At 52.7% G+C, this 137,607-nt stretch overlaps 7 protein-coding genes across 9 annotated transcripts; 5 read left to right on the top strand and 2 right to left on the bottom strand.

Moving 5' to 3' along the window:
* Positions 1-2,192: 2,192 nt before the first annotated feature.
* TRIM47 (tripartite motif containing 47) lies at positions 2,193-6,663 on the top strand. The gene is made up of 6 exons (XM_063080918.1): positions 2,193-2,920; positions 3,931-4,026; positions 4,320-4,550; positions 4,706-4,904; positions 5,330-5,404; positions 5,704-6,663. Exons 1-6 carry the CDS (start codon positions 2,228-2,230, stop codon positions 6,342-6,344), a joined length of 1,935 nt encoding a protein of 644 aa, XP_062936988.1. The 5' UTR covers positions 2,193-2,227; the 3' UTR covers positions 6,345-6,663.
* Positions 6,664-22,621: 15,958 nt separating this feature from the next.
* On the top strand, positions 22,622-30,332 carry WBP2 (WW domain binding protein 2). The gene is made up of 8 exons (XM_063080784.1): positions 22,622-22,731; positions 24,990-25,098; positions 26,313-26,448; positions 27,457-27,549; positions 28,170-28,304; positions 28,559-28,681; positions 29,193-29,269; positions 29,392-30,332. Exons 1-8 carry the CDS (start codon positions 22,673-22,675, stop codon positions 29,443-29,445), a joined length of 786 nt encoding a protein of 261 aa, XP_062936854.1. The 5' UTR covers positions 22,622-22,672; the 3' UTR covers positions 29,446-30,332.
* Positions 30,333-31,726: 1,394 nt separating this feature from the next.
* Positions 31,727-45,501, top strand: UNC13D (unc-13 homolog D). 2 transcript variants are annotated; one of them, XM_063080613.1, is made up of 32 exons: positions 31,727-31,851; positions 32,538-32,573; positions 32,792-32,899; positions 32,975-33,034; positions 33,125-33,191; positions 33,441-33,621; positions 34,095-34,139; positions 34,260-34,328; positions 34,486-34,555; positions 34,721-34,825; positions 34,942-35,034; positions 35,109-35,212; positions 36,383-36,500; positions 36,622-36,746; positions 36,892-36,982; positions 37,063-37,119; positions 37,197-37,294; positions 37,398-37,449; positions 37,527-37,657; positions 37,767-37,887; positions 38,222-38,365; positions 38,568-38,666; positions 38,752-38,958; positions 39,147-39,215; positions 40,718-40,797; positions 42,285-42,390; positions 42,465-42,536; positions 42,959-43,042; positions 43,138-43,258; positions 43,477-43,600; positions 43,950-44,146; positions 44,650-45,501. In XM_063080613.1, the coding sequence occupies exons 1-32, from the start codon at positions 31,735-31,737 to the stop codon at positions 44,769-44,771; spliced, it is 3,273 nt and encodes a 1,090-aa protein (XP_062936683.1). In that variant the 5' UTR covers positions 31,727-31,734; the 3' UTR covers positions 44,772-45,501. The 2 variants fall into 2 exon arrangements, with proteins under 2 accessions (XP_062936683.1, XP_062936684.1); XM_063080614.1 differs by lacking the exon at positions 38,568-38,666.
* A 2,203-nt stretch (positions 45,502-47,704) lies between these two features.
* UNK (unk zinc finger) lies at positions 47,705-79,852 on the bottom strand. Of its 2 annotated transcripts, none has more exons than XM_063080611.1 (16): positions 79,728-79,852; positions 60,975-61,184; positions 59,801-59,977; positions 59,507-59,637; positions 58,815-58,950; positions 58,149-58,266; positions 57,082-57,166; positions 55,511-55,653; positions 54,872-55,072; positions 54,201-54,266; positions 53,531-53,705; positions 52,352-52,453; positions 52,028-52,216; positions 49,611-49,792; positions 48,808-49,065; positions 47,705-47,985 (listed from the first exon to the last, which is right to left on the bottom strand). In XM_063080611.1, exons 1-16 carry the CDS (start codon positions 79,829-79,831, stop codon positions 47,830-47,832), a joined length of 2,433 nt encoding a protein of 810 aa, XP_062936681.1. In that variant the 5' UTR covers positions 79,832-79,852; the 3' UTR covers positions 47,705-47,829. The 2 variants fall into 2 exon arrangements, with proteins under 2 accessions (XP_062936681.1, XP_062936682.1); XM_063080612.1 differs by having other exon boundaries at positions 55,550-55,653.
* Positions 79,853-84,069: 4,217 nt separating this feature from the next.
* LOC134365118 (histone H3.3A) lies at positions 84,070-86,485 on the top strand. The gene is made up of 4 exons (XM_063081303.1): positions 84,070-84,204; positions 84,703-84,840; positions 84,933-85,086; positions 85,178-86,485. The coding sequence occupies exons 2-4, from the start codon at positions 84,713-84,715 to the stop codon at positions 85,304-85,306; spliced, it is 411 nt and encodes a 136-aa protein (XP_062937373.1). The 5' UTR covers positions 84,070-84,204; positions 84,703-84,712; the 3' UTR covers positions 85,307-86,485.
* Positions 86,486-97,096: 10,611 nt separating this feature from the next.
* Positions 97,097-103,425, top strand: GALK1 (galactokinase 1). The gene is made up of 8 exons (XM_063080349.1): positions 97,097-97,317; positions 98,203-98,392; positions 98,852-98,971; positions 99,151-99,286; positions 99,412-99,593; positions 102,609-102,759; positions 102,836-102,998; positions 103,086-103,425. Exons 1-8 carry the CDS (start codon positions 97,153-97,155, stop codon positions 103,155-103,157), a joined length of 1,179 nt encoding a protein of 392 aa, XP_062936419.1. The 5' UTR covers positions 97,097-97,152; the 3' UTR covers positions 103,158-103,425.
* On the bottom strand, positions 103,390-133,653 carry ITGB4 (integrin subunit beta 4). Its single transcript, XM_063080350.1, has 40 exons — positions 133,609-133,653; positions 130,588-130,676; positions 129,406-129,488; positions 129,065-129,166; positions 128,713-128,917; positions 128,057-128,153; positions 127,712-127,883; positions 126,148-126,411; positions 125,761-125,850; positions 125,321-125,443; positions 124,703-124,867; positions 124,443-124,519; positions 123,507-123,709; positions 121,616-121,719; positions 121,379-121,477; positions 121,074-121,203; positions 120,344-120,466; positions 120,140-120,246; positions 119,030-119,063; positions 118,658-118,849; positions 118,066-118,169; positions 117,712-117,770; positions 117,490-117,513; positions 116,157-116,305; positions 115,886-116,065; positions 115,119-115,267; positions 112,216-112,420; positions 111,505-111,662; positions 110,891-111,071; positions 110,622-110,759; positions 108,838-109,020; positions 108,626-108,757; positions 107,198-107,428; positions 106,352-106,588; positions 105,375-105,524; positions 104,620-104,808; positions 104,379-104,534; positions 104,133-104,297; positions 103,945-104,055; positions 103,390-103,837 (listed from the first exon to the last, which is right to left on the bottom strand). Exons 2-40 carry the CDS (start codon positions 130,664-130,666, stop codon positions 103,698-103,700), a joined length of 5,490 nt encoding a protein of 1,829 aa, XP_062936420.1. The 5' UTR covers positions 130,667-130,676; positions 133,609-133,653; the 3' UTR covers positions 103,390-103,697.
* Between the last annotated feature and the right edge of the window lie 3,954 nt (positions 133,654-137,607).

Below are 137,607 nucleotides of genomic sequence, written 5' to 3'. Positions count from 1 at the left end.
TTTATGTGTGAGAGAAACACAGACGAGGGTACTTCAAAAAGTTCATGGAAAAGTGGAATTAAAAGATAATATGAGTCTTTCCATGAGCTTTTTTTTTTTTTTTTTTTTTTTTTGATAGGTAAGGGGATCACAACCCTTGGCTTGGTGTTGTCAGCACCACACTCTCCCTAGTGAACTAACCGACCATCCCTATATAGGGATCCGAACCCGTGGCCTTGGTGTTATCAGCACCACACTCTCCCGAGTGAGCCACGGGCCGGCCCTCCGTGAGCTCTTTGAATACTTCTTGTAAATGACTTTATCACAAATTTCTTTTCTTAATCTATTTTTACCTGAACTTCAAGTTAATTGGTTTCCATGGAATCTTACACATTTTTTGAGCATTTAAAAGCATTACTTTGAAAAGGGGTCTGTAGGCTGCACCAGGCTGCTAAAGGAGCCCCATGGGGCAAGAAAGATTAAGCTCCACCTTGATGGATAGTCCTGCCCCCACCCTTATTTCCCCACCTTTGGGCTCTCATCAGTAGCAGGCCTGCTAGACGGGGGTTCGGAAGAATTGCCTCAATTCTTCTATTTTTTTAAAAAAATAAGATTTAACTTTAGAATAGTTTTAAATCGGGCCGAGCCGTGGCGCACTCGGTAGCGTGCTGCGCTAGCAGCGCGGCGCGTCGCCGCGGGTTCGGATCCTATATAGGAATGGCCGGTGCACTCACTGGCTGAGTGCCCGTCACGAAAAAGACAAAAAAAAAAAAAAAAAAGAATAGTTTAAAATTTACATGAAAGTTGAATGACGGCCACCTAATTTTTCCCTTTGGTTAACGTCTTACATTACTATGGTACATGTGTCACAATTAAAGAACCAATATTGATACATTCTTATTAACTCACTTTTGCAATTTATTGAAAGTCTCTCAGTTTTCCCCTAATGTCCTTTTTTCTGTTTCAGGATCCCATCTAGGAACCCACGTTACATTTAATCGTCACGCCTCCTTAGACTCCGCTGGGATGAGACAGTTTCTCACACTTTCCTTACTTTTGATGACCTTGACAGCTTTGAGTACAGGTCAGGTATTTTGGAGACCGTCCCTCACCTGGGACTTGTCTGATGACGGTCTCATCATTAGACTGGGGTTATGTGTTTCGGGGGAGGAAGGCCACATCATGTCACGTTCCTGCTATCAGCGTCACTTCTCACTGTTGATGTCGATCTTGATCACCTGGCTGAGGTCAGGTGTCTCCACTGTGAAGCCATTCTTTTGTCCCTTTGGAAGAAAGCCACTATGCACAGCCCAGACGTAAAGAGTGGGAAGTTATGCTCCATCTCGAGTGTCTACAAAAATTAGCTGGAATTCTTCTGAATGGCAAAATATGTCTATTCCCCCTCACTTATTCATTTATCCAATTATTTATTTATATTAGCATGGATTCACGGATATTTATTTTATACTTTGGGTTATAATCCAATACCACTTTATTTATTTTGTTGCCACTCTGTTTTCTTTAACTTAATTTTATTGAGCTATAACTTACATACAACAAAATGAACCGTTTTAAGTGCATGGCTGGATGAGTCTTAAATGCCTCCACTTGGGGAACCCCCAGCCCCTGGCACACCACAGGTGCCCGTGAGTGTCCGCGGACCGGAACTGAATTCCTCAGACGAGGGACTTGGAGGATGACGTCAGCTTCCCCTTTCAAATCTAGAAAAGCCCAAGTTCCCCACCGGTGGTCAACAGAGTCGCTAAGGGGCAAAAACATGCACACATCAGCAGTGATGTTTCTCTGCCGTCAGCAGCTCGGGAGCTTCGCTAACGGTGCCAGGCCGGGGCCTGGAGCGCAAAGGTGCTGGCGAGACGCAGCTGGGCGCGCCCAGCCCCTGCGGAGCCCCGGGCCGGCCGAGGGCAGGGGAGGGTGCGGATGGAGGGGCGAACTCCTGCACCGCCTCCTTCCAGGGTGTCCCCGCGCATTCTCTGTCCTCGTCGCCTCCTTTTCACACCCTTTCAGCAGCGCCCTCCGCTCAGGCCGTGCGGAGCGGCGGGCCCAGGAGGGGCGGGCGCCCTGGAGCCCCTGGGAGTGCGGGCTGGGGCCGAGTGTCCGCGGACCGGCCGAGCCGGGGGCGGAAGGGGCGGGACCCTAGCCTTGGTCCCAGGGGGCGGCACCGAGACGTGAGGTCCGGGTCCCTCCCTCGCGGAGCAGAACAGGCGGCGCCCCCAGCGGCCGCGGAGCCATGGACGGCAGCGGGCCCTTCGGCTGCCCCATCTGCCTGGAGCCGCTCCGGGAGCCGGTGACGCTGCCCTGCGGCCACAACTTCTGTCTGGCCTGCCTGGGCGCGCTGTGGCCGCACCGTGGAGCAGGCAGCGCCGGCGGGCCCGGAGGCGCGGCCCGCTGTCCGCTGTGCCAGGAGCCCTTCCCCGACGGCCTGCAGCTCCGCAAGAACCACACGCTGTCCGAGCTGCTGCAGCTCCGCCAGGGCTCGGGCTCCGGGCCCGGGCCCGGCCCGGTCCCCGCCCCAGCCCCGGGCCGGACTCCGACCCCGGAGCCCTCGGCGCCCAGCGCGCCGCCCAGCGCCCCGGAGCCCTCGGCTCCCTGCGCGCCCGAGCCGTGGCCCGCGGGCGAAGAGCCAGTGCGCTGCGACGCGTGCCCCGAGGGCGCCGCCCTGCCCGCCGCGCTCTCCTGCCTCTCCTGCCTCGCCTCCTTCTGCCCCGCGCACCTGGGCCCGCACGAGCGCAGCCCCGCGCTGCGCGGGCACCGCCTGGTGCCGCCGCTGCGCCGACTGGAGGAGAGCCTGTGTCCGCGCCACCTGCGGCCGCTCGAGCGCTACTGCCGCGCCGAGCGCTTGTGCCTGTGCGAGGCCTGCGCCGCCCAGGAGCACCGCGGCCACGAGCTGGTGGCGCTGGAGCAGGAGCGCGCGCTCCAGGAGGTGGGGCGCGGGCACCGCGGGCGGGCCGGGCCGGGTGACGAGCCGCGCGCGAGCGGGCGGAGGGCCTTGGACACCCCCGTTCCCGGGTTGGGCCTTAATTTCCTCCTCCCACCTGAGGATCTTTGTGGTCCCTTCCAGCCTTGACAATGTCATCCGCTGGCGGTGGCGGAGGTGGGAAGGAGGGAGCAGTGAAAACGCGAAAAGAACGCGAGGGGCCAGCGGGAGACCTGAAGCCGGGTCAGGGTCCACGGGGGTGTAAGGCGGGTCGGGGGAGCCGGGTTAGTCCCGCGGGGTCCCTGGCGGCCAGTTCCGACTGCGCGGCTGATGTGCCTCGGTCTCGTGCCGGTCCCAGCTCAGATTTGCCCTGGGCTGAGGCAACGGCTTTGGATGGGTGTGGCAGGCGACAGGAGTGTGGAGGAGGGTGAGCCGGGCACACAGATCCTCTCTGTCCAGCCTCTCTGGGGGCCCGTGGTGGGAGCATGTGCGCAGCGTCCCGCTACCTCCCGCCCCCAGTTTCCTTTGGCCTCCAGCCCGGTCTTGGCGCCTCTGGCCTTGGGATTTTCCGTCTCTCCTGCCTGGAGCAGTGACTCAGAAGACCTAGGGGATTTGCCCGGAATCCCCTTTTTTCAGACCTGGACTGGGGATGCAGGTTCTTTAGAAGGAGGGATCCCCGGGACAGCTTAATGCCCTCTTGCAGCCACCCCTCTCCCCTCACTCTCTGCTTCTTCCCCACTGGAGGAAGTTCTCAAATGAATTTGAGCCACACTGAGACCCATGGCTGGCCCGGGTCAGAGAGGGGAACAGTCAGCCTGAGCTCTCCCCAGGCATTTGAGAATGGCACCAGCCTGGGCTGGAGGCACCTCTGGCATATTGTGGGACATCATGGCCACTTCTAGTCCCACTCATGCACAGATACCACTCCCTGCTCACCCCTCACCTCTTCACCTCTCCACTGGTGAGGCTTGGGACCCTCTGCCAGACCCTGTACTCACAGAGGGTACCATCCACAGGCCGAGCAGCCCAAAGTCTTGAGTGCCGTGGAGGACCGCATGGATGAGCTGGGGGCCAGCATCGCACAGTCCCGGCGCACAGTGGCCCTCATTAAGGTCAGACCCCACGCTGACTCCCATCCCTGGCCACTCCTGCCACTCCTGCTGCAGGCTCCTGGCACCATGGGTGTTTGGTGTGGTACAAGCCACTCCAAATAGCTCATGCTCAGGGCACTGCCTGCCATCACTGAACACAAGCATCTCCCCTGATCTGGCACAGATCCAGGACAGGCTCAGGCTGGCCCCTCCATCCACCCAAGAGGGCAGGGTGGGAAGGTAGGGTCAGGGAAGAGCCAGAGTCCAGGACTGTTCTCTGCCCTCACTGCTGCCCCCACTGTCGTCCTATGCAGAGTGCAGCCGCGGCAGAGCGGGACAGGGTGAGCCAGCTGTTTGCCGAGGCTGTGGCCACCCTGCAGGGCTTCCAGACCCAGGTGTTGGGCTTCATCCAGGAGGGGGAGGCCGCTATGCTGAGCCACTCCCAGGGCAATCTGCAGCGACAGGAGGAACAGCGCAGCCACCTAAGCCGTGCCCGCCACAACCTCAGTCAGGTCCCTGAAGCCGATTCAGTCAGCTTCCTGCAGGTGAGGGTAGCTCTGTGGGCCACAGAGGGAACGGGGGCCGGCAGGGAGTGGGTACCTGGGTTTCAGGGCTGTGCCAGCCTCCTGGCAGAGCTCTTCCTCCCCAGCCAGGAGGAGCTGTGGCTAGCAGAGCCTCAGTGGGCATTTATCTGGTACAGGAGCTCCTGGCACTAAGGCTGGCCCTGGAGGAGGGGTGTGGCCCTGGGCCTGGCCCCCCAAGGGAGCTCAGCTTCACCAAGTCATCCCAAGTTGTCCGGGTGGTGAGAGACGTGCTGGCAGAGGCCTGCACCAGACATTGGGAGCAGCTGCGGGGGCCGGGCAGTGATGAAGACGGGCTGCAGAAGCTGGGATCAGAAGGTGGGTGCCCTCGAAGATGACTCACCCTCCCCCAGTCTCCCCCTGCACAGACCTCCAGGCTGGTGTCCATCCAGGAGTGGAGGAGGGAGACTGTGTGCCTGGAACAGGGAGGGGCCCAAATCCTGCCAATGACTGGAGCCACCACCCTGTGGTGACCAGTCAGCCCCCTTGGCCACAGCCTAGAGGGCAGAGGGGGCTTCCTCCAGCCCACCCTCTAGCTTCCGAGAGCCTGAGGCCCAGGGAGCAAGTGGTGCAAGCGCAGAACTCAGACACAGGCATGCACGTGAACACGGGTCACATTCGGCTGTGCGCCTGTCCCTAGGTGGCTCTGTAGTCTGAGAGGAAGGAGAAGAGGGAATTGCAGTCACAGGGTCAGAAGGGGGCAGTCTGGGGAAATGTTCTCTTCACTGTCCCTTCTTCTGTAGTTGATGCCGAGTCCCTGGACCCCGACAGCACCAACCATCTGGAGAGTGAAGCTCCCCGAGACTATTTCCTCAAGTGTAAGTGGACACCCAGGCCCTCCCCCGCTCACACGAGGCCCTCCTAAGGCTGCTGGCTGGTCCCAGAAGTAGGCCACGGCAGGTCCACGGCAGGTCCCTGGCACGTGAGGGTTTGGATTCCCCTCTCTAGTTCCTGGGGGTGAAATAGCTCAACTCAGGGAGTGGTCTCCAGCAGTGCCTCGTTGTGCTGGCTGCAAAGGAGGGCAGGGGCCGTGTTTGGGGAGGTGGGCACCTTGGGGAGGAGCCGTCCCATCTGAGCCTGGCCCTGAGCCCTACATCTCTCTCGTCCATGCGGTCAGTTGCCTACATCGTGGACTTGGACAGTGACACCGCAGACAAGTTCCTGCAGCTGTTTGGAACCAAAGGTGTCAAGAGGGTGCTGTGTCCTATCAACTATCCTGAGTCACCCACCCGCTTCACCCACTGTGAGCAGGTGCTGGGTGAGGGCGCCCTGGACCGGGGCACCTACTACTGGGAAGTGGAGATCATCGAAGGCTGGGTCAGCGTGGGGGTCATGGCTGAAGGCTTCTCCCCGCAAGAGCCCTACGACCGGGGCCGACTGGGCCGCAATGCACACTCCTGCTGCCTGCAGTGGAACGGACGCAGCTTTTCTGTCTGGTTCCACGGGCTGGAGGCGCCCCTGCCCCATCCCTTCTCGCCCACGGTCGGGATCTGCCTGGAATACGCCGACCGTGCCCTGGCCTTCTATGCCGTGCGCGATGGCAAGGTGAGCCTTCTGCGGAGGCTGAAGGCCTCCCGGACCCGGCGGAGCAGCGCCCTGGCCTCCCCCACTGACGCCTTCCAGAGCCGCCTGGACAGCCACTTTGCGGGGCTCTTCGCCCACAGGCTCAAGCCTGCCTTCTTCCTGGAGAGCGTGGACGCCCATCTGCAGATCGGGCCCCTCAAGAAGTCCTGCATATCCGTGCTGAAGAGGAGGTGATGCCGGGCACAGGCTTCCCCTGCGGTGGTCTCAGCTCCCGGGAAGCCTGATCCTCCGGGCCCTACTTGCCCCGGGCAAGGCTTTAGGGTCGCACACACTCCCAGCCTTCTCATTTCTAGAAGCCTCTACCTTCCAGACACTTGGCCTTCCACCTCTCAGGGAGGAGGCCCTCTAGACCCTGTACCTCTGCAGGCCTTGTTTTGGGGAGAGCCAGCTCCAGCTGAGACAGATCCAGGCCACCCCAACACCTCCTTATCCAGGTTTCTAGAACAGTGTCTGGAATGTAGTAGGTGCGCAATAAATATCTGAATGAATGGTTTCCTTTTCCCTCCTCCTCTCTACTCACCAAGAATTCCCAAGACTTCCCATCTTTCAAGAGCTGCTGGCCTCATGGGCAGGCAGGAGAAGGGGACAGAGGCCCTGGCCCAGGAGGAAGGGGCCAAAACAGAGTGCCTGCCCTTTGGGGCACCCTTGCTTCTGGTTCCAGGCAGGGGGAGCCAGGAGCAGCTAATTCCGCCGGGCCCGGCCCCCCACCATCCTGGCTGCCCGAGTGTTCGCTCTGGGCTGTGGGCCCCCACCAGCTATTTTTGTCCTCAGTGCCACAGCCTCATTCTGGACCTACTTTTTGCTGTTTGTACCCAGAATTAAATACAGACATCACACCCCCAAGAGCAGGGCAGGACTCCTGTGAGCAGGCCAGAGATTTTGAAACTTGGGGCTTCCTTCTCAGCCCACAGTGGGAAGGAGGGATGGGCTGAGACCACAGAGGGAAGGAGGGATGGGCTGAGACCACCCCAGGTGTGGCTGGCGTGAGAATTTCCACAATAAAGGGACTTTTGTTCTCCTCTGCAGTTGGCCATGCAGCTGCAACACGGTGTGGGTCCCCCTGCTGGGGACACGCAGACACTGTGCCCCAGGAGAGCCTCTGCCTCTCTACCCCGAGGGACAGGGATGAGGGACGGCCCACTGCTCTCTGCTGCCCCAGAACCCAACCTGGGATGCCCTGAGGCTACAGGAGAGCGTGTTTCTAGGCCAGCTCCTTCCTCCCTGGGTTCTCCGTGGCCCAGGTACACCCCAGAGGGGCTGTGCCCTGAGGGAGGGGCAGATGCTGGGTGCAAGGTCAGGTGGGACAAAGGGTGAGTTATGCAGCCAGACAGCAAGGCCATACAAGTCCTGTTGCTGCTGTCTCTGCAGCTAAAAATAGCCCCTTCCACACAGCCTGCTTGGGCCCCAGAAACCAGGATGTTGTTTTTCCAGGCGAGGCCTCCTTGCTCCTGGTGCTTTGTATTCTCAACCCGGTTCCCTTGGCAGCCAAAGGTCCCAGCTCACCCGGAGCCAGGCAGGGGAAGCTGCTCTGGTCGCTGTCCTAGCATGGACCGGTAGGGGCTTCCCAGAGCCCCTCCCCACCTGCTGCAACTGCCCACCTCTCACAGAGCCTCTCCCTCAGCCTAGGGCCACCTGCTCTGTTATCTCCTCCCACAGCTTGGCCCTTAGCACTGCTCACCCCAGCACTCACCTTGCCTGGAGCCCTCTGGTCACTGACACTGCAGGAAGCCATGGCATGTCCCAGAATGTGAGGTCCACAGACAAGGCCCCGCACAAGCCTAGCACTTCCTCGATGGACTTTGGACCTGACTGGTCACATCTGTGGTTGCAGCCCCAAGAAGGATTTCTAGCTTCCGAAGACTTGCATGGAATCTTGTCAAACAAACATCTTAATCCCAAATCCTGATATTACAGCATTACAGCTCAGAGCGGGGGACTGGCTTGTGCAGCCAGGAGGGGGCCGGGGTTGTAGACCGCAGGTCTCAGACTCCCCGGTCTGGAGTTTCATCCATAACTACGTCCCTCCCCTGTGACGCTAGGACAATGCTAGAGCTGGAGAGAGAGAGGGGAGAGAGAGAGAGAGAGAGAGAGAGAGAGAGAGAGAGAGAGAGAGGGAGGAGAGAGAGAGAGCGCGCGCGCATATGAATCCAGCCCAGTGACTTTTCCTAGGAGGAGGTACACTGAGGCAGGACAGGCTGAAGGAAACAAGGGGGACTAAACCCTCACCACCACTGCCAACATAGTAATCAGAGAAAACATTATCTGTTTTATTCAAGATAGCTTGAGAAAAAAGAAACCTTTAAAAAGAAAAAAACTAGAGAACCACCAGTCTAGTCTCAACCTTTTCTCCCACTGCCATTTACAGATGAAGAAACTGAGTCACAGAGACACTAAGGAGCTGCCCAGCCCAAGGTTACCCAGTCCAGGACACTTTCTCCATAATCCACAGCTTAGGTCTGTTGTGTGCTTAGAATTGCATAAACATGGGCTGAGCCCGTGGCGCACTCGGTAGCGTGCTGCGCTAGCAGCGCGGCGACGCTCCCGCCGCCGCGGGTTCAGATCCTATATAAGGATGATCGGTGCACTCCCTGGCTGAGCGCCGGTCACCGGAAAAAAAAAAAAAAAAAGAATTGCATAAACATGTGCACGTGCGCGCACACACACACACACACCTGCTTAGGTCTGTTGTGTGCTTAGAATTGCATAAACATGTGCACACGCGCACGCACACACACACACACACACACACACACCCACACCTGCTTCCCAGTGCGGTCTCCTATGTAAGAACTGCCTTGGCCAGGTCTGTTGTGTGCTTAGAATTGCATAAACATGTGCACGCGCGCGCACACACACACACACACCTGCTTAGGTCTGTTGTGTGCTTAGAATTGCATAAACATGTGCACACACACACACACACACACACACACACACCTGCTTCCCAGTGCGGTCTCCTATGTAAGAACTGCCTTGGCCAGGCCACAGTTCCCACGGCCACCAGGGCCCTTGGCAGAGCTGCCCAAGGGTCTGTGGTCTCAGAAGCTCCTGCCAGAGCCCCTGCCAGTCCCACACAACAGTGGAGGAGTGAAAGGTTTTCTGAGGCTATGGTGCTGTTAGCTGAATCCGGCTCCTTGGGGCCAGGCGGGAAGCCAACCTCCACTTGAGCTTTGTTTCTGTGGGAAAATGAGCTGCAGTGCTCCAAACGTCCGACTGAGAAATGGACTTAGCATCGCTCCCCTCTTGGCAGCTGCCAGCTGCTGGGTCCTGTGCTCCCCACGGCTCCCACCGCCTCCCCACTGCAGGAGGAGAGGCCACAGTCCTCTTCCCTCCCTCTCCTCCTCCCCTCCGCCCCTCCCAAGGCCCAAGGAACACTCATAGAAGTGGCTTCCTTCACTCCCAGGCAGAGAGGGTGAGGCTGTGGCTAAACACGAGGGTCTGGCCAAGAAGATGAGGCTGAACTGGGTGTAGCTGAGGTTTGCAGACGTCTCTACTGGGCTGGAGCTTGGTTTTTGCCCCAGGAGGGAAAATACAGTAGTCCCCTTTATCCGCAGGGGATACATTCCAAGACCTCAGTGAATGCCTAAACCACGCATAGTACCGAACCCTATAAACACTATGTTTTTTTCCTATATATAGGCTACTAAGTGACAAATGGGTGGGTGGTATATACAGCATGGAGACTTCGGACAAACAAATGATTCACATCCCCAGATGGATGGAGCAGGAAGGCACAAGACTCCTTCAAGCTTCTCAGAATGCTGTGCAATTTAAAATGTATGGATTGTTTATTTCTGAAACTTTCCATCGAATATTTTTGGTCTGCTGTTGACTAGAAGTAACTGAAACCACAAAGGAAAAACTGCAGATAAGAAGGCACTACTGTAGTACTGAGCTAGAGGGTCTGTGTTCCATTCAGCTCCATACCCAACACACATTCTCATTTGATGCCAACATTCAAAACCTGGAGGAGGAGGTCCTTCCCTTCCTGCATGGTCACATGTTCTAGAAGATGCATAAGAACGGCAGGAGGCCCTGCCTGGTCTTCATGGGCATCACTTGGGATGCAGGGTCTCAATGTCCTTCCCAAGTGCGCTTCCAGAAGGGGCAGGGAAGGAGCCCCTGCCCCACCCCAGGTCAGCAGGGTATGGAACCAAGCATTGAGGCGGGCAAGAAATATTCTATGATGTTTCATGTATTTTATCTTTAAATGATATTCAAATTTTGCATATTACTCCATAATATCTCCAGTTTGCTTTGATGTAGAAAACAATGCTCTTTTGTCCAACATTAGAGAATGGTTTTGTGTGTGAGTTCTGGAATCAGAAAGTCTCAGCTAAAAATTCCACTTCAGCCATTTCCTATGTGCCTTTGGGCAAGGTACTTAGCCCTTCTGTGCCTCAGTTTCCTCACTTGTAAAATGGAGATAAGAGCAGAATCATATAGCATTGTTTTGAGGACTAAATGAGATAATCCTGTCATGGAGTGAGTTTTCCATAAGGGTTATTATTGTGATTGTTAATTGTTCCCTGAATAACTCAGTAAAACTGATACTCTTGGAAGATGTGTTGAACCTTGGGGAATCCCAAGGATCTGTTTTTCAGGAACAAAGATTAACCAGACCTAAGTTTTCCAGGACACTAAATTTTGTCCCACCTATTAAGATTGGAAACTTTCACTCATTCATTCAACAATATTTGATTAGTGTGGAGCACTGTGCTCAGTGCTAGGGATATGGCAGTGGGTGACCCAAACAGAGATGTCCCTAACCGCACAAATGGCCACCTGATCATTGTAGCTGTAATAAGTGCTATAAAAGAAAAGGACATCAACTCCACTTGTGGATATAGTGCATACCTGAAAGGATTGAAAGCTGGGACTCAAACAGATATTTATTTGCAGACTGGTGTTCAAAGCAGCATTATTCACAACAGATAAAAGGTGGAAACAAGCCAGTGTCCATCGAAGGATGAATAGAAAAGCAAAATGAGATATGTCCACACAATGGAATATTATTCAGCCTTAAAGAGGAAGGACATTGTGACGTATGCTGTAACTTGGATAACTCTTATAGACAATATGCTAAGTGAAATAAGTCAGTCACAAAAATTGTATGGTTCTGTTTACACGAGGTACCTAGAACAGTCAAATTCATGGAAAATGGAATGGTGGTTTCCAGGGGGTGGAGGAGGGGGCATGGGGAGGTGGTGTTTAATGGATATGGAGTTTCAGTTTGGGAAGACAGAAAAGTTCTGGGCTGAGTGGTGGGGATGGCTGCACAACAATGACAAAGTACCTTGTTGCTTTACCCCCCATGGATTTGTCACTCTTCTTCCCCTGGGTGACAGAGCCACAAAGGGTTACTCAAAGCCCATCTCTTCTGAGCAGTGAGAAGCCCCGAAGTGGTTAATCTCCCTGAACCCGCAAGAGAGAGGCATCCCTTCCTTGTGAAATTAACCACGAATTGGGGTTCTCTTCCTGCATTTATTTTCCAGACCAGGAAGTTACACGAAGAGAATATAGGTGGGGTTATAGTTTAACAATATAGGCTGGTAACTTTCAGTGAAACAAGCCAGATGACATTCTGTCAGGCAATTAAGTGATCCACCAACAAAAGCTTGATCTTAGCAAACATTCTCTTCTTACAGCAATTTCCCAGTGTCTTTACATATCAGTCAGTAACTTGTCTGTCTTTGAACCAAAAGCCTTGCTGTATTACAGCTCCTTATCTTGCAACAGAGACTCAATAGCCTGGGGAAAATTTCCTGTTTTTGTAAGGTCAATATTGAAACTGCAAGGCTTTGGAAAACCAGGACCTGTGAAGTACATATGCTTTATGCATCCTCTACAGTCCCTAAAGTCACTGAACTGTACACTTCAAAATGGTTAAGATGGCGAATTTTATGTTATGTATATTTTACCACCAAAAAAAAAAAAAGAAAAGAAGAAAGCAGAAAGGACAGAGGCCATGAGAAGAAGCCCTAATGAAGGTGGAGGAAGGACATTTCCAGGATGACCCCATGAAGGAGGGACAGCTGAGGCCTGAAGGACAAGGAGTTAGCAAGGCAAAAAGGGCAGGCATGGGCACGGGGGCCATAGTGTAGAGCAGAGGGGCAAGTGGCATGAGGTAGGTAGGCAGGGTCTGGCACTGGAGCCTGGTAAGGATTCTGGACGTTTCCTAGGAGTGATGGGAAGGCATGGCAGGGTTTTATATGGAAAAACAATACGATCAGATTGGAAAATTTAAAATCATTCTACTATTTATGTGAGAAATGGGTTTAAGGAGGGAACAGAGAGGTCAAGAAGTACTAAGGCTACCCCACCTTCATCTTTCCAGGGACATGGAGAGGAGCCTCCCCAAGTCTGGGAAGGAGGACCCAGAAGCAGCAGGGAGGGGCCCAGCTCAGAAGAACCTCTCCTGGTCCTTCCTTTCCTGCGCTCCCTCGTGCAGAGGGGTCCCTCTAGCTGTGGCTCCTCAGTATGGGGTGGGGACATCCTCAGAGGTAACATTGCCTCTTGGAGGCACAGAAGTGGAAATGGACAGCAGGAGGTTTGTATAAACACTCCTACAGCAGGACTTGCTCAGAACAGACCTTGCAGCCAGTCTGGGGAAACTGAACTTGACAGATCCCCAAGGTCCAGGCTAGAAACCTCAGGGTGGGGCCCATGTCCATAGCAACCAGAAACAGCCCCAGACATGCACTGGCCCTGCCTTCTGATGAAGAATCAGGAAGCTTGTGTTCCCAAAATACCCACAGCCAAAAAAGACCTGCCCCGAAATAGCTCACTTCCACATCACTAGTGCCAGCCTCACTTGGCATCTGCCACTCCCCTGTGGCAGCTCAACCTGCAGCAAATGGCAGAAAGTTGAGGGTTACCCAGAGTTTCTTTCTCTCACTGGCTTATTTGGAAGACGACAATTTGTTGAGTGAAAAAAAATTCAGTGTATGAAAGTGTAAATTTGTTTCAGAACACTCAGGTACAAGAAATTTTCATTTTGATATTTTTCCTAAATCAAATAAAATTTGATTATGAGCTGCCCTTTGCCAAGAGGGTAAGCAATTCCACCTCAGGCATGTTTTGGGGGAGGTCTGCCCCCTCGGTAGAATGATGACATGGGTTTACATGGTGCCTGGAGAATGAAGAGCTTCTAGCCTTCTGTTCACCCAAGCAGAAGCTGAGATGCCCACTGAACGAGCCCCAGTGCTCCTTGCCGGGGCTGAGGCCCCACTCCCTTGGGCCAAACAAGGTTTGGGGGTTGTGCCAAACTATTGTCTTTCAGCTCCAAACCCACTGTATTAATTTGCTGGGGCTGTCTTAACAAAGTACCACAAACCAGCCGCTCAAACAATCATCATGTACTGTCTCACAGTGCTGGAAACGAGACGTCTGAAATCGACCTTGTGAGAAACACCCTGTGAGAGGGAATCCTTCCCAGGCCTCTCTCTGTCTTGGCTTCTGGTATTTTCTCACTATATCTGGCAATCCTTGGCTTGTAGAGCTTGTCCTTTGTCTCTGCACAGCGTTCTGCCTCCCTGTGTGCATACGTGTGCCCAAGTTTTCCATTCTTACAAGGACACCAGTCAGGTTGGATTAGGGCCCACCCTAATGACCTCATCTTATCTTATTATGTCTTTAACAACCCTATTTCCAAATAAGGTCCTATTCTGAGGTACTGGGGATTAGGACTTCAACGCATGAATTTGGGGGAAGGGGACACAATCAACCTTTAACACCCACCCTCTAAACTCGCCTCTCTGATGCTGGGGCTGGGACTCTGAGCCACATTTTCCCACGGCCTGCTGCTCCCTGCCACACTCTGCCAACAGGGGGCACCAGAAAGGCCTGCAGGGGTTGCTTCCCCCACGCAGCTGCAGTTCCTTATCAATAGCTGAATCCAGTTTCTTTTTTTTTTTTTAAAGATGACCGGTAAGGAGATCTTAACCCTTGACTTGGTGTGGTCAGCACCACGCTCACCCAGTGAGCGAACCGGCCATCCGTATATGGGATCCGAACCCGGGGCCTTGGTGTTATCAGCACCGCACTCTCCCGAGTGAGCCGCGGCTGGCCCCGGTTTCTATTTTTTCTAAACTCTGCAGAGCCAGCTACCCTGAGCCCCCTTCAGAGACACTAGCACCAGCTGGCAGGTGCCCCCCTTATAGGGCTGAGCTTTAGGTCCCTGGGGCTCCTCCTTTGAGCCTCTGTTTTAATAATTCCAACATTTCCCATTGGTCCCCCAGCCGTAGGCTTGGTGGCTGCTTCTTGTGGTTGCTACCTCTAGGACACCTTGAAATTCTTTTTTTCACCTTTTCTGTTGCCTAGTGTAGTGGATTGAATTATGTCCCCCCCCCCCAACTCACTGGAACTTGAATTGTGTCCCCCAAGTTTTATGTATTAGAAACTCGGGGGCCAGCCCGTGGCTCACTTGAGAGAGTGTGGTGTTGATGACACCAAGGCCATGGGTTTGGATCCCTATATAGGGATGGCCGGTTAGCTCACTTGGGAGAGCGTGGTGCTGACAACACCAAGTCAAGGGTTAAGATCCCCTTACCGGTCATCTTTTTTTTAAAAAAACAAAGAAACTTGGCCCCCAGTGTGACTGTTTAGAGGGAGGGAGATCCTATTATGGTAATTGAAAGGTAGATTGTAGGACCATGCTGTAGTGAAGGGATTAATAATGGTGATCAGTGGCGTGGTTCTGAGGGCTTTATAAAAAGAGAGTCTCTTGGGCGAGCCTGTGGCTCACTTGGGAGAACATGGTGCTTAAGATCCCCTTACTGGTCATCTTAAAAAAAAAAAAAAAAAAAGAGGAGAGTCTGTCTTTCTTTCTCTGTTCTCTCTGCTTCCACCATCTTGCAATGTGAGACCACTGCGTCACTGTCGCTACCACCAGATGGACTTTAGACTTCCCAACCTCAGAAACTGTAAGCAATAAAATTTGTTTTTCTTAATAAATCATGCAGTTCCAAGTATTTTGTTATAAGCAACAAAAACAGACTAATACACCTAGTGACATAACTTTATAGCGACAAGCCCAACTTTATACCTGCTAATTCTTTATAGAAAATGCTCTCTGTTCCAATAGCTCCTGTGGTTTCTGTCTCCTAACTGGACCCTTTAACATGACCCCAAAACCACAGTTTTTGATGTTCAGGCTCCCCAACAACCACATACCACCTGTTGGGATTGCTGTGTGGGAGCAGGACAGGAGTCCCAACCACTAGAGAATCCTCCAAACTCTGCTCCTCTCCCTGGGCTTTGCAAAGCACCTCTTCCCCTCTTTAGGTCCAGCCATCAGACCCTCCCAGCCTCCAGCTCCTGAAGCTCCTGCTGCATACAACAGGTCTTGGCTCCCAAAGGTCTGGACCTTTGTATCTTCTAAGTACCTGGCAAGCTCTGTGTGGTTGTTATTGGAAGCTGGCCAGTACAGGGATCTAGCTCCGGCCCTTGGTGTTATCAGCACCATGCTCTAACCAACTGAGCTAACGGGCCAGCCCTTGAGAAAGGAAAATACCTCTATCTTTTGAGTCTCCTACACCATGAAGAGTGAAGCAAAAAACTAAAATCTAAAACTACTATCCTGGGCCGAGCCCGTGGCGCACTTGGTAGAGTGCTGCGCTGGCAGCGCGGCGACACTCCCGCCACGGGTTCGGATCCTACATAGGACTGACCGGTGCACTCACTGGCTGAGTGCCGGTCACGAAAAAACGACAAAAAATAAATAAATAAATAAATAAATAATAAATAAAACAACTATCCTGCCACACCAAGAGGACAAGAAATACTTAAATCACACTGATATAACCCTTTAGGATTCTTATTTGGGAATCATACATATGAGACGATTTCGGCTCCAGGAATTTTCTGTTGTTTTTTTTGTGGCTTTCCAGTATGGGGTTCTGAACCCTTGACCTTGGTGTTACAACAGCAAAGTGGCCAGCCCTAGCTCCAGGAGGTGCACAGATGCAGGGCCCAAGCTCTCAGCTTCAGCCCTGTCTTCTCCTGCCCTCACCCCACCGAAAGCCCCCCTCCACTGTCCTTTCTTCTGCAACAAGGGTTTTCAAGCTGAAGATTATACAATCAATTTAATGCGTAATGATAACAATTAGCAATTTTTTTAAAATAACAAAATATAATTTTAAGAGTACATCACTCTGTAAAATAAAAATCATCCCAAACCTGGTCCGGGGCAAATCTCTCTCTTCTTTTTTTTGTTTTGGCTGATCTAATTCACAGACTCCTTCTGAGAAAAAAAAAAAGAAAAAAGCATTCATAATAAATAATAAAATGTTTAAAGAATTTTTAAATAAACTTTAATGGGATTAAAATTGTTCTGGGAAATCAGTTAGTCACACACCCAACCAGCTGTCATCAGTCAGGAGCCCAGTGATCTCTAGCCTACCAGTGGCTCTCTGACATTTCTCTTTTCTTATAAAATGTCCCTTCCAAGAGGAAATGGTAGCATTGGCCTGCCAGGGCCCTTTCCCTTTGCATGCAAGATCGAAAGAAGTGTGAGACAGGTGATCATGACTTACCCCATCTTGAAAACCCTTACCACTTGCTAAGTCCTTTGTGTGAACCCTGCCCACAGCAGTGACATAGTAACCAGGGCTAAGACAATGACACATACATGGGAACAGCTTGCTGACTATAAACACAGGACCTAGGGCTGGCCAGTTAGCTCAGTTGGTTAGAGCACAGTGTTATGACAGCAAGGTCAAGGGTTCGGATCTCCATACCGGCCAGCTGCAAAAAAAAAAAGAAGGGACCTAATAGTTAAGTGCTGGTATGGTAACAACCAGTCCAGCTACCTGCATCACAAGACCACCAAAAATAATAATCATTGTCATAAATAGCGATGTTAGCTTGTGTCTTAGTAACTGCTTCTTGGCTTTTTGCTTTGTGTGAACCACCTATATAAACTTGACTCAAGCAAGGGGCGGCGCGGAGAAACTTTGCATATGCTCTTGGGTCGCTGCCTGCCTGATCCAATACCCTGTAAGTAAATCACCCTCTTAATTAAAATTCTTTACCTAAACATCAAGGTGAAGGGCTCAGATCCACATACAGCAAAGCCGCCAAAAAAAAAAATTCTTTGCCTCGCTGCATGGAAGTCCCTGCTTCGTTTTTTGCTCTCAAGATACCGTCTCAGTTTGGTGGGCATTTTGTCTTTGATCCACCTTCAAACGATAAAACGGGTTCATAACTAAAGTGACAGAAAAGTTTTCTTCGACAGCACATAGTAAGGTGTAGGTATGGTTTTAGGAAACTAGTGTTTTTAAAGCCTAATCAGCCCGGGACCAGCCTATCCATTCATGAGAGGGAGGAGAGAAGCAGTTTTGGCCTGGTTTGGATTCTAGAGGGTTCTACAAGAAGCAAGAATCAGTTTCAGTTTCAGCGGGGTTGCTGTCTCTGAAGAGAGATTAGAAGTGGGGGTTAAGTGGGGATGGGGTGCTGTCACAAGATGAGCGGTTTAGTACTGGGGCCTCCACATTAATAGTCGGAAATGCAAAGTCGGTCTAGGGTGTCACTGATAAGAAAGCAGCCTTTGATGAAAGATAGGGTGTGAAAGGAAGAGTCGACACCAGTTGACGATCCACCAGAGAGAGCCCGTTTATTAGGCAGCACACACACACATATATATAGGGCTTTAAGGGAAAGCTGATTGGCTTAAAATACAATCCCTACCTAGCATACCGCATGGGGCTTGCGGGGGGGAGCTGATTGGTGTGTGATTCGCACCAGCGGGAAGGAGAGTACGGAAGAGAAGGGCAACCAGCGCCATGATGGGGTGTGGCCGAGAAGGGCTTATGTGATCAGGGTGTGATCCCTTGGGGCATTTGGGTCCCTACATTCCTCCCTTTTTCTTGTTTTAGGAAAGGGGATGTTGAAGTCATCGAGCTACTTCCTGCTGAACTGGGGCATTGTGGGGGGGGCAAAAGGAGGAAGGTACATAAATACCCATTATGAAACCCCAAAGGAGGGTGGAGAAACAAGTAATTTCAAAAAGGGGAAAACTAGCGCTAGGAGGAAGGAAACGGGGGAAGAGGAGCAGACGCTGGAGGCACTGGGGGAGTAGGAGGTCGGTAGGGTGGGGGTTCATCAGCAGGGTCGAAGGTGGAAGGATCGAGGGGTGACTGTGAAGAGGGTTTACAGGCTAAAAGGACCCTAACTACTCCTTCAGCCCCAGCTACCTCACATAGTGGGGCGATTGTTAAAGGGGCAGGGGGAGGTCCTCGGGAACGGGTGAAAGGGGGGCTTAGTGGGTCAGGGGTAGGTGAGGGTAAAGACGGGGGAGTGGATGGCGCTGGAGGTGCAGAAGGTGACGCGGATGTCGGGGGAAGAGGAGCGGACGCTGGAGGCACTGGGGGAGGAGGAGGTCGGTAGGGTGGGGGTTCATCAGCAGGGTCGAAGGTGGAAGGATAGAGGGGTGACTGTGAAGAGGGTTTACAGGCTAAAAGGACTTGAGAGGGAGCACAGGAGGAGCAGAGGGTGGGGTTCTGAGCCAAGAGGCGAAAAGCCTCGATGTAGGGGATCTCCTTCCATTTTTTTAGGCGCTGGCAGTAAAGAGGTCGCGTAGAATGTTAGGATCTAGGGTGCCCTCAGGGGGCCATGTGTTTTGATTATCTAAAGGATAATAAGGCCAATCTTGTGTGCAGAATTTGGTGAGGAGTTTGGGCTTAATATCTGGCCTGAGGGAAAGGTTGGTGAGGTTTTTCAGAAGGCATTGAAGTGGAGAGTCCTCTAGGGAGGAGGAAGGAGTGCCCATTCTGGTCTCTTAATGGGAATTTTAGACAGAAATTGGACAGAGATTAGTGATAAGACAGATCCTTCGGCCGGTTGGGAAAAGCAGGATCCTAGAGGGCGTCCCCAGTAGGTCACGTTAGTCCCGGCAGGTTCAGGTACGAACCAGGAGGAGAGAAGGGAGGTGTGGGTCGTCACCCAGACCTTCACTTCTCTAGGCCAAAAGCCCAGTGCCTGAAGGAAACCTAGCGCTAGGCATTTCTGGTCGGGTCCCGGACCCGGGAAGTGGAGAGAGACGGAAATCGGACAGAGATTAGAAGAGAGTGGTGGACAAGAGGGTGAAAGAGAGAAGGAGAGAACAGAACGGGGCTTTTAACCTCCAAAAATGAAAGTAAAAGCTTACCGGGGCTTTGGAACCTGTTATAGTTTGGGAACTTATGGTGGTCGTGAAGACCGTGGTGGGGTGGGTATGGGCGACTCCCTGTGGTAGCCTGAAAAAGGGCCGGTGGCCTTTAGAAAAGGGGGCTTACCTAATGATGAGCCGGTGGTGAGTGGAAGAAGCCAGCGCTGAAAACAATGGACGAGGGTGGACTGTCAGTGGTGAGCGGTGAAAAGGAGGCCGGTCCTGGCAGGACGGAGCTCCCGAGAGGCGACTTGAGAGGTGCTGCCGCTGCGATCCGAAAAGTGTCGCCGCTCGAGAGAAACTCCACCCCGGGTTTCGGTTTCGGCACCAAATGAAAGGAAGAGTCAACACCAGTTGACGATCCACCTCCACCGGAGAGAGCCGGTTTATTAGGCAGCACACACACACATATATATAGGGCTTTAAGGGAAAGCTGATTGGCTTAAAATACAATCCCTACTTAGCATACCACATGGGGCTGGGGGGGTGAGCTGATTGGTGTGCGATTCGCGCCAGCGGGAAGGAGAATACGGAAGAGAAGGGCAACCAGCGCCATGATGGCGTGTGGCCGAGAAGGGCTTATGTGATCGGGGTGTGATCCCTTGGGGCATTTGGGTCCCTACAGGGTGGTTATGTCAGTTAATAACTCCTGAATGACCTTGGGCTGTTTTTAGCTGGAGCCGATTTTTGCTGTTTCTGTCCCAAACAGTTTTTTACTCATTCAATTTTACTTATAAATAAAGTCTATATGTGTGTGTTGGGTCTTAATATAAAATGTATTTCTTTTTTTTTTAAAAGATGACTGGTAAGGGGATCTTAACCCTTGACTTGGTGTTGTCAGCACCATGCTTATGCAGTGAGTTAACCGGCTATCCCTGTATGGGATCCGAACCCGTGACCATGGTGTTATCAGCATCACACTCTCCCAAGTGAGCCACAGGCCAGCCCTAAAATGTATTTCTTAACTGTGGGTCAAGAAAAAAAAAAGTAAAGCCACCATCTAGTAAACTGCTTGCCAACCTTTTAAATGTCATGGCAACACAGAAAATGATTATTTGTTCAGCACAAATGATGTCTGTCTGGCTCACTGAGGCAAAATAGATGAAACTTCTTGGAGGTCGAAAGGTGATATGTTCAGGGACTCAGCCACCTACCTCCTGGACAATACCTGGCTGCTCTCTCAGGCATACCTGCACCCTTCTTACTTAGCACCACCACTCAGGAAGCACTGGTCTGGAGAATACAAATAGTTACAGCTCAGTGAAAAGATATCATTCCACCCCAGTGGGGTAGGATGCAGGAGGAGAGAGCGACCACACACCTGAGCCCAGAGGGGCCTTTTGCTGCTGACTTGGTTTAACAACGAACTGTCGCCATTCAGTGTGAGCAATCAAACGACCAGCCTCCTCCAAAGCTTGGGAGCAGCCCTAGCAATGTGTTCACATGGTCTTATGTTTTTATAAAACTTGCAAACGGTGGACATTTCAGGCGGAATCAGTTAAGCCTGCTATCTCTCTCCACTGTGACTTCCTCTTCATGACATTTCCCCTTCTGTCTGGAGGCTTCATCGTGGCCACAGCACTGTGTATTCATAAACGTGTATTTTATTTCAAAATTGTGTAAGCTTCACGCCGCACAAATGGCCTCCAACCTAGTTTGTCAAAGGGTGGGGGTGGGGCTGCCCTGTCCCCACCTTCCCTTTTATGGTCCTTAGAGCAGCCATTTCTGCCTACTCACTGCTGGGTGGATTTTTCCCTTCCTTATGGAAATTTATTATTAATTTTTAAAATGCGGGTAGTAAAATTTAAACAGTACAAACATACGATGCACACTGAGTCACCAAGCCTACCCTAGAATCCCAGACCCATGCCTCAAAGGGATAATGCCACAACTTCTGGTGGATCTTTCCAGAAATCTTATATTTATATCCTATTTTTTTAATACAAATTTAGACTTAAGTTTTTAAAGGGCTGCATAGATTGCAGGTGCCAAAACTAATCTAACCATGTGGGGCAAGGTCCAACCTGATCTTGCACAGGACTTCGCGGAAGGGTCTCCTCTGTTTCATGATCTTTTCTAGCGATGCAGTTTTTATTCCTTCTTATAGGCAATCTCCTTCAAAAGCTACCTCAAGCAGGTGCATCGCAAGGTTGGCCACCATGTGACAGGAAAACAGCTTCGCTTAAAGTCAAATTCTGACTCCTTAAGATTAAAGATTCACCAGAGGCTGGAGTTAGCTCGTTCGGTAGAGCGTGGTGCTGATAACACCAGGGTCGAAGGTTCGGATCCCTGTACCGGGCCAGTGCCCCACCCAAAGATGCACCAGAACAGCTAGGTGGGGAGTGAGGCCCCCACACTCCCCCTCAGATTCACCCCAGTGATGGGAAGAGTTTGGATAACTTCAGCTGCCCGGTGGAGCCGCCCAGAGCTGGGCCACGAGCTGCTATGAGTCAGCCGGTTTTGTAAGCAGCGGCTGCCGGGCTCGCACTGTGCCTAGTTCCATTCAGTTACTCTGAGTCTTGTTTAAACCTTCAGCCGGGACCCCAGCAGGGCGGGCCAGACTGCGAAGCCAGAACATTCTAGAGAGAGCAGCGCCCCCGCGAGGCCAAGTGTGGTGGAGGGGGACGTGTGGCGGGCCTTTCCCCAACGGGAACGTGAAAAGTGACGGGGAAATCAAGTCAGGCGCCAGCCCAGCCCCCCTTCCCCACACACAGATTCCCCCCAGGCCACCTGAAGGGTCTGGGTTTGAATCGACCAAAGGGAAGGCATTTTGTTCCAGCTCAGCAGGCGGCCACGCCCTGGGAGAGACTGGGTACCACGCCACACAAGGCAGGGTCACACGGTGACCAGAAACTTCTGTGGAAGGTACTCCAGAAACTTCCGTTGAGTGAACGAAGCTGCCCATTAAGTAACCGTGCAGCACCCCACACACGTTTACTTTACATTCTGTCCCTGTTGACTTAAACTGTTTATTCCGGTCCCTCTGGGGAGGCGGGGCGGGGCGTGCACTGGTTCATTGCTTATGCAAACAGTAGAGTCAATCCAGGCCTATGGTCTGCGAGACCACAAGTTCCAGGATACATCCTTCCACTTGAATAGGAAAAAGTGGAAGTTTCAGGAGCATTGCCTGCTGGGAATTGTAGTCTTCGTCGTGTTTGTGATGCAGGCGGAAGTAGGGGGAGGGGGAGAGAGAGTAAACTATCACCACGTGACACTCAGGATCAGGTGGTTGGGTCAGCCTCCGCCCAGAAGCTGTGATTGGCTGCCTCTAATACGAACGACGCCACTAGGGGCGGGCCGAAGAGGGGCGCAAGCGCACTGCACTGCGAGTCTCGGGACCCCTTTCGGAGAGGCTATGGCGCTCAACAAGAACCATTCGGAGGGCGGCGGAGTGATCGTCAACAACACTGAGAGGTAAAAACACTGCGGAAGGATCCTGGAGTCTCGGAGAACGTGTCGAGAGTGGGGGCGGTGGTGTGGGGGCGGTGGTGTGGAGGCGGAAGGGAATAAACCCAAGAAGAGGGGAAACTGGTGGGGGCATTAACAGCTGGGGGCGGGGCTGGAGGAGTGGGGGAGGGGCCGGGTGTTGCCGTCCGCGGGGTGGGGGGTGGGGCGACGGATGGGGCTTCAGGGTGGGTCTTGAGCCGCTTCCCGGAGTCGGTGAGTTTTAAGAGCTGGGAGGAGCCTTAAGCACAAATAATTGCCGTTTATTGGGCGTTTACTACGTTACTACGCGTCAGGCCCTGTGCCTCTTCTGCCTTAATACATAAATTTGTGTGGCAGGAACTGTTGTTATACACATTTTACAGGTAGAGAAAATGAGGCACAGAGAGGTTAAGTAATTTGCTCGAGATCACAGCGCTGAAAGTAACAGATAGGAATTCCAGGAGAGGCGTCTTGACTCCAAAGTCAATAGACTTAACTCCTAGTGTAACAGCCTTCTACTATGTTCCAGAACCAGTTAGGGTCCAGGTGAGAAACTGAGGCCCAGAGGTGAAATTACATGAATAACGTTTGTCAGATGTCAGAGTTCCTTGCATGGTATGGGTCCTTGCAGAGGTCAGCCTCTTGCCTCTCTCTGTTGCATGCCGGTAGGCTTGGGTCACTCCCGGGAGCAGAGGCCTCCCCACGTCAAGGTTCTTTCTACTTTATCCTCCTCGCCCCCTGCCCAATGCATTCTGTCTCTCCTCCGACTTCTGGGCTCTCTTTTCTTGCTCCTCGGGCGTTGAGAATCAAACCAGCCAGCCTTGGGTTGAGCTATGCTGACCCTGAATTGCCTCTTGAAGGCAGAAGGAGCTTACCCCACGGGAGACATGGTGGAGTCAGAGCCTTGTACCCAGCTCAGGCCAACAAGCAGCTTGGGACCTGTCACTTGGGAATGCATGATGAGTCAGAGGAGAACACCTAGGGTGACCCAGACCTCAGAATGCTGACTTTCCCTCCATCTTACCTGCCCAGGGTCTGATGGGCCCAGCCTGTTCCTGGTCATTCTTTTTTTCTGGTAATTCTTCTCTTTTCTAGTGCCAGTTCTCTTTCCCACTTACCCCTCCCCTGCCAAGAAAGTTGTGGTATTTGAGAGGAGGAGGAAGAGAACAGGAAGCATGTGACCTTTGACCTTTCTATCACGTAATCAGAGAAACCTCACATTGACCCCTGGTTTGTTACCACTCTGTGTGTGAGCGGGTTCCCAGAGCCGGTACCCGCATCCTGGGCAAACACTTTGGATGCCATTTGGTAACATGTCTTGGGACTGCTTTTCTTTCTCTCAGTGGGGCTTTTCTAGGACAAAAATGTTATCTATCCTGCTGGGCTGTCTACTTGGCTTACGGCTCAGTAATGTTAAATAAGGGTGTGCCTTGTTTTAGAAAGTGCTTCACCCTTCACCCTTGTTTCTGAAAAAAATGTGTCCTTGAAGTTTAAGTCCACTGTTTAAAAAAAAATTTTTTTTTTTTTCTAAAAGATGACTGGTAAGGGGATCTTAACCCTTGACTTGGTGTTGTCAGCACCACGCTCACCCAGTGAGCTAACCAGCCATCCCTATATGGGATCCGAACCCGCGGCCCTGGTGCTATCAGCACCACACTCTCCCAAGTGAGCCACAGGCCAGCCCCATTGTTTAAAATTTGATAGTTAGAATAGTGAACTTTCCTCTTCCAGTCACGAACTTCTTTGAGAGAGATGAAAGCTATGGACTTTCCTCCCAGAAAAGTGCACATGCATGGTCATCTCAAAGGGCTTCATGGACAGTGTCCCTGCAGACTCAGCTGAAGAACCGAGCTTTAAAGGAACCCTGGAGGAAGTCCTTCTGTAATGTGTACAGTCATGTTTGTGTATTAGGCTTAAAAAATAAACCAACAAAAACAGAACACCTATCACAAGGACTTAGAAGAGTTGACCCAGATAATCTAACCTGCCTTGAGGTCTGATGACATCTCCAGAGCCAACTGCAGCTCTGCTGCTGTCCTGGTCACTTGGGGGCTGTATAAGTGGGGTTTGGAAAAATTCTCTATAACCCCAACTTGTTCTTCTCTTCCATGGCTGTGTTAATGGTTTCCTTGGGGCACTGTGGAGACTGTTATGAGAGATGCTGTGTGGGCAACTCCTTGTGAGGAGGGTCACAGGTCACATAGCCACAGTCTCTCAGCAGGGCCTTTTCTGTTTTTCCATCACAGCATCCTAATGTCCTATGACCATGTGGAACTTACGTTCAATGACATGAAGAATGTGCCAGAGGCCTTCAAAGGGACCAAGAAAGGCACCGTCTACCTTACACCTTATCGGGTGAGTTGCACAATGGCACGTTGGTTTAGGGGCTCGTTGCTCTGGAGGGTGATGTGAGCTTCAATCTGAGGTTAGCCTTAGCCTGAGCCTCGTGGGTTGAGTGGCCTCTAAATCCTGGTGAATGTTAGTGCCTCACTCCGCCTGTTTCTCAGTCACATGTTCCTGGATTCTAGAACCACCAGCCTCTTTGTGCAGCTGAACTGACCACAGGGCAGTGAATCCACGCAGATTCCAGAGCTGCTGCTGCAAAATCTCTGTATAGTTGGATGCAGCTGCCAGGACGAGTTGCGCCTGGAGGCAAGAGATTGTTGTTATTTTGATTTCTGTAAGAGTAGCCCAGGAGGCCTTTGTACACATCCAGAGTGATAAATGTGGTAAACAGGATACCCAGTCTCCAGACTGGGCAGAGAGCCCGGCAGAACCCTGCAGAGTGAGAAACACCGGACTGCAGAATGGACTTTGCCTGAGAGTTACTCACGCAGACTCTCGAGAGACTGAGAGATACAGATAGATAACCTTGAAAAAGGATCACTGCCTGTAGCTACCCAAGAGTTAGATTTAAAGACAGCTAGAAGAAGAGGAACACAACTGCAAGCTTTGGTCACCATGACTTAGCAGAGACAGGGGAGTCTCAAACCCTACCTGTGGGGGCTCAAGTTGGCATCTTCAATCACGGATTGAAGTCATGATTTTAAAACCCAAGGGGTTCTCCAGGCTCAGGGTGGGAAAACTCTTGTTGCTGTTTGGGCAGAGTGACATCTGCGGGAAGGTTATGACAGTCCCCTCCTCCTGGAATCAAACGCTCCTGCACTCCCATTGTTCTCAGTTCTGCAAAGCTTGGGCTAGAGACCCCCTCTTCAGGAATCCCACCCTGTCTGCTTGTCCCTAGCTTTGCAGGCCCCTACTTGTGCACCGCATCTGCCACCTCCTCACCGCCACTTAAATGAGTCTGTCCTTCTCACATGTAGTGTCTGTGATCAGCACGTTCTTCCTGTGAATACGTGAGTGTGGCCTCTCCAGGCTGCACATAACGTCTTTTTCTCTACAAAGCTCTCTCTGGGAATGTCTGGTGCAGCGAGAGCCCTGGGGCTCCCAGACCCTGGCCTGCCCCAGCACCGGGAGCAGACTCATCCCACACAGGAAGCACGTGGGAAGCGATGGCTGAGCAGGCTGTGGGGTCAGGCGCTGATGGCCCTTGTCCTTTCTCACTGCAGGTCATCTTTCTGTCCAAGGGGAAGGATGCCATGCAGTCCTTCATGATGCCATTCTACCTGATGAAGGACTGTGAGATCAAGCAGCCTGTGTTTGGTGCAAACTACATCAAGGGAACAGTGAAGGCTGAAGCAGGAGGTAGGTGACAAGGGAACTCAGGGACACAGATGGGACCTCCAAGGAAGCGTTGTGGGCACCTCTGACTGCCGCCTTGGGTATCGTCCCCTTTGGACCCTGCCCCGGCCTTGTCCTCTTCCTGGTGCTGAATTAACTTCGAGAGGAACACCCAGGCTGCCAGCTGGGCAATAGAAGTGGGTTTTTGGTTGCCAAGAGCTGGAAAATGCTAGCATTAAAGATGGCAGCTCAGATCATCTTTTCAGAGAGCGAAATGAGCAAAAAGACTGAAAACTAAGTAAAGATGCTTATTGTGACGTGGGGAGTGTGTATAGATTTTAGATCTAGGAAGGAACCATGTCAGGTGCATGGGAGGGGCATTTTCACAACAGCCAGGAAGAGGCAGCTGCCCCTCCAAAAGCCGAGAGTCCCTGCTGTGTGGCAGGCTCTTTTACAGACACCAGAGACCTCTGTGTCGAACTTACCTACCCCTCACACTCAGCCAGGCCTAAGTCTTGCTGTTGAGGAGCTCTAGGTCCTCCTTTGGGTAGAAGTCAGCCTATAGGGGCCAGGTCTGTCCTTAGCCCCCCTCAGGTCGAGAGCCTGCTCTGAACTTGAACGTCAAGTGTTGCAGAGTGTACTTGTTCCCATGAAGCTGCTGGGTGCTTTATTGGGGGTGGAGAGAAACCCCTTGATGTTAGTTCTAAAACCAAACCATGGTGGCCTTAATGCCCCTTACTAGGGCTGGGGGTGGAAGGACAAGCTTACTGCAAGGAGGAAAAGCCCCTGCTCCAAAGGGCAAAGCAGGCACAGCAGGAGCCAGGCCAGTCTGCAGCACTTGCTGGTATGTGGGCAGCAGGCCAGGAGCAGCAGCCCTGGCACGGAGGCAGAAGTCCCAATCACATTGCAGGCCCTTTCCCCGTGGGCCTGCAGGGCATTGGACAGGGACCTTGAGAGGACAGGTAGCCATTTCTTTGGACATAACCTGTGTTCTCATCCTGCAATGTTCATTCACTGTCCTCCCCTTCTCAGGTGGCTGGGAAGGCTCTGCTTCCTACAAGTTGATCTTCATAGCAGGGGGCGCCATTGAGTTTGGACAACGGATGCTCCAGGTGGCATCTCAAGGTATCCAGACTCTAAAATTTAGCGGCCAAGGACACATTGAATGTGTGGGGGTTTTTGTTCGAGTTTGTATACTTTTTGTTTTGTTTTTTAAGCTCATGGGCTGATCAGGGCTGAGAATTGGGAAGGAAGCCTGTGATTAGTTTCATCTCTGTCCTGTACCCCAGAGGCTGGGTTACCCCTGCTTGGAGCAGGTACATGATGTTTTGACAGAGCTGTTCGGACTCAAGGACACTTTACTATGGCCTCATGAAAACAAAAAACCCAATCACTGAACTGCCATCAAGCAACCATTTGAAACTACCAAGCAATGAGTTCAGCAGACATTCTCACCCGTTCAGTCTTCACCTGATCCCTGAGCCTCCCTCTGTCCCTCTGTCCACCCCTCCACCCTGTCCTTGACCTCCCCTGCCCTGCTCTGACCTCTCTCCCAGTCCTCTCTGCTCACCCTGTCCCTGACCGAGGCAGACCCAGGTGTGGGTGGGGAGTGGGATGGGGTGGGTAGGGCATGTCTGCTGGGCACATTGCCAGGACCCCAGAAGCTCCCCTAGGAAGGCAGCGGGCCGCCCTTCCCAGCCCCCGAGGCAGGCGCCACTCATTTCTCTCTCCCCTTGTGCTTATAGCCTCCAGAGGTGAAGCCCCCAATGGAGCCTATGGCTACTCTTACATGCCCAGCGGGGCCTATGTCTTTCCCCCGCCAGTCGCCAATGGAATGTACCCCTGCCCTCCTGGCTACCCTTATCCACCACCCCCACCCGGTGAGTGTGTCCTTTGCTGCCCACCCTGCACCCCACCAACCCACTAACCACCAGCTCCCAGGCAGGGGGCTGTTGAGGTCACACTTGCTCTTAGACTGGCTTCAGGACTAATGGAGAAGCTGGCATAGCTAGGAGATGCCAGCTGAGGGGGCCTGGGCTGGGCTGCTCACTGGGTCCCTGTCACTTTCCTGCTGAGCAGAGTTCTTTTTTATTTTTTATTATTATTATTATTATTATTTTTTTTTTGCAAGCAGAGTTCTACCCAGGACCTCCCATGATGGACGGGGCCATGGGGTACGTGCAGCCACCACCACCGCCCTATCCTGGGCCCATGGAACCTCCGGTCAGCGGCCCTGATGTCCCCTCCACTCCTGCAGGTGAGGTCCCTAGGCTGCTGCAGTCCTCTAGGACCAGCCATTTCCTCCCTGAGTTCCTGCAGAGAGCCTCAGGAAATGGCTGGAGCCTGGCTGGGAGCCCCAAATCACGAACGATCCCTGGCCTAGGGTTACCCCAGGGGACCAGCATGGCGGTGGCCTGGTGTAAAGAACTAGATTCCAGCCCCGCTCTATCCCTTAGCTAGCTACGAGCCCTTGGGCCAGGAAGGTCTCTCTCTGTCCTCAGTCTTCTCATCTACAGATGGTCGCAGCATCACCTGGTGGGGTTATGTCAAGGATTAGGTGGCGTAAGACATATAAAGGGACTGGAAAGGACAGTGCCAGCACATGGCGAATTTCCAGGAAATGTTAACTGCTGCTTTTGTTGGTGGAATTGGGCCCCCAGCACCAGCTGCCCCAAGTGTTGGGGGGCGCTGGGCTGAGCTCAGCTCCTGGGGAAGCTGCAGGAGGAGGAGGGGCTTGTGGCTGACGCCGGGTGTGTTTGCTCTCGCAGCCGAAGCCAAGGCCGCAGAAGCAGCTGCCAGCGCCTATTACAACCCGGGCAACCCACACAACGTCTACATGCCCACGGTGAGTGGGGGGTGAGGGCTCAAGAGCCAGCCCCCCTGGCCACAGATGCTGGAGGCGAGGGCTGGCGGAGACCTTGTTGGTTGGAACCTTCTAACATGCTCTTTCCTTTTTTCCTTCTTCAGAGCCAGCCTCCGCCACCTCCCTACTACCCCCCCGAAGATAAGAAGACCCAGTAGACCCCTCAACCCCCCATCACTTCCCACCCCTCCCCGTGGGGCAGCGTCGGGTTGAGGGTGGCGAGGAGGGCCCTGTTCTTCCTCCAGGTCTGGTTACAACTGGCCCCGTGGGAAGGGGCTGCCCCCCTGGAGAGGTGCCTCCCGGCTCCCACTCCAGCCTGGAGCCCATGGCAGGTCCTCCTCGGGAGCGCGGGGTGCCCCCCTTGTTCTTGTGTCGCTCTAGTAGCTTCTCCCCATGAGGGACTCTCTGGCCACCTCCTCCACTGCAGTCCAGCTCCCTCGGTCTGATAGTCACTCCACACTCAGTCTCACGAGCCCTGTCATACCAACCACGTGTCATCCCCGCAGGCCCCTGCCAGACCCCACTGACATTCCCTCCAGTGGTCTGTGTCCAGCCATGGAAGGCCACTGTCCTGCGGACCATCAGCTGTCCCCAGCCCCAGTCATATCCCCTTCCCTGTCCTTGGTCATTCTCTTGCCACCCTGCGTGACTTTGGGAGCTCTCACGTGAGCTTCTGGGGTTGGGGTGGCGTGGGACAAGGTCACTGCGGCTGGGGAGAAAGCCCCACTGTTTCCCTGTCAGTGTTTCTGGAATGTATTTTCCCTCTCGCTTCACTTCCCTCTAGCAGGGGCCTCTCAACGGGGACCGGAGAATGCATGTCTGTCCCATCACACCATTTGAGGGCTGCTGACTGTGACCTGCGCCAGCGCCTCAGCCTCCCTCTTCCCCTAAAGCTTCATGCCCCCTGGATGCACTAGAATTTTCCTTTGTTGTTCCTGGACTGACCATGAAGTGAGGAGATGGTTATTTAAAGAGAATTCCCTATTTATTTGACAAAAAATTCTGTTAATATATTAATGTGAAATAAACCCTGTTTGCACCTTGATTGGTTTGCTGAAATGTGAAAGTAAAAATGAAGTAGCTGGACCCTTTCTGGCTGTGCGTGTGGTGACCAAGGTGAGCTCTTCCAGGAGAGCCGTCTGGCGTTGAGGACCCCGGGAGACTTGGGAAGACTGTACCTCCCCACCCAAGGGTCACTTGTTTTCAGGGCCCATTTGGTCCTCAGGACAGTTCCAGCTGGGGTCTTCATTCTGAAGGCGGTTGCTCAGCAACTGCACGCCACCCACTGAGTCCCTCGGGCCTGGCTGGGATGGTGATGCTGCTGGCCCCTGGCTGGGTGGGAGGGTGCAGGAGGCAGGGGTGATTTTCTGTGTCCCAGCTGCCACACTCCTCACCCTGGCCCCAGGTGGCTCCTCGTGGGATTGCAGCCCTGGCCTGAGTCTCAGGCTGGGTGTTGTCTGAGGGAGCGGGTGGCCTGTGCCTTCAGGAGCATGTCAGGACTCAAGAGAAGGCTACCTCCTCAAAGCCTGGCTGGGACAGCTCTGCCAGGCTGGCCCCTGTAGTGTGCCCTCATGCCCCCTCCTGTGAACCTGGGCACAAGGAAAGGGTGAGACAGCCAAAGTCTATGGCCGGGTCTGTGTGTCCCCAGCCCAGGCACTGGGCTCAGGATCAGCGGGTTGCGGAGTTCTGGGAAAGCACAGTGCTGGTGTCCAATTTCCTGTCCCTTGTGGACCAAGGCCACCCTCTTGAGAGGGACTAGGCAGCTTGGCCTCTCCCAGCTCTGCCTGCTGGCCAGCCCCGCCCAGGAGCTCTCGGGTTTGGCAAACCCTCTACAAGGGCATTTAAAGGGTGCACTCTCCTGATCATCACAACTTTGTCCCATCACCTCTGTGGAATGTCACCTGTGGGGTGGAGCAGGCTGAGCAGTTGGCTGCCCGCTGGGGAGACACCTCTCAGGAAAGCCCCCCCAGCCCTTCTCCCCACAGCCCCCCTCCGCTCCCTCCCTGCACCGGTCTGGGGCCCGTTGAGAGAAGTCTGGGGTGAGAAGCTCATGGGTCAGGTCAGGTTCCCTCAGTTCCTGGCTAGCCTGGGCACAGCACATGGATGGAGCAGGGCGGTGCCCAGACTAGCCCTGCCACCCTCTCCCCAGGGCCTCTGCAGGGGCGGGGCGGGGTGGGGCCTGCCCACCGACCGGTCCACCTTCTGCTCCAGCCTGGGGAGGATCCTTGTGGGATCCCGGCTGGAGGGAGGTGCAGGAGCCTGGGACTTGGCCACTCGAAGACGGTGAAACCCTGACCCTTCCATCCACCTCACGCCCTCCTCCGTTTCCCCCGCCGCCCTCCCTCCACTCTTTCCTATCAGAGGGTGGCAGCCCCGGGGCTCTTTGCACAATCCTGTGGCTTGCTGCCTTCACTCAGCAGCAGAGGGGAAGGGCAGAGCCAGCCACCATGGCGACACTCTTCTCCCACCCCCAGCGGCGCCCTCCCCTCTTACGCCAGGCCATCAAGATAAGGCGCCGCAGAGTCAGAGATCAGCAGGATCCCCTGTCCCAACCAGCCCAGGAGGTAGGAGTGACCTCAGTGGGGAGAGGAGCCGGCCTGGGGCCTGGGTGCAGGAGCCGGGCTGTGTGTCCCCACCTCTCAAAGGCTGAGACTGAGGACAAGGGACCCAACCCTTCCCTCTTACCCCAGCCCCTGGCCAGAGCCTTCTAGGTCAGCTGGGTTCCGCCATGTGTACTCTGGATCACCGTGGGCCCTGGGTCTGGGGGCTGAGCCTCTCTGAACCCTCTCTCTGGCGGGCCTGACCCTCTGTCCCCCATTCCTTCAGTGCAGAGGCACTGGCTCCATTAGGCAGGAGGTGTCCCTGCTGTGGGGTGGGCTACTTGGGGACCGGCTGAGCAGCCCCCAGGCCTGCTCGGCATCCCCCCCATCTCCCACCTCCGCTGCTGGGCCTCACTTCCGCCGCTGGGGTGAGGAGCCCGCCGATAAGCAGCGCTGTTTCCTCTGGGGAAGGAAGGGTTGGGGTGCGGAGTAGAGGGTGTGCGCCGCTGGGCCAGCTGAGCGCCCATGGACCTCAGCCACGGCAGACCCGGGGACCAGGAAGATGGCCCAGGGGCCAGGCCCCCAGGAGGCCTTCTTTGGGAACAGGTTCGGGGCACTGGTGGGGATGGAGACCAGGAGCTGGGGCCCCTGCTGCCCTAGGCCTGCACCTGGCCTCCCGGGACACCTTGTCTTTCCACCTTGCTCCCCAGATTCAGCCTCCATCTCACCACCTCTCCCCCAAGGAGGTAAGAGTTGGAGTGTTGGGGGCGCAGAGAGGCGTGGGGACCAGCCCTGCATCCTCCTGAACGCCCCCCTCAGCTACTGGTCAAAGCCGATGGCAGCAGCCTGGTGGTGGGGAGGGGACTTGTGGGAATCAGCCCCTCCACTGTAGGCATGAGGTGTCGGTGCCCAGGGAGGTGGGTGGTGGGTGGGGGGTTCCTGAGGTGACCCCGCTGTGTCTCAGCGGGCCCTGCTCTACGAGGAAGCTCTCTACACCGTCCTGCACCGCCTGGGCCAGCCGGAGCCCAACCATGTGGTGGAGGCCTCTGAGCTGCTGCGATACCTGCAGGAGGTGAGCCCAGCCCCCACCCCCGCCCTGTTCCCCCAGCCTCCCCCACTCCTGCCACACCATCTACCTCCCTCCCAGGCCTTCCACATGGAGCCCGAGGAGCACCAGCAGATGCTGCAGCGGGTCCGGGAGCTCGAGGTACCCTGGGCCAGGGCCACCCTAGGCAAGGAGGGTACTGGGAAGCCCAGCCCTCTCTGGGACTCAGCCCACCCCCTCCTGTCCCTCCAGAAGCCCATATTTTGTCTGAAAGCAACAGTGAAACAGGCCAAGGGCATTCTGGGCAAGGATGTCAGTGGTGAGTATGGGGTGGGGTCCTGAGGGGCCCCTTCCTGGCTCCTTCCTCTCCCCATCCCAGTCTGACCCAGACATCACCAGGACTTGCCCCAGGGCTGCAGGCCCCCCGCACTCGGGGTCTGGGCCCCTTCCCACCCATTCCCTTTCCCTCCACAGGATGAGGTTGAGCTCCTGGGGTGGGGTTGATGAGGGCCCCCCCGTGGGAGCCCAGCCGATTCCTTGGCTGCCTCATCCTCTCCCTCGTCTCCAGGGTTCAGTGACCCCTACTGCCTGCTGGGCATCGAGCAGGGGGTGGGTCTGCCTGGAGGCAGCCCTGGGTCCCGGCGTCGGCAGAAGGCAGTGGTGAGGCACACCATCCCCGAGGAGCAGACCCACCGCACCCAGGTCATCACCCAGACACTCAACCCTGTCTGGGATGAGACCTTCATCCTGTACGTGGCCCTGCCCAGCCCCCACCCTGTCTGGGGCTCCTCTGGGGGGCAGGGTGTCCCCCAGCCAATGAGTTCAACAGGTCTTCCTGGCTCAGGGAAGGGGGCTCAGCCCTGGGCAAAGACGAGGAGGAGCCTGCTCTCAAGGCAGGGTGGACAGACAGGTCAGACAGGACAGACCATTGTCATAAATGCCACCTGTGCTGGTGGGGCAGGAGGTCAGGCCCCTCTGGGGGAATGTGGGGGATAAGCCTTACCCTAAAGCGGGGGGGGGGGGGGGGGGGGGGGGGGGGTGAGATGCACTTAGGAGAGGAGGAGTTGGGCAGGGAGAGGCTAAGGCTCCACAGCAGTGATGACACTGGGGATGACAGCTTTGGGGGACAGGCTCTGGGCTGGCTGGGCTCGCTCGTGGCCTGATCTGATGGAGGAACATCTACCTCTCCAAGGCCCTCGATCATACTCTTTTCTCTGTACAGGGAGTTTGAGGACATAACCAATGCGAGCTTTCACCTGGACATGTGGTGAGTGATGCCCCTAGGGATGGGGAAGAGAAGAAGGCCTGGGGTGAGGGTGCCAGAGCCTCCTCCTACAAGGGGTGATGGGGACCCCCCTGCCTCCCCCTCAAACCTCTGCCCCACCAGGGACCTGGACACCGTGGAGTCTGTCAGACAGAAGCTTGGGGAACTCACAGATCTGCATGGGCTGCGAAGGTGCCTGCCGGGTGGTCACGGGGAAGGAGTGGGCTCCTCGGCCCTGCCCCCACACACACTGGATGCTGGGCCTGGGTGGTCACAGATGGGGGGCAGATTCCAGCTCATCCCTTCGGGGGCTTGGCCCATCTCTCTCATGAGACCCTGCCTGAAACAGGATCTTCAAGGAGGCCCGCAAGGACAAAGGCCAGGATGACTTTCTGGGGAACGTGGTTCTGAGGCTGCAGGTGAGGGGGGTGGGGAAGGGCCCAGGAGAGAGACAAAGGGAGAGGCCCTGGTGAGGGGCTTCAGGTCTGCACCAAGCAGAGCCCAGAGTCTGCCTCCCATCGCCTCCTCTGCCCCCACCTTGATGCAAAGTCCTGACACTCGGCCTGGGCATCTCTTCCTGCCAGGACCTGCACTGCCGAGAGGACCAGTGGTACCCCCTGGAGCCTTGCACCGAGACCTACCCAGACCGTGGCCAGTGCCACCTCCAGTTCCAGCTCATTCACAAGCGGGTAGGTCCGGGGTCTGGCCCAGCCCCACTTCCTCAGTGGCCCAACTGGGTTGGGGAGGGCTGGCTGCACCCAGTGTAGGGGCCTCTCTGCTCACGGCCATGCTGGCCCCATTGCAGAGAGCCACCCTGGCCAGCCACTCCCAGCCCAGCTACACGGTGCACCTCCATCTCCTGCAGCAGCTTGTGTCCCACGAGGTCACCCAGCACCAGGTACTGCCCTCCCAGGGCTGGGCACAGCCAGGGCTGCCTGTCAGGTCCTGACCCCCTCCACCTGTTCCCCTCAGGCAGGCAGCACCTCCTGGGATGGGTCACTGAGTCCACAGGCTGCCACCATCCTTTTTCTCCACGCCACTCAGAAGGACCTGTCTGACTTCCACCAGTCCATGGCGTGAGTGCAAGTCCTGCGTGGAACCCTGAGGGGCCGGGGGGCAGCCACCAGCCTTTCCCACCCTGCCTGCCCTCCCACAAGCTGACAGCCTGAAGTCTAACCCTCGGGAGAGTTTTCTTTGGTCCAAACTGGGCATTTTAAGTTTTAAATCAGTTGCCAACTTTTAAGAATCTGGAGGTTTCATGTGCGTATCCAGATCTGCAGCTTCTCATGAACAGTGAGCTCTGGAGTTGCAGGGCTGTCACTGTGCCATGCTGCGGTTGGCCAGAGCAGAGCTGCGTATTGTCCTGTGTCCATCACACTTGCCATCAGGCCCACGTCACTCCCTCACATCTGAGTCCTTCTGGGCACTTGAGTTTGCCACCCCTGCCCCAGACCCCGCCTGCTTCCCAGCACCACAGCCTTCAAGTCAGCAAGTGCATGTGCTGATGTGAATGAAGTGATTGTTAGGGCCCGGCTGTCCCTGTGCCATGGCAGGTTCTGGGACTGCCAGGACGGGTCCACGGGAGCCAGACACATTCCAGTGTGTAGGAGAAGCACAGAAGTGGGGCACAGCCAGGGTGTGGCCGGGGAGGAGCGAGCACAAGATGGTGCGTGAGTGGGAGGGAGGACGAGGCGGGGGCAGCATGCCTGCCTCTAGGACCTCAGGCAGGTGGGCGTCCCTGGACACAGGGGGATGGAGGTGAGGCTGGACATTGGGGCGGCCACCAGGTGCTGAGGAGCCTGGTGTGCTGGCAGGGCCCAAGTACATAATGCAGGTGGCAGCCGTGCCCGGTTGGGACCTCAGCCTGTCCTGGGGGGGGTCCTGTCCCCATTCCCCGGCCCCCCCACTGGGACCCTGTCCAGCTCAGTCGGTACCTCTGTGAAGTGTCCCCTGAACAGTCTGAAAGGAAATTCCAGCTGATGTTTGCCAGATGTGCACAAAGGCCCAAGTCCCTAAATCTGACTTTTCAAAAGAAGCAAGAAATCCTGAATTTTAAAATAAAAAACATCCCAATTTAAGAGAAGAGTGGTTTGAAAAACCTCTATGGAAACAAAAAATCCTGTGGGTCACCTTCGGCCACTGATTTTCAGCCTCTCCTGGCAGAAGGGGCTCCACTAGGGGCTTTGGAGCAGGGAGGTGCTGTCCTTCCATCTGAGGCGGGGGCTGAGGGCTCCTGTCTGCTGCAGGCAGTGGTTGGCCTACAGCCGCCTCTACCAGAGCCTGGAGTTCCCCAGCAGCTGCCTCCTGCACCCCATCACCAGCATCGAGTACCAGTGGATCCAGGGCCGGCTCAAGGCAGAACAGGTGGGCTTGGGGTGGGGCAAGGGGTGCTGGATGGGCAAGGCTTGAGGGGGAAGGGGAGCAAGAGAGGCTGTCCGGGCCCGTCAAGCAACTCTCGCCTCGTGCCATCTTCCTGGCTTTGCAGCAGGAGGAGCTGGCCACCTCATTCAGCTCCCTGCTGGCCTACGGCCTCTCCCTCATCCGGAGGTTCCGGTCCGTCTTCCCCCTCTCTATCTCCGACTCCCCAGCCCGGCTGCAGTCTCTCCTCAGGTCAGCAACTACCCCTTCCCCTTCCTCAGCGGGGTCAGGAACCAGGGAGTGGTGGGGGCACCTGCGGGGTGGGGGCGGCCTGCTGGAGGAAGGAGAGGTGGGTGTGGGATGGCAGGCATTTTGGACACGGCCCCCTGTGTCACAGGGTCCTGGTACAGATGTGCAAGATGAAGGCCTTTGGAGAGCTGTGCCCGGACAGCGCCCCACTTCCTCACCTGGTGACCGAGGCCCTGCGGGTATGGTACCAGCCTGGGGATTGGGGAGGGATCTGCCTGGGCCCAGCATCCCTCCCTGCTCACTGCCTCTTTGCCAACAGACTGGTACCATTGAATGGTTCCACCTGAAGCAGCAGCACCATCAGCCCATGGTGCAGGTGAGGGGCTAGGGCAGGGGGTGGGGTGAGGTGTCTGCCCCTTGCTGCCCTGCTCAGCTCACCTCTGTCTCTGCCAGGGCATACTGGAGGCGGGCAAGGCCCTGCTGAACTTGGTTCAGGACATCATTGGTGACCTGCACCAGTGCCAGCGCACGTGGAACAAGATCTTCCTCAAGTGAGCAGACAGCTGGGGAGAGGCAGTGGTACAATGACCCAGAGTGGGGACCGGAGGGACCCTGTTGTGTGCCACTGGGTCACGCCCACTGCCTTTCTTCCAGTGCCCTCAAGATCGACTTCTTCCCCACGGCCTTCCTGGAGCTGCAGTGGCTGGTGAGTCCCTCTGCTGTCTCCAGGTGTGTCCTCTGCCCAGGCTCTGCTGCCCTGCCCACCTGGCCTTTCCTTTACAGGTGGCCAAGAGGGTGCAGGACCACATGGCGGCGGTGGGCAGCTCCGTGTCCCCGGAAATGGGCGAGAGTCTGTTCCAGCTCTACGTCAGCCTCAAGGAGTTCTGCCAGCTGGGCCCACTCCCCTCCAAGAGGTGGGCAGCACGCGGGTTGCCAGGTGCACGGGGAGAGGGGGGGGGTTGGCCAGGGCTCGGGACCTGCAGCTGGCCTTGGCCTTCTGCAGGCTGAGCTGGCTTTCTCTAGGGAAGGAGTCCTGGCCCTGGACGGTTTCCACCGTTGGTTCCAGCCAGCTATCCCCTCCTGGCTGCAGAAGACGTACAGCGTGGCCCTGGCGCGGGTGCAGCGCGCAGTGCAGATGGATCAGGTGGGGCTGGGGATGGGGCCTGGGTTTAGGGGTGGATCTGGGGGGGGCTCTGCCTGGACCTTGAGGACCCACACTGAACATTCCCTCTGGGCGCTCTTGAAGCCAGTTGTGTGCAGAACATTGCCTGCTGATATCCTTGGGGTAACTGTGGCCAGGGAGGTTAACTGTAGCCTGGGGGATCTGGGCAGAGCCTTACCTGTCCCCATGTAGCACCTGCCCAGCTCTGTGCTTAGCAGTGGTAGCTGCTCTGTGAATGCTTAGGACGGAAGGAGGGAGGGGATGGGTTTGGCAGTGACCGGAGCTCTCCTTTTTAAGTGCTCCGCCCTTCCCCCAGCTGGTGCCCCTGGGTGAACTGATCAAGCATAGCACGTCAGCGGTGGACCTGTCCACTTGCTTCGCTCAAATCAGCCACACCGCCCGGCAGCTGGACTGGCCGGATCCAGAGGAGGCCTTCATGATCACCGTCAAGTTTGTGGAGGTACAGCATCTTTCACTGGGTTGTTCCTACTTTTCTAGGACAGCCTCACTATTCCCACCCTGTTTCTCCCAAGCTGTCACACTAGAAGCCTCCCAAGGCCTGTGTGCTAAGCTCCCAAGTCACTGAGATTCCCATGCCCCCCCCCCACCCTTCCTGGGTGCCCCCCACATGGATCAATGCCCTCTGACCCACCCTGCCCCAGGATACCTGTCGGTTAGCCCTGGTGTACTGCAGCCTAATCAAAGCCCGGGCCCGCCAGCTCTCTGAAGGCCAGAAGGACCAGGGCCAGGCAGCCAATATGGTATGGGCCAGAGCTGGGGGATGGGAGGCTGGCCAGGATGGGGATGGAGCCTCCTCGGCATCTCCATACCCGTGCCTGCCCCCAGCTGTGCGTGGTGGTGAATGACATGGAGCAGCTGCGGCTGGTGATCGGCAAGCTGCCCACCCAGCTGGCATGGGAGGCCCTGGAGCAGCAGGTCGGGGTCATGCTGGAGCAGGGGCAGCTGCAGAACACGCTACATGCCCAGCTGCAGTGTGCACTGGCTGGCCTGGGCCATGAGATCCGCACCGGTGTCCGCACCTTGGCCGAGCAGGTACCTGCCTTGTCGGATCCCACACTGACCACACCCTGCCCCATCTTCAGCCTGAAGCCTGGCCCCCAGCAGGACCTGGGCTGATGTCCAGACCCTGGTCCTTCCTGAACCTAAACTCGGGCCTCAAACTCTCCTGATCTCCCACTAATGCCCTGGCCTGCCTCCTGCTTACCGTTTTGTGTTCCCAGCTGGAGGCGGGCATCGCCAAGCACATCCAGAAACTTGTGGGCGTCAGGGAGTCTGTCCCACCTGAGGATGTGAGTGACCCTTCTGCTAGCTGACCTTCCCTGCCCTGCCAGCTGTGGGTCTGGGGTCATGAAGGGGGTTCAGGGTGGGCAGGGGGCAGAAGGCCTTGGGGTGTCAGAGATAAGTCCCTGCGCTTGGGGGAGGCATATTCTCTCCCTAGGCCTCAGTTTCCTCCGTGGATGCCAAGGGGGTGAGTTTGGGTCACTCTCCTAGCACTGACGGTCAGTGCAGGGGCTGCAGTGGGGAAGGGCTAAGGCCTCGCAGCCAAACAGGCCTGGGCGTCCGTCCTTCCAGCTGCCTCCTAGCATTGCTGTTCTCAGTTTCCTCATCTGTAAGTGGGGATAGGAATGCGCACCTTTGTTTTTTTCATTTTTGGGTGTTTTTTTTTAAAAGATGACCGGTAAGGGGATCTTAACCCTTGATTTGGTGTTGTTAGCACCACGCTCACCCAGTGAGCTAACCAACCATCCCTATATAGGATCCGAACCTGTGGCCTTGGTGTTATCAGCACCGCACTCTCCCGAGTGAGCCATGGGCCGGCCCTAGGAATGCGCACTTTTGATTGTTTGAGGGAAGATTATTCATTAATTCATCAACTATGTCATAAGCACCTACTTTGTCCTGGCATTGATTTAAGCATTGGGGATAGATCACCGAACATTATGACAAAAATTCCTGCTTTCCTAGAGCTTGGGGCTGGCCGGTTGGCTCATTTGATTAGAGCGTGGTGTTGATAACACCAAGGCCACGGGTTCGGATCCCTGTACCAACCAGCTGCCAACAACAACAAAAACAAAGTGTAGAGCTTACATTCTAGTAGGGAAGTGAAAGAAGAGCTAAGTAAATAAATATATATAACTAATGATAGTTACAACTATAAATATAGTACAAATGTATTCGAGTGCACACACATGTACAGTGTGTTAGATCATAAGTGCTAAAGAGAAAAATAAAACAGAGGTGGGGTAGAAGTGTCAGAGGGCTCTATTTTTAGAAAGTGGCCAGGGAAGGCCTTACTCAGAGGATGACAGCTGAGTCAATACCTACAGGAAGCAAGGAAAGGAGCCATGAGGACTTCTAGGAGAGAGCATGCCGGGTAGAGGGAACGGCAAGAACAAAGGTCCTGAGGCAGGACTCTGCCCAGCAGGTTCGGGGCTATAGAAAAGGCCAGTGTGGCTGCAGCAGACTAAGCAGTGGGGAGAGGAAGGCAGAGGGGTGGGCAGGAGACATTACAAACGTGCTCATCAAAGCTCCTGGCTCCATGGGCCGGCCCGTGGCTCACTCGGGAGAGTGTGGTGCTGATAACACCAAGGCCCTGGGTTCAGATCCCATATAGGGATGGCCGGTTAGCTCACTGGGTGCGCGTGGTGCTAACAACACCAAATCAAGGGTTAAGATCCTCTTTTAAAAAACAAAAACAAAAAAAAAAACCCTCCTGGCTCCAGCTCCGGGGTGGGAATCAGGGTGGGACTCGAATGGGCCAGAGCCTGATGCTCTCTACTCCCCTCCGCAGGCCATTCTGCCCCTGATGAAGTTCCTGGAGGTGAAGCTCTGCTACATGAACACCAACTTGGTGCAGGAGAACTTCAGCAGGTCTGCAGCCACCCTGCCCTGGGGCGCCCCCCACCTCCACCTCTCCTCCCACCCGCCCCCCTTCCTGGGCCTCAGCATCCATTCTCGGTGTGTCGGGGGCGGGGGTGTGAATCTCTTTGGAGAACTCCCTTAGAGGATGCAACCAGCCTCTGCTCAAATGCTCACTCCTGGGGACAGGGAGGTCATTACCTCACAAGCCTGCCCATGTCATGCTGCCCAGCTCTGGGCACTGCAAGTTATTCCTCTGGCGGAGCTGAAATTTGTCTGTCCTTTCTCCTGTCCCGTCTTCAGGGCCTCCCCGACTGCTTCTCTGCCCTCCTAACATCACAGGCACAATCCAGGGGGAATTCTAGTCAGGGTCACCAGGCAGCAGGGAGTGCAGATCAAGAGCACGGGCTCTGGACCACCTAGGTTCAGATTCCAGCTTCACTACTACTTGGTGGCCTTGGGCAGTTGCTCAGGTTTTCAGTGCAGATGACAGTAGTTCTGGCCTCTATCAAGGATTAAATGGGTCACATGAAGTGCTGAGAGCAGTGTCATACAAAGGAAGTGGTCAATGACTGTGAGCTGTAGTGACAACGACAATGACGACGATCCACCTCCACGTGGAAGGAGCTGCTAGGGCCCCCTCTTAGGGTTCTGCTCTGCTCCACTGGCACAGCGGGCTATGGGAGCCCAAACATCTTTATTTCTTAGGCCATACTATGTCACTTGTTCATCTTTTTTTTTCCACGTAAGACAGAATTAAATCTCTCCACCAAGACAGGAACTTCACTCAGGCTGTCTGAAAAGCCTTTAGAACAGTGGCTGGTGCATAACGGGCACTTAAATGTGTTGAATAAGTAAGTTCATTAATTACTTTTACTATTTTTATTTATTTCTGGCAGCTGGTCGGTGCAGGGATCTGAACCCTTGACCTGGTGTTATAACACCGTGCTCCAACCAACTGAGCTAACTGGCCAGCCCCTCATTAACTGCTTTTAATAGGCCTCCCCCATTCTTAATGACACAGTACATTTTTTGTGTGCTTAACTGCCAGACTCTACTTTGACACGTGTCAGATTTCAGTTATTTCAGGTGGTTGTCAGGACTGGGTCTTGGTCACTATTTTATTCTCCCCAAAAGGTAGTAGATGCTTATCCCTGCTGGGTGTTGAGATCCTATTTCTTTTGGCCTCCCTGGCCTCTCCCCCCACCCTGGCCTTGTCTGCTGGGGTTCTACAGTTCTGCTGAGGAGGACTCTTCAGTGAGAGTGAGAGACAGGTTGGATGGGACTATCTGTCTGTCCCCTGCTGGACCTCCCTCCCTACACTGTCTGCCAGCCCTGGCCCAGCCTCATCTGTGGGGCAGGTGGAGCAGGTGGAGGGTGGGGGTGGGGAGGAGTTGGGGCAGGCCTGGGTCCCCAAGGCCTCCCTTTCTCAAGAGCATCTTTGCTTCCTCCACCTCCATCGTCCTGTCCTGTGTCCGGCATCCCCATCCCTGGCCCAGCCTTCTGACCCTGCTCTGGACCCACACACTCACGGTGCTGGTGGAGGCAGCTGCTTCCCAGCGCAGCTCGTCCCTGGCCTCTAGCAGGCTGAAGATCGCCCTGCAGGTAATGATATTAGCCACAGCGACAAGAGCCCTGGTGGGAGAGTGCCTCAGGTTACCTCTGCTGTCTCCCCCCAGAACCTGGAGATCTGCTTCCATGCTGAGGGCTGTGGCCTGCCACCCGAGGCCCTACACACAGCCACCTTTCAGGTAGGGAACTTTTGGTGAGCTCGCAGGTAAGGAGGTCAGGGGAGCCTGCCTTTCTGCGCTCACTTGTGTCCAGGACCGGCTACATAATTTATGGGGCCCTGGGCAAAATGAAAAGAGGGGGACCTCCTTATTCAAAAATTATTAGAAATTTTAAAACAGTGACGGCAGAGTATAAACCAAGCATGGAATCCTTCTAAGCACAGGGGTCCTGTGTGATGGGGTGGGCGAGGGCGGGGCATACCCATAAAGCCAGCCCTGTCTGTGCCTTGGTCCTGCCGTCGTCCGCCTGGGCATTCCTATGAGGGCGCCCAGAGCTTTCCATTTCAAATGGATGTCTCGCCCCCTGACAGTGAGCTTCAGAAGGGCAGGGGTGGGCTGTGGCTAGGTGTGATAGGTCATTCTTGGATATGCTCCATTCCCAGGCTCTGCAGAAGGACCTGGAGCTGCAGGCGGCCTCCAGCCGGGAGCTCATTCAGAAGTACTTCTGCAACCGCATCCAGCAGCAGGTGAGGCTACCCCTTCTGCTGCACCCACTGAGGGCCCTGGAGCCCCACCTCACCCTGCTCTGCCCCAACTGACCCTGTGCGTGCTCCCACCCCAGGGAGAAACCACCTCTGAGGAGCTGGGGGCTGTCACGGTCAAGGCCTCCTACCGCACATCAGAGCAGAAGCTGCGTGTAGAGCTGCTCAGCGCCTCCAGCCTTCTGCCCCTGGACTCCAATGGTGAGTGGAGGCTGCCCATTGGCCACTCTTCATGTCCCTGTCCTGTCCTTCCTGTCCAAGGGTCCCTGGGGGCTCTGCTCACCTGGTAGGAACTCTGGGTGCATTCCCTCCAGTTACCAGGAGGGGTCAGTGCTGAGTGGGGCATATCTGTGGGAGGTGGGGATGGGAGCTGGGACACCCTCAGCCAACACCCCCTCCTTTCCTGGGCCACTTACCAGGCTCCAGCGACCCCTTTGTCCAGCTGACCTTGGAGCCCAGGCATGAGTTCCCTGAGCTGGCCCCCCGGGAGACCCAGAAGCACAAGAAGGACCTTCACCCGCTGTTTGATGAGACCTTTGAATTGTGAGTGGGTCCCCACTCTTCTCCCAAGCTCCTCCCCTCACTCCCCCCCAACCCCCATACACCCTCAAGCCTACTCCTCCTGGCTGTGGCAACCTCTAATTTGGGCCTGGGAGGGGGGATCTGGGACGAGTTTGTTTCCCACATGTTGGACTCAGAGGCTTCCAGGGAAGGGTGCTGTCCCTGATGGCCCAGAGGCACCAGGCCGAGAGCTGACAATCCTTACTCCGCCATTTGCGGTGTGTCTCTCCAGCCCTGGCCTGTCCTTAACTATGAGGGTTGGACCCATGTGTTGGGGTTGGGGTGATGGCAATGCTGGGTGGGCAGCTGAGTCTCTGACTGTCCTCGCCAGCCTGGTGGCTGCTGAGCCGTGCCGGAAGGACGGGGCCTGCTTGCTGCTCACTGTGCTGGACCACGACACGCTGGGGGCCGATGACCTGGAGGGGGAGGCCTTCCTGCCTCTGTGCAAGGTGCCCGGGCTGACTGGCTCAGAGGAGCCTGGCGAGGTGCCTCAGACCCGCCTGCCCCTCACGTACCCTGCACCCAACGGTAGGCCTGAGCCCAGGGCAGGGAGGTGCAGGGTGGGAAGTACCTCCTGGGAGATGGAAACCAATGGAAAAAGAGCCAGGGCAAACCTCTTGGTCGAATTGAGAGACCAGTGACATTTAGGCTAGGGGAAGTGTAACATGGCTCTCCCTGGCCAAGGAAGCTCAGCAAGTCTACCTGGGCAGAGGGGCCTGGACCTCGCTGAGCAGGGGCATATCCCACCAGCTTGCTAAGAGGAATAGTTCACCTGCTCGTACACTGATTAGGAGCCAGTTCTAAGCCCTTTACAGATGTTAACTCTTCCAGTTCTTACGACCAGCTAATGAGGCAGGTATTATTATTAGCACTATTTTATGGATGAATAAACTGAAGCATAAAGAGGTGAGCTAGCTAGCTTTAGGTTCTCACAGAAACAGGCCGTAGTCCCAGCTGCCGGCACATCTCGGCCTCTCGCACTGTCTCTCCCTGGGTCTGGCAGGCTGACCCCCACACCCCTCTCTCCGCAGGGGATCCGATTCTGCAGCTGTTGGAGAGTCGCAAAGGTGATCGCGAGGCCCAGGCCTTTGTAAGGCTGCGGAGGCAGCGAGCCAAGCAGGCCTCCCAGCATATTCCACGGTCAGGGCGGTAGCAGTGGAGGTTGGGGTGGGGCCTGGTAGAGCTTTCTGTAAGGTCTGGGTCTTCCCCGCCACAGCACAGCACTCCAGCCCAGCCTAACACTCAAGAGAGCCCAGAGTTCAGGTCCTCTCTGGTCCCCCTCGGTAATGGGGCACCATTAGTGATATTTATACTCCTTCCTCCCTCCCTCAAGCCCTGCCTTAGTGTTCTCTGCCACATCCTAGCACCAGGGGCATCTTCTGCCTCTGCTCCCCTCTTGGAAGAGCTGCTCTGGTGAGGCAAGGTCCCGGGCCAGCTGTCTTTCCACCTGCCTATTCCAGCCACTGAGGTTGTGGGCACAGAATCTCCTGGGAGCGGGAAAGGGGACCCTGCTAAAGTTGAGGTTATAGCTACCCTGGGGGAGGAGGGGTGGAAGCCGTTACTTGAGGGTCCTCTTCTCAGAGGCTGTCAGCTCCCAGGCTAAGAAGCCTGAGGCCAAGGACCTTCTGGCTCTGAAGGAGTGAGAGTTGTCAGGCAGCAGGATTTGGGAAAGAGGGACAGAAGCAGAAAGGACAGTTTGGCTAGCTGTATCTGCTGAGAACACCTCTTCCCTAGGACAGCACCTGCCACCTAGAAACTTTCTTAGCAAAATTAAAAAACAAACTCTGTTGTCCTCCTAGAATATATACTGTTGGCTTACAGTGGGGCCTAGACGGCTACAGTCAGTCCACAGAGCCTGCTCTCTAGCCCTCAGGAGACCTTCAGCTGCTCCCACCCTGGGGCCTAGGAGACCTTCAGCTGCTCCCACCCTGGGGCCTGGCCTATCCTCATTCCCCCATGCTACAAAGCAGGGAGGTGGGTGTAGGGGTCGCTGATACAGAAGCAGGGGTGGGGGTGACCAGCATTACTAGTACTTTGGCCATGGACTTTGAACATACCACATTCTACCACATGAATTTCTGTGGTTGCTGCCCAGGACTGGGGCCTGTTCCTGCAGGGCAGCACCATGAGCAGGGCCTCTCAGGGATGCAGGTTGAGGCTGAGTGGCTGCTCTAGACAGCAAGGCTTAGAGTAGCTGGGCCCCAGCCCTGCCGGGGCAAGTGGCCCCTGTGCACTGGGAGTCGGAGCCTGAGGCCCGGTCATCATTCTAGCTGTGTGACCCTGGTTAAGTCGCTTAACTCCTGCGTTAACCTCTGCATCTGTACAGATGACAGGAGGCTGGAAGTTAGATAAGATGATCTCCAAGGCCCCTTTCAGCTGCAAACCTGAGACCATACACCAAGAGGATGCCACAAGGGTGTGTTTCTCACCCCACCTCACAGCCCAGCTAGGATTAGGGGGTGGGAGGCTGTGGCTCTTCAAAACTGGGCCCCTCATCCCTCGGGGCAGGGTGGGGTGAGGTGGGGAAAGCAGGACACTTCCTGTGGGCCCCACTGGCAAATCTGTCTGTTCCTCTGAGAAACAAGTAGGGTCCCTGTTGCCTTTTAGCAAACACCAACAATAAGTAAACCAATCATAGCTGGCAGCACAGCCCAGAACAGAAGAATCGTAGGGGTTGGGAGGTCTCTGTGTCTGAGGCTAAAGGTCCCCACAGGCCTGGGGCAGTGAGGGTCTGGAGCTGCCTGTGGGCCTGGGTGGGTCTAGGGAGCCCAGGCCTCTACGGCCTCTTGGCTCAGAGGCCTCATTCAGGCCTCCACTTCCCCTCCCCCCATGTAAACAAGCTACCACTGCAAGTTTGTATTTTATTTCCAATAGGTTTGGAGCTTTGTTGATTTTTGCATTTTTGTAAAAAAGGAAAAAGTTTTCACTTAATTCATTGAAAGCCCTTTCGTGCTGAGCACAAGGGAGGGCCTGGGCCTGGGCAGACCCTTCGCAGCCCTCTTGCTCCTGCCCTAGACACCCAATGCTGGGAGCGGGGCTCACTTCCCTCCGCCCACTCTGCCCTCCCGCCCCTGCTGCATCTCTCTATACAGAACAATTTTTAAAATGGAAGCTAAGACAATATACACGGGACAGGCACGCACACACATGCACACAGGCGCCTGCCCACAATGGGACAGGGCGTCAGCTGCACTCTGAGAGCACCAAGGAATGTATCCAGAGCCCTCCTGGAGAGGAGGGCAGGGCCTGAGCCCCCCTTGGTCCTCAGTCCGCACTCCTCCCTACCACTTGCCCTGCTAGCTGCCAGAGGAGGGGCGGACAGCACGGAGCACCGTGCCAGAGAGGGGAGGGGGCAGGGACAGCTGAGGGTCATAGAAAGGGCACTGCCAGCCTGGGAGGTGGCCCTGGGGCCAGGGAGGCTATTCTGGGGAGTCTAGGGGAAGAGGACCGAGGGTGGACCCCAGGCTTCAGGAACCTGAGGGATAGAACTCCTGGGCCTTGCCCCTTGAGGAGCTTCAAGGGCCCAGATGTTGGGAATGGGGCTGGCCCTGTGGCTCTGGCCCGCCAGCCCTGCTCTTCTCCCCAGGCCTAAACACATTTGGTAAACCTAGGAGCTAGGCTGGTTTAGACCCCAACACACCTCATCAGACCTCCCAGAGGCCCTCACAGCTGGGAACCAGGTCTGCCCTGGCAGACCTGAGTCTTCCACACCCCTTACACTTGCCCTGGCCTGGGGAAGCAGGGTGAGCAGGGCCTGCCCTGAAGGCTTCTCCCCTCCCCTCAGCCCCTGCCAGCTTCCCACCCTTCCCTGCTCAGGCCCCAGGAAGAAGTTAAAAATAGTTAGTTCCTATGTAAAAAAGACAGAAACATATTCTCTGCCAAAAGACCAGTGGGAGAAGAGGGGACTTTGTTTCCACAGTTGGAAGGGTAGGGAGCGGGCAGAGGAGGACTGCAAAATAGTTTTTTTCTTTTAAAAAGTGCTTGGTAAGTCTTTTTTAAAGTGTGTGTCTATATCTATATACAGATATACACACAGACACTGTTCACACGCTGGCCATCCACGCATACCTGCACACATACAGAAATGTATACATATACAGAATCATATACATATACATACATACATACATACATATATATATATATATATATACACTTTAAAAAAGTCCTAGATGAGAAGATCTGGGCCAGGCCGGGCCAGGCCTGCAGCGTCACGACTGGAGGGCATGGGCCCGGCCGGGCTGGCAGACAGGGCACTCGCTGCCCTCGGCACAGAGCTCGCACAGCACAGCGTGTTGGCATGGCAGCACCGCCCGGTTCTGCTCCTGACACTTAAGGCATTTCACGGACTGCATGTGGAACACAGCCTGCAGGGAAAGTGACATGGTGGTCACTGGCCTGGTCTCTGCTGCCAGCCTGGCCCTGACTTGAACAAGGAGTTACCTCTGGGCTGGGAGGGGAAGCTGGAGCCCAGAGCTCAGCAGCGTGCTTACAGGAGCCAGCTGTGAGAGAGCAGAGTTGGGCTGTCAGCTCCAGGCTCCCTACTGCTGCTGTCAGCTGCCCTAGCTTAGTGGGGGCGTCACCAGGTTGCCACAGCTCCCATCTCTGAGGGTTTTTCCTCACAGAATCACAGAGGCTTCTGCCTCTCCTCTCATTTGATCTTGAAATGATCTGAAGTCCTTAAATGAGAAAAATGAGGCCTAGAGAGGACTGTGACATGCTCAGGGTTGCATGGCCACATCTGGGGGCCTGGCTGCCGAATGCCTAGTGAAGGAGGAAAAACGCTCTTTCTGCTGTGCCATGCTGCTCCTGGGGCCCAGCAGGGCACCTGGGAATGCAGACAGGGCAGCCCTAGGAGCCAGAGCCATGTGGAATGTCCGCTGGTATGTGCAGAGCTTATAAAAAGATGCCACTTAGGGCCCAGACATATTAACGCAGCTCAGGTCACACCTGCACTCAAAAGTGCTGGGCTGGGCACTGCTGCCCCTAAGCCTGCAGCTTTCTCACCTCCATGACTGCTTCTCTTCCTTGCCCTGTCCCAGCAGGCCGGCATTTCAGTGTCGGCCCAGTGCTCGGCAGAGGCTGTCAGGATGGTGGCTGTGCTGAAGCAGCCTGGACTGCGTCAGAATCAGTGCTGGCTGAGGCCACTGTGCACCCCCACCCAGTGCTCCCTGACCTTCTGGGCTAACCTTTTCCACTTGCTCCAGGTGGGCCCGCAGCTGCTTTTGGAGGGAGTAGAGGGTGGCGAGCGGGAGTGCCTCCAGGTCTGAGAAGGCGGGCAGGGCCTGGGGGTCAGGCCCCGAGTGCAGCCGCTCCAGCTCCTCCTGGAGCTTCTTCACCTGCACCTCCAGCGCGTCCCGCTGCTCCCGGGCCAACTCGCACTCGGCGCCGGCTGCACTGGCCCGCTCACTGGCCTCTTCCGCCTCCTTCTTCCAGGCATCACAAGCCTGTGGGCCCAACACGCAGCACCTCATCACAATGGCCCCTGCCCCTGCCCTGTTCCCCCAGAGAGTATCTCTGGGAGCCTGTGTAGACCACTCTAACTGCAGGGTCTGCTGGGAAGCTGGGGCAGCTGTCTGGGGAGCAGGACAGGGAAGAGAGGTTTTAGGACCTGCAGGAGACCCTCCCTCTGTGGGCAGGGAAGTGCTTGCATCCGAGCCAGCACCCCCAGGAGCAGCCAGGCTGCAGTGAGACAGAAAGCCCATCTCGGAACCTAAAACCCTGGAGAGTCAGGGTTTCCAGAAAGAAGCAAGTGGTCCTTGGTCTAGACTTCACCAGTGGCTCACAGAGAGTTTGAGGCCTGCAATGCCAGCCACCCCAGGGTCCTGCCTGGCAAGGCAAATCCTCCCATGAGGGGAGAGAGGGAGCAAAACTGAGTTTCTGCTGTTCTTCAGGCCTCTGCTCTCCCCACCCCCGTGCCCACTTTGTGGAGGACGGCTTGGGCTGCATGGCACTAGGCACAGGGAAGGCAGGTGGGCGTGGGGCCCAGTACCTGCTTGGCCTGCTTCCAGGACTCCTCCCACTGCTTGATGGTGCCGTTGGCTTCATCTAGCTCCTGCCGAAGCCGGGCCAGCTCAGCAGCCCCTGGCCCTGACAGGAAGGCAGGGGAAGTGCCCGGGGAGAAGCTTCCGGAGGCAAAGTGCTCCCAGATGCTGCTGTTCATCCCGTTCAGACCTGCCCCAGGGAGGGGAGGAACGTCAGCGCTGGAGGGCTCTGGGCCCAGACCCTGGCCAGCCCTGCCGGGGGCGCTTACAGGGGCTGGCTATACACTACTGTGTGTGTGAGGTTCCAGGAATGAAAAGATGGGGGATTTTGCCAGGACAGGAGAACAGACTGTGAAGCTGACGTGGTCTGAATCAGACCTAAACTGTAGTGCCACCTGCTACTTATTAGCTGCCACTTAACTTCTGAGTCTCAGCATCCTCATCTGTAAAACGGGGCTCCCATCACTCGCCTCATGGGTGACTCAGGGGCTCAGGAAGCACTGTATAGGCGAGCAGTCTGCAGGCCTCTGCTGGTGGCAGTTTATGATCATGACTTCACTTTTGGGCTAGAGCTCAGGGAGCCTTCTTGCACCCTGATATGAGGCCCGGGAGGAGATATAGAAGAAAAGACACAGGCCAGAGCCTCATATGATGGCAGAACTGGAGCGGGAAGAGCTCAAGGAGCCTTGGGTCCATCCCCCTTGTTTTATAGACGAGGACACTGAAATAAAATGCGTTGCTAAGAATCACACAAATAGTAAGTGGACAGGACACAGCTGGGTGTCTCACCCCAAGGGCTTACTCTTTCCAGTAAGCTAAGCTGCTCGCTCATCCCCTCTCCCCCAGCTGACACCCCCGTTTGCTCACTCCTTTGGCAGATGCTCACTGTACCATGTGCCCTGCTCCGTGGCCCCAGGGCAGCCAGTCTCCCTGAGGGGGACCTGCACCTACCTCTGCCCTCACTTTGCCCACGTATATTATTCCAGTGATTTTTTTCGATGCTCCCCCTTCCATCCAGTAGGATGTTCCAGAACCAAATTTAAGACATTCTGTCCTCTGAGCAACACTAGTGCACCAATACGTGAGGGGCGGTGTTCTAGAAGCCCATCACTCTGACCCAGAGGAGGGACCTCAGGATCACCGCACTGACATGACACTGACCTAGCAGCAAGCTCTGCCCCCCTTGCCCATCTCTCCTCCTTGCTTAGGTGGCATTTACTCTTAGAGAGGAGCTGCTTCCTCAGAGAGGGCCCTCTCGACCATCCGGTCCAGGTTATTCTAAGTTAAGATTCCAATGTCTGCACCTCTGCCTCTCTCACTGACCATGGCTCCATGACAGCAGGGACCCTTGAGCTCACTCTTGTATTATACAACTGTGCTCAATAATCACATGGTGAAGGAATAACATGTGGCCAGTAAGGAGGACTAGGTCAAAATGCCTCCAGAATATGGGGCAAGTCAGAAAAATTTAACAGTAAGCATCTGAAGCTGGCACAATCACCATAAAACAGAGAATGGCCTCTTCAAAACTGGAAAGGTGCTAAGAAATCTATGTGCTGCCCTGATCTTGGGAATGAGATTAGGGAAGCCCCCAAACCTGAGTGGAACATAAAAGGAAGGGCTCTCAGTCCCTTGGTCTGATCAGGATGCACAGTGTCCGCAGGGGAGGGCATTTCTGGTCTCTTCCAATAGCTGCTGGGAGAGCAGGAAGTGAGAGGGGCAGCCACTGTGTACTGAGAGGCAGGGTGCTGGGCGCTGTGCTAAGTGCTTTACATCCATTCCTTGGAACAATCCTGCAGGCCCCCAAACAAAAGGAGATGAGCAACCTGCCCATAGTGGCCAAGCCTATAGGTTTCCGTGTCACACTTCTAGCCACTACACCTGCAGTACCCTCTGGAACCCCCAGTCCACACCGGTCTAATTCTGTGTTGGGCAAACAGCCTTCTGGGATAGATCTAGGTCTCCCTGGTGCCTATGCCTGCGAGGAAAGGCATCACGAGCCTAGTGTGAGCATGTTCTGACTTCTCCCTTGGAGCTTGGGTGACTGGGCAAAGCTGAACCACACTGTGATGAAGTGCAGCCCTCAGCCCTGGCGACTCCGAGACTGCTGCTCTCATGGCCCGGGCCCTGGGCCTGGCGCTTCACTCATACCATTCTGCATAATCCTCACAGCAATCTCAAGAGGTGGGTGCTGTCATTACACCCATTTCACAGCAGAGGGCACTAGGGCAGAGAAGCTAAATCATTTGCCCAGGGTCACACAGGTAGAGCTGATACAGCAGGAGCCTGACTCTGCCTCCTTTCCCAAAGCCCCTGCTTTAGCCTCTAGCCTGGGTGACTGGCCGTAGACAGCGCAGCCAAAGGCAGGTTCTAAAAGCCCGGGTTCCCACCCCAGGTCTCCTCAGTGAACCATACCCTCTCTTACCCAAAGATCCATGTGATGCTGAGGTCCCCAAAAATGTGTTTTCTGACTGGCTCAGGTGGCCTTGGGGCTGTTGCAGGAAGTGTGAGGAAAGGCTGACTGGAGGGGATGGGGATGCTGAGTGGAAGGAGGCAGAGCTGCCCAGGGAGCCAGGGATGTTCACAGGTGCAGAGCTCTGCAGCAAACTGCCACCTGCAAGAGAGGCCCAGGAAGATGGGCTGGGTAAGAGCAGCACAAGCTACATGCACCACATCGAGCAGGGGACACAGGCCAGGCAGGACCCCTGGGAGCCCTCCCGGGCCACCCTGCCCATCCACTACCCAGTACCGATTGTGATGCTGCCTGGGTGGGGCACTGTGCTGTTATCAAAAGTCTTCTCCAGGGCGGCCACCCCAAATTCATTTAGGTCCAGATCATCCAAAGCAGATTCTAGGGACAGAGTGATCAGGACGTGAGTCCCCTTGCCTCCCGGGGCCCACATCCCAGGGTCCAGACCCCACCTAACCTTCACCACCTCCTCCCCTCCCCTGCTCCTGCTGCATCTTCAAGCTCAAGCCACACTGGACCTGTGCTCTCTCAAGCCTCTCTGTGCCTTTGCTGCTCCCTCGGTCAACACTGACCCCTGGGGCTGTCTGCCAGTGAAGTCAGGCCCAAATGTCTCTTTCTGAAGCCTTCTTTGATACTCCCAGGAGGAATCAAGTCCCAATCCAGGGTCCCTGTCTCTGACAGGTCTTGCCTCCTGATGATGCAGCCCATGGGTCTCACCCCTGAGCTGAGGGTGGGCAGGTCTCTATGCCCTCAGCAGCTAATGCATGTAGGTTTTCTGCCCTCTGCTAAACTGGACCGGGAGGGTAGAAATAGTTTCCCTCCTAGAGGGCAGGAACAGCATGTCTCCCCAGGGCCTGTCATAGGATCTGGTACAAATTGGGAACCCATAAATGAGTGCTGAAAGAAAGGGGCAATGACTTCTAATGGCTGGAATTCTGAGGACAGTTGTGCAGGTTGTTCACTACACAAGGACACCTAGTGAGAGAATTGATGGGGACTGAATGAAGTATGTCTTTTTTTTTTTTTTTTTAAAGCTGACCGGTAAGGGGATCTTAACCCTTGACTTGGTGTTGTCAGCACCACGCTCTCCAAGTGAGTGAACCGGCCATCCTTATATGGGATCCGAACCCGGGGCCTTGGTGTTATCAGCACCACACTCTCCCGAGTTAGCCACGGGCCGGCCCGAATGAAGTATGTCTTAAGATAAGACTGTACCTGCCCAGGAGAAAAAGGCGCCTCTTTCTAATTTGCATGAAAGATCTACGAGGGCTCGTCTTGGCTCTACACCTTGGGCTCATTTTCCCTTTAGTTCAAGGGGCTCAAAGTGCCCACCCTTTGACTCCCCCAAAACAGATGTCTAAGGTCACTGGTGTGCTGATTTGAGTCTCACTTCAGAGACATGGGTGTTCCTGACTCCAGATGCAGTCCTGGGCTTGCAAACAGCAATGGCCTATTTACCTATGACTGACTCTACCGTGTCGCTGGTGGGGTAGAAGGGCAGAGCATTTGCATTCATGCCAGGGACGCTGCTGGTGCCCGCGGGGCTAGGGGGTGTAGCTGCCAGGCTGGAGGTGATACTAGAAGAGATGCTTGAGGTCAGGGGGCTGCCCACAGGGAGGATGGCCAGCATGTCCTGCAACGAGAGAGTGAAGAAAGACAATGGGATGCCCGCGTATGGAGGCCGTGGCCAGAGCTGGAGCCGGGCGAGGCGGAGCAAAAGGAAACAGCACATTCCAGCTGTCGTTGGGCTGCCCCCATGCCCAGAGAGCCCTGCCCACCCAACACCTTGTTGAGAAGCTAAAGTTGGAGCGCTGTGGCTTGGAGGCTGCCAGGCCCGCTCACCCCCAAAGCCCTGCGGCAGGGAAAGGGAAAAGTGAGTGCAGTGCCTGGCATGGCACAGATGTCCAGTGGTATTTTTTTGACTGACTGATGAGTTAGTCTAGGAGGTAAGGGGCTCCAGAGCCTGACACCTACTCTCTCTGGATTTGGGGCTGGGGCCCCACCTTAGTCCTACTCTTATCTTATGGGCAAAGTGGTGTCCCCCACTCCCTGAAGCCTCCTGGGGTTCTGGGCCTGTCCCACTCACAGCAGGTGCCAGAAGGAGAGGGAGGGGCTGGGAGCTTTATACCTGTTTGGGCTGAAGCAGAGGTTGCTCTTGACTTCTGGGCTCTAGTGAATGAGATTTTAATTTGGCCTGAGAGAGAAAAGTCAGGGAGCAGAGATAACTGTGAATCCAGCAGTCCACCAGAACCTGCCATGGCTCGCTAAGGCTGCAGGTACTAGGGGGCAGGTGGTATAGCCATCTGTCACCTGCCATGTAGTCCCCCTCTACACATACACACCCTTCTCCCTCTCCATCCCTGTCCCTTACCCTACCCTAAGCAGGCAGCTGCTCCTCTCCTCCCAGGTGACTGTAAGCCTCAAATGAAGTCCAGAAACTTTCTCTCCAAGCTCAGTTAGGGACCCCCTCCATCATGCACCCCCAAGCCCTCCCAGTCTATCAACGCAGCATAGGGCAGGACTGCTCCATAGGCAGGAATCCTGCTCCTCTATTAACCAGCTCTGTGACACTGAGGAAGTTACTTAGTCTCTCCATCTTTCCTGTCCTCAGCTGTCAAATGGGATGACATCACTCACTCTGCTCAGTCCTGAACAGGCTGAGGACAGGAGAGTCCTAGCTCCCAATCATCCTCCCCAAAGCTAGGCCAGGACACTCCTCCAAGCTTCTCTTGCCCCATGCAGGATAAGGATAACCTCACTGGGCTCTAAGCATCCTCTGCTACCCCTCTCATCCCTTACCTGGCATTTGAAATTTTTCAGGTACTCGGCTCCCACCTGGTCTTCCCTCTCGAAGCCAGGAGCCTTCTTATAGCTGCCAGGGGCAAGGCCAGATTCCCCAGGGAAGACAATGCCCTCCAGGTTTGGGGGCTTCCTGATGGAGCCCGGCGGGGAGCCACAGAGGTTAGATGGGCTGCCTAGGCTGCTGTTTCTACAGAGGAGCTGCAGAGGAGGAAGGGAGTGAGCCGGTGGGCATAACACGGGCTGGGTGCATAGCCCATCCTCTGCCCACTCCTCAGAGGGAGACTCTTCCGCAAGGGGCTCAGTTGTATTTTCATCTGCCAGTGGGCAGCAACAACTACTCAGGGACCCTTGGACCTCATGAGGGAACTGAAGAAGAGGAGGAGTGACACAAGGCTTGTGCCCCTTCAACCAGCCCTACCCAGGTTTATCAACACAGGCTCAGGAGATCCTCCACCCCCGCCTCAGCTTTTGACAGAAATGAACCCTGGGGCAGGAAAGGCAGAACCCCTTGGCCTGAGAACATATACCAGGGCCTCTTCCCCAAACACAGGCTGAGAGGGCCTGGGAGGCATGAGAGGCAGGTGTTGGCTCCTGGGCAGGCATGGTGTCCACCCACTCCCCAGGACAAGCACGTACGGCGCTGAGGTCAGGGGCATGCGGGCTGGAGGGGCTCACAGGCACCGAGTCTCCGGCAGCAGATGGCATGTACAAGACGGGACCCGGCTGGGTGGGGCTGGACACAGCTGAGGAAGGCTGTAGGTCATCACTTAGGGGTGGCTCTGCAAGAGATGGAGGCAGGCAGGGGTCAGCAGGCTCCTGAGCCAGTTCTTGTCCTGCAAAAATGCTCCTAGGTCTCTTCCAAAGGAGACCAGGCATCCCCCCACACATAAAGAGAAGATTCCTCCCTCATTTCTGTTAACATCTTGTCTTGTGCACTTACTATGTGCCAGGCGCTATGCCAGCACTTTGCATGAATTGTGAATCTTCACAAAGACCAGAAGATCCAGGTAATATGGTCTCCATCTTATAGATAAGGAAATTAAGGATCAGGGAGGTAAGATAAATCTACCTAGGCAACAGAGCTAGGAAACATATGAGCTGGGGTTTGAACGCCAATCTGTATGACCCCAAAGCCTGAACTATTCCTCACTTCTCTGGGCTGTCTCAGTTGGCAGTCCCAGTGCCCATGGCGGTGGGCCACCTCTGCACCAAGAATATACTTGTCCCTTCTGGGGCCCTCAGTTTATTTTTCACACTCAGCTCAGAGATAGGGCCTGAGCCTGGAAAAGAGTTAAGGAGAACCAAAGCAGTGGCCTGGGGTGGAAATAGGTGTTAACTTGAGCTCCATCTCTGAGATTGGCAGTGGCAAGCTGGAGTGTGATGCTGAGGATGTAGACCTGTGCTGTCCCACATGGCAGCCACAAGCACACAAGGCTGTCGAGCACTTGAAATGTTCTGGTCTGAATGAAATGTGCTGTAGGTATCGAAATACATATAGGATCTCAAAAACTTAGTATAATAAAAAAGGTTTCAGTTGGTTAGAGCACAGTGCTGATAACACCAAGGTCTAGGGTTCAATCCCTGTACCAGCCAGCTGCCAAATAAAGAAAAAAAAAAGGAAAAAGAAAGAAGGTAAAATGTTTTGATAATTTTTTATATTGATTACTTATTGAAATAATATTTTATATTGAGCTAAATAAAAATGTTAAAATTATTTTAACCTGTTTCTTTTGCCTTTTTTTTTTTTTTAAACATGGTTAAAGTGTTTTTAACTTTGAAATGACATATGGGGACACACTATACTTTGACTGCACAGGCTCTAGACACCTGAGCAGGGCTCAGTGGGAAAGAGCTCTGTATTTCATTAGTGATGCCTGCTGTGGATGTGACTCGGAGTGGCTGGTGGGATTTGCCAAGTCGGCTATGGGAGGCACAGTGCCTCAAACCCTGCCTGGGACTGTAAGTGCCTGACCAGGGGGGCAGTCCCTGCAGTCTCTATCTCACGACCTTAGAAGCTCCAAGACTTCAAGGCCAGTTCCAGAGAGGTGAGGGGAATAGAACTTCCAGTGCAGACAAGGCCTGCTGCTGGCAAACAAGGACTCCTATGCACGGCATGCTGACAGGGTGGCCCCTGCCTCAGCCTGAGCAGATGCTTAGGGGAGGGAAGGGTGGAAAGGTCACTGCCACATGGCAATGGAACAGCATACGTTCTACGTGGGCAAAGGCGCAGAAAGGTCCTCGGGGACAGCTGCCCGACTGCTGCATGTCGTTGCACTTGGTGGATTTGTAGATCTGGAGGGGGCAGAGCAGAGGCAGGTCAGGCTTGGGCCAAGAGGGAAGGGCAGGCTCCCCCTCCTCTGCATGAATGGGCTAGCTTAGTGATCTCTTCCTGTCTCCCCCCATTCTACTCCACTCCCCTGTCTCTCCCTACTGACTTCTTACTCAAACTCTTGAGGTAGCCCACTGCCATCCCCACTGCCACCAACATGCCCTCCCTTCCAGCATCACAGGTCCCACCAGCCCTCACAAAGGGATCCTCTCCATGCTGCTCTTCACTCATGGTCTTGGCCAGGACTGTGCCTCCAAGTATGTCTCCTGAACATTAAGTGAGCCAAGATCTCACGCAGCACACAGTCACCCCCTCAACACACCCTTGCCAGGGCACCCTAGGTGGTAATCTACACTGGGTCTAACTTTCTAGTCTCCGATCTGCAGCCACATGAAGGTAGTATCTATTCATGTGTCTATCTCAGAGTGTCCTGGCTTCCATGGAACCAGGGACAGCATGCACCTCCCTGTACCCTGCACAAGACCTAGGCACACTGATAGGGCCCAGGGCCACATTATGGGGCCAGTAGGCCAGGGAACTGCATCAGGGAGGTTGCTAATACCCTAGGTTCTGATCTGGGACAGGAAAGCTGGAAGAGGCTCTTTATTTTTTAAATCCTGGTGTCACTGAATTATAAGCACCATGAGTGGCCAAAGCCCACAACGGCCATGTCACACGCTCAGTCCACACCCTCCCTGTCAGGCCTGGGGGAAACAAAACTGGAAGCAGAGGGATGCCTGGTAAGTGTGAGCTCAGAATGAGAGAAGCTGCTGAACTGGGGCTCCTCTAGGCACTGCTGGGGGGAGCCCATGGCTATGAATCCCTCTTCCAGGATGGTGTCAGGATTGGCTCTGCCACCATCTGCCCTGACCTTCCTTGCCTCTCTCCTTGCTTCCCAAAGGGGCCACACAAAGCCACCCCTCCACCCCTGCTCCGAAGGCCCACCTCCGGGTGGAACTGCTGCTCCGTGCGGGTGTGGCAGTACTGGCAACCATCTCCGTTCTCACATTTGCCGGGGTCTCCCCACTCATCTCCATGTTTGACATTTGGACAAGGAGATGACCTGATCCGACAAAAGTGTGGGTCAGACAAAGGCAAGAGAGGATGAACTGGAGGCCTAGTGCCACCTGGATCCCTGCTCAGGGCCCATCTCTGGTCTCACAGGGACAGATGCAGAAATGGAAAAGGCCAGCTGCAGAGTGAGGGTCTTACTAGGGCCAGAAGCCAGGCTGTTTCTCTGGCCCAGCCTGGCTGCATCACCAAAGACAGCCGGCCCTCCCAAGCACCACGCCAGCCCAAGAGAGTCAGGCTAGGGCCACAACCACTCTTTCTACACTGTGGCTGGGCCCTCCTCCTGCACATGCCCCTCAGGATCAGAACTGGAGGGGCCCCAGAGATTGTCTGACCAGGGTCCTCATTCATGCAAGAGGAGGACCCAGGCTCCCATGTTCAGCCACCTTTAACATTCCCTCCCCTTGAGCCTGGACCCTGCGATCTTGTAATCCCAGGGCTGGCCTCCCCACCTCCCTGAGAGCCACGGTGGTAGCAGCCTCCACCATGATCCCTTCCTTGCCACTCCCTCCCGTGGCAGGCCTCCTGGGGCCAAAGGACCTGTATTTGTGTTTCCGGGGGCTCCGCCGCCGGTCCTTGCTGTTGTGGTAGTAGGGACAGGCGTAGCCCTGGCGGCACAGCCGCGGGGGCTTCTTGCACGGCTCCGTCTTATAGTTCCCCAGCACATAAGCTGTCTCTGCACAGGGGGCCAGAGGGCAGCGGTCAGGCAAATGGAGCTGGAGCACCCCGAGAACAGCAGGAGTGGAGTGGAGGGAAGGGCAAGGAGAAGCCACTGGGAAGGGATCCAGGAGCTAGGGTTCCTGTGAGAGGTGTGAGCAGGGCCACCTCCTCACAGGCTATGGGCACACTGGGGAGGCCAACACCAAGATTGAGACCCAGGTGACACAAGGAAGACATCTCTCTCACTGGAGATACTCGCAGCTCACAGGGCAAAAAGGGCAGCCCCGTGAGGATCAGGAACACGCGCGTGTGTACTTATGCATGCGCTTGAGTGTGCATATGTGAAAGCCTGGAGGGATCTTGGGAATGCAGTGTATCTGGGAAAACTCCCCTCCAAGAGCCTCTTGAATGGAGGGTGTAAAGTGGGATAAGGGGCTGAGTGCCCTCCAGCAGAGCTGGATCTTCAGGTGGAGAACAGGTGAGCCAAGATCTAAGGACAGCTCTGGGCAGAAGAGGGGAGGGGGCAGATGTGTGGCAGGAGGGGGTCCGGCCATTTGTGTGGCCACAGGTACCTTGCCACCGAGGCTCCTCACTGAGGATTTTTTCTATCATGGCGTGGCTCGCAGCCCCAGCTGACTGGCCCTCTATGCTGCCCTCTACTGCGGTCTGGCCATTCTGCAAGGCCTCCATGGCCTGGAGCTCCCTGGGAGGAGAGGAAGGGAGAGAGGTCGAGGAGGGAGCATGAGGGGGCATGGCCATAGTGCCAGCCCTCCATTGCAGTCTGTGGTACTCACCGTCATCTGCAGCAAGGACCCTGCCCCAGACCCCAGGCTACCGCCATCAGCCCAGCCCAGCCCCCAGCCCACCTGATGTCGTAGACAGGGGAGCGGAGGTCATGGGGCCCATGAGCAAAAGCGCAGTGCAGGCCGTTTTTGGTGCAGTTGCCTTTTGAGTCTGTTTCGTGGATGCAGATTCCAGTTTTGTAGTAACGAAGGTGGTACCTGCGCTCAGTATCCCCTGTAGTCCTGTGCAGGAATGGGCACCTGGAACATGGTGGTGGGGACCACTCAACCTTGCCCCCTGCGCCTGGGCTACCCTCCCCACCCCTACCCTTCCCCCAACAGTTGAAGGGCTTTCACCATCATGGTGGATCAAGAAGAAAGGCAGTGATTAGCGCCCCTGCCACCATGGCTCCGCCCCTTGAGCACTGCAGCCTGAAGGGGGCGCAGTAAGACCTGCATTCCTGGGCTGCCCTGAAGATATGCTCCAGAGGCGGCACTCCTGGGTGGGACACACAGCTGGGAGAACAAATGCTGCCCAGACTGGAGGTCCTCAAAAAAGCAAATGATCTACTCAAAATGTGGGCACAGACCCTCATGCCCCGAGTGCTTCATTAGGCTGGGACAGAGTCAGCAAACCTTTGACCTCTGTAAAAAAATAGGGCCTGGTGCAGGGATGGTTCGGCAAGTCATACCCACAGGGCCCCCGAGGGGCCTCTCATCACCCTTCTGCAAGGCTGAAACAAATGACAAGCAGGGCCAAAGAATGTCCCTCTCACTGATGTCCCAGGTTTGCTACTTCCTTAGGTTTTTCATTAGTGCTGTGTCCTGTTCCTCTAGAGATTTGTGGTAAGGCATTTAGAGTCAGCAAATGGGGGAGCTGGTGAGGCTCTGTCTCTAAACCACTAGCCGTGGTGGGAGCTGCATGGGATGCAGTGGGTGTGGCAGGACAGGGTGAGGGTTCCTGTGACCTGCAGGGGAGGATGAAAGAAGGCTGAGGGAGCCACCTTGGTCAATATGTGGCCCCTCAGACTTAGCAGAAGAAAGGCCTGTTTTAGTTTTCCTAAAAGTGGTGAAAGGGAAAGAGTCTTCTTAACCCCCAAGGTGGGGTCTGAGTCTAGGTCCAGGAAGGTGGGATGGGCTACAGCCAGTCCTCGCAAAAGCAGCCTCTGGCTGGCTTCCCAGAATCTTCCTGGCCTATTCTGAGGGCATCAGACCCAGGAGACAGGGGGCTCCTCTGAGGGCAGGCTGGGGCACTCACTCGTCGCCCTCCGGGCAGAGGCCTGTAGCCTCGTCGTACTTGGTGCAGTAGACGTCAGGACTGTAGTTGAAGGTGCCGTCCCGTCGGCGGATGGACCGTCGGCGCCGCTGGTTCACGAAGTGCCAGTGGAAGCAGGTGTAGGGCCGATGCTGCGTGCATTTGTGTTGCACAAAGAGTGGGCACTGCTCTGTGCGGAATTCCTTCAGGTACCTGCAAAGAGACCCCGTGTGGGGCAGGCCGGGAGCAGAGAGTGAAGCCCCTTGCTTTCCAGCAAGAAGCTAGCCACCAAGTCCCCTGAGGGCCCTGCTCTGGGTTGTTAGTTTCATTGGGACACTAGGAGAGGACCAGAACTATGAGGCAGGACCTCAGCATTTGGACCTATACCAACATGCAGGTCCCAAGCCATCCTGAAAGGCAGGAACCACAGATCACAGGGTGCTCAGCAGCCAGCCATCTGCCAGTTGACAGGAGCAGCAACCTGACCTCAAACAACTGTCTGGGCTCAGAGTGTAGCCTGGATCTGGTGGGCACAGAACACAGGCCAAAGGATACAGCCCATATCTCTGGCTCATATCAAGACAGTCAGAGCCTCACTAGTCTGGTGTGGGGCAGGTAGGTCCAGGGCTCAGACTCTTCAGATAGGTTTTCTCTAATGCTAACGAAGAGTGCTGAGAAATACTGGGGGGCATGGGTGCGGCAGCCAGATGCTCCCTAAGGAGCACAAATGGGGGATAAAGGGGCAGTGAAGCCTCCAAACAGATCTTTGTCCTTCACTCAGCACATGCTTATTAAGCACCTACTAGGTGCAGGGATGGTGCTGAGCAATGAGGACTGAAGAAGGACCAGGTCCTTGTCCTTCCTTAGGAGGCTCACATTTCCATGAGAGACACACAATAGGAGGAATCAATCAAGTATGGAAAGGGTTATGAGGTAGGCTTGGTCAGGGTGCCTGGGGAACCCAAGAGGATCCTTGACCCTTGGAGGAAGGATAAAGGGGAGGTGCTAGTGGATGAAGAATTCAGGGAAGGGTGTTTTAGGCAAAGGGACCAAGAGTGTGCAAAGTCCCAAGAGCTCCAAGTATCTTTGTGGGACGTGAGTAGAGGAACTAGAAAAGGGAAATAAGGCTGAGGTGAAGGTGCAGGAGGCCAATTTCACGGGTATCATCTTTGGGCCCCAGGTACATTCTGAGACACAAGAAAGAAATCTGGAAGGCTCCCTAGAGCCTGATGCTTTCCTGTCCCCTGTGGCATTTGAACAAAAGGTCTTTCTTGCTGTCTCCCTCTCTGTCTGGTTAGACAGAAAGCTGTGCCGTCAGGCAGCACGCAGGTACCAAGCCCTGGCAGAGCTGGGACACTGATCCCTCTCCTGGGAAGCAGATACTCTTCGTGACTCTTTGGACCCATTAGGAGGCTAACTCAGGAGGTAACAGGTAGAACATGGAGAAAGGAAGAATTTTCATGAGGAGCAGGAAGAGTGAGGAGCAGTTAGGACCAGCAGATTACATACAGAACGCCCAGTTAACGTGGACTTCGGATAAAAAATAACTTTTTTTTATAGCATTAAGCATGTCCCAAATACTGAAGGGGACATACCTACTATACTAAAGAAATTATCCATTGACAGGCCAGCCCGTGGCTCACTTGGGAGAGCGTGGTGCTGACAACACCAAGTCAAGGGTTGAGATCCGCTTACCGGTCATCTTTATAAAAAAAAAAAAAAAAAAAAAAAGCCTTCGGCCTCCCCCAGTAGCCACTGATTAAACACCAACTATTTATTTATTTATTTATTTATTTATTTATTTTTATATAAGTCCTTTTAAGTCTTTATATATAGGTTATATGCACATATCCACAAATAACAATAAGGGCACTGAAACAAGAAGCAAACAGCACTAACTTTGTGTGGCACACAAAATAAAATAGGTCTCAGCAACACAGACTAAGGGTGACTGCTGTTCCTTAATGCAGAGAAATTGTAAATTAATATTATGATCTATATTATATTAGTCATATATATTAATCTAAAAAAAGTTATACATACAGGGTATTTCAAAAAATTCGTGGAAAGATTCATATTATCCTTTAATTCTATTTCTCCATGAATTTTTTGAAATACCCTTAAACACCAACTATTTAGCCTGGCGTTCCTGGCTCTAACCCAATGCACTTTTCCAGTGTTTTTTCCCTTGATACCTCTCCATTCCAGCCAGTAAAACTGGACTCCAGGATGTCTTGCAAATAGATCTTTAACTTTCCTGCCTTTGTGCATGTCCCCTTCCTTACCTGTAGAAATCTTTCAAGGCTGAATTCGATGGTAATGAATCTTTTGACACCACCACCTCCATGAAGCCTTCCTTGACCTCCAATTATCTTCTTGTCCCCATTTAACAGCTATCATTCTCTAGGTTTTTACAGCACTTTTTTTTAGATATTTTCTATGGCCCCTATCCTGCACTGCCTATTAATAACATGTACATTTTTCTCTACAACTAGATTATAAATTCCTTGATCCCAAGCTCATAGGAACCAAGTATAGTGCCTTGAACAAGACAAGGTTAAAAAATAAAGCTTGAGCTGGCCAGTTAGCTCAGTTGGCTAGACTGCAGCTTTGTAACACCAGGATCAACAGTTTGATTCCCCATAATGGCCAGCCACCAAAAAAGAAAAAAAAAAAAAGTTTACTGAATGAATACATCAAGGAATGAAAAAGTCACAAAAAGAGCAAAGTCCACAAGGCTACACCAATAGGCTCATGATGCCACCACTCGGCAGACAGGTAGAAGCCTAATCCCATTCCCTTGTGAGAAGCACCACAGCACAGGTAACTTTTAACTCAGCAGACAGGGCCAGACTGTCCTGCAGAAAAGCCCCTCATGAGAGAAGGGGCTGAATCCAAGCACACAGAAAGCCCACTTTCAACTAACCATAATCAGATAACAGAAAATTCCCACCTTCTGCTTAAGTCACTAATGAAACTGTACCATCCCTTATCTAGGAACCAAAATGTTTGCTCAGAATTTCCCATTCTCCCTCTCCCCCTCCAACCTCATGCTAACAGGCAAGCAGTGCCCAAAGGCAGGGAGAAAACCACTTAGAAATCAGTCTTTTCTATGCTTTATGGATTGAAATGAAACATAAGTTTTCAGTGGAAATGTACAACTAACTCCATTAAGGTCCAATCCATCTTTCCATTTCAAAGGTCTGAAAACACAAGATCTAAGAAACTAAACAGGTTGAGAGCCACTCTTCAATCCATTCAGCTCTCAAAAAACCCAAGAAGTCCTAGGGTCTAAGCAGGGAGGGAAGACTCACCAGCCACCCTGTGCCCACTCCAACATCTGGGGAGGGGGAAGGGCCATAGGACTACACTCTTCACACCCCATCTCCCAGGAATACCCACACTCAAGGAAAAAAGCCAATAAACACTGACTAGCTTCGAACTGATGAGGCCTCAGCAACCTATAGGGGACAAGATGAGTCAAGAAACCACTCAGGCCCTGAGTAAATAAGCGCCATCAGAGAAAGCCACACCTTAGACCAAGAAGAGGGACCAACAAAGCCTGGAGGGACACGGCAACTGGCCGGAGCTTCACTTGGGCTGAGGAGGAGCACCTTCACACCTGCCCCACCGGGGCTGACTTTAAATCAAAGCTACCTTTTACTCCTTTTTAGGATATCACATTAATTATCCTACTGATAGTTTATTTATAAATGTAAGGGATTACGAAGGTAACATATCCACTCACAAAAAAAATCCAGAAAATGAAGAAAAGGGCAATATCACCCTTAATCTCACCATCTGCCTTTTGGTAAATTTTCTCCCAGTATTTTTACATAGATATAGTCACAAAGTATCATATTGCTAAACTGCTTTACAAAACTATTAAAACTCTTTTAAAACTTTTAAAATCAAATAAACACACACACCCATTTCTAAAAAAAAAAAAATCAATTAATTTATTTTCAACACTTATTGGGTTATCTTTACTTTCCAAAATTCTGAAAAACAGCAAAAGTCAGGCTACATGAAATCTAAATTCAATCACTCGCCCTACTAAACCAACAGTGGTAACTAAGGGATTAAGAATAAACTAGGTTGGGCCGGCCCGTGGCTCACTCGGTAGAGTGCGGTGCTGATAACACCAAGGCCATGGGTTCGGATCCTATATAGGGATGGCCGGTTGGCTCACTGGCTGAGCGTGGTGCTGACAACACCAAGTCAAGGGTTAAGATCCCCTTACCGGTCATCTTTTTAAAAAAAAAAAAAAAAGAATAAACTAGGTAAACTGTACCACCCTTAAGGAGGTGTTAAATCAAATGCTAAATTGTCAACAGCTGAATTTCCAGTTAATCTTTAAATCCTGTTCCAAGCTGTCTAACTTAATAGATTTATCAGTTGGGTGTTTCACTTCTCCTTCTGAGGAGCATATCAACACACTAAACAAACAGAAAAGTTTTAGAGATGACTCAGAAAAGCTATTGTGTGTACGTAAGTTTAGAAGCGCATGGGAGAAAGTAGCCGACGTTTTACTCTACATCTAGTTCCCCATTGCTTCTAGAATCTACATCTAGTTCCCCATTGCTTCTTGTTTAGCATGGCCTCAAGCTTACCTCCTTCCCTCCCCCCCACAACAAACTAAACTCTAGAGTAGGGGTGAGCAAACTTTTTCTGTAAAGGACCAGATAGTAAACATTTTAGACTTTGAGGGCCACAAGGCAAAACTGAGCATATTAGGTACTTACATATCGAGAGAAGAAAAATTTCCACAAATTATTTTTAACAAAATTCAAAATATAATTGACTACAATTTTTTTTGTAACACAGGACTACTAATAAAGAATGGATATTTGGGGGGGGATAACATTTTGCAAAGTTGGAGGATTTCTTTCACCAACACTGATTACAAATGATCATCTGTTAATATTGATTCTGTAATGAGATTTTACGTATTTCTTTTTGGGGGGGGGGGAACAGCTGGATAGCACTGGGATCCAAACCTATGACTTTGGTGTTATAAGGCTGTGCTCTAACCAAATGAGAATTTCATTTCTGAAAATGTCTTTTGACATAGATAGGTACTGCCAAATAGTATATCATTCCACAAACATATGATTTTTTTTTTTTTTTTTTTTTGAGAACAAACCCTTGTGTCGAGCATAGAGCACAGCAAGGGAGCTGCTCTGCTATGTACAAAACCCAGACCCAGAAGCAGGTCACCTATGAGTGGTGTAGCACCAGGTTCCCCAAGAATGAGTGTTGCATGACAGGCAAGGGGGCAGCTCCTTTCCAGCTGCTCCATTTCCCAGGATGAGGGGCTCTCTGCATCAGACCCTGGTCCCAGTGTGCAGCAGGCACAAGCATATGATTCTTTTTTTTAAAAAAAGATGACCAGTAAGGGGATCTTAACCCCTGACTTGGTGCTGTCAACACCACTCCCTATATAGGGACCTGAACCCGTGGCCTCGGTGCCATCAGCACCACACTCTCCCAAGCGAGCAACGGGCCGGCCCAACAAGCATATGATTCTAACTGAGCATATCTGGCTCTTAGATGAAATTTACAGAATTCTACTAGTCTTGATACTTCTTTTAATCACTTCCAATTAAAGGTTTGGTGTAGTCGTCAGTTGCACAGGTAAATGGATTTTGAAACATGGAAATTTCCTTTGCATTCACATCAAGATGCAAAATCACTGCTAGAAATAGTCTGCATTTGGAAAGTACATCTACAGTAAACTCGTGGAGGAATGGAGAGCCTACCTTTGTTTCCACTTTTGACAGGACAGGAAGTGTATAAGGCAGCTTAACATGACATCGCGATTCAAGCAATATTAGTCACCGAAATGACTTTACTGTATGTAGCATAAGGTCTGCATTAGCACTGACTGTTTTGCCTTGTAAATTTAGGTTGAATTCATCAAGAAATGTTATCAAGTCTGCAACAAAAGCTAATTTTCAAAGATATTCAGCATTCAATAGCAGTGGCTGAGAGAGATTCTTCTCATTCAGAAAAATTTCAATCTCAACCCCGGGGTCAAAAAATTGCAAGAAAACTTTACCACTGCTAAGACATCAAACTGCTGTATGGTAGGGCACATCACAATATTCAGCTTCTCTTTCTGACAACAATTCATGGAACTGATGATGGTTAAATCCACAAAAGCAAGTGAAATTCATCACTGACCTTAATAGTTCAATAACACATGATAAATTCAAATATTTTCAGCAAAGTACCTGCTGATGAATAATACAATGAATAACCATAGATTTTAAACCCCTTACATTTCATAAGCTTTGTAAATTTGTCCAATTATATCTTTTTCTGCTCCACACAAATTAGCAGGTTATACTTCAGGCTATACCAAAGCAGTGTTTTCTTAACTTTTTTGAAAATAGTCTCACCTGTAGTTGTTCCAACCAGACTATTCATAGAAGCTAATTCTTCAGTCACTTCAAACCTGGCATTGACTCCATGAATAAACAAAAACTAAATAGTAACATCTACTGACTCCTCAAGAGCCAAGTAAAACCACGTGAAATCATTTGCCTTGTTTTTCAATTGATTATCGATGTTGTTCCAAATGTTCTCAACATTTTGAGAACTGTTCTTGCTGAAAAGCTAACAGCTCTTAAGTTTGTTTTCTCTGGACACACTTCTGCTGCTGCAATCAAACACAATTTAATTAACTCAACATCAGTCAGTGACTTTCCTTGCTTAGCTAACAAAAGAGCCAGCTGGAAACTTACTTCAGTTGTAGCCTCATTTTCATTTTTTATTTTTGTGAAGAAATTCTGCTGTGATGAAATATTCTCTTTAGGGCTGGCCCGTGGCTCACTCGGGAGAGTGCGGTGCTGATAACACCAAGGCCGCAGGTTTGGATCCCTATATAGGGATGGCCGGTTGGCTCACTTGGGAGAGTGCGGTGCTGACAACACCAAGTCAAGGGTTAAGATCCCCTTACCGGTCATCTTTAAAAAAAAAAGAAGAAAAAGAAATATTCTCTTTTACATTTTCTATTTTTTCTGACCACTGCTTTCCTGTGAGTTGAGAATACTGTGATCACGAGTACCTGGTCTGGTAATACTGATGTATTCTTTCAGCACAGCTATTTTTTTTTCAAAAGATGACCGGTAAGGGGATCTTAACCCTTGACTTGGTGTTGTCAGCACCACACTCCTGAGCTAACTGGCCATCCCTATATAGGGATCCAAACCCGTGGCCTTGGTGTTATCAGCACCACACTCTCCCAAGTGAGCCACAGGCCGGCCCTCAGCACAGCTATCTTTGTTAAATGCTCTGCCACCAAATTTGGTAACAAAATAATCCACACTCCACTGTGCTTTAAAAGTGCGACATTCCAAGTCCAGTTTTCTCTTCCACTTGTTTGGCATGAGAGATATGCATGGGTAATAAAGAGTAAATAAAATGTGGTACGCTAATATACGCGGCACAGGAAACACTGCTGAGTACACCCAGCAGCAACGAAGAGTGGTGAGAGTGCCACATATGGTCCTTGTTGCAACTACTGAACTCTGCTGTTGTAGTGCACAAGCAGCAGATAACACGTAAATGAACAAGTGTGGGTTCAAATAAAGCTTTACTTACGGACTCTTTGAACTTCATATAATTTTCACATCATGAAATATTACTGAATCTTCTTCACCCATCAAAAACTTGTAAAACCCATTCTTAGCGCATGGGCTATACAGAAGCAGGTAGCAGGCTGGATTTGGCATGCAAACCATAGTTTGCTGACATCTGCTCTAAAAAGTTGGTACTCGGGCCGAGCCCGTGGCGCAGCACTGGGAGCGCAGCGACGCTCCCGCCGCGGGTTCGGATCCTATATAGGAATGGCCAGTGCACTCACTGCCTGAGTACCGGTCACGAAAAAGACAAAAAAAAAAAAAAAAAGTTGGTATTCCCCAACACATCACACCCTCACCTCACATCTCCATACTTTTGATCATGTCCTGTGTCACCCTTCTGGCTTCTCTGCCCTGAGGATTCCTTAACTGCCTCCCCAGTGTTGTTATTTGCCCCCTCTCCCATGTCTCTACTGCACTGTGTGAATACTGCTGGTACGACCCCTACTACAGTTGTAGCCCTGCACAGACGTGACCTATAGCAGATGCTCAAAACGTGTGCCAAAGGCAAAGCGAAAAGCACCCTACGTGGTGCAAGCCTGCACTCAGCAGCTCTGCACCAACGCAGCAAAATACAGAGAAACAACTCTACTCTCTGACTCATATGCTTCTCCTAGCAATTAAGAAACCATAACTTCTCTACCTACCTTCCACACAATGTCTGCTCAACCACGTTCCTCACCTGAATACTGAAATTGAGATCTCTGGCCTCATATCCAGAGCAGAAAGTGAGATGGCTGGCACTCAGCTCCTGATTGTTCCTGGGAAAGTGTGGAGACCGCTACAGATGTATTAAATCCCTTTTTCTGTTCTTCCAACAACTAGGGGGTATTATGATGGGTAGGTACAAAATAAAGATATATTAAGAGAAAAAATAAAATTATGTACCTGGCCTATAATTAAGTAAACCATATGCAGAAAGAAAAACTAGAAGGAAAAATCCATCCAATATTATTGACATTGGGGGTTATGTTACCTTTTCTGTAATTCTGATTCATTTCTTTTAGAATTCAAAACCAAAAATTTGTTAGGAAAGAAATCCATGGTGTTAATGACAACTTGACAGGGAATCTATCCTGATCCAAAATTAAAGGGAAGGGCCAGCCCGTGGCTCACTTGGGAGAGTGTGGTGCTGATAACACCAAGGCCACAGGTTCAGATCCCTATATAGGGATGGCCGGTTAGCTCACTTGGGAGAGTGTGGTGCTGACAACACCAAGTCAAGGGTTAAGATTCCCTTACCAGTCATCTTTTAAAAAAAAAACAAAAAATTAAAGGAAAGATATGTGTTGCTAATGAGCCAGAAGAGCCCCTTCAAGTTATAAATGAATGTGGTAATCTTTTTGTAAAGTGAATGACTGTTTCAATAGCATCCTGTCATCTATGATTTGTAAAATCTGATTTGGACACATCTATAGATTTGAATAATAAGGCGAACAGGCAAGGCAGTGATGGTCTCCGGAGAACTAAGACAAACCAACAGAAAAAGATGGTGCTGCAATCCTGAATTTGCTCAGGACTTAGTAAATCCCAATACGCACAGCAAACAGCAAGATGTACCACCAAAAAGGTGCAAGACTGAGCCAACAGAATACACTCACTCCAAATGTGCCTCAGTTTTAAAGCTGGAGGGGCCAGTGAGGAAGCTCCTGCTCTGGAGGAGACTGCTGCTCTTCTGGCCAGAGATCTGGCAACTTGATAGATCTGCCCATATCCCTAATAAACCACCAATGCTCATCTTTATTATAGCTGGCCTTATGAAAAAATTTCTTCTTTTTCAACAAATATACATAAGCTTTAACATGAAAATGGGATCTTAAAATGCAAGAAATGGCCCTGATCTTAAACATTCTTTGTTGAAATTTAACCACAATGATAGGATTCTGCAACTAGCACCGAAGGGAAGAAAACAAAAAAACCCAGTCATTGTTTAAGATTATATTGTAGTACCCAAAGGTTCAAATGACACTTATCCATAACCTACTGTTTTCCATACTAATATTAATCCTACTAGCTACTTCTTTTCTACACTATACATAATTCCTAAAAAGAAATTTAGTTATAGAGCTGGCTCATAGTTTACGGCTTATCAGAGAGACTTTTCATTTTAAATTTGAGAATAAAATATCTAACTTTAAAGAGAATATTATAAGAGCATACAAGCAGTGGATTAGAATTCTAAATTATTTATCCAAGTACATACATTCTGTTTTGACACCAAACATGACCCAGAAGCCATACAACTTTGTAACAATAACCACACCAGTGGAGTTATCAAAAAATGGCTTTTAAAAATCAAGGCCAGGGCCGGCCCGTGGCTCACTCAGGAGAGTGCGGTGCTGATAACACCAAGGCCCCGGGTTCGGATCCCATATAGGGATGGCCGGTTCACTCACTGGCTGAGCGTGGTGCTGACAACACCAAGTCAAGGGTTAAGATCCCCTTACCGGTCATCTTTAAAAAAATTTTTTAAATAATAAATAAATAAATAAATAAAAATCAAGGCCAAATAAAGCTAAAATTGGTGATACCAATTGAATGTGGTAATCTTTTCACAAATTCAACTGGTGATACCAATTGAACGTGGTAAATTTCTGAATGAGTCTGATACAGTGCTATACAGTAGAGATTTGGCTTCCAAATCTTCTTAAGTGAACATGATTTAGAACATTCTCTCTGGCAGAAAAAGCAAGCTCAGAGAGTATCATTCAGGCAAATAAAATAAGTATCTAGTGAATTTCTGACTGTGTTTAAATTTTAAGGCAGCCTTTGATCCCTTAACCAGCCTTTAGTTGAAGACCAAATACAATAAGATCTTGGGGCCGGTGTGAACCTCTTAGATGCAATGAAACTATCCTGCTGCATGGACATACCCAGGAACCCACTGTGCAAGTGCTAAAGGCACTTAAGCAAGTCAGTGCTTTCTGAGGGAGAGCTTCTCACTGCCAAGTATTTCAGGCCACCTTTCACTGAGGCTCACTGAAAAGGTCTGACACCTGTGAGCTGTCCTGGCCCCAAGGACTAACAAGAGCTATGAATGGTACAGTGTTGGTGTGCAACTAGTCCTGCATGTCCCTGTTTCCTTCTTTCTGTAATTGGTCCCTTGCCCTAAGGAGCCTATACCTGGTGAAATGGAGAAGAGAAAATTCATGTAAGGGTCACTCACATTACTGATGTTGGAGAATACGTGAAGGGTACTAAACCCCAATTCATTCTTCCCCAAATTAGATAACACCTTGTTTTTTTTTTTTTTTTTTTTTTTTTTTTTTTTTTTTTTAAAAGATGACCGGTAAGGGGATCTTAACCCTTGACTTGGTGTCAGCACCACGCTCAGCCAGTGAGCGAACCGGCCATCTGTATATGGGATCCGAACCCAGGGCCTTGGTGTTATCAGCACCGCACTCTACCGAGTGAGCCACGGGCCGGCCCTAACACCTTGTTTTTATTTGAAGTTTTACTGTACATAGCTGGCCTGAAAAATCTCCAATTTAATGAACATTCTATTATATATGTTCAAATTGACGTTATTTTGTACACTGTTTTCTCCCATCCAATTACTAACCAGGCCCGAACCTGCTTAGCTTCTGAGATCAGATGAGATCAGGCACCTGCAGGGTGGTATGGCCGTAGACATTGTGCACTGATTTCTGTGCAACAAAGTATTTGGTCCTATAAGAGTGGGTCGGTTTAGAACACACATCCACCATGTAAGATACAGGCCATCTGATGGAGCCTCTACAAAGACTGGAGACCGAAGGGAGATTCCAGTAGATGTGGGAGAGAGGACTGTGCTCTGAAGACAGCACTGGCCCACATGTGCCCTATGAACTGAAGAATCTATTTTAGCACGGATGCAGCTAAAGAAAGCATTTGGTTAAGGATGTTGAAAGAGGTAGAAATGTAACTGAAGGTAGTAACTTGGGCTTTATTCAAATATTTTTTAAAATAGTACTTACACTGTGCTAAGTGCCAGGCATTGTTTCAAGCATTTTACATATGCTGACTCACTTAATCCTCATAACAACCCCATGAGACAGGTACTATTGCTATTCTCAGGAAACTCATATACAAAGAGGTAAGTCACTTGTCCAAGATCCCACAGCTAGTAAGTGGCAGTGTGACCCTGCAGTCAGTATTCTTGGCCACCACACTGACTTTTAACTAAGCTTTTCTTGAGCTGAAGGAAAAACAAGAGCAGCAGCAAATAAACACCAGAAACTCTTTAAAAGCTGTTTAAATATGTCAGGGAGACATTACAATCCCATAAAATAAGTTACTACAATAAAAACAGAAACGTTAATTTTAACATGCTGTACTGGATATTTAATACACATTTTATGTATTCATTATAAAGTACTCTTATTTCAATAGTAAAATATAAGTTAGTTTATTTTTAATTAGGAAATATAAGTACCAGTCTCTAATTTATGTCATGTTTAGATAGGTTTGATTCACACAAATCCCAAATTGTCAGGCCACCAAATGCCTGGCATCTCTTAACAGTAAAACTGACATAAAAAAGACACAGTAATTTTCTTACCAAAATTAATAAAAGCTTAGATATAAAAACTGGTATTTAAAACTTTTAAGTCATAAAACACCATGCTAAAGGTTTTTTTTTATCAACCTTTTCTTTTCAGAACATAGCTACCTCTCTTCAGTGGGGGTAGTTTTGCAAACAGGCCAAAATTAAATGGGAAAATGGGCCACAGACCATCCCCCTCCTCATTAGAAGAAATTTTGTTAGGACTTAGGGTGGCCGTATGGCATTTCACATATGAACAGAGAGCAAATGAGCCAACTTACGAACATGAAAATCACACTGTGGTATAAATAAGGAAATGGAGGGAACACTGCAGTAAGCTCAGATATGACATGGTGATACTGCCACAGGCCTTAGTATCTTCTTTATCACCTAAATAAATTGAGCCTCCATCAGGAAAAAGGTCACCTCACAGAGAATGCTATGAGATTTTTAAGTCGCTAGACTCCTTTCCATCTTCTCCTCCTCCTCAGCTCTTGATACTGCTGTCAAATTCTACACACTGGCAAAGAAAAAAGGGGTGAAAGTTGAGGGATTTTATAGAGAAATAAAAAAAGTTTGCTGTGATTACTTCAACTAATATATTGTAGCCATTGACATCATTTTAAATGCCTAAAATACATGGCCTTTCCTTAAAGAAATGCCCACGTGAATCTTAAAACAATCACCACAATACCTAAAGAATGGACTCTATTACATTTTAGCAGGACAGTAACCTTTTCTTCCACTTTGCACCCACCCTAGGCAGTAACACAATTCATTTTACAAAGGCATTGAGAAAAATCTGCATGTTCTTTGTAATGGCTGTCAATTTAGAGACAATTTAAAGTACAGCTACAACAACTAGGAGTCTCAAACTTGCTGTGACTATATAGAAGCATCTCTTATCTCGAAAGCATCTCCACAGACTTACAACGTGCGGGCATTCACCTAGAATGGATACACAGGCACCAAGCCATTGAGAGGATGGGAAAAAGGCACCAAGGAGCTCACAGGCTTTCCCACACTGAACCAGTGCTGCTGAGCCTTGGCAGTAGGCCATGTCTCAAAGGCCTTTCTACAGTAGTAGGGACTCATATGCATTAATCTTTTTTAAACTTTTCACAAATTTGAGATATAATTCAGGCAGTAAAACAACTCGCCACTTGAAAAGTATACATTTCAGTGGCTTTTAGTACATTCACCATGTTGTGTAACCATCACCACTATCTAATTCCAGAACATTTCCATCACCCCAAAAATAAACCCTGTACCTATTATCACATGCACTGATTTTACACAAACTTTCTCCACAAATTACCTCTGTTGCCCAGGCAAGTAGTTTAAGGTGACTGGCTAGGGTGAATCTAGAGTATGAGGGTACTTCAAAAAGTTCATGGAAAAATAGAATTTAAAGATAATACAAATCTTTCTATGAACTTTTTGAAGTCCCCTTGTATCTATACAATCAGAAAATAAGAAAGCTACATTGTCCAGAAGGATACTAAATTCAAATTCTTGGCATTTTTAGCAATTAGCCTAATGTAATTTTTGTATATTGGCTAAGAATGGCAGAGAAACTTACATTCAACATCCATCTTCACTTAACACATTAGTGTGCCCCAAATTCATCCAAGATGTTAAAAGAAGGGAAGACAATCAACTACGATTAGCCACAACTGTCCATAGTTGCAATTTCAAAATACAGAAGATGCATATGGATAGTGGGAAAACCTTCTTTAGTATCAAGCATAGCTGGATTAAAAAACAACAACAAAACAAAAAACTTAATCATTAAGCAAATATTGCCCAGTTTGGGAAAATAATCACTAGCCCAATCCACTATTTAAAGTAGTATAGCTTTAAACGAAACCTTACTTTCATCACTCTTCTGACCTTGAGTCTCTCCTAATCAGAAAAATAATCTTTAGGCAAAAGTCTGGCGGGAAAGCCTGCAGATGTGTGTGCCACTCAGGCTCTTGCAGGGCTCTAATTACCTAAATGCACTCATGGCTTCTAAGACACACAGGAAGGAGACCTCACCTTCAGGCATCAGGGTGTTGAAAGCGGGAGGAAGTAGGTCCACGAGGGTGTCTTGCTTTTGTGCACTTATCTGGGGTGCTATTTCCAGAGAAGGAGCTCCTTTATAGAGTGTGCCCAAGATGGATTTCTCTAAGTTGCTCTCAGAGTTGTCCAGTTGCCCTCACCAATAAGTCACAGTCTTTGTAGGATGATAGAAACCACCAGTCAAAGCAGATGCATATGGTTTGTGGGGAAGCCTTCTTTAGTATCTAACATAGCTGGATTAAAACAAAAAAACTTAACCATTAAGCATTAATTTAGATTATAGCAAATATCAACTAGGTGTTAAGCTTAAGAGTTTACCTTAGCATGGGCACTTAACACTTATTAACGGGGATTTGTGGGTTTGATTAAAGGCCACAATGAGCCCTTAATTTTTGTCCCGCAAGAAATTACTTGATAAATAAGTAAATAAGATCCAGAAATGTTTATTGGTTTTTAACTCATCCTAAGATTGCTAAGTAACGTTTCCAGTGACTTCTGTTGCGAAACAAATTGTACTCTAGTAATTTTTTACAATTTTATTGCAATTTGCTATAAATGACTTAAATACATGTTCATTTCCTGGGTTTTTCAAAACACAATCAGATGTAATCAAGTGAAGTCCATGACATTTATATAAAGTATAAATTAACCATATTGCCTCAAAATGGTTATCTATGGTAGTATTGCTACATTATCCTTTGTTTAGTGATGCCTAGGAAACCAGTCTTAAATTAAAATAACACCTGGGTAGTCACAGCTATAAAGGATTTATCCTGTTTACCTATAAGAAATCACCCACTGGCCAGAAAACTGCAACAAACCTTCGATAAACTAGAATTTCATTTTCCTTTATCATGAGAGTATTAAGAAGTCTGAGAATCGACTTCAGTTGAGAGAATCCAAAAATGATTTCTCTTTGAGGCATACTTTGTACGGGGTGAAAAATAATGAGGTCAGAAACCTTGATATTTTAGGTGGTAGTTTTTCTGTGAACTTTCAACTATACACTTTAATAATATAATAGTTATACAGTCAAAAGCCCAGTCAGCTAAACTTGTAGATACATGTTGGGATGTAATTGCTATAAAACTTCCCATTCTTAAATCCATTTTTATAAAACTCTTCAAATACACATGATGGACTTGTTATAAATAAACCTGGATTAAATTTAGTTTTTGTCAAATGAAAAGACAAATTATCTAGTAAAAAGAGGTCATGTGGTTCTTGTATCGGAAGAGGATTAATAAACATACATTATCATTTTACGGAATGTTAATCAAATACTTAGAGCTGTACAGAGAAAATTCTAATATAACTGTTTTCTAAAAGGGTTGGGCTGGTCGGTTAGCTTAGTTGGTTAGAGCAAAGTGTTATAACATCAAGGCCAAGGGTTTGGATCCCCCTACGGGCCAGCCACCAAATAAATAAATAAATAAACAAATAAATAAATGGGTTGGATTCCTCTAGTCTAGCACAAGTGCCTGCTACACCAAATTGCGGAAAAGATTATTTCAAAATTTCCCTTAAGGGCAGAGCCCGTGGCGCACTCGGGAGAGTGCGGCGCTGGGAGCGTGGCGACGCTCCCGCCGCGGGTTCGGATCCTATATAGGAATGGCCGGTGCACTCACTGGCTGAGTGCCAGTCACGAAAAGGACAAAAAATAAATAAATAAAATAAAATATTTTTTAAAAAAAATTTTCCCTTAAAATAAGATTATCCAAGAGTTTAGAAAAAAAATACCAACAAAATAATTATCCTTCAAACTATGTAATCCTCTTGGTTTAGGAAAAGAAGAGCTCAAACTCTAAGTACTTTAATTGCAGCACAAGAAGGGTAAAAAAGGCAAGCCTACAGAAAGGCAATTTCTGCTTTTGGTGGATTCAACTGGTTGTCAAGATTGCCACTATGAGTGAGACTCAAATCTAATGAAAGTTTTCTGGACTATTGCAAAGACTACAGAATGTCACATAATTTCAAGTAATATGTATAAAAATACACAAAAGTAGTTAATGTATAAGAAAGTTTAAAAAGGTAAAAAAATTACTGGTAAAAAAAATACATTTAAAAACTAAGGGGTCTATGTCTGTATTTGACATTGGGCACTGGCCAATTACCTCAGTTGGTTAAGAGTGTAGTGTTAGGGCCGGCCAGTGGCTCACTTGGGAGAGTGTGGTGTTGATAACACCAAGTCAAGGGTTAAGATCCCCTTACTGGTCATCTTTAAAAAAAAAAAAAAAAAAGGTGTACCGTTATAACACCAAAGTCAAGGATTCAGATCCCGGTACTGGCTAGCCACCAAAAAAACCCAACAACAAATAAACAATGGGATCAACGTAATAAATAAGGCTATATTCAGACTGAAACAAATTCTAAATTTCATGTTGCAAGGGAGAATGAAAAAATGCTAGGCAGCTCAAAATTTTATAGCAAATATGGAAATAAAAATGGCTGGCTTGTTAGCTCAGTTGGTTAGTGTCTGGTACTAATAACAAGTGTCTGGGGTTCCATCCCTGCACTGGCCAAAGGGGAAAAAAAAAAAAAGTTCCCGTGCCATAGCCCCCAAGGGCAACAAACGAGATCACCTTAAAAAAAAAAGTCAGAACCACCAAGTGTACTGGCCATCATCAATGCTCCTGCCCCCTCAGATCTGAGATGACAAGGGGATGAAGTTTCCCAAATCATCACAGCTTCTGAATACCCATAAATATACCAAGGAAGACAACTGATTTCTATCTCTGATTTTTGGACATAAAATCATAAAGACACACACAAGTGAACAAAGAGATAGGAACACCTACAATCTCCAATCATCAATCAGGCTTGGGCATTTCATGAACCCTACTGATTTACTAAGGCACCTCAAGAGCCAAGTCTGATTACTCTGTACTTACCCAACAAGGAATGGAAAGATAGATTTTAAACAAATGAGCATCAAGAGGACAAAAACTCAAGATATTGATATTTACACAGCTGTTCACTTGTTTCATCTGTCAATTCCAAAATGATCAGAAAGCCTTTCTAGTATAGATTCCATGATATATTCAACGACAACACAACACAGACACAAAGGTTACTGAAACCAAGACTCACATTACTCAAAATGTGTTTGGTATTTTACTGAAAAACGTGACCTGAGCAGCCAAAATTATAAATAAACTCCAGTTATGTGGTTTGCAGATTTGCAAATCAAGACCACACTGCTGTGTGATCACCCCATTCCAGTGATCAGTATTCTCTGAGGTAAGACCATCTCCCCAAAACCAATAGAAGGATTGCAAAAGAATTCAAGAAAGGACCAGTATGGCCACATTAGAAAAGTTTTAGTTAACTTGAGTCAAACTGCAGTCAACAAGCTTCAATAATTTCAGTCAACACCAGAAAATCCCACAAAGAAACCAATACACTTTCTATAACCATGTTCCCCAATCCCAGAACAGTTTCCCAGTGGGTCTTCCTTCTGTGAATGACAAGAGCTCCTCCTGTCTACTTTTACTTTTTTTCTACTCCATCAGATGCTTCCTGCTCTTGTTTCACTGAAGAACTTAATTAAAGGTTGTTCAACCCCTCAGGTTCCAAAACCTCCAGCAGTTGGGGATCCTTCTAGACTGCACATCACTCAGGAGCCCATGGGATAAGAGGCACTCACAGAGCATCAGAGAAAATGGAAACCAACATTGTGCTAAACAGAAGGAACAGCCTGTTCATCTTTTTCTCCTCCCAGAGCACCTAGCCCTAGGTAGTGCTTAATGTGCCTTGAAAGAAAATGAAAAGAAAGATAGGGACCCCACATGCACAATTACAGGAAGAAGTTTTTCCATCTTGCTGGACTCTTGTAATATGAGCATGTGTAGCTGCCTCTAATGCCACATTCCGGCCGAGTCTGTGAACATACTCGGACTTCATCACAAGGCGGGGGGGTCCCCTGGGGTCCGACACAGGCTGGCTCGCTACAGCCCGCGAGGGGAACGGTCATGGGCACACACCGATATGATCCTGTCTTTACGTGTTTACCTAAATGAATTCAAAGCAAGGTGGCCCCTGTGGACAACCTACGGGCCCTTAGGGATACAAAAGGCCCCCTGTGCACATTGCATGGAGTCTCATGACAGCACTTCACGCTAATCGTCATTCATACGTGCTTCTGGGGCTGGCTCCTACGGGACTCATCTTGGTGGTGTCTCGGGACTTCCTATTGCCCCAAAGGTGCGTGGTACTGTGGTTTCACGGTCTGATGAACACTCAGGCCTCGAAGGCCTGGCCCAAGGAGTGTGCACTCCACATCCCGAGCTCCCGCCTTCTCCACCCGGTAGCTGGGACCGAGTTTCCCGCCCCACGGTCCGACCAGAGGTTGGTGGCAGTTGGAGGTAGCTGGGACCGGCCCCAGCAGGTTGGAACCGGTCTGGGCCGGGCCGGAGGAGGAAGGGGGGAGGGAGAGGCCGCCTCGCGCTCTCCCTGCGCGCGTGACTCACGCTGGCCGCTGACGTCAGGCGTGCGCGCGCGGCGGGGGGGGGCTCTACGTACGTGTAGTGCTGCGGTTTCTCGGGCTGTGCCTGCAGCACCTGAGCGGTAGCGGCCGGGGGCGCCGAGGAAGCTGCGGAGCCGCCGGGCACGGGGCCCTTCGACATGGTCCTGTCTTCCTGCCTCTTCGCCGCTCCCCTTTTATTATTCAGTCTGCGCGGTCCGCGCCGAGGACCCAGTGCGCCTGCGCCGCGCCACGAGAACGTGAAGACCCCCCGCACGGCAGCAAGGGTTGCTGGGAGTTGTAGTCCTCAGTTAAGCTGGAATTTTACCGTCGGCAGAGGGTTCAAGCCAAAACATAGGACCACAATACCCAAGGATCCTTGCAGACGGTGTCCCGGATGCTGCGGGCCCGCGACGGCTTCTGGGAATTGCAGTGCGGTCGCGTTTCTTTTTCTTACCAGCGCGTTTTTAGTTTGTTAGGGGACCGTTTCTTCGAAACCAGAGCCTTTGCAGGAGAGGGGGCCGAGGGAGCGAGCTAAGGACGCCCTGACGACTTCTGCGAAACAGTTTCAAGTGTAATTTCACTGACAACAGTGTAATAATTACCTTGGTTCCATACTTAGTACAGTTTGGGCACATTTCTAATCCCGGCTCAGAGCAGGGCCTCCAACCAGGGTTTCAGAGTCTGTATTGTCGGGTCTAAGCTCTGGGCCTTTGTCCTGCAGGCCCCTGGAGTCCGCCAACATCCTCATCCCTGAGAGGCACGGAGGAAAGCCTGCCTGTTGGAAGTCAGTTGGAGAAAGTTGTGCCAAAGTACTCTGTGCCCACGCCTTTGCCGAGGTGCTGCAGTGACCTTCACAAACTGAAACCTGGAGCTCCACGACTTAGGTCCCTTCTCAGCTCGACACCTGGCCTGACCCACTTGTTTCCAGTATTTGAAGGGCCAAGGACGAATTTAATCTCCGTCTAGAATAGTCTCTGAAGTACACTGGCAAGTTGCACGGGTGTTGAGAAGCATCACACCAGTGTCCTGAGGAAGGGCCTGGGTTTGAATACGGGGTGCGAGTTACCATCCACTCCAGTTTTCTGCTCTGTATGTCAGCCTTTTTATTTGGGAAAATATCTTTCCCTTCCCCACTTACCAGCAGTCAGGCAGAGTTATTCACTTTAAAGATAAGCCAGTTGCCCCAGACCCAGGCATTTGATTCTGTGAATTTTGGAATGTTCTTCATAGTTTTTTTTTTTTTTTTTTTTTTTTTTTTTAAGATGACAGATAAGGGGATCTTAACCCTTGATTTGGTGTTGTCAGCACCATGCTCAGCCGCTGAGCAAACCGGCCATCCCTACATAGGATCTGAACCCGTGGCCTTGGTGTTATCAACACTGCACTCTCCCGAGTGAGCCACAGGCCGGCCCAAATTCATTGTTTTTAAGACTGATTTACATTTTATTAGATGAGATAACGTTAGCTGATTGTCTAATAAATAAAAACACATTCCAGGAGTTGGCCCGTGGCTCACTTGGGAGAGTGTGGTGCTGATAACACCAAGGCCACGGGTTCGGATCCCATATACGGATGGCCGGTTCGCTCGCTGGGTGAGCGTGGTGCTGACCACACCAAGTCAAGGGTTAAGATCCCCTTACCGGTCATCTTTAAAAAAAAAATAATAATAATAAAATAAAATAAAATAAAAATAAAAAGCGCATTCCAAATAACTTTAAGGGCGAGGGAGGGTGGGGCGAGTGGAAACTTGTTAGTGTTTAAGTGTGACCATACTTATTTTATATAATTTCTAGTAATTTAATATCAGAAGCCAAATTGCCCATTTATTACGTTGAGAAACTGGTATTTCCTAAACAGGCCAAATCAATTGGTTAGCCACTAGGGGCGTTTGAAGATGAAACATTCCAAAAGGACAAATACAAGTTGTAGTGTATGGCTTTAATCCTATGATTAAATCCGAGTAAGTGGTCTATATGTTATCCCCAAAATACCTAAGTGTTATTTTACCAAAGAAATATAGTTCACAGTACTAGATTTTAAATAATAGGTATACGTATACCATGAGCTTTAGAGTAAGTGTGTGCTGTTAGAATTGGGAGATGATATCATCCAAACTGCTTAATTTACAAAAGAGGAAACCGAAACCCAAAGAAGTTAAGTGGCTTGCACAAAATTACTCAGCAAGTCTGTGACAGAACAGGAACTAGACAGTAGCCTTAGAGGCTGCATCACGTTCATTACTGTTTTGATTGTGTAAACATTTTCAGCTCTCCATTTCCTGTGTTGACTTTCCTCCCCTGTACCAACTTGGGAAAAAGAAAAACAACTATGACTACCAAGTAAGAGGGACAAACTATTTCCACTAATCATCTTTAAATGAATGAATGTAAATCTATATCTTGTTTTTCTTGAAACGGTTTTAGTTTCTTTTTCTTTCTTTCTTTTTTTTTTTCCTTAAAAGGTGACCGGTAAGGGGATCTTAACCCTTGGCTTGGTGTTCTCAGCACCACGCTCTCGCAAGTGAGCCATGGGCCGGCCCTCACGGTTTTAGTTTCTAAAAATTAGCAAAACTGGAAGAAATATAACTGCACTGTCCTCTTGGAGGCATAGAAATTACAGCGCTCTGAATCTCCTAGAAAAACGCTGGAACACAAAGAGTGGTTCAGTGTAGGAGCCCATTCTTCCTCCAGGCCATTTGAGCAGTTGAAAAAAGATGACAAGGCGTTTTTCTGGTTGCATCCCAGAGGATTTGACAGCCACCTATGTGGATCTAAACAGTTCCCCGTTTATCCACTTTCCGTGGTTTTTGAGAACAGAGCGAGAACCTCCATTTTGGTCTCTCTTCTCAGTGTGGCATGAGTGGAATAGTATAATTTCTTCCTACCCCAAACTTTGAGCAGAAGGTAGAAATTAAAATTGGTTGAATTAGTACCAGCCAGCTGCGAAAAAAAGAAAGGTGGTTAAATTATCATGTAAGAATATATGTATATGATGATTAAATACATATTGTGCATTTTAAGATTAAGAGGGCTGGTAATCATCCAGTGTTGGGCCTGGCCAAAAAAAGGGGGGTAAAAAAAAGAGGGCTGAAATAATACAAGGAATGCAGTACCCGAAACTGGGCCAAAGATGTTTCTGCCATAGCTACTTTTTCAAATTGTGCATTTTTTCCCTCACTATTGATAAGAATACAAGATCTTTGCTGTGGCAAGTAAGAATTGGGATATTTGTACTTATGTACAATAATTCTCAGAGTTGAAATCTACATGTACCTGGTTCTGCCACTTTTTATTTTAATAATTTAAAATGTTAGGTGAACCCGGAGTCAGATCTAAGAAGTAGAATGCCCAAGGCTCTATTTCAGTTTTCTGGGCTTTACTTAGCTGGTCTTTGATGCTTTATATACTTGATGCACCTGGAGAACTGATTATTGCGATCCATCCAAGACATTTATTTAGGCTAAAGGGAGGGATTAGCATTTTTACACATTTGTCATGTTTCTTCAGAAGTTATATCTGCCAGGATATACTGTTAAACACGAGGGCACATATTTAGTTATCTTTCGTTTATTTTTTTATGGACGAGGAAACACTATAGTTGGACTGTTTCCTTTTCAGCTGTAGTTATTTCATTCAGTAGAATTACATAATTCAAGAAATGTGTTACCTAGTATGTTACGTCCTAACTCTAAGCATATTGAAATCACAAAATGTTTTCTGACAGGCTAAAAACATACAAAACAGTACTTCTAAAATCATTTATTGACATTTAAGTCTTTGTATTTATTACCCTTCTCCACGCCACCAAACAAAAGAACATCTTTTTAGTTAAAAATGTATATGAATAATATATAAAACACTGCTAGTATAACATGATTTACCGAATCCTAATTCTGACTTACACTATGTATTTAGTGATCAAAATGTTACGAAGAGTAAATAATCCAGGGAGCACATTTTATTTTACACTGGACAATATTTACAAAAATTTTGTTATAGTGCCCTCTCCTTCTGCATCGCATTGGCTTGGTGACTTCCTTAGATCCTGATAGGGACCAATGCAATTCATTTGCATTGACTTTCTATTGTAGAGCTTTGGAACCAAGGGAAGGATCCAAACATAGCTCCATTTTATCCAATCAGAAGAGCTGCTTAGTGCTAAACTCTGATTTGTCCATTCCTGTTTGCATTCATCCAATCGTTAGGCCACTTTAACAGCCAATCAGCGGCCTACATATCCACCAATCAAGGAACGGGGCCGAAGCACGGCCTTTGTGTCGGGAGATGTCAGCGCGTCGGCGAAAGCGCCCGCCAATAGAAAAAGTCGTTGGTGTATGCAAATAAGGGTACTATGACGCAGAGACGCAGCGTGAAGCGTGGGTATAAAAGCGGAGTCGTAGCGGGGGTTTGGAGCGCAGAGCGGTTTGGTCGTCGGTGGAACAGGAGTCTTTTTTTTGCTCGGCTACTGCGGCTCTTCAGTGGGCGGCAGGAGCGGCGCGGCGGTCGGAGAAGCGGCCTAAGATCTCGGCGACAGGTGAGGGTTCACGGATTTTCCCGTGGCTTGGGGCCCCTGCCAGCCGTTGACGCCGCGGGTCGCGGCCGTTGGGAGCTGTTCGGGCCGTTGGCGCCGAGTGTGGGGCCGGGAGGTCACCCGTTGCGACTTGGCTCCGGGACTGTGTTTCCGCCTTTTTTGGGTGGTGATTCAGAGGCCTAGCTGCCGAGTTCCGGGCAGCCGGGCCTCCGCCCGTCGAGGGAGGGAAGTGGCTCCTCCCCGCGGCCCCCTTCCCGGGGGAGGCTGTGGCTGCTCCTCGCAGCCTGAGTCATTAGGGGAGGGGGAGGCGGCGGCCCTCGGCCATCTGCTGCCGCGAGGTGGGGCCCGAAGAGGCGGGAGGTTATGGGGGCGGAGGGCCCTCACGGGGAGACGGGGACGCGGAGCCTGTCTCGGCACCCCCGGACCCCCGGAAGGCGACCGGGGGGGGGGGGGGCCGGCCGGGGACAGCGCCGCGGCCTGAGTCGGTAATATCTTCGTTAGGTGGAAGAAAATGGCCCGAACCAAGCAGACCGCTCGTAAGTCCACTGGGGGCAAAGCCCCCCGCAAACAGCTGGCCACTAAGGCTGCCAGGAAAAGCGCACCCTCTACCGGCGGGGTGAAGAAACCTCACCGCTACAGGTAGGCGGGGCAGGGCCGGGGCGGCGGCTGCGCGGCGGTGGGCAGGCCGGGGGCCCGCGCCGCCCGTTTACACCCGCCTTTGCTCGCGGCAGGCCTGGGACTGTGGCGCTTCGAGAGATTCGTCGTTACCAGAAATCGACCGAGCTTCTCATCCGGAAGCTGCCTTTCCAGAGGCTGGTGAGGGAGATTGCCCAGGATTTCAAAACCGACCTGAGGTTTCAGAGCGCGGCCATTGGGGCGCTTCAGGTGAGACACAGGCTGGGCGCGCGGGAGGAGGGCTTGTGTGGGTTTCCTTCTCCTTGAAGGGGTTCTAACAGTGGGCTCTTGTTCTCAACAGGAGGCCAGTGAAGCGTACCTGGTGGGTTTGTTTGAAGATACTAATCTTTGTGCTATCCACGCCAAGAGAGTCACCATTATGCCCAAAGATATCCAGTTGGCTCGCCGGATACGGGGAGAGAGAGCTTAAGTGAAGGCAGTTTTTATGGCGTTTTGTAGTAAATTCTGTAAAATACTTTGGTTTAATTTGTGAGTTTTTTTTGTAAGAAATTGTTTATAATATGTTGCATTTGTACTTAAGTCATTCCATCTTTCACTCAGGATGAATGCGAAAAGTGACTGTTCACAGACCTCAGTGATGTGAGCGCTGTTGCTCAGGAGTGACAAGTTGCTAATATGCAGAAGGGATGGGTGATATTTCTTGCTTCTCATGATGCATGTTTCTGTATGTTAATGACTTGTTGGGTAGCTATTAAGGTACTAGAATTGATAAATGTGTACAGGGTCCTTTTGCAATAAAACTGGTTATGACTTGATCCAAGTGTTTAACAATTGGGGCTGTTAAGTCTGACCATACATCACTGTGATAGAATGCGGGCTTTTTCAAGGGTGAAGATTCAAGTCTTAACCACAGTGTAACTTACAGTTTCCTTAAATAAAAAAAAAAAGGAAAAAAAAAGTAAACCTGGCAGCTATAGAATACACTATGTGCATTTATAATAGCTATTTTATATATTGTAGTGTCAACATTTTTAAATTAAATGTTTTACATTCACAAGTGGTGAGGAGTCTTGTCATTAAGGTGTGTGTAATTTAGAGTCCAGTTGGTTTTCTCCTAACTAGACTGCACTTGTTTTCATAGTAGTAAAAATGCTGTGTGCATTATACCTTGCATAAGTCCTCATTCTACCACATGTTAACTAACCCTGTAGCTGATAATGCAAACACTAACTGGGGGATTTTATTTATAAGGGCTCTAGAATAAAATACAAGTTATTCACACCAGCATCATCTGTTACTAATATTCTGAACTAGTTAGTGCAGCTTTTCCTTGTGTTGTGGTTGGTCTCATAATTAGTTGAATTTTTTTCTTCTAAGAGGAAATAATACCGAAGTTTTTTTCCTTGTAGAGTTTGTATTATAATTACCCTTAGTGTAAACTTGCTGTGGGGGAAGAGCACATATCTCCAGCTTATGGAATCTCTGCCAGTTAAGGTGGTGTTGGATTAGGTTATATCTGGTTGCTGTCCGGGGAAAATCACTTTTACAGAGATGCCCTTCCAAGTGGTTTAAAAATTTATCCTTCTATTGAAGTTTTTAGGTCAATTATGTATGTTGACTAAATTTCCAAATAAACTTGTTTATCCAACTAAGTGTCAAAAACCTAAATTGAATGTACAAAGATATGATATCTATTATCTATAGGTTCTTTGTATTTTGATGTTTGAGCTTGGATTATTTCAGCTTTTGCTTGATAGGAACTTTCTAATTACAAAGATAATTATAGAAAACGTGTAAACAGCCCTTTGCTCTATAAAAATGCCATGATTATTGTCATATTTGTAGTGTATTAATAGGCCTCTGCTCCCCCTGCCCAGTGTCAAGGAATTTTAAAAAATACTTATGTTCAAGGGTATGACACAGGCTAAGGAAAAACATTGTAAAAATAAGGTTCTAGGGCTCGGGTTTGGGATATGTTCCATGAACATATTTCTGAAGCAGGTTGAGAAATGTTCATACAAGGGGGCCGGCCTGTAGCTCACTCAGGAGAGTGCAGTGCTGGTAACACCAAGGCCAGGGGTTCGGATCCGTATATAGGGATGGCCGGTTAGCTCACTTGGAAGAGTGTGGTGCTGACAACACCAAGCCAAGGGTTGAGATCCCCTTACCAGTCATCTTTAAAAAAAAAAAAATGTTCATACAAGGTATTTTAACAAACCCACAGGTGGTAGAACGCATTGTTTCAGTATGAAACTACTGCTTTTGAGCAACCATAGCCACTAATGAGGCATAGTATGTGAATGTCACCAGTCAACAAAACATTGCATATGCTTGAAGCCAGTAGAAACTTTTGTCCTGTTAAAATGACTTGTTCTAAAATCAAGATTTGAGTCAAAGTTTCAAACTTAAGAGGCAATACCAAGAAAATGTATCTTTAGAAAGATGACGACTTTGGGGTCTTGGTAACAATTATCCTGTGAAGCGTCAGGTGGAATCTAATAACCCTATTTTCTAGAATGCCCATCATAACCAGATTTGGAACAATCACATAGCAATTTTAGCAATTTTGACAATTTTGTCACATTGCACTTCTGGATGAGACAAATCCTAGACATTGGAATGTGTTGTGCTCTGCGGTGTTTGAAAATTAAGAAACTTGGTTGTGGTGATTAGCTTGTTTAGTTATTACCACCTGTGATAACCCAAGTGGGTGGCAATAGTGAACAAATATTTCCCCCACTCTTCAGCTTAATGTAGAAGGCTCTTGGATTTTATTGGGCAGCCTGGGATCCGCTTCTTAAATAGTGCAACTTGCACTTCCACACTTTGCTTGAGGCAAAATTTTAGGACATCATTGTGTAAGGGCATTGGAGAAGAGTCTGTAAGGAGAAAAAAGTTGGAGCTGCTGAAGGTATCCTGTGCCCTTGAAGGATGAGAGAAAAATAAAGTTTTTGAAGTTATGAGATTTTCTCATCTTGTTTATGGTTTTCATTTGAATGATGTCTTTCACAAAATTTGGGGAAATGTCTAGAAAGCCTTGCCTTCTGACTCAGCTGGCAGTAGGGGGCGCACATTCAGTAGTAAGACAGGCTATTCAGGTGACTTGTCAGTTTGCCCATGACAGTGCCAGTTCATGCCTGTTGTACTGGTGAGTTAATAGTGCCTCTGTTTACTGTCAACTATCGCAGTTTGGCAAATTATAAGGTCATTCTACCTACTCATAGCATGGTGGTGTGTGATGGGGACTCAGTGCATCTTTTATGTAAGGACAGATTTCAGGAAAGTAAGCTGGGTTCAAAGTGCTTGCCCCACCTGGTTTCCTTTTAATTATACCACCTTAAATTTTGTAAGGACATAATTTGTTTTGTCCCTTAAATCATCTGTCTGGTCCATATAATCAGTTCTGGGATGAAGCAGGGATATTTTACCCAGAAACACGGGCCCAAGGAGTCCACACACAAGTAAGTATACAAATAGCGAAAAGGAGTGGCAAAAAGGAAAACACAAGTGCAGAGGAGAGCACTGGGTGCTACCTCGTCTAGGATGGACCTGGCTTCTGGCCTTCCAGCCACCTTTCTGAGCGTACAAGCTAGGGGCTCCAGGACAAGGGGGATAGCTTAGTTCAGAACTTCATGGGAGCCAGGGCCCTGTCAGGATCTCTGGCACTTACAGCCCTCCCCAATTTACCTGGCCCATGCTGATCTAGCCAGAGGGAAGAATAGGCCTGAGAAGAGTACCCCATTCCCCTAGCCAGACCTCATACCCTGCTGCCTCCCCCCAAGCAGGGACCTCTTGTTGCCTGGCCAATGTCTCAGAGTATAGGGAAACAGACCCCAAGTTGGCTAGCTGGACTGGAAATTTGCTATTTGCATCTCATTCATTTCGGGAATCATTCTTCGGCTTTTCCCAACAGTGGATGATCTCTGCCGAGGCTCTTCCAACCTGGCTCCTTGCAAGCACTGCCTACTGCCTGGCATCAGGCTGGGGTCTACAGCAGTTGGAAAGTAGGCCTTTTCCAACACAGCTGCCTGTCGTTGGATCAGCAGGGAACACAGGCTTGCCCTTCAATTTCTGCAAGATGATTTCAGCCTGGGTTTGGGATCAGAGCCTCAGACCTATGGCCAATCTAGCCTGCCACAGAGAGGAGCCAGGTGGGCAGTTTTTACTCCCCTCTTCTGCAGGTGTTTTCTTACTGGGGATGGTATGTTCTCCTGGGCATGAGAGCCTTGAGCTCCCACCCTGAGCATTCTGTCTCCACACCTGCCTTCATCCCTTAGGGCGGGAGCATTTCACAGTCATGTCACCGTGGGAATCAAAGCCCACTTGCCACAGCCCTGCGCCAGGAACTGACCAGTCCTACTGCAGCTGAGCTAGCTGCATCTTATCTCGGCCCTCACAGCCTCTTCCTTTCCTCACCCAAATGGTGCTTCTACCTGCCCTCTGTGGGCATTCCTAAGGCAGATGCCCTGATGTCAAGGATGTCACCAGCCTGGACCACTCCATCCAGCTGGGCCTGGCTTCTGGCCAGCAACTTTAGCACAAATAGCTGGCCTTCCAGCTAAGCTACGTTCCCAACAGCAAGGCTGGAGGAAAGGCCAGGCCCCTGGGCAGATTCCTAACCCAAATCCCACAGCACCCCCAAGGAGAAGGCCGAGGGTGCCCCTTTGGGTCAGGTGGCTGGCCTTTTGGCTCCCTGACCCCTTCATCAGCAGGCTGAGGTGGGTATCCCTGGGACAGCTTTGAGTTCATACACGGAGGAGCTGTGCTGTGAGGAGCAGCCAGAGGATGGTATCCTTCTTCCGGGCCATTCCTTCTCCCTGTGGTCCTGCTGACTAAGCAGCAATGCCCAGCAGTCAGTGATCCCACCCAGACACCACCACTCGTTCAAGTAAAGAGTCACAGGACTTCTATGTGATGTGCTCCAGCCTGTCCTGGCATCTTCACCTGAGCACTAGGCCCAGTGTCCAGCAGGGGCCAGTCTTATAGGTCAGGCACACCTAGGTGCAGTGCTTCTTAGCTATCTGCCCTGGGCAGAGGGCCTGCCACCCCACCCCCACCTACCCCATTGCCTTGCCCCATGGAGGAAACTAAGAAGTTCTGTGGTCACACCATACTTGGGATGCAAGTGGAGGGGACTTCAGTGAGGCTGTGATTCCTGAAGGCTACATATGATCTGGAAAGGACTGCAGAGGGAGGGACATGGTCAGGCAGTCAGAGTCTGGGACCTTCTAACGGGCAGCTGCCAACTCTCATCCAGGTAGCTGCAGTTCTGGGAATATACATAGTGGAATGGAGGATGGGCAGAAAGGAAGAGGTCCATCTTAGTTAGACACCACCAGTACCAGTGACAAGAGGACTCTTAGAAGGAGAAGCAGGGGGCTGCAGGCTTAGGGCAGGTGGCTTTTTGCTGAGGGGTGTATGAAGGATTGTGCATGCCCCACGAAGGTGCTTCCTCAGCTCCATTAGCCCCTGCTCCCTTCCCACTTCCTCTGTTGGACATACTGGGCACCAGGACTCTCCCATATGCTCCTCACTGTCTAGCACTAAGCCAAGGGGGTTAAGCAGATGGGCTTGGGTCCAAGGTCCAAGCATCATGGGCCCAAGAATCCTGCTGCAGCCCACAGGGCTCTCCTTCCCCAGCTCCGCACCTTCAGCTAATTTCAGTCCTCCTGCCAACCTCCAGTGGCCTGAGGCCTGGGCAGCTGCAGTGCCAACCAGCAGCTTCCTGGCCAGTGTGAGGTGCAGGAAGAGATGGCTGCAGCCCTGAGCTGTCAGCATATCTTGTAAGTCTGGGCTTGCTCCCTGGCCATTGACAGGGTGGTCACCAGCCTATAGGGCAGGAGCTTCAGGGACAGAATGGGGTCACCAAATGAAGACAAGCTTTGCAGCTGGCTTCCCTGAGCAGGGACATCTGAGGCCAGAGAGGGAAGAGAAATTCCTGGCACTCTGAAGGCGGGGACTGAGAATTTCCTGCCCCTGGAGTCACACAGGGCACATAGCAGAGGCTCCAGGCAGATTTGCTAACCAAATCAAATGGCTCTGACAGCCCCACAGCACAGCTGGCTGAATCTGCTCCTGGCACAGGCAGCAAAGAGTTAGCCTAGTTACTAAGAGCTTTGGTTACTGGCCTGGCTTCCAAACAGGGAGTGTTCCATGTAAGAACTAGGGCTCCAGTGGTCTAGGAGAGCAGCTGCCCCTCCTGTCTCTCACTAAGCAGAGGCTGAGCCTTAGGTCTCGACACTTTTGTGCACAGCTCAGGCTGGTAGAGCCGAGGGTGCAGCAGTCCAAGGTGTTCATGGGGACAGGGTGGTGGTTGAGAGAACAGGGTCAGACAGAACCAAGTTCAAGGCCCAGTTCTCCCGTTAGGATGAGTTCCTTAACTTATCTGTGGCTCTCTTCTTCATCTGTAAAATGGAAATAATAAAGTGTTTACCCAGTATGCTTGCAAAGATTTCATGAAATAATCTGTGCAAAATTCAGTAAGCTCTAGGGGTGACTTTAAAATTACTGTATTGGGGCTGGCCAGTTAGCTCAGTTGGTTAGAATGTGGTACTGATAACACCAAGGTCCAGGGGTAAATCCCTGTACTGGCCAACTGCCAAAAACATAAATAAATAAGAATACTGAATTTGGCAACACAACGTCAAGGGCACTGACCAATCAGAATAGACACTGGTAGTAAACAAACAGTACTGCCCTACATGTGTATTCTGGTTGGATATCAGCCCTGAGATCTGGGCTTACCATGGGCTCAATATCAATGTTATCAATATTACAAAAGCTGTTATTAATATTACAGAAGGGCAAACGGAGCTTAAATCAGGAAATAGATTAAACCTCTGGGACCAACAACAAAAAGAACCTGCCAGAATGAGTGAGATGGGGGGGCCATCTGCTGAGAGCAAACATTATCAGAGGCATCAGTTCGGGAGATGTGAACCCAGATTTCATCAGGGAACGAAGCTGTAGTGAATTCTTATAATTTTACATTGCTGTGGCACCCATTTTGAATACATTTAACTTCCTCATACCAGAAGCAGGGCTCAGTCACCCTCGACACAGTTTCAAGTTCTAGACCCGCCCCACCCCCAGTTCCTCAATGTGGGCGATCCAGATATCTGCCATAGACAACTGCTCCCTGGTGGCCACTTCTCTACTTGACTGGCCCTTCTGATCCTCACACCCCGCATGGACTGTGCAAATATGCCACCGTGACTACCTCTCAGTCAATGCATCAGCTCCTGGAGCTCGTGCCTGCTTGATTTAAACCCACCAATTCAAAGTCCCAGAGGGAAACCTGTTTGGATAACACCCTGGATTGTTAATCTAGAAAAAACACATTAGAGAAAAATGTCTCCAAATATGTGGAGTTTACTTGGCAATAGAAAATAGGATTATAATCCAAAATGCATACCATGGCAAGCTATGAATGCATTTGGCAAGGAAGGAAGGGTAAGAGGAAGCTTTTTACTGGCAAAAAGAGAGAGGTTCACGCAAGCTGCTTGGAAGCAGAGTTCATTCATTTTGGAGGCTCAAAGTCAGATTTGTCATGAGTTCATTGGTTGAGATGCCCTTACTGGACAGTTTCTTCTCGAAGCATCTTGTCTCAATTATTGCAGTTCTAAAGAATGTCTAGTGATAAACTTTGTCACAGAAACATGTGCACATGCACATGCAAACCAGGAGATAAGTGAAGGATGTGAAAAATGTGAAAGGATTTCTGCAACAATTCTTAGTCAGACAAGCAAGCACAAGCCCCCTTTGCTGTGTCCCCAAAGTTCATATATAAGAAGCTTAATTCCCATTGTAACTGTTGAGGGTGGGAAATCCTATTATGGTAATTGAAAGGTGGGGCCTTGAAGAGGTGATTAGATTGTAGGACCATTCCACAGTCAATGGATTAATAATGGTGGTCAGGGCCGTGGTCCAGAGGGCTTTGAAAAGAGCATGTGAGAATCTCTCTCTCTCTCTGCTCTGCTGTTTCTGCCATGTGAGGCCCCTGGCTTACTGTTGCAACCACCAGATGTGTTCCCTGGACTCTGGACTTCTCAGTCTCCAAACTGTAAGCAATAAATTTTGTATTCTTACAAATTACCTAGTTTCTAGGGCCGGCCCATGGCTCACTTGGGAGAGTTTGGTGCTGATAACAAAAAGACCACGGGTTTGGATCCTATACAGGAATAGCCGGTTAGCTCACTTGGGAGAGCGTGGTGCTGACAACACCAAGTTAAGGGTCAAGATCCCCTTACCAGCCATTTAAAAAAAAAAAACCAACAAACAAATTACCTAGTTCCAGGTATTTTGTTATAAGCAACAGAAATGGACTAATACATCCCTCTTTCATGCCTTTCCTAGTCTTATTTTGTCTGGGTCTAACAGAAAGTGATTTCACCAATTTCATAGGACCAGATAAAGGTGTTGGCCCATAGGTCCCTCCTCTCTCTCCCTGTCTGTGCTCCCTGACCTCCGTGTGTGTGTGTGTGTGTGTGTGTGTGTGTGTGTGTGTGTGTGTGTGTGTGTGTGTGTGTGTGTGTGTGTGTGTACTCCAGGCATGCCGTATACCTCCAGGGCCTGTAAGTAATAAAATTTTTCTTTCCATCTGGTCTCTCCCCTGATCATTGGAGGGGTGCTGTCCATCTTAAGGATCCTAAATTACAACACAGGCTGTGACTGCCACAGAGGAGCCAGAGCTGCATCAAGTGTGTAGACCTTTGTCACATGAAGAAAGAGACCACGTCAAGCAAGGAGGGCCCAATGGGTGAGAATCTGGCCTTGATGAGGGAGACAGACATGTACTCCAGCAGAGAAGAGGTATCTTTGGCCCAGTATCTTTGGCCTCAGTGGCCCCTCCATGGCCAGTACAAATATTCCTTGGCAATCTCCCCATCAGGCACCCTGGCTGGCAAGTGTGGTATTCTCACCACCAGATAGTATGTCCCATGGTGTATATTTTCCCAGGATCTATCATGACACCTCAGCCCTATGCGGTAGTCGGCTCTGGCTGTACTGATACAATCAAGTTTCTCAGCCAGCAGAGGACAGGACTTGAAGTGCAGTTCCCCTGTTAAGGTGCCACCTCCCCCTCAATCCTGTGACATCTGGGCAGGAAATGGGAGGGAGGTCAAAGGTCAAAGCAGATTTCCTTCTGAACAAATTTCATGTAACACACTAGACAGGACGCTACGAGGAAAGTAAAGACACCTCCCAAAAGAAATCAAAGTTTTGGAATCTGTCTTCAACGAAGTGTGGCACTTCCCCTTGGGCCAAATCGAGATTTCCAAGAAAAACTGAAACAATACAAAGGATAAAGATGGTTCAACTGGGCGTTTTCAATCAAATAAAACAATGGAAATAAAAATAAGGGTGTGGGTTTCAAAGTGGGCAGGATTCCTCCTTGCTCTTATCTTAGAAAGCTCTCTTCTTCCGTCAGAGCATGTATCTCAGTCAGAGGGGCTCTGATTTGGGGCTGTGTCTGCCTCCCAACCAGACCGGGAGAGCCTGAGGCTTTTTATCTTTCTGGCCAATTGCACACAGAGGAGTCCAGAGATGCCTGTTGAATTAATGGACAACTGATAATAATAGCAAACATTTATTCTGTGCTTACTAAGTGCCAGGTGCTGGACTGGGCACTGTATAAAGATTATCTCATTTAGTTCCTTTTATAGCAGCCTATGGTGGGGGTTGTGGAGCGGGAATCACTTGTCCCATTTTACAGATGAGAAACGGGCTCAGAGAGGTCGTCGTTTGTCTGCAATCACACAATAGTAAGGAAGGAGATTTGGGCTCAGTGTACAATTCAATAGCTTTAATATATTCACAGATACACGCAACCATTATCAAAGCCAATTTGAGAACATTTTCCTCTCCACAAAGAGAACCCCAAACCCTTTAGCTATGACCCTATTCCCCCCCAGCCCTAAGCAACCACTGATATACTTTCTTTCTGCATAGATTTGCCTCTTCTGTACATTTGATATGTGAAATCATACATGTTAACTCAGAAAAGACACAATAGAGAAAAATATCTCCAAATATGTTGAGTTTATTCAGGAATAGAAAATAGGATGCCATTGCTGGGCAGTTTCTTCTTGGAGTATCTTATCTGAATTACTGTAGTTCTAGAAAAGTCTAGTGATAAGCCTTGTCACAGAAACATGTGCATACCTGCAAAGCAGGGGATTTGTGAAGGACGTGAAAGGACTTCTGATGGGTTTTAGAAAATCCTTGCAAACAGTTCTTATCTCAGACAAGCAAGCATAACATAAGCCCCGCTCCTTTGTACCTTTCCTGGCCCTGTTTTGTCTGGGACTGGCTTCCTTTACTTACCATAATGTTTTCAAAGTTTATCTACGTTGTAGCATGTATTAGTGTTTCATTTATTTTTATAGCTGAATAATATTTTCATTGTATAGATATACACATTTTGTTTATTCATTTACCCTTTCATGGACATTTGGGTTGTTTCTACCTTTTGGCTAACGTAAATACTGCTGCTATGAACTTTGATGTAAAGTTTTTGTGTGGACATATGTTTTCAATTCTCTTGCATATATGCCTAGGAGTGAAATTGCTAGGCCATATAACAACCTTATGTTTATCATTTTGTGGAAATGCCAAACTGTTTCCAAAGTGGCTGCACCATTTTACATTCCCACCAGCCGTGTATGAGGGCTTCAGTTTCCCACGTCCTACCAAGACTGGTTATTGTCTGACTTTTTATTTTAGACATTCTAGTGGGTGTCCTTTGATGCAGAAAAGTATTTAATTCTGATGAAGTACAATTTATTTATTTTTCTTTTATCACTTCTGCTTTTGATGCTATATTTAAAGAACCCATTGCCTAATCCAAGGACACAAAGACTTACCCCTATGTTTTCTTTCAGGAGTTTTCAGAGCTGCCTTTTGAATGCAATTCCCTACTCTCTGGGCAAACCTCTGAGCAGGCCCCAAGGTACATGCCTGGCCACAACTCCCCACAAATGTTATAAGATAAAGAATTGTAACACAGCAAGGTTGCTGGCTCGAAGACAGACAGGTTACTGATTGATATGTAAAGATACTGGGAAATTGCCCTAAGAAGAGAATGTTTGCTAAAATGAAGCTTTTGTTGAAAATTGCATTATAGAAGGTCACCTTGCTTGTCTTACTGAATGTTACCAGCTTCTATTGTTAAACTTGTTAAACTATACTTAGCAAAAACCCCACCTATGCTCTCTTCCTGTAACTTCCTTGTCTGGAGAATAAATATGGGAAGAGAACCCCAACTCGTGGTTAATTTCCCAAATGGAAGGAATGCCTCTCTCTTGAGCGTTCTGGAAGATTAACCCCTTTTCGGGGATTCTCACTACTCAGAAGAGATGGGCTTTGAGCAAAGCAACACACAAAGCCCCCACCCTAATCCCAAATAGGCTGCTTATATTTCAGTCTTTCTGTTCTAGGGTTTCATATAGGGTGGGCAGCTGTGGACAGTCATCCAGGCAGAGACTGGGGCCAGCCTAAAGGTTTAGAGTGTAGGCTGGCAAGACAGGCATGTCTTGACTATGGGCATGAGCCCATACCTCTGAGACCAAGGCTCCTGGGTTGAGGAAGCACCTGCAGGGGCCAAGAGCACAACCTACCTTGGCAGCTGCATAAGTCCTTCCAGGAGAGGCTGGGCCCACTGCTGGCCACTGCCACCCTCTTTCAGTCATCCATCTCTAGGAGCTGTTTCTTTTTACCCTAGGCAAGGAACCTGTAAGAAGTGACCCCCTGGTCACCACCAAACTGTGCCATCCTTATCTCTACTTACACCGAGTGCCAGGCACCTCTTAGAGACCCATGATCAGGGCCTGGTGACCTTTCACAGCTACTGGCCCTGAGGACCCAGGAGATCCCTTTGTGAAACCCAGGTCTACTGGGTGCCAGCTCAATTGCTCCAGCTGTGTGTGTGGTGGTGGGAGAGGGGGGCACACAGAGAGGCACCAGGACCAGGAAAGGGCAGCTCAGATCCAGGTGTGCCAAGTGCCACTCAGGGCCATACCCTTTCAAGTGGGTGCCCCGCCATCTTTCCCAAAGTCCAGAGAAGACCTCATAGGGGGTACACAATCCCACTTGGCGGAGCCCGCTCCTGCCTTCCGCCACTTGTGCTCGGGGGTGGGAGCGGGGGGGGTGAGGGGGGCGCCCCGCAGGTGGAGTTGGGGCGGGGGCGGAGCCAGCTGGGCGCGGGGGCGGGGCTGGCGGGGCTGAGCGCACCCGCCGCACGTGGCCCCGCCCCGAGCATCCCGCGACCTCGGGGCCGCGCTGGAGTGGCCGCGCCTCTGGCTGCCGGCGAGCGCCATGGCTGCTGCGCGGCACCCCCAGGTCGGGGAGCTGCTGGCCGAGGCCCGGCGGGCCTTCCGGGAAGAGTTCGGGGCCGAGCCCGAGCTGGCTGTGTCGGCGCCGGGCCGCGTCAACCTCATCGGGGAGCACACGGACTACAACCAGGGCCTGGTGCTGCCCATGGTGAGGGGCTGCGCGGGAGCCCCTGAGCCCGCTGCCGGCCGCCCCGGGCGTCGGGGGCGGCGGCGGGCGCTTTCTCTCCGCGCAGCTCGGGGGACGGGCAGGCGAGTGTGCGGGACGAGCCCACCGGAAGGACCCGGGGACCCGCCGTTTCCCACGTTGGAAGGGAGGAAGCCGGGAATCGGCGAGGAAAAAGCTGGGAGAGGGGGTGCGGACCCCTCTTCGCTCCAGCCGGCCCTCTGGGGGCTGCTGGTCCTCTTCTCTCAGCCTGGAAGCGTGTTCCCTTGAAATGTGGGGTCCTGTTCAGCACGCAGAAGGGGACACTCCGGGCCTCTGGCTACCGTGGTGTCCCAACCACTGACCTGAGCTAACGTAGCCCTCAGCCTCCTGGCCTAGCCCGTTCAGTTTACAGAGGAGGAATCTGAGGCCCAGAGAGGGTTAGTGAACAGCTGAAAGTCACACAACTGGTCCTTGGTGGGGCTGCGACCAGACGAGGCTTCCAGGTCTCAGCCTGGAGCCCTTTCCACCCCACAGTGCAGCTTGGGAAGTTAGTGGGTACCGTGCATCCGAGGCCATCCCCAAACGGGAAGGCATTGGAGCTCCTCCGATCCTGCTTTGCCTTTGAACTAGCTCTCTCCCACTTTGCCCTACAGCTCAGGGCAGAGTCCAGGTATGCACGCTGGCTGCAGCTGGTCCCGCCCCTGAAGACCCAGGGGGCAGGGCTCGAGCCCCCAAGGCGGAGCTCAGCCCTCAATTCTTCCCTGAGCCAGCCCCATTCTCTTCAGGTTGAGCCTGGAGAGCATGTCCCTGTCTGTCCCAGGCATCAGAACCTTGGCCTTATTCTTTCAGCTGGCTTATGCTTTACATACTCCTTGTCTCTCCTGCCAGGCATTAGAGCTTGTGACCGTGCTGGTGGGCAGCCCCCGAGCAGACGGGCTTGTCTCTCTTCTCACCACCTCTATGGATGCCGATGAGCCCCGGCGGCTGCAGTTTCCGCTGCCCACAGCCCAGCGGTCGCTGGAGCCTGGGACCCCGCAATGGGCCAACTATGTCAAGGGAGTGATTCAGCACTACCCAGGTATGGGGCCCAGGCCTGGGTCAAGTCCACACTGGTACTAAGAGTGCCATCTCACAGCCACAAAGCCCCTTAATTCATCTAATGCACTGTAGGGAAGGCTTGTAGAGTGGAGCATCCCATTGTACAGATGAGGAAACTGATGCCCCAAGAGGTTCTAGGATTTGCCTGGGATTTCCCATTACATAATTTGAGGAGCCAGGATTCAGACCCCAGCCTGTTGGTCTCCAGAGCCATAAACCAGGAGGACAACTAGGAAAACTGTCCCAGCAACTTCAGAGGGTGGGAAGGTGGACGGCGGTGGGCTCCTTGGCCCAACAGGTTGGTAGCCTCTGACAATTGAGACATATGCCCTGGAAGCAGCTGCCAGGCGGTTGCCTCCCTCTCTGCCAGGACACGTGCCCTTCCTGTGCCCATCTCCTAGGCAGCTCATCTTACCGTCACCCTCTCTTTCCCCTGCAGCTGCCCCCCTCCCTGGCTTCAGTGCAGTGGTGGTCAGCTCTGTGCCCTTGGGGGGTGGACTATCCAGCTCGGCATCCCTGGAAGTGGCCACGTACACCTTCCTTCAGCAGCTCTGCCCAGGTACGACGTAGGCCCCAGCCCCTGACCCAACCCTCCTTCCCTGAGGTCTCGTTGTGGTCAGAGCTTCTTCTCCTGCTGTGGCTTAGGGAAGGGGTCAGGGGAATCTCCCTGGAGTGTGATTGGAGCTACTGCTGCCCCCCTCCTGGGCCCCAGCCTCCTCACCTCACCCTGTGCCGCAGATTTGGGAGCAATAGCTGCCCGGGCCCAGGTGTGTCAGCGGGCCGAGCATAGCTTCGCAGGGGTTCCCTGTGGCATCATGGACCAGCTCATCGCCCTGCTGGGGCAGAACGGCCATGCACTGCTCATTGACTGCAGGTCAGGGGCTTCCCTTGTGCCCTCCCACCTTATGATCAGGAGCTCCTGGGCGGAGTGTGCCCACTGCCTGACATAGCAAGCAGACACTTGGCCTTGTCATCTCCCCCACTCCCACTCCACTCCAGGTCCCTGGAGACAAGCCTGGTGCCTCTGTCAGACCCCAAGCTGGCTGTGCTCATCACCAACTCCAATGTCCGCCACTCCCTGGGCTCCAGCGAGTACCCCCTGCGGCGGCGCCAGTGTGAAGAAGTGGCCCGTGCGCTGGGCAAAGAGAGCCTTCGGGAGGTGCAGCTAGAGGAGCTCGAGGGTGAGAGCTGGCTGGGCCTCTGTCCTGGAGGTGCTGGGCCCTGATGTGGCCTCCTTGCCTGGCCTTGACCCTGCCATGCACAGCAGCTGTCAGGGCCTTCCCCCATGCTCTGCCCATTTCCTCCAACACTGCAGGCCTAGGGCTCCCACCTCAGCAGGGAGGCTCGAAACCTTACTGTTGTTTTACCTAATAAGAGAATTATGTAAAACGCAGAAAAATACAAAGTAGAAAATAATAAGCCACACCACCCAGAGATAGGCGCCACTGACATTTCCACATATTTCCTTCCAGTGTTTTTCTGCATCTGTGTTTTCTTTCTTTTTTTTTTTTTTTAAAAGATGACCGGTAAGGGGATCTTAACCCTTGATTTGGTGTTGTCAGCACCACGCTCACCCAGTGAGCAAACCGTCCATCTCTATATGGGATCCGAACCCTTGGCCTTGGTGTTATCAGCACTGCACTTTCCCAAGTGAGCCACGGGCCGGCCCCCTTCTCTTTTTTTCAACCTGACATTTCTTCAGAGACATGCCCTTGTTTTCCTTAACGTTATCTCTGAACCCTGTCCTATGCACGAAAGGCCCATCATCAATGTGGCTTTTTAAAGCTCCGTAATATTTTAGCAGACAGGTGCACTGCCGTTTACTGACCTGTATTCTTATTTTTCTTTATTTGTTCTTTTTTATTTAAAAATTTTTTTTTTTTTTTTTTTTTAAAGATGACCAGTAAGGGGATCTTAACCCTTGACTTGATGTTGTCAGCACCACGCTCTCCCAAGTGAGCCAACCGGCCATCCCTATATAGGGATCTGAACCTGTGGCCTTGGTGTTATTAGTACCACACTCACATACCTATTTTCTTTTTTTTTTAAATTTACTTTTTTTTTTAATTCTTAATTTTCTTTTACTTACTTAAAAAAAAAATATATATATATATACATATGTCTTTATCTGCATTCTCTTAATATTTTCTTAGGATTGGATCCTTAGGAGTAAGATTACAGTCAAAAGATTCAAGTATTTTTAAGGTTCCTGATACACATGGCCAGGAAGATAGTCTATTTAACAATTCTAAAGTCATAGAAATATTAACTTATTTAATTCTGACTATATAAGCAGATAGTATTACTGCTTTCTCATTTTTGAAAATTTTTAGTTTTTTGTTTCTTTTGTTTTTTATATACACACTCCAGTGCAGAGATGTTTTTGTTTTTTATTATTTGCTTTTTGATGGAGAATCTTCATTAAGTGGCAATGCTGAGCTCTGAACCCAGGCAGGTTAGCTCCACAGCCCCCTCTCTTGACTAACGTACCAGGCTACCCGCACTGAGAGCTGTTCCCTGCCTGGCAGTGTGGGTGTGCTCATTTCAGGGACACTGGCCAGCTCCGAGGGACTGTCTTGTCTTCCTGTGTGAACTGTGACGTTCTCCAGAGCAGCCCTTCAGACCTGCCCTGCTTTCTCTGTGCAGATGACCTTGGCCAAGGTTTTCACACTTCAGCACTTTTTTTTTTTTTTAAAGATGACCGGTAAGGGGATCTTAACCCTTGACTTGGTGTTGTCAGCACCATGCTCTCCCAAGTGAGCTAACCGGCCGTCCCTATATTGGATCCGAACCTGTGGCCTTGGTATTATCAGCATCACACTCTCCCTAGTGAGCCATGGGCCGGCCCACACTTGAGCACTTTTGACATCCCTCCTTTCCACCCCAGCCGGCCCACACTTGAGCACTTTTGACGTCCCTCCTTTCCACCCCAGCCTTTCTGTACGGCTCCTCCGGGCCCCGCTGTACTGAAGGAGCAGTGCTCCCCCTGCCTTCTCCAGAGTCTTGCCCCAGCAGCTCCCCCACTCTCTTGCACATACTCTCTTTCCTGTCCTCTGCCTGGCTGCATCCCTCTACCCCCAAAATATGCTCAGTTTTGTTCTCTCCTGAAACATCACCCCCATTATCTCATCTCCATTAACTTCTTAATCCTCTGAATCTGCCTGCCCCTCTACCATGCCACTTGCCATGACAACTCTCTTCAGGGTTCCCACATAAGCCTGTGTATGTGTATTATACCTGGCCCTTGGCTGGTTGCATCCCCACCACCAGGCGTTGTCCTCAGCGCACAGCACCAGCCACCGCTGAGGACTGGAACTGGAGCCTGCAGCCCCTAGCTGTCCCAGCTGCAGCCCCACGTTTCCTCCTGGGGCCCTGCAGCCTGTACCTGACCCACTCTGAACTCATCCTCCTTCCTTCCCCCTGGGCTTGTCCTCCCGACTTCCCCTTATCTGTTACTTCCTCAGCCTGCCACTCCTGTTTGAAACCTCAGAGTCACCTGAGTCCTCTCTGTCTTCCTTCCATTTAAGCCACCCTCCCACTCTTATGTGTGACCCCTGTCTCCTCCTTTCCCACCTCCCCTCCATCAGGCCCCCCAGCTGCCACCTGGGCTCCTGGTGCCCACTTCTCCCAGCCTGGGCCCTCTTGACCAGGGTGGTCCCTTTTGTCTGCTTGAGCTCTGCTCCATCCCTTCCCTGCTCCAAAACCTCTGTGGCACACAGAATTAAGTAGCAAAGTCCCCTGGCACACAGGGCTCTTCCCTCCTCGGCTTTAGCCAAGTGAGACAGCCCTGCTTCCTGATCCTTGGCTGTTCCAACAACAATGAAAAAAAAAGGAAAAGCAAGATTTCTTCTTGCTCCTGCTCTGTCTTGGCCTCTTGAGGGCAGCACTGAGTCTGGGGCTTAAGCTGCTCTTTATTGAGCCACCACAGTGTGCCAGCCCCCTGCTGGGAGTCCTACCTGTTATCTCAGGCACCTATTATACAGATGAGGAAGGGAGGCTCGGAGATAAGGGAGCTCATCAAGCCTGAGATAACCAGGCTTGCCCCCACCCCATGCCTCCCACCTGTCACTGAATAGGTGCTCATAAATAGCTATTGAGTAACTGCGGGGCCCCGGCCTGTGGTGGCCCCTTTCCCCACATGCTCAGGGGCCCACAGGCAGTGGGAGGTGGGTCTGCCGACCCCTTTGCCTCTGCAGCTGGCCGAGAGCTGGTAAGCAAGGAGGGCTTCCGGCGGGCACGGCACGTCGTGGGTGAGATCCGGCGTACAGCCCAGGCAGCAGCTGCCCTGACCCGTGGGGACTACAGAGCCTTCGGCCGCCTCATGGTGGAGAGTCACCACTCACTCAGGTGAGGCCCTCTGTGCGCCTGCACCTCCCAGGCCCGGGCTGGTCCTGTGCCACCCCCTCCTTTATCCTCTCTGCAGGGACGACTATGAGGTGAGCTGTACCGAACTGGACCAACTGGTAGAAGCCGCGCTCTCTGTGCCCGGGGTTTATGGCAGTCGCATGACTGGTGGTGGCTTTGGTGGCTGCACAGTGACACTGCTGGAGACCACCGCAGCTTCCCGTGCCATGCAGCACATACAGGTGGGTGGTCACCAGAGCCTGGGAGAGCAAGAGAAGTGGATTCCTAGGGTCCTGCCCGTCGCTCAGACCCCACCTGCCTCTCCCCAGGAGCAGTACAGCGGTACCGCCACCTTCTACCTCTCCCAAGCGGCTGACGGAGCCAAGGTGCTGCACTTGTGAGGTGCCCCAGGAAGGCACACAGTGGGGACAGGGCCTGCAGGTGGCAGGTCATGCGGCTCTGGCTCTGGCGCCCACCTTCTACATCTGGGTGCTCAATAAACTTGTGCCTCCGACCATGGTACCCACCTGCCTCTAGAGGTGGGTGTGTGCTTGGGTGTCACAATCGCTCCCATACTCCAGGCTGGCGCCTCTCAGGCACTGGAAGAATGGACAGGACAGAGCCAAGCAGTAGCAAAATCTTTTATTAAGTGCAAAACAAAAACTTGGTCTTTTGTCGTGCTGGTCCCAGCTCTTTGGTTATAAATGGGTTTGGGTCTGAGGGGTAGGGGGGAAGGCAGAAGGGCCTTCCGGGACCTCTGTCCCTTCAGGCCTCCCAGAGGACATCTACCCCCGGCCCTATGGCCAGAGGCACTGGCCCTGTGATCAGCATTGTGGGTGAGCTGGGCCCCCAAGGGTCCAAGGATAGAGTAGCTGAGGAGATGCTGGAGAGGTGTGGCTAGGAGGGGGCCCAGGTTCCAGGACACTGTGGGGGTGGGAGGGTCAGGTTTGGAAGAACTGTTGGTCCATCTGAGTGCTGAGCATCCCACTAGTGGTCAGCGTCCGGCTCACAAACTCCTGGGTCACATGCCGGGTGAGGGAGCCACCTGCCTCCAGGTGCTGAGACCCCAGGGTCAGTCCATCTGCAGGTAAGAGGCGTTGAAGGACCCTGTCTGGTTCCCTGCCCTGCTCCCTCTGTTACCTCTGTACTCCCAGGACAGCCAGGATCAGCTGCCCCTTGGTGACTCACCCAGCAGGAAGGGCTCGGTGGTACTGGCATGGGTGGTGGTGACACTGCTATACTCGCCTTGCAGTGGATGCTGGAAGAGCCCGGGGTGGCCTCCCAGCTGCGGGAAGGGGCCTGGAGTGGACAGATGGGCCGGTCAGAGGGTAGTGCCAGGAGACGGCATGGCCAGAGAAGGGGTGGGGGCGCCCTACCTCCATCCTGGGACTCGATGGTGATGATGCCCTCGCGTTCTGGCCCGAAGCCCTCGGTGGTCCTGGCCTGCACCTTGAACTTGTAGGGCACATTCTCGCTGAGGCCAGGCACTGTCAGCCGGCTCTCAGGGTTGTCTCCATCCACCCGGAACGTGGTGGCTGGCCCTGAGCAGGAAAGATGCTTTCAGCCTCTGTGGCCCCCTCTCCGCCCCTTCCCCGGTCCCCCAACCCTGGGGCAGGCAGTACCTCCTCCTTGGGCCATCTCGCAGGTCACTAGGTAGCCGAGGATCTCCCCATTGGGCCTCCGTGGCCGCTCCCAGCTCAACTGCAGTGAGTCTGGGCTCAGGGCAGTGAATACCAGTGGGCCTGGGGCGCTGGGAGTGCTCAAGGTGAAGGCGGAGCCTGGGGCAGTGGAGGGAGAGAGAGCGGTGTGTGGGCGGGTGGTGGACATGACCGGGCCCCAGTGGGGCGGGGGTGGGCAGCTCACCTGGCAGAGGGCAGAGCGGGCTGTGCGGGTGCACCTGTGATTCAATGGTGATGACACCCTCACGCTCTCGGCCCCAACCCTCCTGGCTCTGGGCCCGCACGCGGAACACGTAGGAGTGGTTGGGCAGGAGGTCTTCCACCACCACTGAAGTCTGGCTGGGGTTGGGGATGTTGAGCCGGTGCAGCTCACCTGGGGGGTGGGGAGAACAGACAGTAGAGCAGTGTTACTCCCACTCCTAGCCTCATCCCCTCTTCCCTAGGCTGCCATCAAGACCTGGTTGTCACCCAAACAGGCCTAGCTGTGGTTTGGGTACAGCCTGGGTAAGTATGGCAGGGTTGGTTAGTGAAGTTGTACACTATACAAGAGACGGGTGGTGCCTGCAGTCCCACCCATGTTCTGGCCAAATCCTGTGCCCTGGCCAGGGGTCTCTGGTCATGCTGCTTCAAGTGTCTGTGCTTACAGAAGTGCCATTTCCCAGTGCCCACAAAGGCCAGTGGAGGCCCTGGGTCCCTAGGCCTATGAGGCCTCATTCGGCAAGACCTAGCAGAGGGTATGACCAGGAGGGAGGCCCAGGGAGATGGAAAAGGCCTCAGAAGAGAGGAGTTAGTGAAGGAGATTGGTGGGTACGGGGGTATTAGACCCTCTCAGAAAGTCTGGGTGGGGGCATTAGTGCTCAAGGAACTTGGGTGGATTCCTGACAGCCAGGGTGGCCCTGTGTCAACATGGGGCCAGGCCCTGTAAAGCAGTAGCCTCACCGCCATTCAGCAGCTGGTAGTCCACACTGTAGCCCTGCAGCACCTGCTCACACTGTGGCTCCTGCCAGCTCACTTTCAGAGATGTGGGTCCCAGGGCAGAGAACACCAGGCGTGTGGGTGTGTCAGGTACACCTGCAGCCAAGCGGGAGTCTGGAGACAGGAAGCTACAGTCAGCTGGAGAGGCAGGGGCTGGGGTCTCAGGGTGGGAGCCATGGTTCTACTCCCTAACCTCCCTCATTCGCTGGCCTGTCTACACTGCCTGCTGGCCAGGCAGCTCACTCACCCTGCAACACCCTGCCCAGGCCGCCCAGCACCTCCCGCACATCCTTAGAGTGGGTGTGGGCTCTGCCTGTGCTGAGAAAGGGTGAGCACTGTTGAGTCTGCCAGCCCCCCGCCCCCACCCCCATCACCTCAGCTGGCCTGATCCCTCCTGCCCCAGCCCAGCACCCCAGAAGGGCAGAGGCTGCGTTAGGCATCAGCACTGATGGGGCGGAGGGGGCAGGTGGTTAGGTCCTGTGGGCAGGCAGGGGTCCTGTCGATGGAATGGAGGGTAAAGCGGTGGGCACAGGCAGTGGCTATGATGGGTGGCTGGATGACAAATGGAGCAGGACAGCCGTGGAGACAGGATGACCACCCCTGTACTACCTGGGCCCCAGGAGGGCGCTGCTGGCTGCCCAGCCAGGATTATAGAGTCTCGCGAGCTCCTGGAGGGGGGGAACCCCTTCATCTGAGCCCGACTCCGAGGCCCCAGGGCCCAGGACAGTGGAAGCCTGCTCCTCCCGTCTTCCCAGATGGGAGGGAGGCCTAGGGCAGGACAAAATAAGAGTGAGCAGGGTCAGGGGCTCCCGCATGTGTGCGTACATGTGTGTGTGTTGGGGGATAGACAATGGGGGACAGCATGCCTGCTGGCCAAGCATTCAGGATCTGGAAAAGAGGTGGCGTTAGTGGGAGAGGCAAGATTGGCAGAGGTCACTCACCGTGGGAGGAGAGGGAGGTGAGGGTGGAGTAGTCCCTGGGCAGCGTGGCCGAGTGCGAGTGTTCCGTGCGGGTCAGCGAGTGGTAGTCCCGTGTGAGGGTGGAGGACGTGCTCAGCACACGGTGGGGCAGGTGTGGGCTCAGGTGGGTGCCGTAGACAGTATTGGCTGTGGTCATCCTGTGCAGGGAGTTGGCACTACCCGGGAAGGCAAAGTCCATCCGGCCATTCACCAGGTGCTCTGCAGGGGGAGAGGAGGGTCACTGGGTCAGGCCTGTTCCAGACCTAAGCCCCATGGGGCAGGCTGTGGCCCTGGGAATTCCCCAGATTACCTACCCTCTGGGGGCCTTGGAATAAATACCACCAGTCTCCCTCTAACCGGTAGGGACAGAGGCCACACAGGCTTCCACAGCCCATGTCCTCTGGCTCCCTGCTATGGATAGCCTGAGCACACTGACCCCAACCGGGGGACTTCGTGCCCCTGCAATCGCCCCACCCTGGGGAGAGCCCAAAGCCCTCCCTCATGTCCCTTGAGGCCCCTGAGGAGTCTGCTTGGGTACCAGGGCCTGCTCGCTGGACAGGACAGACTTATGAAGCTGTATGCCCCCAGCAAGGCAGGCACCCTAGCGGGGGTCGCTGTCCCTGGGGGCAGTCCTGCCTCGGGGGTCCCTTGGCTCCGGGAGCCTGCCTCTGCACAAATGCATGCCCCCCGCCTGGCAGGGCACCTAAATGGGCAGCCTGGCCCAGGCTGGGGCCCTGAGGCTGCGCAAACAGCCGCCCCAGGGCCCCAGCCGCGGGCGGGAGCGAGCCTCGCGGGTGCAGGGTCCGGCGTGCCGGGCAGGCCCGTCACCTCCGGGGGGCCGCGGTGTCGCGACGCGGGGCAGGCTGCCGCCCTCCCCGCCCACGCCCTCCGCGCCGCTGTCGGCGGGGTCGTCCGGGGGCCCGCGGGGCGCCTCGGCGGCGTCGGAGGAGCGCCCGCTGCTGGCCGACAGGCGCGGGATGAGCTCCGGGGGCAGCCGCCACGTGACGCGCCGCAGGTCCAGCTCCTCCCCCAGCAGGGGCTCGAACTTCCAGCCGCCGCCTTGGGAACAACGAAGGGCCGCGTTGGCACCGCCGGGGGCGCGGGAGGGCGGCTGCGCCGAGGAGGGCCGGGCGGGAGGAGGCCGGCGGCGCGGCGACGGGAGCCCGTCCTCCCGGCTCTGTGGGATCCAGGTGTGTGGGGGTGGGGCTGGGGATTGACTGCGGGACTGGGAAGCCTGGCGACAGGTGAGCCCGCAGCCCCGCTCGATCCCTGCCGGATGAGCGAGTGCAGCCTTGGCCGCAGCTGGGGAGGAAAGACCCCTGGACCAGCTGGGAGACCTAGGGGGAACCCGGGCTTTGTCATCAGCTGCGAGGTCTGTCAACTGCTCTGAACCTCAGTTTCCCTTCTGTACAATGGCGAGAGTATCCTCGCCACTGCTTGACTCCCAGGGACAGTTCCAGAAACCACAGGGTTCTTTGTAGGTAGTGTTAGGAACAGCTGAGCCAGGTCTCCTGCTTCATAGCAGCTGCTCAGACCCTCAAAACAGTTCCCGAAGCCCAGGCTCAGCCCCATGAAAGCAAGTGTGTTCACGGGGGGCTGTGGCATAGACAGGGATGGAATGTGATACAAATGATGAACATGCCCCAGAGGATTTTCCGCTCGTGGCATTGTGTGAGTGCATCCCAATTTACAGATCAGAAAACTGAGACACAGAGAGGGTGGTTCATCTGATGTCCCACTGTGGAGCCAGAGCTGAACTGAGCACTCAGGAGTCCCAGCTAAGGGCTCTTTGCACCACATTGTGCCCCAGAATCAAGGAGGGACGAACAGCCAGTGGGGTGTCACTGCCTTGTTGGCTCCCCCCAACCCTGCCAGGTGGCTGCTCAGGGCTCCTGGGCCATGCCTGCCTCCTCTCATGTAGGCCTGCCCCTAGGGGGTGGCCTGCACATCTGCCCCCATGGCACAGCTGGGGAACCTTCAAGTGGTCCCATGGGCGTGAGCCCATGTACACTTGCACAGGCCTGTGTGCATCTGCCCCAGGCACACTTCTGTATGCACTTGTACACGGATGTGCACGATTGCGTGTGGGCCACGTCAGCTTTGTCCCCTCTGTGTACCCAGTGCCAAATCACAGGCTCTGATATTTGACCTACATGCTCAGCAGTTGCTGGCCCTTTGCTCTCCCTGGACACCAGATACAGCCCCACCCCACACCAGGACCCCGACCTTCCTCTGGTGGATCCCAGGCCCACTCACCTGTGTCATCAGAGACGCTGGGCCGCTGGCTGCCGGCCGGGGAGCGTAGAACATCATCGCTGTACATGAGGAAGCTTTCGTAGTCCTCCCCACTCTGGGCATCCACGATGGGGATGTCGGGGATGATGGGGACTGCAGGGTGGCAGGAGATGAGCCAGAGCCCCAGTTGTGGCCTCCTGCCCCCCACCCCATCTGCCCCGCCCACCACTTACTGGACATGGGCCGCTTGGGCTGGGTGGCCAGGTTGATGATGGCCTCCCGCTCGGGCCCCCATCCGGCCCCATTGCGCGCCTTCACCGTGTAGCGGTACGGCTGGGATTCTCGCAGGTTCTCAATAAGTAGCATCCGCCTCTTGGGGCCGTCCACCAGCACCTTCTTCATGGGCCCAATGGGTCCTGGGGCAGGGAGAGTGCTTCAGAGGGGTCACCCAGGTCCCAGCCTGGTATCAGCCCTGCCTCTGACATAGTGGGACTTCCCTCCAGCACCTGAACTGTACCCAGAGGGCAGAGAGCAGGGCTGGGGGCATGCAGCTGCTGAATCCCTGGCACCTGCCAAGCCCTGAGCACCTCAGCATGACTGGCTTAGAGAAGTGTCACCAACTCTCCAAAGGACGCATTGCTAAGTGACAGAGCCAGCACTAGACTCAAGGTGGCCCCGTTGTCACCTCTACCAATTGGTAAACAGTCCTATGTCCAAGGTGCCTCCACAAGAGGCTCACTCAAGAGGTGAGGGGTTCTTGGCTGACAACACCAAGGAACAGGGTTCAATCCCTGTATCAGGCAGCTGCCAAAAATAAATAAAAATAAACTACTGATTTTATTTTTTAAAAAAAGAGGTGAAGAGGGTCCCAGGATGACATCCTCCCACCCTGTGCTCACTGTTGACAAGCCCCAGGTGCTCTGTTGAGGAAGCAGAGGCAGAAGCATCTGGACACCCACCACAGCTGGCCTTGGGGCTGCCGTGGCCACATGAGCTAGGACAGGAGGAGAGGAGTGGGCTGAGGGGGGCTGGCGAAGGCTCAGGGGGACAGGGTGGATTGCAGGTTGAGGGTTGTGTGGTGATGCCAGGGGGCCAGCAGTGGCACCTTAGCAGACAGCAGGGGCCAGACAGTTCTCCTTGACTCACACCTAGAAGGTGGATGGACACGCAGCCTGGGGAGAAGAGAGCATGGGATCCCTGGCTGCTCTAGTGCATTCTAAGTGAATCTGACCCATGTCGGGTCCGCAGATCATCTGGGGGTGGTGAGCTCCCCGTCACTGGGACCCACCAAGCAGAGGCCAGGAGGCACGGAGGCCCTGCCCCCGGTGAGAGGGACGCTGATGTCCCTCACTCCGTCATCTCAACAACTGGCAGGGTCACCCACCCTTGCCTTCCTTGCAGGACTGGAAGAAGTAACAGTTCTGCCAGGTGCTCTGGCCTAGGGCTGCCAGATAAAGTACTGTATGAAACATTCTTTAAAAAATAATTATTTAGGGGCCGGCCCGTGGCTCACTTGGGAGAGTGTGGTGCTGATAACACCAAGGCCACGGGTTCGGATCCTATATAGGGATGGCCGGTTTGCTCACTGGCTGAGTGTGGTGCTGACAACACCCAGCCAAGGGTTGAGATCCCCTTACCGGTCATCTTTAAAAAAAAAAAAAAAAAAATTGTTTATCTGAAATTCAGGGCATCCTGTATTTTTATTTGCTAAATCTAGAACTCTACTCTGGCCCTAAAAGAACCGTGTAAGAATCAGCCACCTTGGTTTCCTGTATGGGGAGGCGCCTCTGGGCCTGTGACCACCCCCCTGTGGGCTTCTGGGCTTGGCCTTGGAATACAGCCCAGCCCAAATCTAACAATGCTTCAGGCTTATCTGCTGACCAGGACAACAGGCCTCAGCTGCCCTGCACAGCAGGTCCGGGGGTGACGCAGAACCCCAGCCCTGCCTCTGGCTCCTTCCCCTTCCCCCTCCATGGCTGCTGTCCCTGGGGGCAAGAAGAAGGGGTCTGGTTCTTACGGTTTTCCTCGTTGACCAGGCCGTAGCAGACCTCGTAGGCTGTGATCTCACCATTGGTCTCAGCAGGCTCGGCCCAGCTCAGCTGGGTCACAGTAGAGGAGACGACATTGAAGGCCAGACGCCCTGGCTCGCTGGGCACTGCAGGGGAAGGGGCAGGAAAAGCGCTGTCAGCAGAGAGAGAGGGCCGAGTTCTGGGAGGCAGGGAAGGGGAGGCCTGAGCACGCTGGCATCAGGGTAGCTGGGGGACAAACGGACATGGGAAGCCTCACCTTCCTGGTGGGTGCGGCAGGACACCAGGGAACTGTAGGGACCCTCACCCTGCGCCCCATAGGCGCACACCTTCATCTCATAGTCACAATACGGGTACAGGTTGGTGAGCTCCACTGAGGGCACCTTGCTGTCGAGCAGGTGGGCTTCGGACTCGGAGTCACCCTGGATCCAGTACTTCACCTGTTCACAGGTGGGGGGACTGGTCGATGGGGAGCGGTAAGCGCCAAAGCTGCTCACCCCTCTATTGACCCCCTGCCCTACTGTCTCCTTTGCACAGATGAGACACTGAGGCTCAAGAGGGGAGGGGCTGAAGGACTGCCACATTCACATGGCAGGGTGGGGGCAGAGCAGAGAGGTCTCCCGGGTAGGGTGAGGGGGCCCCATTCAGGGAAGGAGGGCAAATGTCTGAAAAACTCAGGAATGGGTCTTCCGTCTTCCCCAGGCACAGACGGGATTTCCCTCTGTCCACTTGTTCTCAGACCCATTGGTATCAAGCATGGCCTTGCCCTCTCCCTCAGGGGCCCCTGGCCTCGGGTGGCCCACCTCTCCAATGGGTAGTGGGTGCCAGACCTCCCCATCCACCTCTGTTGTTGCCCACTGTCCCCCACCTTACCCGGTACCCCAGTGGCTTGCCAGGAGGGGGCAGCCAGTTGAAATGGATCTTCCGGGACCCGACGGCCTTAGCATTGGGGTTCTGTGGGGCGCCCAGGTCACCGCGGGGGGGTGGGGATGACAGGTGGGGATGACTCTTGAAGTTCCCGTCTAGTTCATCTAGTGGGTCAAGTCAAAGTGGGGCAAAGGGCTCAGAACCCCCTTCACCACCAGGGGACGCCAGGGACTCAGCTGCACACCCAAGGCTCCCTGGCCCAGAGCATTCAACTGAGGCCCATCCACCTGCATGCCTGGTGGGGCTGGTGCCCCATTGGTGCCTCAGAGGGCATCATGCCAAGCTTGGGAAAGGACCCAGGAGGGTATCTGGAGGAAAAGAAGGAGGGAATGCTCCACATGAGAACATTTGCTCCCTGCCCACATCTCCACCCCCCTACCCTGAATATCTCCCTCCCCTCAGGGCTGGGGTCACAGATGCCACCAAGCTGGAGGCTGAGGACTGATAAGAACTAACTGGATTGCACTTTTTGAAAGGATAAGTATGTCCCAAGTACTATTTGGGACATACTTACACTACAAATGTGTTTGTCATTTATGTGAAATTCAAATTTAACTGGGCATCCTGTGTTTGTATTTGCTAAGCCTGGCAGCCCTAGTTGAGGGTCCCCCAGCCCTTCCTCTCCACCTGCCTAAGCTGACCCCAGGCTCTGCACACCTCGGTCCCCAATGATGATGGTGGCCGAGTGGGGCTGGCCCAGGCGGGCCCCAAACTTGGGGTTGCTGAGTTGGATGTGGAAGCGGCGGGTCTGGCGGCCCCGCAGGAGAGAGTCCACCTCCTGCAGCTCCAGGAGCTTCACCTGCAGCTCTTTCCAGCTCTCCCCAGGGAGGAACAGCAACTCGCCCTCCACAGGGATGTAGTCCTAGGGGCAGAAGGGGTCAGGGTCAGGTCAGCTGGGCGATGAGGCAGCTTGGGAATTAGAGCCTTCCAGGGGGACCACAGCGTCATGGCCTCACGCTCCACCCCAACCTCATGGATACAGGCTGTGTCACGTGTGGATACGAAACAGCTCATGTTTGTCTATGGCCATACTAGCCTGAACGTGCCCGATCTCGTTTGGTCTCAGACACAGCTCATGTTTATGTAGCACTTCCTGTGTGCCAAGCACTTTACAAGTATCAGCTCACTTAATGCTGACAGCAGTGTGAAGTAGATTATTACTACCCCCATCTTACAGGTGAGGAAACTGAGGTTAAGAAACTTGCTCAAGTTCACATAGGTAGTTGTGGCGGAGCCAGGATTTGAACCAAGGCACAGAGAGAGACACAGGGATGCACCACAGAGGCAGAGTGCCACACACAGGCAGGCACTCAGCCCTCAGGAGCTGGGATTTGCAGGTCCTATCCAGGAAGGAAAAAACTGTCCCCTATATTTTGTGTGTGTGTGTGTGTGTGTGTGTGTGTGTGTGTGTGTGGAGAGAGAGAGAGAGGGAGGGAGAGAGAGAGAGAGGGAGGGAGAGAGAGAGAGAGGGAGGGAGAGAGGGAGAGAGAGAGAGACAGATAGACAGAGAGACAGACAGAGAGAGAATGAGAGAGAATCACTGTAGAGAGAGAATCACAACTGGGAGAAAATTATCTTTCTCACACAATACCACTAGGTGGCGCTTCAAACTAACATTTTAATTCCAGGCACAGCTACACTGGCTGGCTGCAGGGAGCAGACTCAAGTCCACTTCAGAAAGTGAGGCCACAGGTGTAGGACAAACAGGGAGTTGCCTGCAAGCGACAGATGTGGACACTTCCAAAGTGTCAGTGTCTTTTTTTTTTTTTCTAAAGATGACCGGTAGGGCCGAGCCTGTGGCGCACTCGGTAGAGTGCGGCGACGCTCCCGCCGCGGGTTCGGATCCTATATAGGAATGACCGGTGCACTCACTGGCTGAGTGCCTGTCACGAAAAACCAACAACAACAACAAAAAATAAATTAGAAATATTTAAAAAAAAAAAAAAAAAAATAAATAAATAAATAAATAAAGATGACCGGTAAGGGGATCTTAACCCTTGATGTTGTCAGCACCACCAGCTCTCCCAAGTGAGCCATGGGCCGGCCCTAAAAATGTCAATGTCTTGAAAGACAAAGCCAGGGAAGTGTTCTAGATTAAAAGGAGACTAAAGACACATGACAACAGGGTGCAATGCCAGATCCTTGACTGGTTCCTGGGTTGGGGAAAAATGCTACAAAGGACATTATTGGGACATGAACATGGGGAGTTCTGAATATGGACTAATTATTAGGTACTAATATAATCGATGCAAAGTTTCTTAAATTTGATAATTACACTGTGGTACATAGAATGACCTTGTTCTTAGCAGGTGTCTGCAGAAGGGTTTGGGGTCTACAAGATGTCTACAACTTACTTTGAATAGTTCAGCAAACAAAACAAACAACTCCCTCTCCCCTCTCTTCTATGTATATACTTATGGAGATATAGATAAATAGATACAGGTGCTTACATCTGTGTAGCTATCTATATAAACATCTATACAGAAAGAGAGAGCAAATATTAACAATTGGTGAATCCATGTAAAGGGTAAATGGGTGCTAATTTTATTAGTCTTTCCATTTTTCTGTATGTTTGAAGTTTTTCCAAACCAAACAAAAAGGTGAGTAATAATAAAAATATTTTTAAAAATAGTTAAACACCAAAGCACCTTTATGTAAGCATAATAGGGTAGCCAGAATCTCTTGTATAATGTGGCATAATCGATGGCATTTGTGGACATACACATTCTTCCTTGGAAATTTTACTGGGAGCATTGGAGTACTTATGAAAACTGTTCCTACCAATAAAAAGAAGTAACAAAAACCACGGTGTGGCCGCGCTGCTGGGCCCTGCTGCATGCATGCACTTCTGTGTGTGCTGAACGGGCCTGTGGACCCAGTGAGGCCAGAACTTTAGTACTTTAGACAGAATTTTTGATATAAATATTTTAAGTTTTTCAATGTTGGTAATAAATTTAGAAGTAAAAACAAAAACGAAAAACCTGTGGGCCAAACCAAGCATGTCTAGCACCTGGATTTGGCTGTCCCCAATCTGGAGGCTCAGCAAGGAAGGGAACACCAGCCCAGGCCATGGTTCTCCCTGCCTTGAGGAGCTACTCCTGCTGCCAGGCCCTGGGCAGGGCAGACAGTGACAGCCCCTAGGGAGTCTGGCCCAGGGAAGTGGGGTCTGCGATTCCAGCTCAAGAAGCCCAAAGCCCCCAGGACTGGGGCAGACAGAAGAGTCCATTCTCTATGAAGGGTTTGGCTGCTTTGGTGGAGGCTGGGCTGTTGGAGGGGAGACAGGAATGGTCTGGATGACCCTGGCCTATCTAGGAGGACACAGCTCCTGGCCTGAGTCCCTGGCAGTGATGGGGACTCACCCAAGGCGTCACTGGCACTTTGGGTGAATGAGACACCCCGCCATGGCAGAGGCAGATGGACATATCCTTGGGAGGCCAGCCAGGGGTCCCACCAGCATCCAGGTGCTCAGGCAGCTGCCATGTCCTGCTCTGTCCTATGAACCCAGTTGGGTGCCCCCCAGACCCCTGAGATGCACCCTTGACTCCATGGTGTCACCTTACCCGGTTGCCCTGTGCTGTGTTGTCCTGCGTGCGGTAAGAGACCTGGGACTTGCCGTTGTCCAGGATGCGCCGGATAATGGGAATGCGGGCCACTTGGTCACTGCGGCTGACGGAGTACTCCGGCTGCTCGAAGGACACCACCCCGCTGGCTGCAAAGAGCCCATTGCCGGTCAGGGTCTTAGCCTCAGTCCCTTCTCAACCCCTGCCCCCACCTCTGGCCCAGCCCGACCCAGACTTCAGGAGTCTGTTTGATACCCTCTCCCCACTGCCCTGTGGGGCTGGCAGAGGAATGGGGTTGAAAATTCTTTCAGAAAAAGTTGAGGGGCTGGAACAAAGTGTCCAACAGATATCCTGGAAGGGTCAGGAGCAGGCCAAAGGTCTATGAGTCCTGGAGTTGTAGGGGGGAGGTCGGGGGACAGAACAGGCCTCTGGATGCAGGGACGGTCATCAGCACCTCGTTTGTCCATGGTGCAATGCCTTGCCTGACACCCCCCACCCCCAGATAGAGAGGAACAAAGGGCGGGATGTGGGGCGGTGCCAGGAGGAGATGGCACTCATGATGAAGCTAACGGAAGCTCCCACTTCCGCTTACTACCAGGCACCGTGTGAAAAGATGTATCCATTTTACAGATGGAGAAACCAAGGCCTGCAGAGGCTGAGTGACCGGCCCTGGCTGCACAGCCAGATCCCACTTCCACCTGGATCAGGAGGAACCAGGTGCTCCAGGGCCCCCCTCTGCCTCCCCTGCTCTCCCCACCCTGACCAACCTTGCTCCTTGATGATGGTGATGTTTACCAGGCGGCGGCCAAGGGTGGCAGTGCCCACGGGCACATCAATGGCTTCCACCAGCAGCTGTTTCTCATCGTCATCCTCAGGCCGGATGAAGAGGGGCACCCGCACATCCACCAGCTCCACACCCTCCTGGAACTCCACCATGCCCCGGGCATCTGGGTGGGTGTTGGGGGTGATCAGATGTGTGTCACGGGGCCACGTGGGTGGGAGGCACGAGGGAGCAGTGCGAGGAGGCTGCCCACCTACCCTGGTCTGCAGTGAGGGTGTAGTAGCCGGGGGCCACCTTGAGCTCATGGAAGGCCCCCTGTTCCACCTGCTTCTCTGTCAGCTTCAGCAGGGCCTGCTTGGCTGAGCGGGGTGCCATCAGTACCGTGTCTACAATGGTGTGGTCTTGCCTGGGTCAGAGCGGGGGGGCAGGTGGGGGAGGTGACAGGCTGCCACCTGCCCTGGCCTGTCCCTCCTGCCTGTCTTCTCCCCAGCAGTGGACAAGTGCAGGGTGTTCAGTGAACAAGACAGCAAAATGTGCAGGGTCTTCAGGGCCAGGCAGGGCTAGAGGCCCACACAGGCCCCACCACCCTCACCTGCAGCCTTGGTGAGCCTCAGTGTCCTCATCTGTGAAATGGGCTTCCCCACCCACCTCACCAAGAAGGGCTGGTGATGTGAATAGATGCCAGAGAGCAAAAATGCTAGTGTGTGGGTGCTGAAGTCAGACCACCTGGGTTCAAGTCCTGCTCTAGTTCTTGACAGCTGCGTAAACTTGCACAAGTCACTTAACCTCTCTGAGCCTCAGTTTCCTCATCTGTAAAATGGGAATGCAATGGGACTTGCCTCACAGGGTTGATGGGAGGGTTGGATAAGATACCCACGCACATAAAGCCCTTACGGCCCGTCGTGAGCATCACAAATGCTGGCCTAAATCGTGCTTTTTTTTTTTTTTTTTTCAAAAAAGATGACCGGTAAGGGGATCTCAACCCTTGGCTTGGTGTTGTCAGCACCACGCTCAGCCAGTGAGCAAACCGGCCATCCCTATATAGGATCCGAACCCGTGGCCTTGGTGTTATCAGCACCGCACTCTACCGAGTGAGCCACGGGCCGGCCCCTAAATCGTGCTTCTTGATGGTGATGTGCTGTTATTCTGTTGCTGATGTTTCTACATCGGGGCCCCCTCATCCCTCTCCTTTGAAGGGCCAGGTCTTGGGGTAGACACTGGAGAGAGAGGTATGTGATCCGTGGCCCATCTTCTTGGTAAACTGCCTGATGCCCAGAGGTGCCCCCAGGATCAGGGTCTGGACCCTGGAAAGGATGGAGCTGGGCACGGGGCTATCCCTGGTACCGGGTGGGGGGCTGTCACCAGTACGAGGGCAGGGACTGGGTCCGTTGGGTTTTGCCTGTTCTAGCCCCGGAGGCTGCTTCATAGTAAGTGCTTTCTGTGAGTATTTGTTGAAAGAATGTGCAAAAAAGGAACAAATGAGGGTCCTCTCCCTTCCCATGGGATGAAGATGGAGATGGGGTAGGGGGTGGCTGGGCCTGGGGATGGGCAGGAAGTGGGGGCTGTCCCACCTGTGTAGCTTCAACTCACTTTTTCCCAGCGTTGGGCTGCTGCCTGTGAAAGACAAAGAGGGGACAATGACCAGATGATCCCTGGGGCGAGGCGTAATCTGCATGGGTGCTTAAACTGCTGGGGTTGGCTTCATGGGCAACTCCCCCACCCAACCCTGGGGAACTAGGTTGCCTGGCTTGGGGCTGGCGGGGCTCGTGCAGCCAGGCCACTCCCACCCAACTCAGGGCACCCGGTACTCACCGGAACTTAGTCTGCTGGAGCTTTTGTGCACCTGTGATCTGTCTGTACACCTCGTTCAGCTGCCAGGCAAGGGAGGGCCGTGAGGCTGGGCCCTGGGGAGCCAGGTGGGCTCTCTACCCAAAGGACCTCTCAGGGTTGTCTGGGGCACGCCCATGGGGCCATGTCCTGAGACCCAGGCTCTGTGGCCTCCGTCCCCTCTGGATACATTCCCAGGGAACAGATCCCAGGTTGTCTCCATTCCAGGCACATGTCCAAAGAAGATCCTCTTTCTCACCTGGGAAGATCTAGGTTCTGCAGCTGCTTCCCCAGCCACCCACGCCCCACCGCCCTGGGCTCAGCATCTTTGGTCCTTACATTCTCCTCCACCTCCTGGCGCAGCTGGTTACATTCTCGAGTGTCGGGCTTCAGCAGGTTCTCGGTGCAAAGGCGGGCAAGACGCAGCGACAGCCCGTAGGGCACTAGGGGCAGGTGGGAGGGATGGGTGTTGTCAGCCCCCTGCACGGTGGGCACTGCAGAGCACCCCCTCCAGGACCCATGCTGGGACTCGGGGGACAGATGTCCAGCAGATCAGGCACATCAGGGCCTGAGGCTTGTAGTGCCATCGGGAAGGGGCAAAGGTGGCCGAGCCCTGAGCCTGCACCAACATTCAGAGAAAACAGGAATGGGGTGACCCCAGATCCAGAAGAGAGGTCCCGGGCCGGCCTGTGGCTCACTCGGGAGAGTGCGGTGCTGATAACACCAAGGCCCCGGGTTCGGATCCCATATAGGGATGGCCGGTTAGCTCATTGGGTGAGCGTGGTGCTGACAACACCAAGTCAAGGGCTAAGATCCCCTTACCGGTCATCTTTTTAAAACAAAACAAAACAAAACAAAAAAAACAGAAGAGAGGTCCCTCAGGGCCCCAAGGGCACTGCCAAGAGGCACAATGCCCAGCCCCTGCCCTCACCCAGCTCCGTGGGGTTGGTGCTGGCAGTGTGGGTGGCAAAGCCAGGCCGCTGTACGTTGTTGGTGATCTTCCAGCGGACCATGTCACGCCCCTTCAGGTTCCCGCTGCGCAGCATGGGTGTGTCCAGGTGGTCTGAGACCATCAGGTTCTCCCGCAGCATGTAGTGGTCTTCTTTAAAGCCCACCATGTGACCTGCAGGACACTGTCCTCAGCAAGGGGCCCCTCCCTAGACACACCCAGCCATACCCCAGTGAGAGGGACCTCAGGGCCTCCCACCTTGCTGTTCCAGGCTCAGCCCCCACTTCTCCTCCACCCCAGCTCAGGGAAAGGGCAGTCAGAGCCCCAATGCCCCTGCCCCTGCCAAGCCCATACCTCGGTTGCAGCAGGGGAGAAGTGCCAGGCAGGCCTAGAAGACAAGGTGGGAGGGGTGAGTTCTGGGACAGCTGCACAACCCAGGAAAGGCCCGTCAGCCCCCCACTCCTCACCCATGCCCCTGTTGCAGGTTCACTGTGTGTGCAACTATATTAAAGGCTCTGAGAAGCCCTGCAGAGGACATACCTGTTTTTCAAACATATCTGATCATGGAAGTCCTTTACCGTGTAACACACACTAACATCTCACGAAACCAGGGGTTACTACAGAGTGTGGCCACTGTCCCCTACGTTTCAGCATCCTGTGCTGCGCCATCCTACACGCTTTCCTGTCTCGTCTGCTCTCCCCATCGAGACTGCAGCTCACGGTGGGCAGGACCCTTCCTTCCCTATTGTGGCTCCCATGCCATTTGCACGTGGCCCCAGGGCAGGTGCTCCTGAGGATCTGGCCACTGACAGTTGGCAGAGGGAGGGACGTGGTGGGAAGGGCACTGCAGCTAGGGCAGATGTGTGTTCGCCTGACCTTGGCCACATATGAGGATGTATATGTTGCCTGTTTCTCTGAGCCTTGGTTTTTCCATCTGTCATAGGGGATAGTGATTTTGCACCACTGACCTTATGGGGAGACCAAGAGGAGAAAATGAAGTCACATGGACACCCTCTATTGTGACAGCACAAAGAGCCGCAGGGAGCTTAACAAAGAGCTGAAACCATCGTCACCAGCACTTAGGAGGCTGGACGTGGGAGCTCAGGGCTGGGTTAGCGGGGGTCTTCAGGAGCCAGGCTCAAGAAGGGGTGGGAACTAGCCAAGACTTAATATGGTGCTTATGACGGGCTGGTCCCTTTCTGAGAACTGTACATAACTTAACTCGTTTAAGCTTCATCACTACTTTCTGACGTCAGTTCTACTCTTCCCATTTTACAGATGAGGAAACTGAGGCATGGAAAGAGTGATTGCCCAAGGGCAAAGCTGCAGACTCTGGATAGGAAGCTACAGAGGTGGAGACCCTGGTAGTGGCTGAGAGCCCTGGGGAGGACCCTGAGGGGGACTGGGGGCCGTGGGGAGAACCCCGGGGGGACTGGGGCACTGGGAGGACCTGAAGGTGCTCACCTTGCAGCAGGCACAGTACTTCCAGCAGAGCAGCAGCAGCAGTGCCAGGAGTGGCAGGAGGAGGATGAGCAGGGGGATGAGCCACCAGAAGGAGCCAGGTGGGCAGTCTGGAAAGCGAGGAGGAGGAGGAGGAGGGAGGCGGTGCCCCTCCCCCCACCGAGGCCTGGCAGGCCACCGTTCCCCGCGCCTGGCCCTCCAGCTCACCCTTCTTCCTGTGCACCAGGACGGTGCTGTTGGGGCCGGGGGTGCCATCGCCCTCCACAGTGTAGCTGTAGGTGCAGTCGTCGTCCTCGTCCCGGAAAGAGCAGTACTCCACCACCTCCTCTGCTGCACCCACAGACGATCAGCTGGGCACCCTAACCCCCACCCCACTCCGGAGCACTCCAGGCCTGGAGAGGTGCCCCCTCCTCTGGGGTCCACCCTGCCCACTTCAGGGCCTGAGGCACCTCCCTGGGGAGGAGTGTAAGCCCCTGGCAAGCTGTGCCCTTCCCTGGCACAGGAATGGGGCCATGTGGGGATGGCCCTGCCCAGGGCTGGCCCCAGGAGCATCAAAGCTTGCAGATCTGTGTCCCCTACTTCCCTGACCTGAGCATCTGAGCTACAGGAGGGGAGGCTGTGTACCCCCCTAGCCTGGTTATGTGCTCCCATCTGGGCCGTGGGCCCCACCCAAGCCAGAGCCTCCTCACCAGACTTTGCCCCTGCTCAGCTGTGTGCCCCCTGGACCAGTTCTGTGTGCCCACCGCTTGGGCTGTGTACCTCTTGCCCAGACTTTTTACCCCTTTCCTGGATATTTTGGCATCTCCTGTCTGGGTTCTGTGGCTGCTCCCAGTTTTGGAACTCCTCTCTGGACCACGTGACCCCAATTCGGATTGCGAACCCTGCCCAGTGAGTGACACCTGTCCTGTGATCCCCGGCTCTCGGCCCCTGCCCCCACCTTTCTTAAGCTCGTCCACCATCTTGACCTTGAAGCTGCACTCCTCGCATGTGCGCCCCTTCTTCTCCCCGGTGCCCCAGGCCTGGCACTGCACGCAGGAGCGCAGGTCCTCGCAGAGGCCCAGGCGGATCTGGGCAGGGAGGGGAGGGGCAGACGTGCACTGTGCTGGGTGGGTCTCTGCCAGGCCCTGTTCCCCCAACCTCATGCCCTTGGTTGGCTCCTACGGCACCAGGCTCAGCCCCTCCTACCCACCCTGCCCTGTGCCCAGGGTTCCCACACCCACACCGCAGCGATCCTGGCCTCACCGCTGAGTAGTTGATCTCGCAGATGGTGTCCGTGTAGAGTGACTGCTGGTTGCAGTGGCAGCGGCCACACTCACAGTGGCCACGCCCGTTACAGATGCCCTGGGGCAGGAGGGGGCACCGGTAAGCCAGCTGTGCCCCATCCCGACCCACTCCCCTCCCCTCTTTCTACTGGGTTCTCTTCTGAGAGGGTGGGTGGCCCTGACTGGGCCCCTTCTGCCACCCCATGCCTAGGCCTACCCCATTGCTGTCGATGCAGGTGGCATTGCTGAGGGGACAGTCACAGCCTGGGCCTGTCCAACCGGGTTCACACACACACTGGCCCATGGAGCAGCGTCCCCGATCTGCAGAGAGGGGCAGGGAAGGGAGAGAAGACAGCCACATTTGCACCAGCAGTCCAGGCTACCCACCTTTCCGGGAGAGCCTGTGAGAGCTGAGCCGTGGTAGCCGGATGTTTAGGCAGGAATGGAAGTCACTTCTTCCTCACTTTCCCAGAATCTCCTTCCCTCCATCTCTCCCACTCCATCCCACCTTCTACCTTCCACTCTGCAGCCAGAGTCATCATCCCAAAACACAGATCTGATCATGCGGCTTCCCTGTTTAAGAACCTCTAAAGTATCCTGGCCAATGCAATAAGGTAAGAAAAAAAGAAACAAAATGCATAAATATTGGAAAATAAGAAGTGAAACTAGGCTCTCTGGTTAGCTCAGTTGGTTAGAGCATGATGTTCTAACACCAAGGTCAAGGGTTTGGATCCCCACACTGGCCAGCCTCCAAAAAAAAAAAAAAGAAGTAAAATTCTTTCTTTTTATTTTTTTAAAGATGACCGATAAGGGGATCTTAACCCCTGGGTTGGTGTTGTCAGCACCAGGCTCTCCCAAGTGAGCCACGGGCTGGCCCTATTTTCTTTTGTTTTAAATGAGATTGCTCCTTCCAAAGCCATTTTCAAGTATCAGGAACATGTCACAAAATATTCAAAAGAATCTACAGGTAAATTATTAGATGTCCTATGTGGGTTTAGCGAGGTGGCAGGACACAGGCTTAACATGCAAATAGTTAGAAAATGAAGTTAAGGGCCAGCCCGTGGCTCACTCGGGAGAGTGCGGTGCTGATAACACCAAGGCCACGGGTTCGGATCCTATATAGGGATGGCCGGTTTGCTCACTGGCTGAGCGTGGTTTTGACAACACCAAGCCAAGGGTTGAGATCCCCTTACCGGTCATCTTTAAAAAAAAAAAAAAGAAAAAGAAAATGAAGTTAAAACCTACAATGCCTCCCTTTTGTCCAAAGGATAAAGTCCTGCCCTGGGCTAGAACCTGAGCCTTTTGCACTCTGGCCCTGCCTCCTTCCTGGCAGTGTCTCCCGCCCCTCCTCTCACACTTCCACCTGTGCCAACTGTCTGCCTTTCTCCAGATGTGCCCTGTTCTCCCTTTCATTTCTCCGAGCAAACTCCGGGATGGGAGTTGAAGAGAAGAAAGGTGGACAAAAGCAGGAGTGGAGGAAGGGTAGCAAAGGAGGTGGCTCAGCCTCCGGTGGTGAGTATAATATAGTGGGGGCTTAACAAGGATTTGATGAGTGGATTTTCATTCATACTCCTCCATGTAACCACCAATCCTTCCATGTGCCCTGTTGTCTGAGGTCTGCACCCCTGCCCAGACCCCGTGCCCACGGCCTGGGCCCAACACTGTATTAGGCCCTGTGGGGATACGGAGGAAGCTTAACTCCCAGCCCTGCCCCCTAGAAATGTGGCATCTTCAGAAAGAGGAAAGAGTGCCATGCCATATACCTGCCAACCATAAAGTGCTGAACTGGGTGGGAGTCACCCGAATGAGATGGAGGCTTGGAGAAGGAGTGGGCACAGACATGAACTGTCAGAGAGAGCTGGGGTCTTAAAGCAAGGGGAGTGTGGTGCTGGCAGGGGCCTCGGGCATCAATGCTGTAGATGAGGGAAATGGGGTCCAGGTTGGGGCAGGACTTGGGGGAGGCACTCGGGGAGTCTTGAGCAGGGCTGGGCCTGACCTTGGGGATTCTGACTCTAGCCTGGCTCTCCCAGTCTGGATCCTGAAAGGAGGGCCGCCCTTCTGCCCTGCCCTGCCCTGCTCTCAGTGCTGGCCGTGGCTGCTGGGCTCACCGTTGCAGAGGAACCCGGATGTGCGTGGGCACTGGAAGTTGTCGTACTCGCAGAACTGACCCTCGTAGCGGCCTTCGCCATAGCACACACAGCGCCCACACTGGCACTCGCCATGGCCCGAGCATGGCTTGTCCTCACCCTCCCGCAGGCAGGGCTTCGTGTCGCTCAGCAAGCCGGTGGAGCAGTTGCAGGTCTTGCCACTCCTGCAGGAGGAACCGGTCACGTCTCCACAGCACCCCGGGGAGGAAGGCTGCGGCTTTTACTGTCCCATTTTACAGATGAGGAAACTGAGGCTCTGAGAGGGCTGTGGCAGGTCCAAGTCACATGGACAGCAGTGGCTAAGCTGAGACCCAAACCTCAGTCCTCTGTTACCCCCCTCGGTGTCCCTTCTGCACTGCTATTCTGTCTCAAGTAACAGCAGACTTGCTCAGTGGCTTGAAGCTTTAAAAGTCCTCACTACCATTTATTTATGAGCTCATTTCTGATTAGGTGATACGTGCACATAGCTCAAAATACTAAAGGTATGAAAGGCACGGAGTGAAAAGTAAGTCTCCCTCCTGCGTCTGCCCCCAACACTCAGACCCCTGACAGCCACCACCGTCTCAATCCTCGTGCATCTTTCCAGAGAAAGTACATATTCCTGTGTATTTCAAAGTGCTCTGGGGGCTGGCTGGTTAGCTCACTTGGTGGAGTGTGGTGCTGGTAACACCAGGGTCAAGGGTTCGGATATACCTACTGGCCAGCCACCAGAAAAAAAGTGCTTTGAACTGGATTCACCCAACAACTGGGTTTGCCCCCCTCCTTGCCCTTTCTGTAATCTGTCACCATACCCCCAGCCAGGCATACAAGGTGACCCAGGGTCAGGTGCCTGCAGGGGACAGCCCCCTCCCGGGGCCTCTGTCCTCCTGGGTGCTGGACTCCACTGCCCACACTCACCAGCCCTCACTGCACACACAGTGTCCACACATGAAGTCTCCATTGAAGTTGCAGCGAGCTGACTGTACCTCTTTTTGCTGGAATGAGACCATGATGGGGTGCATGGAGGCAGCGGAACCAGGGCCACTGGAAACTTCCGCTGCCATCTGTGCCCCAGGACACCCCGCAAGGGAGATGTGACCCCGGGAGCCTCTGCTTCTTGCTTGGGGCCCTGCTGCTTGGCTCAGCCCTCCCTCCCGCCCGGAGGGGCCGCGTCCTACCAGCTCGCAGGCGCACACGTCACAGATGATGCCCACGTCCATCTGGAGGCCATCAGAGAAGGAAGGCTTCAGGTGGATATTGCCCTTCTGGTCTTCTCCTGGTAGCAAGCACACATGCGTCCCATCCAGGTCCTCGAGGGCCCGCAGCTGTACTTGGTACATGCCCTGCAGGGACCCCAATGTCAGCCAAGGCAGCCCCAGCCCCAAAGATCAGGGGCCACTTGTTCCTGAAGGCCCTCAGCCCTCAAGCTTCCAGGATGTGCCTGGATTCCTGACACCAGCTCCCTGCTTGCCCTTCCTTAGGGCTGTAATCTCCTTCCCTCCAGGCACAGTCACAACAATAACAGTAGCAAGAGCCTCCTTCGGCTGTTACATTAGTCTGTTTTCTCACCCTAGCAACCCTCTGAGCTTGATGCTTTTATTAACCCCCACTGTATGGATGAGGATATGGGCTAGCCAAGGAATGTGCCAACCTCAACCAAGTGGCCAACCCAGAGGGATTTGAACCCAGCCCCACCTGACTCTGGGGGTCACACTCTCAACCAGTTTAAATGACTCCACCCCTCGAAGAGTGCTGTGCCTGTCCCCCCTGCCCCCCCTGCCCCCACAGAGGCATACCACTTCCCCCCGCCGGATGTGAAAGGACCCAGTCTTGGTCTTTTGGTACATCTTGGACGTGACCTCTGTCCGTAGGCCTCGGGGGCTGTCCAAGGCCCGGATGTCCAGGTTGGAGCGAATGCGCTAAAGGAGGACAGGTGATCAGAGGTCTGGGGGGAGCTGCAGGGAGCCTGGGCTTGTCCGCTCTGGCCTGGCTGTGCTCCACCCCCACCTACATAGAGGACTGGTGTGGTGTGTGGGGGGGATCACAGTGGCAGAGCCTGCAGATGCTGGGGCCAGGCCCATGAGGGCTCCTCAGGGCCCACAGTGACCCTTCCTCACTGGCCTATCCCAGCCCCATTTCTCAACCGTGACCTGAGACGCCCCCCCTCGCCCACCATGCTCCCTCTCCAGCCCTGCCCCAGAAAGATTCAGAGTCTGCAGCCCGTGCTGCCCCTCACGTTGAAGGCCTCCTCCAGCAGCTCCACGATGTTGGATGAGTCCTCCTGCAGCACCCCCAGTGAGGAGACTGGGAAATACGTGTGAAGCTTCTGCAGGGAGAGAATGCCAGGCCTCAGGCTAAGCAGCCCATTGAATCTGGACAACAGATCTGGGGTTATGCCCACTTTGTACATGGGGAAACCGAGGCCTGGACCTAGTTGTGTGTTTCAGACCCTGACCTCTTAGCCTCAACTGCTTGGGGGATGGGCACATGACCTCCTCTTCCCACCAGGGCCCACTCTTGGGGGCCCAAAAGCTTTGGGAAGGAAGGTAGGAAGGAAGCGTTTCTGAGAAGTTCCATGAGCCCTGCCCTGATCCCCTCTCGCCCAGTGAGCCCAGGCCCGCACCTCGTAGTAGCTGTAGGAGTAGTTGGTGACGGCGAAGATGGGGATAATATTGTGCTTGCCGAGCAGGCGCACTAGGGTGGGCACCGATGGGTAGTCCTGCATCCCATACTGGGTGTAGGTGCCCGTGGCGTCCAGGTGGCACTTCTCATCATTGCGGCTCATGATGCCTGCCAGCACGTTAGCACCGTCCGCCTCATAGTGGAAGGCTGACTCGGTGGAGAACACCAGCAGATGGGTGCTGTCGGGGCGCCAGCCGATGTCCCTCTGGGGAAGGCAAGGAGGGGGCATGCCCATGGAGCAGGCTGCCTGCCGAGCACACGCATCACGGAGTCGTGCACAACAGGGAAAGCGGCTCCCAACACAGAGTGGGCTTAAGCCACAGGATTGACACCGTGTGACAGCACGTGAGTGAAAAACAGAAACTAGCAATGGGGGAATGAATGCAGCATCAGCGTGCACGGTGGGTGCTACACAACATTCAAACCAGGTCCATCTGACTGCCCGCCCCCCAGGCTCCTAACACTCTGCAAGCATATTTTATCTGCATAGAAAAATGTATACCACACAATATTAAATGAAAAAGGCCACTTAAAATAGGTACAGCAGTGTATGGCTATTTGTTAGAAAAATATATGGGGAGGGCTGACAGGTTAGTTCAGTTGGTTAGAGCGCAGCCTTATAACACCAAGATCATGGGTCTGGATCCCCGTACCAGCCAGCCGCCAGCGTGAGGTGATTTTGAAAACTAAGCATTACAAGGAAAAATCGCTTATGATAGGGTTTAAGCAAAACAAACAAACAAACAAACAAAAAAGGGTAAGCTTCAGGATTATGAGTACACTGATTACAAATATATAAAAATATGGGGGGCCGGCCCGTGGCTCACTTAGGAGAGTGTGGTGCTGATAACACCAAGGCCACAGGTTTGGATCCCATACAGGGATGGCCGGTTAGCACACTTGGGAGAGCGTGGTGCTGACAACACCAAGTCAAGGGTTAAGATCTCCTTACTGGTCATCTTTTAAAAATAAAAATAAAAATAAAAAAGGAAAAAGGAACAAAATATGCTGGTAGGACATCGAGTGGCTGGCTATTTGATGATGGTGAAATTATGGGCAATTTCTGTTCTGTCTTCTAAATTGTCTCTAACATGGATATATGATTTTAAAAATGAAAAAAATTGATGTACACATGAAAAGAAGTGGCCTCTTCAGCTGCCCAGCACAGCTGGAGACTGGGCAGTTTGTGGATCCTAGGAGGTTGGTTGGGACGATAGCCTTAGGGCACTGAACATTCCAGAACCCCAAGGCCAAAATCTGCCCTGCTGGCCAATAAAAAACCAGGCTGTGATTGCTCTGGCCGGGGTCCTTGGCTCCGGGCACATCTACACCCGTATTGTACCTGAGGACCACTCAGAGAGTCTGAGCTTGTCTTAGGGTACGCGGGCTGCAGGCTCCTGGGCATCTCCTCAGGGCCTCTGAGCCTGGTGCCAGAGCAGGCCAGCAGGCAGCTCATGCCCTTGCCGAGAAGCACCTAGGCTGGCAGTGCCCTCCCTGGTGCTCACTGTGCACACGGCCGTCTGCAGGATGGCATCGAAGCCACCTTCAGGAGCATCCAGGTTGCCTGAGATCCGCTCTCCCTGCAGTTTATTCCGGAATTCATCCACATCTTCCGTCAGGCTGATGACATTCTTGAAGGAGAAGGGGGGGTCACTGTTGGGCCAGGGTTCCTTCAGCCTGGGCACAGGTGGGAGGGAGAGAGAAAGAGCATCAAGGGGGGAAGACCCCCAGACCGCAGTGCCTGCAACTCATTAAAGCCAGAAAGAGAATTTTTTAAGTGCCAGACTGAGAGGGGAGGTGGGCCACAGGGCCAGGACCCCTGCCCACCCAGGGCACACTCAGTCACTCACTTCTCCGGCCTCATGTCCGTCTGAGGGACGCTGACTTTGTCCACAAACTTGCCAAATCCAATAGTGTAGTCACTGGTGAGCTGGCTCAGGACCCGGGCTGGGTGTCAACAGGAAAAAGAGGAGACGGCTGAGCTCCAACACCCCACATAAACACGGGGTCCTGGGGCTGGCTCAGGAGGGAGGAAGGAAAAGAGTCACCTATAGTTAACACTTTGCATGTTGGCCATCGACTCATGCACACGAAAGCTCTTGTCCCTCTTCACAGATAAGGGAAATGGCACTCAGGGGACAAGAGTTATGCACAGAGCACATTGTGGGGGGCAGAGCTGGGAGACCGAACCCAGCTCTGTCTGCAGCCCTGAGACTTAAGCATAGGCTGGTGGGCGGGCGTCCTCCTCATCAGGAGGGCCAGATGGCTCGCTGCCCACGAGTGTGATGGCTTCTTTGAAGTCCCAAGTGGTGAGCGGGGTCTGGCTGGGACCCTCCCCTGAGAATGGGGGTGTGTGTGTTTTGAGGAGCTCAGATGTCCTGTCTGTTCTTGGGGGGTGGGTGCAGCTGTCCTGAGTCCTAGCCTCCCGAGCAGGTGCCCAGGTAGCTGGGTGAGGCCCCACCCTCCACCTCCCGCCCTGCTATCCTCCACGCTGGCCCAGCCGTACCCAGGTTCTGCCCCATCTGCTTGAGGTTGTCCAGATCGTCGGACATGGAGTTGGAGAAGTCCATGAGGATGTACAGGTCCACGGGGCTCTCCAGGGGCTCGAATACCTCTAGCTCAAAGTGTCGCTCCTCGCCTGGCCTCAGCCGCACCCGCAGGCTCTGGGGGGACACCTGGCTGCGGCGTAGGGTGGTGTCGATCTGGGTCTCCTGCATCCGGAGGGGACAGACAGCTGGCTGGAGGGTCATTCCAGAGGCCCGACGGGGAGCTGCTCAGCCCAGGCAAGGGCATGTGGACCCCTATCCACAGCCAGCCCTGAGCGGGGAGGTCCCGCCTCCCTTCCCTACTGCAGGCACCTCTGTGATCTCGAAGCTGCTCTCCATAACCAGCACGCTCTCCTGCCGGCAGCCCGCGGCCAGCAGCTCCGCCTGCGTGTTGCAGCGCCGTTCCTTGAACATCTGGCAAGAAGGACGGGGTCAGCGGGGGCAGTGCCCATCCCTGGCTGTCCCAACCTTGCGTTTATTTGCTTCTGATATTGCTGACCCTGGCCTGTGCTACCACACCCACCTGGCCTGAGGCAGGGCTGAGGGCGCGGCAAGCATGGACCTGGCCACAGCCAGAGGTGGAGCGTGCAAGTCAGGGCGGGACTCGGGCTGGCCCCAGGCTAAAGAAGGTGGCCCGGCCGGCAGCAGCTCACCTCATCTGTGCAGTAGGCACAGTCCTTGTCCACGCGGATGCACTCGGTGCAGCTCTTCACCTGAGCTTTCTTGCAGCGGTTTGCTGGTGGCAGAGGTGGGCACGCATGGGGATGGGCCTCACCAAGGTCCGACCCCTTTCCCACCTACACCCTCCCTTGACAGAGGTGGGGGTTCTCTCCCCATTTGACAGAGGAGGAAAGAGAGGCCAGGGAGCACGTGGTCTGCCCCAGGTAGCACAGCCAGAGACCAGCAGAGCCAAGTCTGGAGGGAAGGACGGTGGGGGCTGAGACAGGTGCTGGCCCATTTGCTGGCTGGAACACGCTGGCCGTCCCCTGACAACACACTGACTCCTCAGATCCTGCGAACTTTCCTCAGCCCTCCTTGATACCTGCAATGAGCTGTGCCCACCATCACAGCTTGTGCTTCACAGCACAGCACCTGCCACGTGACTTGCCTGGTCCCTGAGCCTCCCCCAGGGTAAAGGGGACTGTGTCTGTCTTGTGTATGGCTGTGTCCCCAGTGACTAGCACAACGCCCAGCACTACGGAGGTCCTCAGTAAACCAATGAGGCAAAATTCCAGAGTTTCTCCAAAGGTTATCAGGATTCCCTTTGGCTCTGTTCAGTTAAAATCACAGACAGGACCTACTATGTGCACCTAGTATTCACAGTGGGTGGTCTCCTGGGCTCCGGGGCCATGGTGTGCTGTTCAGTGTTTAACAATGGATCTGGTGAGGGAGGGGAAACCCTGACTCACAGCATTTGTCAATTTCTGTGGTGCAAATATTCCCACCGTGGTCTATTTCAAGCTATCACCATGGCCTCAACGGTGGGCAGAATTAATCGGTAGGAGCTGGTCCAGCTATTTGCCTCCGGATTCCTATAAAACCTCCCAGTCCACTTCCGAGGCCTCAGTACATCCTCTGGGGTCCTCAGCTCCCTGAGGGGTCTTAGCTCCCTACACTCGGTCTCCTTCCCCTTTGTTCTCTGGCCACACAGTCAGGCTCACGATCCTCCAGGCTAGAGGGTGGAGCCTCAGTTCTCTCGCCCTGGAGGTGTGTGGTGGTCAGCTGCAGGAGGGCCGAGTGTCTGGGCAAGACCCCCGTGAGAGGCCCCCGTGTGAGGAAATGCCCTGAAAGGTGCACCCCTGCCCAGAGGCGTGCCACAGGGGAGGGCAACTCACCCACGTCCCCAGGGAGACTGGCGCTCAGCAGGGCTGCCAGCAACAGCCTTGCCCACGGGCTGGGACGCGGCCTTGCCATCCTCTTCCTCCTGTGGAACACAACAGTTGACATGTGTCACCTCTATAGCCCTGGCTGGTGCCATCAGCTCACTGGATCCCCGTTGGAGCTCTACAGGAGAGGCGATGCCATTCCCATTGCACAGATGTGGAAACTGAGGTTCTGAGAGCTCCACTGATGTTACCAAGGCCGACCAGCTTGCAACTGGCAGGGCCCAGGGCCCCTGACTCCTCTTTTCCACAGCCCCCTTCCTTGCCATCCCTGCAGTGGCTAGGTGCCCTGCAGGCCTACACCCTGCCCCTGGGTGCCCCCCTCCCACCATTAGGACTCTGGGCTCCGAGCTTGTCCCAGTGTTTTTGTGCTGCTCTCCCAGAGGGCAGGACAGGCTGGGTGGGGATAGGGTCACCTAGCAAGGGGACCACCCCTGGAGGAGGCCCTAACTCTATCTCCCGCCTCCTCTGTCCTGGCCCACTCGCCCTTTGGTGAGGGTGGTGTGGTCAGGAGGGGGCCCCTTCCTGTATCTGGGGTCTGGGGATGGGTCAAGGCGCTCGCTGCATTGAGTGGGCTGCAATGGCTGCCTGGCCCATCAGACTGGGGCCTGAATCTACTGCCCTACCCACCTCCACCTGACCCATGGCTGAGTTTTCGAGGACCCTGAGTGGTTCACCCTTTCAAAAGTTAGCCCAGAGCAAGATGACAGGTAGCATCTACCATTCACACACACGCTGCAGCAGTATCCCAGAAGCCCCAGTGGCATTTGGTTCACTACTGAACCATCTTGATTCAGCAGCAGCCTTCCGGGCAGGCAGGGGGAAACCTGAGGCCTTTTGAAAGATGGGCAGCCTGAAGCCTTGGGAAGAAGAGGCCAGCCACAGAGCCACCCAGGCCTGCAGAGCTGAGGGCAAAGGTTAGGGGCCGCACCTCTTTCTCTAGGCCCAGATCTCCCGTGGCCTAGGATGACGCCATGCCCACTGGCCCTCCCCCTAGAATCCTTTCTCAGCCACTGGCATGTGGGCAGGGGCAGTGCTGGAGAGGCCCTTCTCAGGCACTGTCTCCCTCCCTCCTGGCATGTGGCCCCGCGGAGGCCACCAGCAGCTCCAGCACACCACAGGCAGAACCAGCTGGGGAAAAGTGCCCTACCAGAGGCAGAGGCCAGAAAGGGCCGGGCAAGGACTCCTGGGGGAAGTGACTTTCTTGCAGCCTCGGGTGTAGGCACCACACCCAGAGGCTACACAATCCAAGCTGCAGACTCGGCTTTCCTGGGGCACCATTACAAGGCAGGTACAGACCCAGCTCTTACTCGCCTGCACCATGTCCACAGGCTTGGCACACAGTGCTGACAACATGAGAGCCACATACACCCAGTTCTTCGTGTCCATGACCGTTACTGAACCCGTAGGAAACCAGTTGGGGGTGGGGGCGGGGAGGTGCTTGCGTTATGCCCACTGCCCAGATGAGAGGCGAGGCACAGAGGCCACAGGGCTTCCTCACCCCACAGCCAGCGCTGGGAGAGCCTGGACCGACCTGGGCAGTGCAGACCCCACATGTGACCTCCACGTTATATTCAGAGGCTACAGAATGGTAGTTAGGGGCCCACATAGGAACTCAGGAGTGTTTTGTTCACTTAACTAGTGTTTAAAAAGTTTTAAAAATTGTTGCCAACGTTAAAAACAATGATATTTCACATAAAAGTTAGGAATGTGGATTTTATTGGGAGATGTGGCCACGGCAGCCTGGGCCGAGCACTTGGGACACCACTCCCCAGGCCACCTGGGGTCCCACCAGGCTTCCAGGACTTTTATGTACCAGCCAGTCCCTGGATTATGTGACTGCCACCCTTATGCTGTTGCACTGTGGCATATGCAGCCTCCCCACACAGGGATACATGCACATACATGGACACGCACTGTGACACCCCCTCACCCTCGGCTCAGAGCTCCCTCGCATACCGTCTCCCTCCTACCCAGGGGACCCCTCTGGGCACATCTGCACCTGCCACCACAGCTCCCTCCCCTCCTGCTTTCCCACCTCCCCACCCTGGAGGGCAGGCCCTCACCCTTAGTGTCAGCTGCTGTGAGAAGCTTGGGGGTCCCCAGCTCCTCCGCTGTTGGGCCACCCATGAGAAATCAGGACCAAGGAGACAGACACCCATTTCCTGCTGTCCTCTCTCCCCTTGGCTCCCAGCATGGAGCCTCTCAGCCTTCACTTCCAGCTTTGTTGGGGACAGCAACAACCATGCCACCGGTGCCCAGTCCTTGTGCCCAGGGCGTGGCAAGGCCATGGGGGAGGAGGACAAGCCCTGTCCCAGGCCTTGGGAGTCATCTGGAGCCCCTGTATCACAGTCAGAGCCAGAGGGCCACCCCAGGGGAAAGAAGACCAGCACTGGAGGAGGTTACAGTGGTTGGGCACAGCCTCGGCGCTGGTGGGTGAGGTCAGGAGAGCTTCCTCAAGGAAGGGCATCTGAAGCGACTTTGGGAGGACAGCAGGCGTGTGTTTGGCCAAGAGAAGAGGAAAATCAGGGAATCCCCAGACCGCAGATGAACTGTGGCACCACACACAGCAGGGCCTGCCCAGCCCACCAGGGAGGGGGCATGCCTCTCAGGGTGGCTGCTCCCCGACTTTCTTTGCAAACCCGGAGGGGCCCAGACCAGTAGGCCAGCCGGACTTGTGCCCACTTCCTCCGCACACCCACCCACCCAACGCCCTCCTGTAGCTGAAGGTCTGGCGGCCGCGTCCCTTCCCCAGCTCCCCTGCCCTCTGTTCCCAGGTGCCCCTGGGCACACCCTGGCAGGCTGGGCACCTGCCCCGGGCAGCGTGGGCAGAGGGAATCGGGGCCTGCCAACCTCAGGAAGGGAAAGGGCAGACAAAAGCCACCCGGTCTGGCCCGACCCGTCCCCCGCGCGGCTGCTCAGGCTGGGGGTGCGCACCCCCCGGCCGGCCCTGGGCCCCGCGATCGGACCTACCTGGGCGCGGACTGGCGCCTCCCCGCGCCCGGGCTGCGCGCTCGGCGGGCGGCGGGCGAGCGGAGACGGGCCGGAGGGCGGCCGCGGGGAGCCGGTGGCGGCGGGCGGGCAGGGGCAGGGGCGGCCGGCCGGCCGGGCGCTTTATGGGGCGGGCGGCGCAGGTAGGCAGGAGGCGCCGGTGAGTCAGGCGGGCCGCATTCCTGCGCGCCGCGCGCACCTGTCGGGGCAGGAGCCGGGGCGCCGCCGCCGCCGCCGCCGCCCGGCCCGGCCCGGCCCCCGGAAAGGGCTGCGGCTCCCGCGGCGGCGGGGCCCGGGGGCGGAGTCGCCCCCTCGCTCTCTCCAGCACGGCCCCGGGCGCGGGCCTCCGCACCCTCCGAGCTCCAGGCTGCAGGCTCGGGTCGGGCTGGGGGCGGCCGCTTAGCCCCGCTCCTGGACGGGCGCCCGGCCTCCCCCGGACCCGCGGGGCTGTCCTGCCGCTGCCCCGACGGCCATCAGCGGCGCGCACCCTCCCTTCTCCCGAGCCAGCGCGAGGGACGGGCCTAGCGAGTGCCCCAAGCCGGCCGGGTCCCAGGTCTGCGCTGTGTGTACCGGGTCCACTCGGCCTCCCAACCCCACCGCCACGTTATGTCCGGAGGGAGACCTGCGTAAGAGCTGGGTCCTCTGTGTGTCCCTGAGCAAGCTACTTAAACCCCCTCCAAGTGTGAATAACGACAGCTGTGAAGAGGCCAGCACCTACCTGGCATGGAGTGGGCACTCGATGAACTGTTACAGTGATTCTTGACAAGCTGATTCACAGTTCTGGCCCCTCCAGTCAATCCTTTGCGTGCAACCTCTCAAGTGCTGCTGGCTACCTTGCGTGTTCAAGTCAAAGCCTCTCAAAAAGCTCCATGACCCTAAACCTATTTTTCTCTAGCCTCACCCGCTAGCAACGCCAGACAACACATGACTACTGGCAGCCCCCTGCCCAAACCGTGCTGCTTCAAGCCACTGTACTTTTGCACTAGGCTGGTCCCTCTGCTTGGAATGCTCTTCTCTCAGCTCTCAGCCTGGTGTATCCCTCTAATCCTTGAAGACATTGTGCCGAGGTCACATACTCCCGAGAGACTTCCTTGACTTCTTCACACCCCAGGTTTGGTTATGAGTCCCCACAGCCCTTGAGGCATGGCTTTTTCATGGCATTTGCCACATTGGTTTGAAATGATCTGTTTAGGAGTCTCTCTACCCCATTGGACTGTGAACCTAAAAGAGCAGACGCTCTGTAGCACATCTTTTTATCCCCAGCACCTAGCACAGTGCTCAACAGAAGTGTAATTGAATCAAATGGGATCGTCACATAACCTCCCTGAGCCTCAGTATTCGTATCTGCAAACGGATTTGTGCACTGCCGACTCTCAGGGTGACTGTGGGAATGCTCATCGCAAATGTGTAGCCATAGTCGCCACTCAGCCATCTTGCTCTGCCATCTGAGAGCTGTTCTGCACAGGCGAGGTGCTCAGAAGGGCTTGCTCCTAGATTTGGGAACACTGGTGATGGAGCCCCAGTTTAGTTGAAGCACTCAGGTCTGCCTGTGCCAGGCCAGCACAAGTGCTCTGTGGACCTCAGCCACTCCTGCAGGTGCCCAATCCACTCTGGAAAATAAGAGCGTGCAGCAGGAGCTCAGAGAACAACCAAACCCAGCCTCCCTCAGCTAGCAGCATCCATTAGAGGGGTGGGGTGGGGGGCTGAGGCACCTGCCTAGAGAAAATGACCCAGGCCCAAAGGTGATGGCAATGGCCAGACTCCACTGGGCTTAGTTGCCCCTTCCTCTCCTTGTTGCCTTCTGAAAGTAACGAGGGGGGGCTGGAGCCCTGCAGCAGCTGAGAGGTGAGATGTCCACCCAGGGATGCCTTGCTAAGACAAGCCATGGGGCTTCTCAGGCCACTTGGAGTCCCAGGATTCATTACCTGGAGCCTTTATGTGGACCTTGGGGACAGGGGTGTCCATGAATCATCTGAGATCATGTGCAAAACTCAATGAGTATCTGATATAACTATGTGGGTTTGCTGGCAAGAGGACCCTTATCTTACCCAGGATTCCCACATAGATTACTGACCCCCAAAGGGTTAAGAATCATTGTACTATAAAGAATCATTGTACTATAAAATCATTGTATATTAGTCTTATAAAAATAAAATGAAATAAAACCCCATTGTCTCATTGTGCAATAGGGCTCCCTCTCTAGGCTTTGCATGGAGCCTGTGAACATCAGACTGCTGCTGCCAACTCCCCTGCACTCATCATGTCTCCTTCAGTAGGGTAGACTTGTTAATTCATTAGTTTAATCACTTATTCATTTTACAAGCATTTTTATGAGCTCCTATGCCAGATGCTGGGGATACCAAGATGACTGAAACACACCTCCTGCTTGCTTCATGGAGCTCACAGTTTAAACCATGGGCCTCTAGTATATGTGCTGCCGAAGCGAGCACTAAACCATGGGCCTCTAAAGTGGGATGCATATTCCTTAGGGTTGTGTCAGCTGAGCCACTATTCTTTTGCTTGATAAGTACATCATTTATTGGTAGAGTGGTACATGTTTTCATAAAATAAGTTAAATAATAAATAGGCAGAGGATGCATGATCAAAAAAGTCCAGTGACCAGTCTAGAGAACCAGCATCTGTAGGGGGAGGACTCTTGGGTGGAGAGTCTCTCCCCAGAGCCTGGGGGTTGCCTTTTAAATTGTGATTTTTCCCAACTTAAAAAAAAATATTTTCGAACATGCAAAAGAATTGAAAGAAGAGTACAAAAATCACCTATAATTTTACCACCTAGACTCAAGAGTAACATTTTGCTGTATTTGCTGTATTTATATATTTGTTATATATTCTTATATTTTTTATTTGAATTTAAGTTGCAGATATCACATTTCATCCATCAACACTCACCCAACAATCCTCCACATAATCTTATACCCAAGAAAATTGACAATAATGTCCTCATTAATCTGTGATTCAGGTCACATTCAGATTTTCTTAGTTGTCCCAAAAATGTCTATTATAATAGTTCCCTTTTGAATTTGAATCCAATCCATGTTACCTATTGCATTTAATTATTTGGTCTGTTTCTTACTCTGAGATAGTCCCCCCTCTCCCAACATTGACCTTGTAAAGCAATAGCCAGTTGTCCTGCAGAATGCCCCACTTCCTTGGTATGTTGATTGCTTCCTCATGGTATCATTGGACTTGTTCTAGCCTGCTGTAAACTGGAGGTGAGGTCTAAATGTCTGATTAGGGCTGGCCAATTAGCTCAGTTGGTTAGAGTGTGGTGTTACTAACGCCAAGGACAAGAGTTCAGGGCCTGTGGGTGAGCCCACGTTGGGCTCCTGTTGGGAGAGCGTGGTGCTGACAACACCAAGTCAAGGGTTAAGATCCCCTTACCAGTCATCTTTTTGAAAAAAAAAAAAAAAAAAAGAGTTCAGATCCTCGTATGGGCCAGCCAACAACAACAACAAAAAATAATAATAAAGGTCTGATTAAATTTAGGTTAAGCGTTTTCGGCAAAGGTGGCCATGGGTGGTGCTGTGTGTTTTGTCCGGTGGCCCTTGGCGTCAGAGACCTATTAGTCATGCTCAAGTCAATCATTTAGTTAAGGCAATGACTGCCATCTCTTTGAGTGTAGAAATACCATTTCTCACTTTGTGACTGAGAAGTCATCTAGAGGGGGTGATGGTGTTTTGTTACCCCGCCTGTTTCCCAACAAGCTTTCAGTGAATGCTTTTAGCACCTGTTGGTGATCCTGGCCTGAATCAATTATTCTTTTGGGTTTGAAGAATGGCGATCTTCTGTTTCTTTCTTTTTACATTTAATAGAAGGTGTCTTTCAGATTAAAAAAAAATAAAAGAGGTGCCCTTAATCAACTGAGGATGAACTATGTTCCTCCAAAAATGCAGAGTAAATGCTTTTCTTTAAACATTTTTCATTATAGAAACTTTATTACTATTATTATTACAAAGCAACCCA

Source organism: Cynocephalus volans, chromosome 16 (assembly GCF_027409185.1).
Source record: "Cynocephalus volans isolate mCynVol1 chromosome 16, mCynVol1.pri, whole genome shotgun sequence".
Lineage (NCBI taxonomy): Eukaryota > Metazoa > Chordata > Mammalia > Dermoptera > Cynocephalidae > Cynocephalus > Cynocephalus volans.
Note: the sequence above shows the minus strand (reverse complement) of the source record. Positions and strands in the feature narration are given on the sequence as shown.

Coding starts and splice junctions, on each gene's coding strand:
- ITGB4 (XM_063080350.1), bottom strand. CDS start 130,666: ATGGCAAGGCCGCGTCCCAGCCCGTGGGCAAGGCTGTTGCTGGCAGCC. Junction 120,467..121,073: donor GGTGGACGAGCTTAAGAAAG/GTGGGGGCAGGG, acceptor CTGTGGGTGCAG/CAGAGGAGGTGGTGGAGTAC. Junction 108,758..108,837: donor GCCCAAGCGGCCCATGTCCA/GTAAGTGGTGGG, acceptor GCCACCCTGCAG/TCCCCATCATCCCCGACATC.
- UNK (XM_063080611.1), bottom strand. CDS start 79,831: ATGTCGAAGGGCCCCGTGCCCGGCGGCTCCGCAGCTTCCTCGGCGCCC. Junction 61,185..79,727: donor GAGAAACCGCAGCACTACAC/GTACGTAGAGCC, acceptor GTCTCTTTGCAG/GTACCTGAAGGAATTCCGCA. Junction 58,267..58,814: donor CCCCGGAAACACAAATACAG/GTCCTTTGGCCC, acceptor TTGTCGGATCAG/GTCATCTCCTTGTCCAAATG.
- WBP2 (XM_063080784.1), top strand. CDS start 22,673: ATGGCGCTCAACAAGAACCATTCGGAGGGCGGCGGAGTGATCGTCAAC. Junction 28,305..28,558: donor TTATCCACCACCCCCACCCG/GTGAGTGTGTCC, acceptor TTTTGCAAGCAG/AGTTCTACCCAGGACCTCCC. Junction 28,682..29,192: donor TGTCCCCTCCACTCCTGCAG/GTGAGGTCCCTA, acceptor TTGCTCTCGCAG/CCGAAGCCAAGGCCGCAGAA.
- GALK1 (XM_063080349.1), top strand. CDS start 97,153: ATGGCTGCTGCGCGGCACCCCCAGGTCGGGGAGCTGCTGGCCGAGGCC. Junction 98,393..98,851: donor AGTGATTCAGCACTACCCAG/GTATGGGGCCCA, acceptor TTTCCCCTGCAG/CTGCCCCCCTCCCTGGCTTC. Junction 99,287..99,411: donor GCACTGCTCATTGACTGCAG/GTCAGGGGCTTC, acceptor ACTCCACTCCAG/GTCCCTGGAGACAAGCCTGG.
- UNC13D (XM_063080613.1), top strand. CDS start 31,735: ATGGCGACACTCTTCTCCCACCCCCAGCGGCGCCCTCCCCTCTTACGC. Junction 37,120..37,196: donor ACCATCAGCCCATGGTGCAG/GTGAGGGGCTAG, acceptor TGTCTCTGCCAG/GGCATACTGGAGGCGGGCAA. Junction 44,147..44,649: donor CACGTACCCTGCACCCAACG/GTAGGCCTGAGC, acceptor CTCTCTCCGCAG/GGGATCCGATTCTGCAGCTG.
- LOC134365118 (XM_063081303.1), top strand. CDS start 84,713: ATGGCCCGAACCAAGCAGACCGCTCGTAAGTCCACTGGGGGCAAAGCC. Junction 84,841..84,932: donor AAGAAACCTCACCGCTACAG/GTAGGCGGGGCA, acceptor TGCTCGCGGCAG/GCCTGGGACTGTGGCGCTTC. Junction 85,087..85,177: donor CGGCCATTGGGGCGCTTCAG/GTGAGACACAGG, acceptor TGTTCTCAACAG/GAGGCCAGTGAAGCGTACCT.
- TRIM47 (XM_063080918.1), top strand. CDS start 2,228: ATGGACGGCAGCGGGCCCTTCGGCTGCCCCATCTGCCTGGAGCCGCTC. Junction 4,027..4,319: donor GCACAGTGGCCCTCATTAAG/GTCAGACCCCAC, acceptor CGTCCTATGCAG/AGTGCAGCCGCGGCAGAGCG. Junction 4,551..4,705: donor ATTCAGTCAGCTTCCTGCAG/GTGAGGGTAGCT, acceptor TATCTGGTACAG/GAGCTCCTGGCACTAAGGCT.